Consider the following 117,127-nt stretch of genomic DNA (forward strand, 5'->3'; position numbering starts at 1 on the left):
CCAATTTTGTGTACGGTTCTCAAAGATGGTGGTCGGACCCTTTACTTTGTCTGGGTATCGGCTGATTTTACTGTATCTATGTTGTAAACAATTCTTTTTCGGGGTGAGTTTCTCTAGTACACCTTGTATCGAGAGTTTCTTTCATCGCCGTTGTTAATATATATCATTTTGATTTCTTCAAAAAAAAACAAGAAATAATAATCTAATGAAACATCAAATCAATTAGGAGACAAATACGACCCTTTTCCTTTCATTTTTCACGACAGTCACACCCTCGTAACTGAAATTTCTAAACAAAGTAATGTTAAGAATAAAAAGAAGAGAAAACTCAATTACAAACTTAATTATGCCAATAATAATCAAATTGTAGATCCCTCTTGCAATGCTTATAATTTAGGCAAGTGTTTTGCTTTGCCACAAAACAATGCATTCAAAGGAACATTGGTCTCGGTGTATAAGCTTTGCTCATTGTTCCACACCCTCATATACAAATCTTGTCCCAAATACCGATTTTCCCATATTGCAGACCTCAAGTTCCACATGCCCTTATTGTCCAAAGACACCAAAATGGTAGTCCAAGAGTTTGGATACACCTATTTGTTCATGTATGCAAGAGAAATTCTTATCAATCAAATGTAACAAAATTTTAAAATATAACTCGAAATAATATTTTAATAATCTCGTTGTGCCAAAACTTTAGGAAGATAGTTTTGTCGTCCATATCGTCCTATCATTCTAAAGAGGACTATTAGAAAAAGTTGAATTAGCGACAAAAAAATCGACTGACCTGAGTAGTGTATCTTGTAATACCATCAACCAAATTGTAAGTGCTTCTCACATCGGGTGTCCATTTACCCTTGCCAAATCTAAATATTTTGGGTTCAATCAACATAAGATTATTAAGTAATTATTTTATTGATAAATTTAATTAAGTTAAACTAAATATGAAAAAATTTAGTTGTCTTACCCAACTACATAGAAGCTAGATCCATCCATGTGCCATGACTGAATAGTGTTTTCATCATTCTGGAATATTATTTCTGCAAAGTCATGAAGGGTGAAACCTATGACAGATGTGCCTAGTTTGGCAGATTTGCTTGAAGAAGAAGGAAAGTCCTTGATTGTGTTGAGATCAAAGATGCCAGGAATGTTAAACCAATCAGCAAGCTTCAATGGTGTGCTTGGATTGATGTGTGAAATTCCATTAACTGCATATCTTAACTTTCCATTCACAATGGATTTAGAATTTGCCAATTGCAATACCCTCAACACAGGGATGGTTCGATAGTGGAATGATCCTTGAGGATTTGGTCGTGCAGCATTTGCTGTTAAATTCAATCTTTGAAAAGAAAAAAAGTCAAAAGTTAATGACTAAAAATTTATAAGATTCGTAATTGAAAACATGTTTAAAATATACGTCATACACAACTTTACCTTATGGTTCTGGCTTGCTTAATGGACCATTCTACATCAGTAGTTGGGCCAACGGGTAGTAGACCCGAGGCCTTACTATTCGATCCAGAATAGCGAAGGGTTGCGGTGGTAGTAAGAATAGGGTCGGTGAAACGAGTTGATGCAACAATGTAATAGTCACCAATTGATTTATCAAGTGTGACCAAAACAGTCATAGATTGTCCAACATGAATATCAAGTGACTCATATGTTTCTTGTAATGTGTGAGCACCTTCAACTTCAATGAGCTTCAATGAATGACCCTGAATTCTAAAGTTAATTGAGGTTGCCATCCCAACATTGGACACTCTGAACTTGTATGTCTTTCCTGAAATAAATCAATTGCAACCTAATTTAATTTGGCTATAAAGTTTTAATCAAAGCTATTACATCATTGTTCCTAATTTACCTGCTTCTCCTGTAAATACAGCATTATCTTTTACACCATTTATAAGGAGAGCATCAGGAAAAGGAAGACTCTTTCCAGCATCCAGTAGTCTCCTTAGCACCTACAAATTAAATTGCACATCTTAGTGATCAAATGTATCTGAGTAAAATCAAAATTTCATAAAAAAAAACACCGTTCATATATAATTTTCAAAAGTTGGTGCAATAAAAAGAGCAGAAAAACGGGCACGTGAGTGCGCGTTTTTTCGCTAGTATTGATAAAGGAGCTAAGGGAAGTTTTTTTTTTTTTTATAACAAACCTTATGGTTGGTCTTGGACCAATCACCAACAAGCAGGGTGAATTCTCCATCAGGGGCAGGATATGGAATGGCTATAGTTGACCTTTGAGCAATATTGAATCCACCAAAACCACCAGCTGCTTTATGGATTTTGGTTGTTGGGAAATATGTGTAGGTTCCAACTTGATCTTTTACTTGAAATTTGTATGTCCAGTTTGAGTTAGGAGGAATTGGGCAATTGGTTCCTAAAACTCCATCTTGCCATGATGTCCTTCTTTGTTTTATACCACTCCTGTTTTATGTTACACAACAGAAATAATTAATTAATGCACGATTCATGCTGTAAAATGTTGCAGAGACATTTGATATGTTGGGATGCAAATTCAAATATGCAACTTCTCATTTCTCAACACTCAGTGCGTGTGAATTGGGGTTAGGTTTAACTCATTAGAAGCAAAAAATTAAAAAGGTTCTATGCCTCTAAAATTTACTATCTTTAATCCCATTTTTTAGAGAATTTGGATTTGACCTAACTCAATCTTACAATATCAACTTTAAAAGTCGAGAATTGTCCTCATTTATAACACTTATTAAAACTTTATCTCATCATATAAAAGAATCTAAACGACATTTGTGTATGGAGAAAATTTTAAGTGTCAAATTGACGGATACAAAAAGATTAATGTGATCGAAATTTTTTTAAACTCAGAAAATATTTTAGATTTTCTTTACTTTCAATGCTTGAATTAGTGATTTACTTAACAACTCGTAGTGGATAAGATCACTAACCATGTAATGAGAAATTTATCATCCAACTTGTTAATGACATTCACAACAATGTTGTCATTAGTGATGGCTTCAATTGTTGGGCCTGGAAATTGGCCATTGATAAGAATACCCTGGTAAAAGAGTAAATAAATATCACTAATTACTTCAAATGTGAAAGAATTAACAATTCAGAGAGCAGGGGAAAATAGACTAACCTCTTGAGGAACACCAAGAGGAAAAATGGTTCCATTTGTAATTTCCCATGTGAAGAACTGATATCGGTCTTCTGCAATAACCGAAATTGCACTCCAACAAGCCAAAATTCCAAGAAAAATTGGAGTTATAATTGCCTGCTTCATCTTGCCTAATAAAATAATACCATTTTAATTTCAAATATATGACTTAATTGAACATAAAGAGAAAGATATCTACAATGATGCAATTACTATTCTAGTTTGTAAAATATTAGAGAATTCATGTATTTTCATCTAATAGCTTAATGTTTTTGACATACTTGGATGATGGTATGATCCAAGAAAATATTGCATGACTTGTGCATGTTTAGATTAACGATTTTCACAAAACCACTTCGTGCTGCCGTTATTATAGGAAGCTACATTTTAGAGCTTCAACAAAATGAAGGTAACACTATTTTGTTAAACTCACTATAATTTCGAACATGCACTTATGATTTTGTGGTTGGTATGGTATATATGGTGAAAATTGAAAGACTACTTAAAGTTTAAATTGAAGTTATTGTAAAATGTATCACCACTACTATACAAACCAAAAACGTTGCAAGTCAAGAAACTTACATAAGAAAAGAATGCTTTATGAGTTGAGATTCAATGAGGAAAATTAAACGTACCAAATTAAAACCCTAACTTCCTCTTGAATAGAGGAACTGAGAATGAGGTGAACTAATATGAGGATGGAGTATACAGTGATAGACGCAATCCTATATATATTAAGATTGAGTACAAAAATGGATGTATGTGCAAATTACAACCACATGCATTCTCAACATTACACATCAATTTGTTTTGTTAATATTTTCAAAATTAAAAGCTCACATGTTACGAAGTTGACTAGAATTTCTTGAAGTAAGCAAGATCCAACCGCGTTACTTATAAAAAAATTAATATTAACATGGACTTTGTTATATGATGGATTGCTTAAGATTTAGTATAAGGTTATTGAAATAATTTAATTGGTGAAAATGTGAACTAAGATGAGTCGGTGTTGGCGCGAAAAGAAGGAGAAGGAGGGAGTTGAGATCTAAACAAAGCGGTTGCGGCGCAGGCGATAACGGATCCTCATTTATTAGTTTCCAGTTATTATTGCTTATTTGAGTAAATTCTACGACCCTATATCTAAATGAATCTATAACATTATTAAATTTAGTTCTATTCATTATTGTTATCATTTCAATCGAAGTTTCATAAACAGCTGCTAACTAGCTATACATGTGTTATGAGATGTTGTCACCATAGTTATCAAAATGTATCAAACTTATATAATGATGATACATAGACATGTCTTTTTGTGTCATTATTATTATTGAAGTTGTACGGAGTCATGTCCAAAAGAAAGATTTGTGCTTCATAGGTCCTATTTTAAATGACCTAATTTAAAAATCTGTTCTATTCACATAATATATTTTGATCATATTTTTCTACTAATATACAATGACAAATTATAGCATATAAGATGTTGGATTTGTTTCGATAAATATTTTTAAAATATTAAATTTTTATAATTTTTTCTAATAAAAATATTAAAGATAATTAAGATCAAAATTGTGCATTGACATACGTGACGGAGTCAATTGTGTCACATAATATAGAACGGAGGGAAGATTAGAATTCCACATTGGTTTGGTTATCTGATCCTGAGATGTATATACATACGTGGTTGGATAACCTCATCTTATAAGCTAATTTTTATGAGTATGATCCAAATCGATTTCAAATAATAATATCAAAGTAGAATTTAAGGTGACAATAAGACAATTAGACCGATGGCTGATGCTAAGTGTGAGTTTATATATGAGTTTGATAACCTCATTTTATATACACCCTTTTAGGAGTGAAAACAAAGCCCATTTAACGGTCATTTTGATTATCGAATGAGTCTTTTTTTTTTTTTTAATAATTTATCGAATGAGTCTTTAGTTAGTTAATTTTGTTCTCAAAAATATTTTTACTTGCCTGATTTAGTTCATAAAGTTTACACATGAAAAAGGAGTAATGCTATTTGTAAAATCTTTTGATGATAACTTCAGTAACAAACTTCTTTTTTTTCTCTTTATATCTGTCAAAAACAATAGCAAGAGAAAAAAAGAAGAGAGATGATAAGAATATCAAGTGACGAGAAAGAAAGTTATTCAAAAGTTGTCATAAAATAGTTGTACAAGACACTACCAAACGAGTTTATAATTTCGACACATTTGTCATAAAATGGTTGTACAAGACACTTCCAAACTAGTTTATAATTTCGACACATTAAGAAGCTTGATAGACAGCTCACACATTCTAAAGAACCAAATGTTTTTTTTTTTAACATAAAATTCTAACCATTTTTTATGTAACTTGAGTACTTTTAATACACACAACACAGTATGAAATTCCTTTCCAATGTAATGGCAGGAGTATAGAAAAATGCACAGAAATCAGGGTTTTGAACGAAATTAAGTTTTGAGCCTTCGGACAAAATCATTTTATTAGGGTAAAATTATATTGAGCTTTAAACACAATAATTTGAATTAAAATTATTATTTTCAAGTAAATACAGTAGTTTTTAATATTTAGTAAAAATCATGATGCAAAAGTTGCATTGGTGATTTTTTATTTATTTTGCAGATAGTGATACATCTTATACATCTTTTGAATAGGAAATTTTCATATCTTGCTCTTTACGTTTATATGGTAGATTATTATTATATATGCATACGAGTCTTATTTGTATGGTTTAAAGTTTCAACTAGGGAGAAACAATTCAAGAGGGTGTAACGTGGATGAGGAAGCAGATTTTTAGACAATGTGATCGAAATTATAAATGAATACGAGTCTTATTTTTTATGGATCGATGTTGAATTCATTAATTATTTCATTTGGACTCTGAAATTGCTGCTTATATGATTCCCTCCTTTCCTACTTGCATTCCGCAATGTCACATTTTTCCTTCCTTGCAGATGGCAAGTGCACATGAGTTCGTAAAATTTGATTTCTACTGAATAAAAGAATGTTGGAAAAAGAATTATGATGCATGGTTCTGAAATTTAACTCAAAAAAGAGATCTTGAATTTTGTGAAATCAAAATTACTTGGTTGTGAATTCCTATGAACCACTCAGCTTGCAAAAATAATGCAATGAATGGTGCAGTTTAACATGCATTTTTGAGTATTTTTTAGCATTGGATCTGACTATGTTTAATCTCTGAATTTGTGCACCTTTGCCAATTTTTCATTTATATATTTGATATCAAGTTTTTTGAAGTTGTTATCAAGAGTTCATTATATCGATATTACACCGAGTCACAAATCCAAATAAAAAAGATTTGGATTCATACACATAAGTGAGAAAAAATATGAGAAAAATATTAAACAATGTATATTTTTCTAAATAAGTAAATAATATATATTTTGATGTGTGTGTCTAAATTATTTTTATTTAGAATTACTCATAATATTAAGGTCTCATGTTCGTCGAATCCACTTGATACCAAATATTGTGGTTTAGGTCTATACAAAATTTGCTATGACTTTAAATGGATCACTCATTAGTGGATGGTGGGATTCAGAGGCGGAACCCTTCGTGGGCTGGGTGGGCCACGGTCCACCCGGAAAAACTAAAAAATTAACAATTATAGGTCTATTATACGAGATTTTAAACAATTTTACGACGTTTTTTTGTTTTCGGCACATCCAAATCTCTGTAAAGCAGTGTAGTGGCCCACGCAGAAAAATAAAAAAATAAAAAATCATAGATCAATTTTGTGAGATTTTAAACAACTTTTCAACGGTTTTAGATTTCGGCGGTTCCACAAATAGTATACATGATTTTTGCCGTGTCTATGTTTGACTGGTTAGCGGGGGTTTACAGACCTTCTAATTTGTTTGGGGGGGGGGGGGGGGGGGGTTCAAACCTCCCTTGCGTTGTCTCTCAACCAAAACTTGTTTCAATTAACATTTATACTATAAAAAAAAAGTTTCATAATTTAGTAGCCCACCCAAGCCTTTTTTCCTAGCTCCGCCATTGGTGGGATTGATCCGCTCAGATTAGTCGGATATCGAATTTTTTAAAAATGAAAACGAGTTCATGAGAAATATTGCAGTCTATCTTAGAGTTGATCTCAACCGTTCTTTTAAAAGGTATATAGCCATATTTGTAAAAGTTTTTAATATAAATTAAAACTAAAAAATTAAATCAAATTTCCTATGCTAAGAAGATCATTCAGCTTCAAGAACATTTTGTGATAGTGATGCATTTTATTTTATTTCTTTTAAGCAGTGATGGAGGATGCATAATGTGCCTCGTGTAATTACTGATAAGGTGTTTTATAAAAGTCAACTAGTTTTGGAAACGATTAAGTCAACACTCCTGTTGCTAAGTCAAACAAGGCCAGCATAATAATCCTGCAATTCCTCATATAGTATATAGGAACAGATCCATAGGAAATATGGAAGAAATCAATTGATCCTCTACAGTTGGAGCATTTTCTAAACATAATTCGTATTAGTAAATCTGTATGAATTTAAGTCAACAATAACAAGTGTGTTAAAAAGTGTAATATAATGTCACTAGTCAAAACAATATAGCACTAAATTATGGCTATAGCACATGTTCAGTTCAGTAGTGTGATTCAACATTCAAAATGAAAGTATTAGCAAAAAAGTTATTACTCTCATTTTCGTTTTTATTTCATTTTGGATTAGTAACTTTTCTTGATGTGTGTCTTGAACAACAATGTTGACATATTTAAAAATCCCAGAGGTTTATCTTTATTCATCAATCATTCAACTGTGCTTCAACGTGTGAGATCAATTTCATTTATGACATCTATAACCATTTAAAAAAAATTAAGATGCAAATTAATTTTTTTATTAAGTTGACTAGTAATTGAGCTCACACATTGAAATATAAAAGTTAAAGTTCGAACATGCATAACAATGTCTTTTGCAGCTGCCAATTGACTTGTTCTTAAGATAAATCTCAAAGTATGTTTATTAAGTAAGTTACAAGGGACATTAGTTACTTTAATCCCTGAATAGGAAAGAATTTAGTCCCTGAATTCAGATAAATTGCAAAATAGTCACTAAATGTAGACTCTGTTAGTCAATTTAGTCCCTGAATGTAGACTCCTTTAGTCAATTTAGTCTCTTAATGTAAACTCCGTTAGTCACTTTAGTCCCTGAAATTGACTAACAGAGTCTACCTTCAAGAATTGTTTTGCAATTTCTCTCCATTCAGGGACTAAAGTGACTAATTCCCCAAGTTACAAACGTAGGACTTAATTCATATATACGGTTAATGTAAATATTATTTCCGATATCAATCATAATCATCATCAGCACATTAAGTATCTATCTATCTATCTATCTATCTATCTATCTTTGTAAAAGAAGCTTGACTTATTCTAGAGCTAAGATTAAGTTTATGTGGCACATCTAAAAAAGCTTCTCACACTATTAGCAATTTGGCTTTCTATCTTATAGTATCTTTAAAGAATTAAAGATACTATAACAAACTCATGAGTTTCCCTAACTATAACAATTCCATTTAATATCTACTCCAAAAAATTTAAACAAAATTCTTAAACTTCTTAAAGCTCCTTTCACTTATAAGAAGAAGAAAAAAAAACAGACAATCAATCGTAAGTAGGCTTGAAAACCAAAAGATTTTAGTTATTACTCTAATTAAATTCCACCTATGTCCACTACTAGAAAAACATATGAATACCCTTCATAGTTAAATCCCACCATTTCTAGAATTATTATGGTGCTCTTATAAGTTCCATGCATATAAGTTGGGGAAATGTGAAAATGAATGTCAAAAAAATATTGCCATGCGTTTAATACTCTTATGCTTTTCTAAAGGTCAGTTGGTTCCCTGCTTCCTTCATTTTATTTTGGTTGATTAATTTACTTTTTGTGTTCCGTAAGTGATGGATTGTCTAGAAATATTGCATTGGCAAGATTGTGTCCCATGAATACTGAAATGAAAAATGTCTAATAATTTTTTTCGCGTTAACATTGCATAGTCTGTGCATAAAGACATATATTGCGCATAAAGACATATATTAGGAAGTTAATTGTCTCCTTAACAAATACTAAATACAATGACATATATCTCACCTATAATATTTACACCATCATTATAGATATGTCCCTTTACATTCCTCCGCATAAAATTTGAAAAGATGTTACACTTTAAATCATCCTAATTTTCATATTTCTTTCTCACCTACATAACCAACACTAATCTCAAATTCCTTTTCTACTCATCATGTTGCATTTGATAATTTGCTTCATAATCTCTTGGCTTAAATTGATCAAACAGTTTATCCCTACTTTTTTTCATAGATATAATATTTGTTAGTCTATGTTTTTTAACTTTCTATTTTTTTTTTCTTTTATTCCTTAATGTGGATTTGGCAACATTAAGAAATTCTATATTTATGAATTAATTTGGATTTTCTTTTTTCATGAGAATCAGGGAAAGAGGATAAACGAGACTTCTATTTTCAGTTTTGTTGCATCCTTACTACTCGAGAAATCAATGAGAAATGGTGGCTCATGTAAGTATATGTTTTTAGACTAATGAAGAGCATATCTAGAGAGTACATTATTTTCTTAGACTAATGAAGTTTTGTCTCTTTTGCTATTTTATTTTCGGGTTTTATTCATGAACTAGAAAGAGAGACATATAACACTAGAAAGAGAGCCACGTCTATCTTCTATCTATCTATATATCGTAAACTTGACTCTTTAATGCTAGGTGTCTATATGGCACCTCTAAAAAGTTTAGTGCACAATTTTTCATATCAACTCCCACTCTTTATATGCATCACTTATCCCCCGATCATTTTCTCCTCATTCTTCACATTTGATAGTTCTTCTCAATCTTTGAGTGTTTCCACCATGATGTTATGGATACTATCATATTCATCTGCCCTGAGGTCTTTTTATTCTTCATTTGTACTAAAGCTATTGTATATTTTTTTATTTTTTCAGGTTGAAAGAAATAATTTTTCACAACATATATGATGCTAATATATAAAAACTAATTTTTGACTTAAGTTACAAAAACTAGGTTTGGCCAAAAAATGATTTTCCTATTTATTGAAGTTAAATTTTGTTTGTTTTTATGTTAAATTCGATTAATGGTTGAAGTAATGAATTGAAGTTTATGTTAAACTATCTACGTTAAATGTATCATTGAATGTATGGTTTACATTTTCTAATATAATTCATCAATAATTGTTGATAATTGTTTGACTTTTTGTACGGATATTCTTGCAATTTCATGACATTATTAAATCATGTGTCACATAATTTAACAATTCTATGTCGCGGACTTAAATTCATTAATCTGAAGGTGAGACCTTTAATGATTTTAAAACTCAGGGACTAAAACTAACTACAAAAGGGACTAAAACTGCAATTAAACCTAAATATTTTAACTGAAATTTAGTTGAGTACCTTATGTAAAGCCACTATTAAAATTCTAAAACTAACTTTATAGTATATTACAACTAAATGTCACGATAATTCATTAAGAAAATGACATCAATAATATTTTTTAAATTAACCAAAATATAATAATAGTATGTTTAATTATACCAATCATCTCTAAATATAATTCATTAAGAAAATGGATTCAACTATTTAGGAACATAATTAGGAAATGTAAAAGAAAATTTATCACCACAAAAATTGAATTTTCACTGAATAAGAGAGAACATATCTAAGATATAAGATATTAAAAGTAAGAAGTTGATGCATAATTTACAAGAACATAATTAAAGATGAAAATAGACAAAACAACCAAAGACTAAACCATATGCTATGCACCTTTTCGTATATAACAAAAATAAATAAATTTAAGGTTATACCATAAAAATGTCTATAAACCTCTATTTATTTCTTAGTGTCAATAATCCTTCAACTTTTTTTTTTTTAAAACAAACAATTCTAATTTTAATTCTATCAAACGAAACGCTCTTTATTTTTTCAGTTCCCAATTTTTAATATATACATATATAAACAAAATGTTTTAAACCAAAATTGAGTGTACTTAAATGAAAAAATTATAAGTGGACTGTATCAAGATTACAATTTTTTATTCAATTAAATAATTTTTTATTATTGAAATCAAATCTATGTAGTTTTTTAAGTATAACATGTCGCTGTAAAAGGTTAATTTTTCTTCAAATTCATAGAGAAATACTATTCGGGATTTATCATTGTCTCTATGATACAATCAAACAATAAAAATATTGTAATAAAAAATAATAATAGCTAACCGTATTTTTATGAAACCCGTGCAACGCACGGGTTGAATACCTAGTATCATTTTAATTAACAATAATTATTGTTAGTCACACATATGAGTGATTGAGATTTATCGACAATATAACAATTTATTATGTGAAATTTAGTCTCTAAAAACTAATAATTTTCTTTATAGAAGCCAAAATGTATAAAGATTGACTATTTCTCCAAATATAAAAAGAACGAATATTGATGGCTTAACTACCAATTGTTTTTTATCTTAAAAAGAAAGAATATCGATAGCTTACCCATGATCTTTATGGATAGAAGATAAATGTTTATTAGACTAAAATGAATAAATTTTAATTGCTTGATTATCTACGATCTATATATCGGTTGAAGCTAAAAAAATGAATATCATCAATTTTATTGTGGGTGTTCTAGCAATTTTGGCAAATGCTTGATCTTGATCCAATAATAGGACCAACTCTTTCATATAATTGTTGATAATGCTTACCATTGCTTCATCTTTGATACCAACTCTTTTTAATAGACCTTGATGAATCATTCAGACAAGCTTATCATCATCTACATCAAGTCTTGTTAATTCGAAGGCTGGATTTTGAGGTTCCGTTTGCCCTTCCCTTTCTCTTGATCATCCATATTGTACAAAGCTCCTTAATTACTATTTCTGGTTTGAACAATGCATAATATATGCAAGGTCCAGAGTTCGAACCCCGGCCACCATAAAAAAAAAAAGTTGATAATTTCTTTTCATGATCTTCTCAAAGAAAATATGAATGAATGGTTAGTTTTTTTTTTTTTTTTTTTTTTGAGAGATGAATGAATGGTTAGTTGAAACTCTTGTTTTTCAAGATTTTGGAAATAAAGAAATCAACTATGTGTAGAAAGGAAAAGAATGACTAGTGGATTTTATCATTGAGAGAAATAATTGAAAATTTTCCAATCTATCTCTAAATCACGCTTCTGTAGCTAGGTAGATTCAGGTATTGACAGAAAAATAATGCATGTGAGGAAAGGAGTAAAAGAATTCTATACTAATCTTGATAGGAACTTCAAGAACCCAACCAAAAACAGAAGGAAAAAAAAAATCAAATAGAAGGGGGTAATTTTAGGTGAGTGGAGTTCGTAATTAGTTGTCTCTCGTTGTGTGCAATTTGTGTAGTCTTTGTATGGAACATGGCCGATCTAAGGATAAGGGTCAGCAAGACAATTGTCTTTCAAAAAATTGAAAGAATATCATGATATGTGATGATGTAATAATTCAGTCATACTTAATGATTTTCAAAAACATTTTCTTACTTGCATAACTTAGAAAAGAAAAACAAGTCATCCTCTCTCCTCCCCTCCCAAATCCTCTTCCCAAACAGACCACAAGTTTCCTCTCTCTTAAAGGTTCTTCCGTGGAGAATTTGTAGAGGTTGTCTCATGACCATGCTTAACTTGCAAAGAAAATATGTTGATTTTATTTTTCTTAACAATTTGTGTTGTAATGGTTTTGAACATTACCGGTGCAAGATAAGGCCATCAAGACAATCGCCTAAGCCTTAAAAAAAAATTCAAAAAATTAATGAATAAAAATGTCTTATATTTTGTTAGTTTCAAATCTAAAATTAATAAAAATTAAGAAAAACTAATATTATCTCAATAAAGACTAAATTGATTGACTTTTTTTATCAAATGAAAAAAAATATTTGAAAATTGATTGCATTAGTATTTCTCATAAGATCATTCCAGAAAAGGTAATTATATTCAAGGCATGTTCGATACAAAATGTAGGTGCTTCTCTCAACCATAATTTAAACATTAGTTTGCTACGTTGTAGAAGTTTAGTCTCTCTACTAGACCCAACTTCCATTGGTTAATAATTACATTAGTTTAATAAATAATTTGTACTTTAAAACGTGCAAGAAATAAAATTTAAGGAAAACTTTAATAATTGTTGCTAGCATTACTCTTTTTCTCAAACACTATCATGGACTTGAAAAAGGCTTTGTCTTAACATTTATCACCTGTTCTTAACTTTCCCGATTATCTCAACTTGTTGGAAGGATCTCAATATGATTCTTGTGAGTATTTCGTCTTTGCAACTCTTTGAATTTTGATGGTCCTAATTGCTCCAACTTTTTCTCACCCTTAAAGTCAATTGAAATGTACACATCCAATAAAGCACAATTTTTGTGTTGTCCATATGTGTTCTTTTGGACATAAGTATAGCTTTTCTTTTTTGAAAATCATGTATGGTTTTTCCATAACATATTCCTTTCTTTTCTTTTCTTTTTTCTTCATTTTTTTGGGGTACAACTTTCTTTATTTTGCTTAATCTAAAGGAGGAGATGAACCTTCCTTTCTATTTTACACAAATAAAACCTAGCCTCATTCATTTTCACAGTATTATATGAATTTAAATGACCAAATAGGAAATTAATTGCAAAATCATATGCAAAAATGAGCAATAAAATTTTAACAAAAGATCTTCCACAAATTTACACAAGAGTACAACAGCCACATAATTTAGAAACTCTCTCAACCTTCTTTCCTTAAAATTTCTTTTGTAGTCAAACAATCATGACTAGAAGACAAATAATACCATAAAATTGGTTGTTCATAACATATTAAACGTGATGTCCACTGGCTTTACCACAAAGCAATACATTAGTGGGAATGTTATATTCATTACGAAGGCTACGTTGATCGGTCCAAACCCTAAGATATAATTGCTGCCCAAGATATTGTCGTTCCCAGATTGCAGACCTCAGATTCCACATACCTTGGTTGTCCAATGACACCAATATGGTAGTCCAAGAATTTGGGTACACCTATCATAATTTGTAGCACACCAAGTAAGCATACCAAAAGATAACATATTACAAATGTTAATATCAGATGGTCCAAATGTGGCTGACCGCATGCAGTATGACTGTACACAGTCCAAATCTATTGTGTATCTTATAAAGTATATTTTCATTTTTAGTTACGAATATGTACCATCGAAATTTAGCGCAAATGATTAGTATGGAGTGTATGAGTGATGTAAATCTTGGACACCGAGTACAAAGTTTGATTTCTACTTATAAAAAAGTTACCTGTGCAGTGTGCCTGGTCGGGGCATCGACTAAATTATATATTCTTCTCTTGGCTGGGGTCCATTGGCCAAAACCATAACTGTAATCATCACAATAAACATCATCATCATCATCTCCGCCTTAAAACAATTTTAAGCAACGATGATTATTTCTAAAGCACATAAAATGATTAAAGCAAAATGCAAATAAAGAAAAGATTACATACCCCACAACCCAAAAATCATAACCATCAAGATGCCAAGATTGCATGGTGTTTTCATCATTCTGGAAAACAAGCTCAATAAAATCATGGAGAAAAGTTGGCAATACTGAGGTAGCTACATAAGCAGGACCATTAGAAGGAATGCTTTGGATTGAATCCACACTGAATATTCCAGGAATGTTGAAGTAATCAGCAAGTTTGAGAGGGGTTTCAGAGTTTACATAGGAAACCTTGTTAACAGCGTAACGTAATTTTCCATTAATTAATGGTGCTGAATTGGCTAATACAATTGTCTTTGTAGGAGTTATTTTTCCATAATGGTATGATCCTTGTGGGTTTGGCCTTGCAGCATTTGCTGTTAGATTCCATCTGAAATAAAAAATATAGATAGATAAATTATTGCAAACTTTAGGCTTGTTGATTTTGGTTAGAATTTCATGTTTGAATATGTTTTTAGTCTCTCACAAAATACTGTATCTAATTTTTGTATTGAAGGTCTACTTGATGGTGGAGTAAGATTACATGTTCAATTAGTTGATAACGGCGATGCAAGTATAGTAATCGTGTTATTTTACTAATGTGAGTGTTTAGTCCGATGTCAGATCAAAATTGGTTAAACGAATGACACAAAAGAAAGATGACTTATATAACAAGTTTCTTCAGATTTCAGGAGAAGATGTAATGTGAAAGCCTCTTGAAAATTTAGTAGCTATTATGGATACTTAAACAAAATTAGGTAAAAGATCAAAATTGACTCATTTATTACCTGAAGCTTCTAGCTTGTATCAAAGACCAATGATATTGGTAAGCAGGAGGACTAGGCAAAGGACCAGAAGCAGGGGAGTGAGAGTTTGTATAGTGCAACACCGCAGTTGCTGTAAGAATCCTTCTCGAAAATCTTGTTGAAGCAACGATGTAATAGTCCTTAGGAGATTGGTTTAAGGTTACCAAAACAGCAGCTGATTGCCCAACATGGACATCAAGGGAGTCATATATGTTTTGGATAACATGTGACCCTTCCACCTCGACTAGTTTTAGGGTGTGTCCTTGAATTCTGAAGTTAATCGATGTCGACATTCCCACATTTGAGATTCTGAACATATAAGTCTTTCCTGAAAGTAAGCAACTAAGTATAAATACCGTTTGCAAAACAAATTTAATGAAAAAGTTGAATGGTTTTCCTAGAATTTGCAAAAAAGTAGAACTATATTCTTTTGAAAAGACTGACCTTGATCACCATTTATGGTTGAATGAGCTTGACCATTGATGAGCAGACCATCAGGAAATGCTAGAGATTTTCCAGAATCCAATGACTCTCTTAATGCCTGTAAAATCAGAACATAAAGATGAATATTAGGATTCAAATTCATCCTTAGAATTAAGAAATACCTATTGAGGTCCACTTTATTTTTGAGAAAATATTTTTCTTGCCACTTAACATCACATTTTTTATTTAATTAACACGCGACTTTCTCTTCAGACTCGTGTTACAACATGATTTGGATTTTCTGCGGTCACGAATTCTATGCATTTATGCAATAAGAAAATCAGCACATCAACGGTCGTTGGGTCGATATTAGAGTCCAGATTTCAAGCTCAGTATTTTAGAGTTAAAAAATACTTAAAATATGTTTGCTTTCTGCACCGTTCTATCTCGATCCAACAACTAACGATGTGCTGGCTGCGGGAATTTGTGACTAAAAAAATCGAAATCCTTCGCAACACAGGTTACTATTACTAGTGATGTTAGAACATTATGACATGGTGTTCAATTTATATAGCAAATGGAGGACAAAAACCTAATCTAGGTTACCTTATGGTTGGTCTTGTACCAATCACCAATGAGCAAAGTGAAATCTCCATCAGGGTATGGATAAGGAACTGCGATGACAGATCTATGATAGACATTAATTGCTCCAAACCCTCCAGCTGCTTTATGAAGTTGAGTTGATGGAAAGTATGTGTATGTTCCAATCTGATCCTTGGCCTGAAACTTGTAGGTGTAATTTGAGTTTGGAGGTATTGGACAGTTGGTTCCTAATACCCCATCTTGCCATGAATTTTTCCTTTGTTTAATGCCATTCCTAGTTTACAATAAAAATGTTAAACCATTTTCTCAAATAAAATGTCACATATACTAAGAAAATGAATAATCTCTTTGATATGTATTCTCAATAGAGAAACTCACCAAGTGAGTAGAAATGGTTGGTCCAATTTGTTGACAAGATTGAGAACCACGTTTTCATTAGTTACTAAGTCTAGTTGAGGCCCCGGAAATTGACCATTTATCAAAATCACCTAAAAAAATGATGTACCAAAACTTTCGATTAGAATTCAAAAACACAATTCGTATTCGTACTGCAAATCAAATTCATATTGTCATAATGTCATTAGTTATTAAGTCTAGTTTAGCACCAAAATTGACCATTAAGCTCAGTGAGAATAGAAATATCATATTGATATATGAAATAATAGGGTAAAAACTCGTTTGATTATGATTTTTAGTACGAATATGTACCGTAAAAGAGTGACATTTGATCAATAAGTCCTTAAAAAAAAACCTCTAGTAAAATAGTAAATATTAATAAGATTCAATATTGCAAGTCTATTACACACCTGCTGAGGAGTACCAAGTGGAGAAAGAGTTCCATAAGTTACAGTCCATGTAAAATATTTGTATCCATCTTCTGCTTGCACTAGAGAAACACTAAGCAAAGCCAAAACAACAGCATGTAGCAGCAGATAGAGAAAACATGTGCTTCTCATTTCTTCTACAACCAACAGAAAAACATGGTTACATTTCAAGGTAAAAATGTTGAAAACTAAGAATTGAAAATAAACATCACTTTCATATGTTAGAGATTTGAAAATTACCAGTTTTGTGATTATGCACAAACTGTGACTCACTTCAAGAGTGAGAGAGTGAAACACCTACTCAAGCTTGGAAGCTGTACTGATGAAACATTTGTTTGCATAATAATATATATGCAAAGAGTGTTACTACTATGATAATATAAAATTGGAAAAATAGAGGATCTTTTTTTGGTTGGTACTTTTAAGGTAGCAATTTGATGATTCATCTTCGGCGCTGTTAACGGGTTTAGATGATTTTGTAGTTGCTTCAAACTAAAGTTATACTTATACTATAACATGCCTGCTATAAATTGAATTTTGTATATCTATAATAATAGCATACCATTATTAAAGTGAAATTCTATGTAGCTTTGTATTCTTTTTTACTTGTATACTATACCCCTTAAATGTAGTCATATATGGACTTTGTCTTCCTTGCTTTAGGAGTCAAATGGACCCTATGTTTGTTTCTAAATTTGTATGATTGTATCAACGTAGTTCTATATCAAATTATAAAAATTCCTCAAAAAAAAAATATCAAATTATAAAATATTAATCAAGTTTGTCTGTCGGTCCAAATCGGTATCAAATGTATATGTACCAAATCATTATTTGGGGCACTAAGTTGATAATATACTAGACCAAGTTGACAGAATTCTACAAACTGAGGCGTTAAATTGGGTTTTTTGATTTACACCAATTATGTGGTTCATAATTGTTATTTTTCCAGTTGAGAAAAGTACCTTTAAAAATTCGAACTTACCACTGAAGATGTTACGGCTTGAGTCACGATCAGGTCGCTTTTTGCGCCACCTCCACGATAAAACAGCCCAATTCACCAGTGCACCGTAGGTAATTGTTCAACAAGAAATAAAACCCTCAAATATGGTTTAATCAATCATTCGATTAAACCACACTATATGGTACGTACACAACTCGAAACCGACAGGACAGAAAGGAGTAGAAGAAGGACTCGTCAACACAAAGGAGAAGAGAGGAAAAGCACAGGAACCTCAATTGTGAATTTCGGTGTGAAGAATAAGTGAGGCGAGATCTTCTTTCTTAGGGAGAGTTCGTAACAAAAAACGGAGTGATTAAAGGGATTAACTATAAAACAAACCGTGTTTGTTTTCGTGTGTGGATATATCCGGAACCTTCCGGATACTTTGTTGGATCGGATCGTAACAAATTTATTTGTGACAGATAAGCACGTTCGGATTAATGATTTAATTATCAAAACTAGCGAAAAGATGGGCACTCACGTGCCCGTCTTTCCGCTCTTTTTACTGCGCTAAAATTTGAAAATTATGAACTTTGTTTTTTTTTTTTTATGAAATTTTGATTTTGATTAAAACTAGAAATATAAATGTTTTTTGCTTTCTAGTTATAACAAAACAAATTAAACATGATTATTTATTTCAATAACACCAACAACAATCTTTATTATAAAAAAAGTTGTTTAAGGGTATAATTGGGATAATAAAAAATTTAATATAAATATATTCATTTAGTTTGTTACACTGTTTAAATGATAAAGAAAAAAACAAACATATATATATTCATGTTTGTTACATTTTTTAAATATTTAAATTTATTCTTATCTATTTGTTACATGTGTTATTTGTATTGAAAATTGAGGGCATTTTTGAAAAGAAAAATCTAGCCCAAAAGTGCTGAAAGGGGTAGTTTTCTTTATATATAGTATAGATATAGATATTAATTTAACATTTTCAAGTGGAAAAAAAAAATTCTTGTATTTACCCAAGCACGGCCGGTCGGACGGCGGTGTCACATGTGAAATATATATTTCCTAAGCGCTTACCGGTTCGCAAAAGTGGGTACCCCAAGCACACATCCTTGTAGGACACCCCCACTTATATAAACACTTACTAGGTAGTATGAGCTCTCCAACGTGGGACATTTTTAAGTCATATCAACACTAACTTTTACTAAGGTGTTTATTCTATCCAACTTTTCCACTATTGTTGCTAGTGTTCCAACAATAATTGAAACAAGTATTGGATCAAAAAGTCTTACCATTCAATCATGTTGTAAATTTGATTAAAACTCGCATCAATATTTTGATGTGCGGAGCAAAATTACTAGTAACCAACGAACAACTTATCAAACAAAAACAAACAATAAGATGAGACAACATGACGATATTTGTTTACTCAGTTCCACTCAAATTTGACCTACATATGGAGGAGAAAGATTTCTCCAATCCACTGTTAAAGAGATTATACAATAGTTATAAGAAATTAATCTTCTACGAATTCTTCAAGAACCAACCATTTTTTCGAATCCCTTCCATCAGCCAAAAGACTCAAAGATGTGTTATACCAAATCGAATACAGTGTTTTTCAACCCTATAGTATTACAAGCTCTAGTTTACCTCACACCCCTTCCTCTTTATTTTAATTGATATAACAATTTTTTGATTTTCAAAAAAGTTAAAATATACAATTATCGATTTTCCAACAGAACATTTCTACTGATAGTCATGGACATAGTATGGCCCATGGCGGTTGAACTTTATGTTACCACTCCACCGAGTAATGGAAAGCCAAAGTGTATGTCCACCGAGTATGGCCTATTACACTGTCATTTTCAACGCGATTGACGCCCTCCCTGCCTGCATGTGCCTTTCACGTACTGTCCATTGCCTGCAAATTCATCTGATTGTCCATTACTATTATTTAATTTGCCTAGTTTTTATTATTGAAAATTTCTCAATCGGCCTCCTATATGGTCTAAGGCCCCAACTTTCCCATTTTACTCCCGAAGAGTCCTTCTCGACGGTGGTTGACGGGGATTGTCAGGACGGAGCTATTTAGGGAGGGCAAAAATAACCACGAACCAATCGAAACTGGTTAACCGAACTGAAATGAATTGAAATTAATCAAACCATTTAAGTGGATCGCGAATCTAACCAAATAATTTAATAATGGTTATTGAATCATGATCGAACCATTTGAACCGAACCAAACCATTACCAAAGCAAGAACTTCATGTTTCAATAATGAAATTTTATTTCGCCTTTCATCATACATTAACATTGAAATTTGTTGATATTTTTGTTGATATTAGTAAAATACAACTAGTAAAACCACAAGGAATTAATAACTAATGTGATTTAATTCTTAAAAAGGTTTAATACATTTGGTCATAGTTTAAATACAATTAATAAAAAGTCTAAATATTATTTTAGGATCAGTTTGGTTTCGATTCGGTTCCTCGCAAAACTCAAACTGTTTGGTTTGGTTCGGTTTTTAAAACCGAACCATACCCACTCCTATATATCTATCTATATATAGGTTTGTTTGGAATTTAAAAACTTGTAAAACTTTTCTAGTTTTTTTTTTATGGTGGCCGGGGTTCGAACCCCGGACCATGCATATTTTATGCATTGTCCCTACCAAAACAAAACCGCTCCAAAACATAACTATTTTCACAAAATGAGTTTAAAATCTTCTCATGGTTATTTTATGCAATGTGATAATAATATCTTATAATGTTGGCTAACATGATTATTATATTTAGGTGAAAAAAAAAAACTACATATTAATCAATATTGAGACAAAATGGACTTCGATATTTACCTATCCAACTCATATGCGAGAAGCAACGTGATGGAGATGATTAGGCAAGAGCGGATGGTGGTGGCAACATCTTAGCCTACACCTCTTATATATGTCTGTGGTTGTGACTGTGAACTTTCTCCAATTTTATTTCTCCGTTTCTCCTAGTGATCTCTACGAACAGGTGCAGTGTCTATTTACCTACCATGTCTAAGACGATCTCATATTTCCATAACTGAAAAAATAAATGAAAACTTAATATGATTAAAACCAGGATAAAATATTTTAATTTTTTTTTTGAAACCATCCTGTAGCACCTAAATATAGAAACTAAATATAGAAACCAAACCTTCAATTTAGTTTTTGAACCATCACTCACTCACTCTCTCACATTTAGTCCTTAAACTGTAAAATTATAATTAATAATTTCTAGACTATTATTAATCAATCGAATTAAAACACTTAATTGTTTTAAAAATGGGAGAGATGATGATAGTTTTGGGGTTAGCTTGATGAAAAAAAATAGTTTATGCACTAACTTGAAGATTTATTTAAAGTATAATGATTTAACGTTTTCTCAAATCTCCAACTAAAAAAAATGTCAAATCTTTTATGTTATTTTGAAGAGTGTATTTGAATCACCAAAAAAAAAAGTGTGTATTTGAATGAGATAATTGAAAACGTTAGAGAAATCATTATTAGACATTTCAAATGCTTCAAATGTTGGATATGTCTTTTGTTAGTCATTTTAATTCTCAAATGTGATTTATGTCTATAAACTTAGTTCATATCCCAATAAATGATGTATTTAGATTATCTTACTAAATATATCGTTTATTCAATAAATCTAAAAAGTGAATTTTCTCTTATAGTAGAGTCCAAAAGAGTATGAAAAAAGCTTAGAGCACATATTTTTTGATTGGAAATGATTCTCTACATTCTCTATTGACAAACATTTCTTAAACACTATAGTTTTAAAGTGCATAAATAATATAAATGCATTACTGTAATTTATTTTTTTATAAATGTACAATTTTATAAAATTGGTGATTTTAATTAAATATTTATACATCAAAAGTATGTTAATGAAGATGTCAATTTTTTTAGAGAAATGTCGACGATCTCTTTTCAACATTGACATAATAGAAGAAGAGATATAGTTATTAGGGCACATACAAAATAAATATGTTTGGGCTCACACACAAAACCAAAATTAAAATAAAATTGAATAAAATAATTTAGAAAAAGAGAATAAAATTGAATAATGTCAATTGATATGACTAAATACTTTTTCTAATTTTTTTTTCTTCATTTCATGTAAGGCTGCCTAAACAATATTGGTTTGTGATTTTGTCCATGAAAGATACATGCATCCTTCACTTTTTCTCAATAAACGCAAGAAATCACATAATAATTCGTTATGAATACTGATATGAAGTTTTAGAAATATACAAAGTCTATTTTATTTATTTTTTATGGTACAATGTTTAACGACTATTCAATTTTTAATCTGACTGAATTCTATTATCTATACAATTTGGTCATTAATTTTACGATTACAAATTTTTAACACCACAATCAACTTTGGTGTAACGTATGTATACTAACCAATGAAGAAATGTTCCAACAGGGATCTGTGGCGCAATGGTAGCGCGTCTGACTCCAGATCAGAAGGTTGCGTGTTCGATCACGTCAGGTTCATAACCCATCTTTTTTATTTTTTCATATCATTACAGTTTACGTATGCTTCTCGTTGTGCTACTATTATTGGTTTCAGAATCATTTGGATAAACTTTTTTAATGCTGCAGGGCTTCTTGCGGTGCATCAATAATTAATTGGCAGACAAAATTAATGGTTTGCTTTCAATATTGTATTATAGATTAATTAATTGGCAGACAAAATTAATGGTTTGCTTTCAATATTGTATTATAGATTAAATGATTCTTAATCCTTGTTACCAGAAAAAAAATATTCTCTATTTACCGTAGAACATTGCTTTTTAAGCCCCCTAAAATCTTCAAAGGCCCCCTAAAATACCGAATTTGCCCTTTTATACAACATATGGTAGATATATACCGAACCAGTTAGGAAGATAACTACAAGATTCATTAGGGAGTAACTTCAGAACGGCATGTTACGGAAATTGCGACGTTTTACACGTGAAGCATAAGTAGTTTAGAAATTGAGTATCAAATACAGAACAATTGTAGCCATAATATTGTCAATAACTGAGACTTAAAAATTAAGTGGAGATTTTACCTTAATTTTGGAGATAACCCTAAAGAAACTCTTATGAGAACAACTTTTAGGAACAAGATTCAGGCATGGGTTGATTTGGAGAAATCATTTGATGCGTACAGAAGGAACAAAAATTGGGTGAAAAATGGTCTGGAGAAGGAATGGGTCGATTTTGAACTCACAGAAAGGAAGAAGAAATGAGAGAGTGAACTTATAAAAACAAATCCTGCACATACGTACATTACATATCCAGTAGATATATACAGAACTCTTGAAGTAAGGGCAAATTGGGAAATTCAGGGGGCATAAAAGATTTTGGGGGGCTTATAAAGAAGCGTTCTTTACCGTAGGCATGACAACGGGGCGGGGCGGGTTTAAGTATCCCCGCCTCCGCTTCCTTGCATCCGTCCCCGTCTCCAAATCTTATTGGAGTAAAAATTGAACACCCAACCCCGCCCTCAATGGATACGGGTCTTCCGGCTCCGGCCCTGCCCCCATCCGCGAAAACTCTATTTTTTTATAAAATATTTAAAAAATGCATATTTTTTTATAGCAACAAAAAACAATAATTATATTCATAATTAAAGAACTAATAAAGTTTTTTTAAAAGAGCAAAATAATTATAATAAACATGTTTCTAAAGAGTAATAATATATTAAAGAGGAATGATAACTGGACACAAATATTTTGACACAATACATACACCATTATTTATTTATTTATTTTTATCCTATTTCTCTCTATGTACTCTAACCTTTCTCTCTCCCTGCGCAACTCTGTCTCATCTCCGGCAACCGCCCACCGCCGTATTTCCTTTATCATCGGTGTCTCTCTCATCGACGTCCATCCTCTCTCTCAGCGGTGTCCCTTCTTTCTCACTGGTGTTCTCTCTCTCTCTCTCTCTCTCTCTCTCTCTCTCTCTCTCTCTCCTCACCACGTCGTTTTTCCACCAACACAGCTTTCTACACCTACCTGTCGTTCATCTCTTACCGGCTTTCTACTCCTTGTTGTCGTTCATCCCTCACCAGCTTTCATTGCACTGCGGAGTTCTACTTCCATCGCCGTAGAAAAATGCAGATCTGGTGGTGTGGTGGAGGATCTAAGACAGACGGTGAGGGGAGAGAAGACAAACCACAAATCAGATCTCAATAGAAGAAGGAGGGGCGGCGACTCAGGTCGCGGGAGAGGAGAGAACAAGGTGGTTGGTGTTCAAGCCAGTGACGAGAGAGAAAAGAGGGTAGATTGTGTTTTACAAAATTACCCCTGTTGTATTGTTGAAATGTCATAAATACCCATGGTGTTGTATTTGTGTCAAATAATCTGTGTTTGTTTATCATTTATGTATATTAAAATAGGTTGAGGCTTATGGAAATAAGATTATAAAATTTAATAAGGTAAATTTCAAAAAGCGAGGCGGGGTGGGTGCGAGTATAAGCATCCCACGCCCTCGACCCCGCCTCTGTACTAAAAACCGAGATTTCCCCCACACCCGCACCCACATCCAGTTAAATCGGTTTTCCCCTGTTATATTAAAGGTGGGGGCGGCCGGGTCTGGACGGAGGCGAGTTTTGTTGCCATGTCTAATTTACCGTAATAAACAAATTTCCGGTTCACAAAGAAAAGAGATCATGATGATATGGAGTTTAAAAGTTTCTTCCAACAAAAAAATTATTTTAAGTTTTTTCTTGTATTTTTAATTAAGAACCTTATATACAATAAGAAAATGCACCTAATTTTTACCCAACGTATCTTCTACTCCTTAAAAAAAAACACTATTGCAGCAACAAAACTAATGACATATCCATTCCTCCAAAAGCAAAAGTTAATTAAAATTATTACATACCCAAAATCCAAAAATGAGAAAGTTTTACTTAATCTCAACATTTTGGCACAAAAGTACATATAATTTAATTATTTTAAAATTACACATTATTCATTTTTTCCTTTCTATTTTGTTTTCAAATGTATATGTGGTCGCAACTATTTTTATGATTTTGGTTTTGAGGGAATGATTTATTTTGGTGGAAAAACATCTATGATTTAACCTATGCATACTAACCCACTTAATGAACCCTCAAGCTCAAGAAATATTTATTTGGACACATTCCCAAAATTAAAGTTATTCGGACAAACGCGTAAATGAAAAAGTTATTCGGACACACGTGGAAGTTGTAGTTTTGGTATCCGTTGGTTGATAGGATTCACAATCAATTATCTGGATGGAAGCGTAAAAAAAAAAATTTGGGTGGTTGGTTGGTTCTGCTTAAGTCCGTTCTGTCGTCCATTCCAATTTATTTCTTTTCCTTCTTCAAAGCTCCCTCAGGTATTATTTCTTCCCTTGATTCTATTTTTAGTAATTTCATTTTTTTTTTGTGTTGGGAGGGGGGGGGGGGGGGGGGGGGGATTTTAGGAAATTATCTTGGATTAAATGGGATACCATTTGTTTACAAACGGAGAATGAGGCCTGGGAGTGAAGAGGTTGAGGGAGTTTAATATTTCTTTACTTGGGAATGGGTTTGGAGGGTGTTTGAGGAGAGGGAGACTTTGTGGAATTAGTGCTCCATGCGAAGTATGGGGAGGAGGGTGCGGTTTGGCTTGGGAGTTGGATCGATTTGGTGGCATACTTTGAACCAAATTTGATCGGGGGTGGGGCTTGCAGATCCTAGGTGGTTGGAGGATAATTTTATTAGGAAGGTGGGGGATGGGTGATCCACGCTGTTTTGGGAGGATCCATGGTTGGATGAAGTTCTCTTAGCAAGGTCTTTTGGTAGGCTTTTTGATCTCGCAGAAAATAAATTAACCACGGTGTCGGAGATGTTTGAGTTAGGGTGGGGGGTTGGTGGCGTGAAAGTGGTGGAGGAGGTTATTTGCATGGGAGGAAGGGTTGGTTGGGGAGTGTGTGTGGAAGCTCCATTCGACTCATTCTTACACGGTTAAATCAACATATTCTTACTTAACAGCGGTTGACAGTAACCCAAGTGAAGGTTTTGATCATTTTTTGTGGCTCAAAACGGTTCCTTTGAAGGTGAATATCTTTGTCTGACGCCTTTTTCTTAATAGACTAGCTACTAAGGATAATATGTGTAAGAGAAATGTGCTTGATGTTTCACAAATCTCTAGTGCGGCCCTGTGTGGTGGGTTAGAGGATAGGGATCACTTGTTCTTTATGTGCGATTACTACGGTCGTCTGTGGCTTTTGGTTTCGAATTGGTTAGGAATTGATATAGTTTTTCATGGCGATATTTTGTTCTCATTCAAATCAGTTTTGTGGTCTTGGAGGTTTCTCCAAAAACTCTAGGACATCTTTTACCATTATTTGGATTTCAGTTTTATTTGTTATATGGAAAGACCGCAAAAAGAGGATTTTTCATAACGAGATGGACCAGCTTGCGTCGCTCGTAGAAAAGGTTAAACTCCAAACGTATTGGTGGTTGAAAATGCACTACATTATGTTTGATTTCGACTGTCCCTTTTGGAGGTTGAGCCCTTTATGTTGTTTACAAGCCGCTGTGTAATTGCTTTTTTGGTTTTTATCCGGCTAGTTTGTAGCCTAACTGTTGTGTAATTCTCACTCTTCAGTTTCCTCCGGCACATCTTGTGCTTGAGGATCTGTTTGTTGCCTTTAATATAATTTCGCTTAATTTATTAAAAAAAAAAAAGATTAAAAGAAAATTAATCTAGTTACAGTATTTTAATATTTTTTTAATTTGGATGTGTCCAAATAATTTTAAGGGTTAAATATGTTTTTGATCCCTATAAAATTGGGACCTTTTAAATTTAGTCCTTACTTAATTTTAATAGCTTTTTTAGTCCCTATAAAAACATTCTGCATTTAGTTTTAGTCCCTTCTTAATCCAAATATGTTTAATTATGCTTCAATTCTTGAATTTTTAAACAACTCTTTGTAGACCTGTTAAGAACATTACTAAAAGTCCCTCTGCAAAATATTAACTTAAAATTTGATTTCTACATCCAGATTTTCATTAATCTTTTCTTGAACTTTTTTCGTTTAAAAAAATTCATATTTAATTCTTCTCATGTTAAAAAATTCTATTTTTTCGTACATGAACATTTTATAATGTTCTAAACATGTCTCCAAAAAATCGTTCAAAAATTTAAGAATTCAAGGATAATTAAACAAATTTAGTTTTTACAAGGACTAAAATTACATGTAATTTTTTTTTGTAGGGACTAAAAATGCTATTAAAATTGAGTAAGGATTAAACTTAGAAGTTCCCAATTTTATAGAGATCAAAAACATATTTAACCCTAATTTTAATTTAGGGTTGTGCATGGGAACATGCTCCTTAAACCAATAAAGAAAGTAATTTTTTCTTCTTCATGTTTTATAGTAAGTAATTTGATATTTTATCCAAATTAACCAAGATTTTAACATTTCAAACTGGAATTAAAGGACCCTTTCAGTTTGGCTTGAGTCTTGACAACAAGTCCACAACTAAACCAAAAACTCATTCATTCCTTCTAGATCTTAAACAACTAAATTTATGTTGACTCCACTAAGTCGTCTTTGATTCCATCTAAAAGCAAAGTGAACAAAAAAAAAATGCTTGTACATTTAACCACTATATAGAAAAGGAAATTCATATGTTATCAAATGCTCAAGGGACCACAAGATTAAATTCTAAGTTAGCTGTCCAAATATCATAGAACTTGTCAAACAAAAATTATATGAATAAAATACAAAATTCTAGATATGCTCAATTATCAAAGATTTTAGTGAGAACAAAAACAGCTGGAGTTGAAACAAGAATTGATTGGATAGAATATTTTATAGCACATTCGTTTATTAGTAAGTTCATCACTATCCCTTCATTATTTTTTAATCAAAACACATATATTTGACTCATTGATTTTGGTTTTATTTTTTGTTCTTGGTAGATCATGGCTATGGTTCTAGATGCTGTTGTTGGGAAATTAGTTGAAGAACTAATGAGTTCAGTTGTTGATATGAAGAACAAAGCTTTGAAGTTCAAACCAACTCTAGAAAGATTAGAAGCTACCCTCCAATCATTAGGACCATTGATCAATCAAATAGATGAACTCAAGAAGAAATTGGATCATTCACCTAATGAAACAAAGACACTGATCAAACAAATGAAAGATGGAAAAGAACTTGTTCTTAAATGCTCTAATGAAGACAAAATCCAGTGGTGGAATTGTTGTTACAAAAAAGCACAGTATCAAGAAGAACTTGAAGCATTGGATGAAGAGATTAAGAGATTCTTTGGTCTTGATATGATAGCTCAAGGTGCAGTGACTGGATTGGAAACACTTTTGGAGATTAGAGAGTTTCATGCTGAATTTAGAAATGCTAATGTTGTGAGAAGTGAAAGAGTTGAATTAAGAGGTGTTTGTTTGCCACCTCAACCACCTGGTTTTATTGTTGGGTTGGATGGTCCTTTGAATGAGCTGAAGATGAGATTGTTGAAGGATGAGGTTAGTGTTTCTGTTGTTACAGTTACCGGTTCTGGTGGTTCGGGGAAATCTACGTTGGCAAAAAGGTTTTGTTGGGATGAAGAAGTAAAAGGTATGATTTTGTTAATGTATTTCATTGGTTTAGATTTTGTGAGGAATATTGTTCTTTTTTTATGATGTTTTATGTGAAACTAGTTTAGTACATGTCACTTTAGTGTAATGAGCTAAAAGTGGAATAAACTTTAAATTTGTTTCACACATTCAATAAGAACTTACCATTTGCCACTTGAAAACCACATTCTTAATACTTCTTTAATATTGTTCTGGTTAGGTAAATTCAAGGAAAATATTTTCTTCATTACCTTTGCAAAAACACCAAAGCTGAATACTATAGTGCAGAAGCTGTATCAACACACTGGTTACCATGTTCCGGATTTTCAAAGCGACGAAGACACGTTTAACCAATTGGAACATTTGATGAAACAAGTTGTGAAGAAAGGACCAATTTTGTTAGTCCTAGACGATGTTTGGCTAGGGTCAGAATCGCTTGTTGACAATTTTGTGTTCGAGATTCCAAACTACAAGATTTTGGTGACATCAAGATTTGCAATTGGAAGATTCGGTCATCCATTCGTCTTGAAACCTCTTTCTGAAGCACATGCTATAAATCTGTTTAAACATTCAGCATCCTTAACTAAGAGCACCTCAGATGTTCCTGATGATGTTGTCAAAGAGGTGATTTCTAAAGTCCTGTTAAGCAGTGCGGTTTATTACTTATTTGCCTTCCATTTCTCATTGTAAATATATTTTGATGTATATTAATGTACAAAATATGTTGCAGATAGTAAGAGGGTGTAGTGGTTCTCCCTTGGCGCTTCGAGTGAGTGGCAGATCATTGATTAACGAACAACTGATAGTTTGGCTTAACAGAGCAAGGGAATTATCAGCTGGTAGGTCAATTCTTGATTCTAACAAGGACGTGCTTTCTTGTCTCCAAAAGAGCTTAGATGTTTTGGATCCCAAGTCCATGGAATGTTTTAGGGACCTTGGCTTATTTCCAGAAGATCAGAGGATCCCTGCTGCTGCACTTATTGATATGTGGGCAGAACTAAGGAACGATGATGATGCAAGTGCAATGGAGAAGATTTATAAACTAGTCAACCTCAACTTAGCAGATATTATTGTTACAAGGTATTATATATTGATTGGTGTTTCTTAAACAGTTTGATATGGTATATAGTTTACGATAAGAGTGTTGAAATTTGGTCTAGCTCATCCATACAAAACCAACTTGTAAAGTGATGATTGTCTCTCTTTATAAATTCTTATCAAGAGTTCTATATTTCCAATGCGAGACTTGAGTTTTTCTCAATGAAGAGAATCATGTGGGTTTGTAAGGTTGAGTTAAGTCAAACTCAAATTCTTAGATCGTATCAGAGCTTGTTCAAGGTCTGTTGGATCACTTACTATCAGGTTTCCACTATTGGGCGATTCAGATCATGCTCCAAATATCTCACATTGAATGTGATATGACCTAACAATGTGTTTATAAGTGGATACAATCCGCACCATACAAACTGATTTTATGAGGTTGAGTTAAGCAATATAGGACGAAGGGAGTACTTAGGTTATTATGTTTATTTTTTAAACTATAAAAGTTAATTTGTTAGATTTTATGTTAGGAGTAAGGATCATTCTCTAATGGAAACACACATGAGAGCTAATCCATTTATAGTTTATATTACTTGAGTAACAAGTAAACTCCTCTAACAACTTTACAACAAACTTTTCTAACTTAATTCACAACAAGAAGTTAACTAACTTCACTCAAGGTCATTACTACTAATTTCTTTTTGAATGCACGGTCTTTGATTTGTTTTCATTGATCAGGAAAGTTGCAAGTGGCACCATTGACTACAACTACCATTATGTTACACTACATGGTCTTCTTCGGGATCTAGCCATTCGCGACAATAGCCAAGAGGCAGAGGATAAGAGGAATAGACTCATAATTGACACAAGTGCAAATAATCTTCCTTCATGGTGGACTTCTGAGAATGAGTATCACATTGATGCCCGCATATTATCCATATCAACTGGTTTGTTCATTTTTCTCTCTTGACTCACAAACTGATAGAGTTTTTCTCTGCTTGAACGTACAAACTGATAGAGTACTTCAACATTGATTGTTGAATCTTTTTGCAGATGAAACATTCACTTCAAAATGGTGTAACTTACAACCAACAGAAGTTGAGGTTTTAGTGTTAAACCTTAGAGAAAAGAAGTTTGCACTACCAATGTTCATGAAAAAAATGAACAAGCTAAAAGTTTTGATAATCACAAATTACGACTTCTTTCCGGCTGAATTAGAGAATTTTGAGATGCTCGATCATCTATCAAATCTCAAAAGAATCCGATTAGAGAAAGTTTCGGTTCCTTTCCTTGGAAAAACTGTATTACAATTGAAGAATCTTCAAAAGTGTTCTTTTTTTATGTGCAATGTGAATAAAGCATTTGAAAATTACACAATGGAAGATTCAGAAATGCTACCAAATTTGATGGAAATGAATTTTGACTATTGTGATATGGTGGAATTACCAAATGTGATTTCCAACATTGTATCTCTAAAGAAGCTTAGTATTACAAATTGTCATAAGCTTTGTGCACTTCATGAAGGAATTGGAAAATTGGTCAATTTGGAATCACTAAGGTTAAGTTCATGCAGTGGTTTATTAGAGTTACCAAACTCAATCAAAAATCTTCATAAGCTAAAGTTTCTAAACATTTCTGGATGCATAAGCCTTAGTCAATTACCTGAGAACATCGGTGAGTTGAAGAAATTAGAAAAGATCAATATGAGAGGTTGTTCAAATATAAGTGAATTACCATCCTCAGTTATGGAACTTGAAGGATTAAAGCATGTGATATGTGGTGATGAAGAGACTGCTGAAAAATGGGAACCTTACAAAACTATCCTTGGTGATTTAAAGGTAGAGGTTGTTCATGAAGATTTCAATTTAAATTTTCTTTACAATTAGCAGTAATCATAATTGGGAATTGACTGCAGAATTCAAGAACCAAATGAGAAGGTATTATGGATTTCTTTACATTTTTGGAGTCATTGATTTTACTTTTTTTTAGATTAAGTGATTGATATTTGTGATTGAGAAATGTAAAACAGCCTTACTTGGCTGTAAAAGAAATACTATTAGGAAAGTTCAATAAATCTCAGGATTTCATTTGGTCGATAAACCTGATGATATTTTGTTTAAAAACAGATTTATAAAATTGACATTTAGTTAATACTAGTAGAATATGAAAGACCTGTTAACTTAATCATTCGTGTGTGTCTTTGTGTGTATATAGACTCAAAAATCTTATATAGACTCGACACGTAAACTCCACTTGTATGAGTTTATGAAAAATTAAAATTGACTTTAAAAAATATTTAAATGACACATAAATGACATATATACCTATAATAGAACACCAATTAACATACAAATTAAACATTTAAAATAACATAAAAATTAAAATTTCAAACTCCATAACAAATTTTTTTTTTTTAAAAAAAAAACTCATAATAAAGCAAGCAAACCATAAAAGTAAGTAGATAATGTCCTAGCTAGTTCCTTCCTAATTGGGTACTACGTACATATACTTAAAAAAAAAAAAATATGCTATTGCCTTTAAACATCCAAAAGCTCATGTGAAATCATATTTATCATCAAAAACACCATCATCGTCATTATCACCATCATCTTCACCAACATCCTGACCATCATCATCAAACTCAACTCAGATAAAACACCTTATTCATCATTAACTATAACATAATTTGGATTTTTTAACCTCTATCTAATTAAAGATTATCTCCACCGCCATTTTGCACATCATTATTAAGAACATCAACTTTCACAACATTTTGTTACACAACAACAGAATGTACTTTCACAACATTTTGTTACACAACAACAAAATGTTGTCGAGGAAGGAAGAAGAAAAGGTGAGTAACCTTAATTCTTATATCTTCGGTGAGAGCGAAAAAGAAAAGAGAATTCTATTTAATTGCTGTTTAAAATTTTATTTAGTTTGAGCTATTTTATTATTTCCTTTTAAAAAAATAATAATATGTTTTTTAAGAAAATAGTAATATGGAAATTTTTGACAATGACTAAAAATGCTGATGGAAAAATTTTATAGGGACTAAAAATGCTGATGGAAAATTTTATAGGGACTAAAAAGTATTATTTTATTTTGTAGGGACCAAAAACAAAATTCTGAATATTTATAGGGATCATTTACTTAATTAACCCAATGTTTTATAAGTTAATTCTATGCATTTTAGGCATAAACATGTGTGAAATAATTAGTATTTTTTATATTGTTTTAAGTTTAATCATGCATGTGATAGTACTAATTTGCTCTTATTTAGATAGCAAATACACTTTTTTAAGCAACAACAACCAACATATTTAAGAAGATCCATTTTGCAATAAACAAAGTGATGATTCTTTTTATGTTTTTGGCGATTCTTTTTATTATGAACCCAATTTTTAATATTAAAACAATTAGTGGCCAGTCAAGTTCAATACAAGTTAGTTAGCTCCTCTCATACAAACTTATTTTTACTTAATTTATAAAAATAATTATTTTTTATGTTATTTAAAACTTAAATAAATAATTACTATTGGTTAAAAAAAATCTTGTTTTTCCAATGGGACCCGTCTTTAATATTGAACATGGCCTCTAATTTTATCGGAACGGCCCTGGGGTGCCGAATGTTTTTATTTATTTTTATGTTTTTTTAAAATGAATGATAATGTTAAGACTTCTGTTATTTGTCCAATTGATCTGGATTTCGATGACAGTGAATTTAAGTCCTTAAGATAATTAAAATTATGTTTGTTGATTTCGTAGTTACTAGGGGATTGTTTATTGAATGTTTATTGATTTTCTATCTCCTATTTGCCATTTAGAGTTGCTATAACAAAACGTATTATTTTCTAAAGAAATAATCCTCCATTTCTTTTTAGTTTTAGAAATGGACTGTGTCTCTACTTGATGCATGAATCCTCAATTTTTTGTTTCATTGTTTTTTGTATGCTTATGGTGGCCCTTAATAATTCTACAACAACCAAAGAACGATCGTGTTTGACTAAATCAACAAAAAGAGAAATTGATTTTGCAATGAAATCCATTCTTCTCATGTATGATAATTTTGTTCTTGTTTTGATAATTTTTACACACATGTTTTAGTATGGGAGCATAACTTAACTCGAAATTCAAAACATCATGTTACAATGATTTTGCGTTTTTTGATTACATTTTTTTGTTAGAATGGTGATTTTGAATGTCAACCCAATAATTAACAGATGTTTCATTCATTGTTTTTGTTAAAAAAACACTCCATCTGTTTTAAAATGAGTGTCGTTTTAGTCAATTGCACACAGATTAAAGAATTGAATGAAATAATTATTAGACAAAACACTTTTACTAAACTGTCCTTACTTTATAAGAAAAAGAAAAACTTAAAGTTGCATTGAAAATTGTGTGAGAGAAAAGTTGGAGTATTTATTGAAGGTAAAGTTGGAAGAAAAAAATTAAAGTTGTATTGAAAATGTAAAGTGATAATCATTTTGAAATAAATTTTTTCGGATAAAATGACACTCATTTTGAAACCGAAGGAGTATATAATATATTATATAAACGGGTAATTTTTTTTTTTAAAACTTGATCTAAGATCCATAAATTATCAAGATAGGGTTATCCACATGATTCCATCCAAAAGACAGAGTGAACAAAGGAAAAATGCTTCACCACGTGCAAGCATATGACGCACGGGACCACAAGATTAAATTCTAAATTAGCTGTCAAAATATCAAACACGATCAAACACCATATGCAAACCAGACTTGCATCTTGGAAGAATAGACTCCTAAACAGAACAGGTAGACTGACTCTAGCAACTTCTGTTTTATCCTCCATCCCTACTTACTATATGCAGATTAATTGGCTTCCTCAGAATGTCTGTGATAGTATAGACCAAACAACCCGTAATTTCATCTGGAAGGGCTCTAATAACAAAGGGATCCACCTAGTCAATTGGAAAACAGTTACTAGACCGAAGCATATTGGTGGCTTGGGTGTTCGCTCAGCAAGAGATGCTAATACTTGTCTGCTTGGGAAACTTGTTTGGGACATGGTTCAATCCACCAATAAGTTATGGGTGAATCTCCTCTCTAATAAGTATTCAACCGGTCCTTGCATGCTTGATGCCAGAGTGACTAGCAGCAGCTCCCCTTCATGGTCTTCCATAGTTCGAGCCAAAAACATTCTCAAAGCCGGTTATACTTGGCGTGCAGGAGCGGGCACTTCCTCTTTCTGGTTTAGCAATTGGAGCTCTCATGGTTTACTTGGTTCCCTGGTCCCTATAATCGACATTCATGATCTCCATCTCTCTGTCAAAGATGTCTTCACATCTGATGGCCAGCATACTGATGTTCTCTACACCAATCTTCCTCAACACATAGCGGACACCATCAACAATTCTCACATGAGATTCAATGCTCATATTGAAGATGCTCTCATTTGGAACCATAACAAGAATGGCGTTTACACTACCAAAAGCGGGTACTCCTGGCTTCTCTCCCTCTCAGAAACAAATAGTAATGATACTTCTTGGTCTTGGATTTGGCGGCTGAAAGCTCCTGAAAAATACAAGTTCCTAATTTGGCTTGCCTGTCATAATGCAACCCCTACCTTATCCCTGCTTCATCGCAGAAATATGACAGCCTTAGCAATTTGTTCGCGTTGTGGAGAGAATGAAGAAACTTTCTTGCATTGTGTCCGTGACTGCAAATACTCCACAGCGATCTGGCACAAAATTGGTTTCGATAACACTGCTTTCTTCACTGAGGGTTGTGCGCAAGTCTGGCTTAAGACCTTCTCTTCTGGGCCTCGCGCAAGCAGCTTCCTCGCCGGTCTTTGGTGGTCTTGGAGGCACCGCAACATGATGTGTATCAGCAATGAAACTTGGCCTTTATTTCGGATCAGTTTCCACATTCAGGATTCAGTAAATGTTATTGAGGCTAGTTTCAAAAAGATTAACGCCACCCCTCTCGACCGCATGGTGAGATGGAATCAAAATAATCATCTTTGTCACATCCTCAATGTGGACGGGAGTTGCCTTGGTTCTCCAACTCGTGCTGGATTTGGTGGTATCATTCGAAACAACGCTGGTTTCTACCTCTCTGGTTTCTCTGGCTTCATTCCGGATTCGAAAGACATCCTGTTAGCTGAACTCACTGCTCTTCACCGCGGCTTTCTCTTGGCTGTAGCTATGGGAATAGAGGATTTAGCTTGTTACTCGGACTCCCTTCTCTCCATTAATCTTATTACAGGCCGAGCATCAAATTTCCATGCCTATGCTGTCCTAATTCAGGATATAAAGGACCTCCTATCTGCTCACAATTTCTCCGTTCATCATTGTCTTCGTGAAGGAAACCAATGTGCGGACTTCATGGCCAAATTGGGAGCCTCATCGAATGAAGAATGCTTAGTCCATGCTTCTCCTCCTCATGAGCTTCTTGTTTTAATTAGAAATGATGCCATAGGAACCTCTTTTCCTAGAGCTTAGGCTTCTGTCTTTGTTTTTCCTCTCTCTTTTTTTGTTTTTGTTTGATTTTAGCCTTGTTACCAAAAAAAAAAAACAATATTGGTTTGTGATTTTGTCCGTGAAAGATACATGCATCCTTCACTTTTTCTCAATAAACGCAAGAAATCACATAATAATTCGTTATGAATACTGATATGAAGTTTTAGAAATATACAAAGTCTATTTTATTTATTTTTTATGGTACAATGTTTAACGACTATTCAATTTTTAATCTGACTGAATTCTATTATCTATACAATTTGGTCATTAATTTTACGATTACAAATTTTTAACACCACAATCAACTTTGGTGTAATGTATGTATACTAACCAATGAAAAAACATTCCAACGGGGATCTGTGGCGCAATGGTAGCGCGTCTGACTCCAGATCAGAAGGTTGCGTGTTCGATTCACGTCAGGTTCACAACCCATCTTTTTTATTTTTTCATATCATTACAGTTTACGTATGCTTCTCGTTGTGCTACTATTTATTTGGTTTCAGAATCATTAGATAAACTTTTTTAATGCTGCAGGGCTTCTTGCGGTGCATCAATAATTAATTGGCAGACAAAATTAATGGTTTGTTTTCAATATTGTATTATAGATTAAATGATTCTTAATCCTTGTTACCAGAAAAAAATATTCTCTATTTACCGTAGAACATTGCTTTTTAAGCCCCCTAAAATCTCCAAAGGCCACCTAAAATACCGAATTTGCCCTTTTATACAACATATGGTAGATATATACCGAACCAGTTAGGAAGATAACTACAAGATTCATTAGGGAGTAACTTTAGAACAGCATGTTACGGAAATTGCGACGTTTTACACGTGAAGCATAAGTAGTTTAGAAATCTTAATCTTAATCTTAATATATATAAATGTTAGACAGTCTGACCTAACCTAATCCCGCCCTTTTTGGCGGGTCTGAATAATTTTTATGAAAAAAAAGGTTTTCCAAGGATTCGAATTATGAAAAAAAAGGTTTTCCAAGGATTCGAACCAATTATGAAAAAAAAGGTTTTCCAAGGATTCGAACCATGTACCATTTGGCTACACTTTACAAGTCTCACCACTAAGCCACTTCCTTTTTGATTGAAATATTGTTGCTTCCGAAATTGATATACCGTACTAAAACATTTTTTTTTAAATCCACAAACGCCCCAACGGTTCCTTTTCTGATAGCAATTTCTTTTCATTCTTAACCGTTCCTTTATTGATGGCAGTATTTTTTTATTTATTATTATTATTATTATTATTATTATTATTATTATTATTATTATTATTATTATTATTATTATTACTATTTTTGTTGTTGTTGTTGTTATTGTTATTTTCTGTTGTTTACCACATAAAAGTTCATTTTCCTTTTCATTTTTATAGATTTAACGACCCTTGCGGTTAGGATCGGTTTCTTGGTGTATGCTTACTACGTGTTACGATATTAAAGTTACATTTTTAAAATCGTTGATAATTTGACTGATTCTGATAATAATTTTGTCGTTAGAAACTTCACTTTTTAGTGTAATTTTGTCAGCCTCTTTGTTTCTCATATATTATATTACTTGAAGTTATTTATTCTGACGTTTCATTTGCAAAAATCACTACACTAGATTATAACATTACTTTACTTTCTCCCTTTGACTTTTTAAACATGTTTACTATTTTCAATTTGTTTATTTTTGTTGTTCTTTTAACATGAATGTAATTGAATATGAAGATTAAGAAAAAAGAAATTCATAAACACAACCTGGTAATATTATTTGGTAAGAAAATAAAGTTAATAACTTAAAATAGTGTAATTTTGGCATTTTTTTTTTGTTTTTTGCAGTCGTTTCATAATGTATTGAATGTACAATCAATATGATATATTTATATACAAAACCCGTGCATCGCACGGGTAAGAGTCTAGTTGAGTATCAAATACAGAACAATTGTAGCCATAATATTGTCAATAACTGAGACTTAAAAATTAAGTGAAGATTTTACCTTAACTTTGGAGATAACCCTAAAGAAACTCTTACGAGAACAACTTTTAGGAACAAGATTCAGGCATGGGTTGATTTGGAGAAATCATTTGATGCGTACAGAAGGAACAAAAATTGGGTGAAAAATGGTCTGGAGAAGGAATGGGTCGATTTTGAACTCACAGAAAGGAAGAAGAAATGAGAGAGTGAACTTATAAAAACAAATCCTGCACATACGTACATTACATATCCAGTAGATATATACAGAACTCTTGAAGTAAGGGCAAATTGGGAAATTCAGGGGGCATAAAAGATTTTGGGGGGGCTTATAAAGAAGCGTTCTTTACCGTAGGCATGACAACGGGGCGGGGCGGGTTTAAGTATCCCCGCCTCCGCTTCCTTGCATCCGTCCCCGTCTCCAAATCTTATTGGAGTAAAAATTGAACACCCAACCCCGCCCTCAATGGATACGGGTCTTCCGGCTCCGGCCCTGCCCCCATCCGCGAAAACTCTATTTTTTTATAAAATATTTAAAAAATGCATATTTTTTTATAGCAACAAAAAACAATAATTATATTCATAATTAAAGATCTAATAAAGTTTTTTTAAAAGAGAAAAATAATTATAATAAACATGTTTCTAAAGAGTAATAATATATTAAAGAGGAATGATAACTGGACACAAATATTTTGACACAATACATACACCATATACACTGTTCCCAAATACACCATTATTTATTTATTTATTTTTATCCTATTTCTCTCTATGTACTCCAACCTTTCTCTCTCCCTGCGCAACTCTGTCTCATCTCCGGCAACCGCCCACCGCCGTATTTCCTTTATCATCGGTGTCTCTCTCACCGACGTCCATCCTCTCTCTCAGCGGTGTCCCTTCTTTCTCACTGGTGTTCTCTCTCTCTCTCTCTCTCTCTCTCTCTCTCTCTATCTCTCTCCTCACCACGTCGTTTTTCCACCAACACAGCTTTCTACACCTACATGTCGTTCATCTCTTACCGGCTTTCTACTCCTTGTCGCCGTTCATCCCTCACCAGCTTTCATTGCACTGCGAAGTTCTACTTCCATCGCCGTAGAAAAATGCAGATCTGGTGGTGGGGTGGAGGATCTAAGACAGACGGTGAGGGGAGAGAAGACAAACCACAAATCAGATCTCAATAGAAGAAGGAGGGGAGGCGACTCAGGTCGCGGGAGAGGAGAGAACAAGGTGGTCGGTGTTCAAGCCAGTGACGAGAGAGAAAAGAGGCAAAACACGCAGAGCAAAGAGAAGGAAGAGGGTAGATTGTGTTTTACAAAATTACCCCTGTTGTATTGTTGAAATGTCACAAATACCCATGGTGTTGTATTTGTGTCAAATAATCTGTGTTTGTTTATCATTTATGTATATTAAAATAGGTTGAGGCTTATGGAAATAAGATTATAAAATTTAATAAAGTAAATTTCAAAAAGCAAGGCGGGGTGGGTGCGAGTATAAGCATCCCACGCCCCCGACCCCGCCTCCGTACTAAAAACCGAGATTTCCCCCACACCCGCACCCACATCCAGTTAAATCGGTTTTCCCCTGTTATATTAAAGGTGGGGGCGGCCGGGTCTGGACGGAGGCGAGTTTTGTTGCCATGTCTAATTTACCGTAATTAACAAATTTCTGGTTCATAAAGAAAAGAGATCATGATGATATGAAGTTTAAAAGTTTCTTCCAACAAAAAAATTATTTTAAGTTTTTTCTTGTATTTTTAATTAAGAACCTTATATACAATAAGAAAATGCACCTAATTTTTACCCAACGTATCTTCTACTCCTTAAAAAAAATCACTATGGCAGCAACAAAACTAATGAAATATCCATTCCTCCAAAAGCAAAAGTTAATTAAAATTATTACATACCCAAAATCCAAAAATGAGAAAGTTTTACTTAATCTCAACATTTTGGCACAAAAGTACATATAATTTAATTATTTTAAAATTACACATTATTCATTTTTTCCTTTCTATTTTGTTTTCAAATGTATATGTGGTCGCAACTATTTTTATGATTTTGGTTTTGAGGGAATGATTTATTTTGGTGGAAAAACATCTATGATTTAACCTATGCATACTAACCCACTTAATGAACCCTTAAGCTCAAGAAATATTTATTTGGACACATTCCCAAAATTAAAGTTATTCGGACAAACGCGTAAATGAAAAAGTTATCCGGACACACGTGGAAGTTGTATTTTTGGTATCCGTTGGTTGATAGGATTCACAATCAATTATCTGGATGGAAGCGTAAAAAAAAAAATTTGGGTGGTTGGTTGGTTCTGCTTAAGTCCGTTCTGTCGTCCATTCCAATTTATTTCTTTTCCTTCTTCAAAGCTCTCTCAGGTATTATTTCTTCTCTTGATTCTATTTTTAGTAATTTCATTTTTTTTTTGTGTGTTGGGGGGGGGGGGGGAGGATTTTAGGAAATTATCTTGGATTAAATGGGATACCATTTGTTTACAAATGGAGAATGAGGCCTGGGAGTGAAGAGGTTGAGGGAGTTTAATATTTCTTTACTTGGGAATGGGTTTGGAGGGTGTTTGAGGAGAGGGAGACTTTGTGGAATTAGTGCTCCATGCGAAGTATGAGGAGGAGGGTGCGGTTTGGCTTGGGAGTTGGATCGATTTGGTGGCGTACTTTGAACCAAATTTGATCGGGGGTGGGGCTTGCAGATCCTAGGTGGTTGGAGGATAATTTTATTAGGAAGGTGGGGGATGGGCGATCCACTCTGTTTTGGGAGGATCCATGGTTGGATGAAGTTCTGTTAGCAAGGTCTTTTGGTAGGCTTTTTGATCTCGCAGAAAATAAATTAACCACGGTGTCGGAGATGTTTGAGTTAGGGAGGGGGGTTGGTGGAGAGGCGTGAAAGTGGTGGGGGAGGTTATTTGCATGGGAGGAAGGGTTGGTTGGGGAGTATGTGTGGAAGCTCCATTCGACTCATTCTTACACGGTTAAATCAACATATTCTTACTTAACAGCGGTTGACAGTAACCCAAGTGAAGGTTTTGATCATTTTTTGTGGCTCAAAACGGTTCCTTTGATGGTGAATATCTTTGTCTGGCGCCTTTTTCTTAATAGACTAGCTACTAAGGATAATATGTGTAAGAGAAATGTGCTTGATGTTTCACAAATCTCTAGTGTGGCCCTGTGTGGTGGGTTAGAGGATAGGGATCACTTGTTCTTTATGTGCGATTACTACGGTCGTCTGTGGCTTTTGGTTTCGAATTGGTTAGGAATTGATATAGTTTTTCATGGCGATATTTTGTTCTCATTCAAATCAGTTTTGTGGTCTTGGAGGTTTCTCCAAAAACTCTAGGACATCTTTTACCATTATTTGGATTTCAGTTTTATTTGTTATATGGAAAGACCGCAAAAAGAGGATTTTTCATAACGAGATGGACCAGCTTGCGTCGCTCGTAGAAAAGGTTAAACTCCAAACGTATTGGTGGTTGAAAATGCACTACATTATGTTTGATTTCGATTGTCCCTTTTGGAGGTTGAGCCCTTTATGTTGTTTACAAGCCGCTGTGTAATTGCTTTTTTGGTTTTTATCCGGCTAGTTTGTAGCCTAACTGTTGTGTAATTCTCACTCTTCAGTTTCCTCCGGCACATCTTGTGCTTGAGGATATGTTTGTTGCCTTTAATATAATTTCGCTTAATTTATTAAAAAAAAAGATTAAAAGAAAATTAATCTAGTTACAGTATTTTAATATTTTTTTTAATTTGGATGTGTCCAAATAATATTAAGGGTTAAATATGTTTTTGATCCCTATAAAATTGGGACCTTTTAAATTTAGTCCTTAGTTAATTTTAATAGCTTTTTTAGTCCCTATAAAAACATTCTGCATTTAGTTTTAGTCCCTTCTTAATCCAAATTTGTTTAATTATGCTTCAATTCTTGAATTTTTAAACAACTCTTTGTAGACCTGTTAAGAACATTACTAAAAGTTCCTCTGCAAAATATTAACTCAAAATTTGATTTCTACATCCAGATTTTCATTAATCTTTTCTTGAACTTTTTTCGTTTAAAAAAATTCATATTTAATTCTTCTCATGTTAAAAAATTCTATTTTTTAGTAAATGAACATTTTATAATGTTCTAAACATGTCTCCAAAAAATCGTTCAAAAATTTAAGATTTCAAGGATAATTAAACAAATTTAGTTTTTACAAGGACTAAAATTACATGTTGTAGGAACTAAAAATGCTATTAAAATTGAGTAAGGATTAAACTTAGAAGTTCCCAATTTTATAGAGATCAAAAACATATCATTCTATATATAAAAGTTGTCCCAAGACAATTTTGAAGCCCTAATTTTTCCTAAACCCTAGCAAATAGAAAAAAAAGCCAAACAACTGTACGCGCGCTCAACAAGCCTGTTTCTCTTCCTTGAAAACAATCATTCTGACCTAACCCCCCATTTCATCTCCGCCGCAGCCATATCACCACCATCACTAACTCTGGCCTTCTCTTCTCTCCTCCTTCATTACAATCTAAATCTTCATCGTCGGTGACCACGACCGGCGACGATCCACTCTTCTCATTCTCACTACCAGCCTCCTCTTATTCTCTCTCTCTCTCTCTCTCTCTATCTCTCTCTCTCAAAACCGAATATCTTCTTCCTCCTCTTCTCCAAAACCCATTTTCAATTTTTCCTTCTCAAATTCAAACTCCCTCTCTCCGGAACTGATACGGCAGTGGCAACATAACAAGCGGAACCGAAAGCGATTCAGTGAGCGATTGATGGTTTGTGGTAGCGAGAGTGGATTGCGGTGGAGTTAACTGGAGGAGATCAATTTTTACAGGTTTTTTCGATTTCCATATTTCCTTATGCTTCAATCATTTGATCTTTTTTTCTTCGTTTCATTATTTTAGTGGGTTGATTCATTTTAGAAAATTTGATTTATCATTATTGATTTGTTCTGAAATGAATTTGCCAACAGTTAGCTATGAATGTCAGTGATTGTTGATCGAATTTATGGAACTGTGAATTGGATGGATTGAAGACTGTAGCAGAAGATGACTAGAAAGATTACAGATGTAGGGTTTGTTGGTTCCTCAAAGGATTTTCATGAAAGGATTTGATGTTAACCCTTTTTTTTTTCCTTATTTATGTGTAAATAATTTATCTGAATTTGTTTATGGTTTCTCCGGTTTATGATTTGGTTCCTGTAATTTTTTAATTGTATTATTTCATCTTATATTTGGAAGTGAATTGAGATTTTAAATAGTAGTTCTACTAATTTTATATTTCAGGATTGGTTCTCTTGGTGGTTTTGACGAACACATTTGGAAGTTAATTTCTATTTGGCCATTGTTCTTGATCAGATTTTCAATGTTGAGCGCTCTAAGTGCATCACTATGATGAAAGCATTTTTTTGTATGTTAGGACTTCATTGTGAGTATTATACAATCACTTTTTTTTTATTTTGGTTGATGATTCCATTTATGATTTTGGTTTTTGATTGGTTGCTACTTTAGGTTTTAGATATCACGCACCATGTTGCAATGGATGGGATGATCAAGGCTGACAGTGAGTTAGTTTATCCTTCTTTTTGCAGAAATTTCAATTATTATTCTTCCATCCTTTGCGTTTATTCCTCTTCTTTATGTTCTTTTTGCTTTCTCTCTTCTTTGGATTTTTTTTAAAGACTCTTCTTTTCTTCTTTGGAATTGTGTGATGCTCTCTTTTGAATTATAGTTGAAAACGAAATTGAATGTATTTGAAATTAAGGGTATTTGAATACTATGTCCTTTCATAATTTTGTAATTCCATTAGAAATTGACACATACTATGTATTTGATTAAATGTCTAAATAACATGTGATCTATATTATCTTCACTGTAGTGCTTACTTTTTTCTTAAAATGTATGATTTTGGTAATGTCTTGGTAAGAGTTTATTCCCAAATTCAAATTGTGACCTCCACTGGTAATGTCTTGGTGGAAGCATAATTAATACCCCTCTTACTAATCACAAGCATAATTAATTATTCGATTCATATCACATGAGAACCTCCTATAAATACCCCTCTTACTATCATCGAAATTCATTTGTATCTCAGATTATATTCATACCATTGTATATATCGGTTGAATTTGTGAATTTCCTATCACAACCAGCAATTACGTTTCAGCAAATGGATAATTTTGGTGTCAACATGGCTCTGGTGATTAGTGGTGTAAGAGGTTTGGGTGGTTTAAACATTCTGGTTTCATATCGAATCATAATCAAAATATCTCTTTGTTTTGCATGCTATAAAAGAATGGCAGTAACCAATAACCATTTTGCATTCAGCCATGTAAATTGTGATTGAATAGGAGGTTTGTGATGAATACAATCTATGAAGATCAATGCATGCTAAGCCGTGTAAATTGCGATTATCACCCATTCAAGCCAATGCCACTTCCAATAGAGACATCTTTATCAACTCACTCAAACTTAGATTCAGAACATATCAGGTTGAATTTGATCCTACCAACGTAAGTGTTTTTCTAAACTCATTCTTTTCATTATTATGCCTTGATCTAAATATTATGATTTAAAAATGTGTATTTTTGTCATAGGGAAATGCCCGCCTGCCTGGTTTGTTAATTATTGAGGATTTTGGTTCCGAACTCCAACCTTATGTCCCGTTGATTGATCCAAAACTTAATATATTTGAAGCAATTGTTATCAAATACACTTGCAATGAAGAAGATGATGGTGAGTCCGACAATGAAGAAACGACTTTGCTGAATAAGATTCCTCTATTGGTAAGTTTAACAGATAAATTGTATAAATATTTTGTAAAATTTTTATATGCATTTTCATACTGTTTGTTTTTAACAACTTAATACACCACTATGTTCAGGAAGCTATATAATGTAGTGATTCCAATGACAAGGCTGACGTCGCTTTAACCAGTATTGAAAACACTCCAAGTAACAAATCTGGATCAAAATGATCAGCTGAGAATGTAGAATCTGTCAGCATGCTCAAGATTGAAAATGGGGAAGCTTTTATACCAAACATGCGAAGATAGTGTGTGTTAAAAAGAATTCAACTGAATGAGGCACCTAATTGTTTAGTGTATTGCATTATGTGTTTTGAGTTATATTTTTTTTCAAATTCTATCAACTGTCATGTGATGCAATGGTGTATTTTTTAGGACTTCCAACTTTTGTGATGTTTGGTTGGAATAATCTGTCTATCCAAATTATTGAGAGTCAAACATATTATGTTTTTTTGAAGCTATGCAATTGAATAAGATTCAATATAGATGTTCCTCAACTTTTTTTTTGTGAGATGTTGCTCTATGAATATGCTCATAGTTCCTAACTAAATCTTTTTCATTTTGAGACAAATAATAACTGTTTGATAGTCAATTCTTTTCACCATTTGTCTATTCTTTATCAGCAACATTATCTTCACCTTTCATTCATCATATATCTAAACTTGGCAACTACCCAAATATTTCCCCTTTTTAGTCATGCTACTGCTACATGGAATAGACAAATCTATAGCGCAAGATAACACAAACAATAAATTCCTTCAAAAAAAAACACAAACAATAATCTAATCATTTAAAGTGTTACTCATGTGTTTCTATGCATTTTTGCTGTATAAAAATATTTATCATTAATGTAATGATTCTTTAAATCCATCTTCTATCTTCTAATTCTCACGTGTTACATTATTTGTTTCACACATCATTTTCTAATTTTGATTACTCAATTTAATATTATATGCGATTTTCCTTTAAAGTTGATTGTCTTTCAACACTTAATGAGAACGATGTTAATCTCGAGCTTATTTGATTAAAATGGCATACTTTTTAATTCTTTTATTTTCTGTGATTTAGGTTGTGTTGTAATATACCAATTGTATGTTTGACCCAATGTCTAAAAAAATGAATGTTGAATTGTAAGCATGAAAAAACAAAATGAATGTTTGCACTAAAAAATGATGGCATTAAAATTATAAGTTTTAGCAAACAATTATAATGTTAAGATGGTACTTAATTGATTAATTATAAATAATCTACAATTACTAATGAAATGCAGAAAATTTAATCTGTAAGAAATTTAAACAAATTTTTTTACGCAAATGTCTGCAGGATGTACAGGAGGTTGAAGACTCATGCAGCAATACCTCTGTGATTGACACACCAACCAGCAAGACAAGTCTTAAGAGGTCATCTGATAGCATTAACTTTGTGGCTGTTGAACATGGTGAAGCTGGTCAGGCATCGGTTACAAAACCTAACAGGGCTGTTCGTATCAAGATTGAGCCTACCGACACTAAAGTTGTTTAACTTGCTCGAATGCTGGAACTATCTGCTTTGTTATCGAATTTCTTCAATCTCCATGAATCAGACATTTAGGATTCAGTGTTTTTCCTTTCTGTAACAGGGTCGATGTCATGGAAATTGTTTAATATGGTACATTAAAAACGTTTGTGGCAATTTATTTTATAAGTTGAATTATACTATTTTTTTCGATTCAAGGTAAGTATTTACTTTCATATTTGCGTTATATTTGTTCTTTTGTATGACCCGTGCGTTAGCACGGGTCGATGGTCTAGTTTAACCCTAATTTTAATTTAGGGTTGTGCATGGGAACATGCTCATTAAACCAATAAAGAAAGTAATTTTTTCTTCTTCATGTTTTATAGTAAGTAATTTGATATTTTATCCAAATTAACCAAGATTTTAACATTTCAAACTGGAATTAAAGGACCCTTTCAGTTTGGCTTGAGTCTTGACAACAAGTCCACAACTAAACCAAAAACTCATTCATTCCTTCTAGATCTTAAACAACTAAATTTATGTTGACTCCACTAAGTCGTCTTTGATTCCATCTAAAAGCAAAGTGAACAAAAAAAAAATGCTTGTACATTTAACCACTATATAGAAAAGGAAATTCATATGTTATCAAATGCTCAAGGGACCCCGTTTAAAAAAAAAAAAATGCTCAAGGGACCACAAGATTAAATTCTAAGTTAGCTGTCCAAATATCAAAGAACTTGTCAAACAAAAATTATATAAATAAAATACACAATCCTAGATATGCTCAATTATCAAAGATTTAGTGAGAACAAAAACAGCTGTAGTTGAAACAAGAATTGATCGGATAGAATATTTTATAGCACATTCGTTTATTAGTAAGTTCATCACTATCCCTTCATTATTTTTTAATCACAACACATGATATTTGACTAATTGATTTTGGTTTTATTTTTTGTTCTTGGTAGATCATGGCTATGGTTCTAGATGCTGTTGTTGGGAAATTAGTTGAAGAACTAATGAGTTCAGTTGTTGATATGAAGAACAAAGCTTTGAAGTTCAAACCAACTCTAGATAGATTAGAAGCTACTCTCCAATCATTAGGACCATTGATCAATCAAATAGATGAACTCAAGAAGAAATTGGATCATTCACCTAATGAAACAAAGACACTGATCAAACAAATGAAAGATGGAAAAGAACTTGTTCTTAAATGCTCTAATGAAGACAAAATCCAGTGGTGGAATTGTTGTTACAAAAAAGCACAGTATCAAGAAGAACTTGAAGCATTGGATGAAGAGATTAAGAGATTCTTTGGTCTTGATATGATAGCTCAAGGTGCAGTGACTGGATTGGAAACACTTTTGGAGATTAGAGAGTTTCATGCTGAATTTAGAAATGCTAATGTTGTGAGAAGTGAAAGAGTTGAATTAAGAGGTGTTTGTTTGCCACCTCAACCACCTGGTTTTATTGTTGGGTTGGATGGTCCTTTGAATGAGCTGAAGATGAGATTGTTGAAGGATGAGGTTAGTGTTTCTGTTGTTACAGTTACCGGTTCTGGTGGTTCGGGGAAATCTACGTTGGCAAAAAGGTTTTGTTGGGATGAAGAAGTAAAAGGTATGATTTTGTTAATGTATTTCATTGGTTTAGATTTTGTGAGGAATATTGTTCTTTTTTTATGATGTTTTATGTGAAACTAGTTTAGTACATGTCACTTTAGTGTAATGAGCTAAAAGTGGAATAAACTTTAAATTTGTTTCACACATTCAATAAGAACTTACCATTTGCCACTTGAAAACCACATTCTTAATACTTCTTTAATATTGTTCTGGTTAGGTAAATTCAAGGAAAATATTTTCTTCATTACCTTTGCAAAAACACCAAAGCTGAATACTATAGTGCAGAAGCTGTATCAACACACTGGTTACCATGTTCCGGATTTTCAAAGCGACGAAGACACGTTTAACCAATTGGAACATTTGATGAAACAAGTTGTGAAGAAAGGACCAATTTTGTTAGTCCTAGACGATGTTTGGCTAGGGTCAGAATCGCTTGTTGACAATTTTGTGTTTGAGATTCCAAACTACAAGATTTTGGTGACATCAAGATTTGCAATTGGAAGATTCGGTCATCCATTCGTCTTGAAACCTCTTTCTGAAGCACATGCTATAAATCTGTTTAAACATTCAGCATCCTTAACTAAGAGCACCTCAGATGTTCCTGATGATGTTGTCAAAGAGGTGATTTCTAAAGTCCTGTTAAGCAGTGCGGTTTATTACTTATTTGCCTTCCATTTCTCATTGTAAATATATTTTGATGTATATTAATGTACAAAATATGTTGCAGATAGTAAGAGGGTGTAGCGGTTCTCCCTTGGCACTTCGAGTGAGTGGAAGGTCGTTAATTAACGAACAACTGATAGTTTGGCTTAACAGAGCAAGGGAATTATCAGCTGGTAGGTCAATTCTTGATTCTAACAAGGACGTGCTTTCTTGTCTCCAAAAGAGCTTAGATGTTTTGGATCCCAAGTCCATGGAGTGTTTTAGGGACCTTGGCTTATTTCCAGAAGATCAGAGGATCCCTGCTGCTGCACTTATTGATATGTGGGCAGAACTAAGGAACGATGATGATGCAAGTGCAATGGAGAAGATTTATAAACTAGTCAACCTCAACTTAGCAGATATTATTGTTACAAGGTATTATATATTGAATATTGATTGGTGTTTCTTAAACAGTTTGATATGGTATATAGTTTACGATAAGAGTGTTGAAATTTGGTCTAGCTCATCCATACAAAACCAACTTGTAAAGTGATGATTGTCTCTCTTTATAAATTCTTATCAAGAGTTCTATATTTCCAATGCGAGACTTGAGTTTTTCTCAATGAAGAGAATCATGTGGGTTTGGAAGGTTGAGTTAAGTCAAACTCAAATTCTTAGATCGTATCAGAGCTTGTTCAAGGTCTGTTGGATCACTTACTATCAGGTTTCCACTATTGGGCGATTCAGATCATGCTCCAAATATCTCACATTGAATGTGATATGACCTAACAATGTGTTTATAAGTGGATACAATCCGCACCATACAAACTGATTTTATGAGGTTGAGTTAAGCAATATAGGACGAAGGGAGTACTTAGGTTATTATGTTTATTTTTTAAACTATAAAAGTTAATTTGTTAGATTTTATGTTAGGAGTAAGGATCATTCTCTAATGGAAACACACATGAGAGCTAATCCATTTATAGTTTATATTACTTGAGTAACAAGTAAACTCCTCTAACAACTTTACAACAAACTTTTCTAACTTAATTCACAACAAGAAGTTAACTAACTTCACTCAAGGTCATTACTACTAATTTCTTTTTGAATGCACGGTCTTTGATTTGTTTTCATTGATCAGGAAAGTTGCAAGTGGCACCATTGACTACAACTACCATTATGTTACACTACATGGTCTTCTTCGGGATCTAGCCATTCGCGACAATAGCCAAGAGGCAGAGGATAAGAGGAATAGACTCATAATTGACACAAGTGCAAATAATCTTCCTTCATGGTGGACTTCTGAGAATGAGTATCACATTGATGCCCGCATATTATCCATATCAACTGGTTTGTTCATTTTTCTCTCTTGACTCACAAACTGATAGAGTTTTTCTCTGCTTGAACGTACAAACTGATAGAGTACTTCAACATTGATTGTTGAATCTTTTTGCAGATGAAACATTCACTTCAAAATGGTGTAACTTACAACCAACAGAAGTTGAGGTTTTAGTGTTAAACCTTAGAGAAAAGAAGTTTGCACTACCAATGTTCATGAAAAAAATGAACAAGCTAAAAGTTTTGATAATCACAAATTACGACTTCTTTCCGGCTGAATTAGAGAATTTTGAGATGCTCGATCATCTATCAAATCTCAAAAGAATCCGATTAGAGAAAGTTTCGGTTCCTTTCCTTGGAAAAACTGTATTACAATTGAAGAATCTTCAAAAGTGTTCTTTTTTTATGTGCAATGTGAATAAAGCATTTGAAAATTACACAATGGAAGATTCAGAAATGCTACCAAATTTGATGGAAATGAATTTTGACTATTGTGATATGGTGGAATTACCAAATGTGATTTCCAACATTGTATCTCTAAAGAAGCTTAGTATTACAAATTGTCATAAGCTTTGTGCACTTCATGAAGGAATTGGAAAATTGGTCAATTTGGAATCACTAAGGTTAAGTTCATGCAGTGGTTTATTAGAGTTACCAAACTCAATCAAAAATCTTCATAAGCTAAAGTTTCTAAACATTTCTGGATGCATAAGCCTTAGTCAATTACCTGAGAACATCGGTGAGTTGAAGAAATTAGAAAAGATCAATATGAGAGGTTGTTCAAATATAAGTGAATTACCATCCTCAGTTATGGAACTTGAAGGATTAAAGCATGTGATATGTGGTGATGAAGAGACTGCTGAAAAATGGGAACCTTACAAAACTATCCTTGGTGATTTAAAGGTAGAGGTTGTTCATGAAGATTTCAATTTAAATTTTCTTTACAATTAGCAGTAATCATAATTGGGAATTGACTGCAGAATTCAAGAACCAAATGAGAAGGTATTATGGATTTCTTTACATTTTTGGAGTCATTGATTTTACTTTTTTTTAGATTAAGTGATTGATATTTGTGATTGAGAAATGTAAAACAGCCTTACTTGGCTGTAAAAGAAATACTATTAGGAAAGTTCAATAAATCTCAGGATTTCATTTGGTCGATAAACCTGATGATATTTTGTTTAGAAACAGATTTATAAAATTGACATTTAGTTAATACTAGTAGAATATGAAAGACCTGTTAACTTAATCATTCGTGTGTGTCTTTGTGTGTATATAGACTCAAAAATCTTATATAGACTCGACACGTAAACTCCACTTGTATGAGTTTATGAAAAATTAAAATTGACTTTAAAAAATATTTAAATGACACATAAATGACATATATACCTATAATAGAACACCAATTAACATACAAATTAAACATTTAAAATAACATAAAAATTAAAATTTCAAACTCCATAACAAATTTTTTTTTTAAAAAAAAAAAACTCATAATAAAGCAAGCAAACCATAAAAGTAAGTAGATAATGTCCTAGCTAGTTCCTTCCTAATTGGGTACTACGTACATATACTTAAAAAAAAAAAAAATATGCTATTGCCTTTAAACATCCAAAAGCTCATGTGAAATCATATTTATCATCAAAAACACCATCATCGTCATTATCACCATCATCTTCACCAACATCCTGACCATCATCATCAAACTCAACTCAGATAAAACACCTTATTCATCATTAACTATAACATAATTTGGATTTTTTAACCTCTATCTAATTAAAGATTATCTCCACCGCCATTTTGCACATCATTATTAAGAACATCAACTTTCACAACATTTTGTTACACAACAACAGAATGTACTTTCACAACATTTTGTTACACAACAACAAAATGTTGTCGAGGAAGGAAGAAGAAAAGGTGAGTAACCTTAATTCTTATATCTTCGGTGAGAGCGAAAAAGAAAAGAGAATTCTATTTAATTGCTGTTTAAAATTTTATTTAGTTTGAGCTATTTTATTATTTCCTTTTAAAAAAATAATAATATGTTTTTTAAGAAAATAGTAATATGGAAATTTTTGACAAGGACTAAAAATGCTGATGGAAAAATTTTATAGGGACTAAAAATGCTGATGGAAAATTTTATAGGGACTAAAAAGTATTATTTTATTTTGTAGGGACCAAAAACAAAATTCTGAATATTTATAGGGATCATTTACTTAATTAACCCAATGTTTTATAAGTTAATTCTATGCATTTTAGGCATAAACATGTGTGAAATAATTAGTATTTTTTATATTGTTTTAAGTTTAATCATGCATGTGATAGTACTAATTTGCTCTTATTTAGATAGCAAATACACTTTTTTAAGCAACAACAACCAACATATTTAAGAAGATCCATTTTGCAATAAACAAAGTGATGATTCTTTTTATGTTTTTGGCGATTCTTTTTATTATGAACCCAATTTTTAATATTAAAACAATTAGTGGCCAGTCAGGTTCAGTACAAGTTAGTTAGCTCCTCTCATACAAACTTATTTTTACTTAATTTATAAAAATAATTATTTTTTATGTTATTTAAAACTTAAATAAATAATTACTATTGGTTAAAAAAAATCTTGTTTTTCCAATGGGACCCGTTTTTAATATTGAACATGGCCTCTAATTTTATCGGAACGGCCCTGGGGTGCCGAATGTTTTTATTTATTTTTATGTTTTTTTAAAATGAATGATAATGTTAAGACTTCTGTTATTTGTCCAATTGATCTGGATTTCGATGACAGTGAATTTAAGTCCTTAAGATAATTAAAATTATGTTTGTTGATTTCGTAGTTACTAGGGGATTGTTTATTGAATGTTTATTGATTTTCTATCTCCTATTTGCCATTTAGAGTTGCTATAACAAAACGTATTATTTTCTAAAGAAATAATCCTCCATTTCTTTTTAGTTTTAGAAATGGACTGTGTCTCTACTTGATGCATGAATCCTCAATTTTTTGTTTCATTGTTTTTTGTATGCTTATGGTGGCCCTTAATAATTCTACAACAACCAAAGAACGATCGTGTTTGACTAAATCAACAAAAAGAGAAATTGATTTTGCAATGAAATCCATTCTTCTCATGTATGATAATTTTGTTCTTGTTTTGATAATTTTTACACACATGTTTTAGTATGGGAGCATAACTTAACTCGAAATTCAAAACATCATGTTACAATGATTTTGCGTTTTTTGATTACATTTTTTTGTTAGAATGGTGATTTTGAATGTCAACCCAATAATTAACAGATGTTTCATTCATTGTTTTTGTTAAAAAAACACTCCATCTGTTTTAAAATGAGTGTCGTTTTAGTCAATTGCACACAGATTAAAGAATTGAATGAAATAATTATTAGACAAAACACTTTTACTAAACTGTCCTTACTTTATAAGAAAAAGAAAAACTTAAAGTTGCATTGAAAATTGTGTGAGAGAAAAGTTGGAGTATTTATTGAAGGTAAAGTTGGAAGAAAAAAATTAAAGTTGTATTGAAAATGTAAAGTGATAATCATTTTGAAATAAATTTTTTCGGCTAAAATGACACTCATTTTGAAACCGAAGGAGTATATAATATATTATATAAACGGGTAATTTTTTTTTTTAAAACTTGATCTAAGATCCATAAATTATCAAGATAGGGTTATCCACATGATTCCATCCAAAAGACAGAGTGAACAAAGGAAAAATGCTTCACCACGTGCAAGCATATGACGCACGGGACCACAAGATTAAATTCTAAATTAGCTGTCAAAATATCAAAGAACTAGTCAAACAAAAATCATGCATAAATAAATACAAAATCCAAGATATTTGTCAATTATCAAAGAAATCATTTTTTCTTGTATTCTTTTGTTAGTAAGTACTTCAATCATTTTGCTCAAAAAAAAAAAGAAAGTACTTCAATCATTATTTTAATTTTAATAAGAAAAACTGAATGTTTGACTTTCATTGACCTTTCTTAGATAGTTTTTGACCTTTGATTTTGGGTGTCTTTGGTTTTTTGTTCTTAGCAGATCATGGCTGTGGTTCTAGATACTGTTGTTGGGAAATTAGTTGAAGAACTAATGAGTTCAGTTGTTGACATGAAGAAGAAAGCTTTGAAGTTCAAACCAACTCTAGAAAGATTAGAAGCTACCCTCCAATCATTAGGACCATTGATCAATCAAATAGATGAACTCAAGAAGAAATTGGATCATTCACCTAATGAAACAAAGACACTGATCAAACAAATGAAAGATGGAAAAGAACTTGTTCTTAAATGCTCTAATGAAGACAAAATCCAGTGGTGGAATTGTTGTTACAAAAAGGCACAGTATCAAGAAGAACTTGAAGCATTGGATGAAGAGATTAAGAGATTCTTTGGTCTTGATATGATAGCTCAAATTGCAAGGACTGGATTGGAAATACTTGTGGAGACTAGGAAGGTGAGGAATGAAAGGTTTGAATTAGAGAATGTTTGTCGGCCTCCTGAACCACCTGATTTTATTGTTGGGTCGGATGATAATTTCAATAAGTTGAAGGAGATATTTTTCAGAGAGGATGCGCTTAGTGTCTCTGTTGTTATTGTTACTGGTTCTGGTGGTTCGGGTAAGTCTACGTTGGCCAAAAGGTTTTGTTGGGATGAAAAAGTAAAAGGTACGTACTATGATTTTGTTGGCGAATTTTTTTCCTTTCTTTCCGTCGTGCGCTTCATTGGTTTAGATATTTGTGAATTCTTCTTGTGATGAAGTTATATTTGAAACTTCCTACCCAAACAAAAAAGAATAATCTAAGTATTAAAGAGAAAGTTGTTCAAAATTTGTTGCAAAATTGTTGTTCAAATATAATTTTTTAAAAAGAAAAAATAAACTAACACAAATTTTGTAAAATACCCCACACCGTATACAAATACGATATTTTCAGTTTTTCTTTCCTTTTCCTTATCTCCCCACTTTTCAGCAACTCCTCTCTCTCCCTCCCTCCCTGATGCCGTTGTTATCGATATCTAGACGGTTGTGAAGGTCGATGATGATTATGGGGGTGGTAGTTGACAACAATGAGGAGGACAATCAATGGCGGATCTTGCCGAAAATATTGGGGGGTGCGGTAAATATGAACTAAATATTATAATTGAAATTCATAAAAGTTATATACAATTTCATCCAAAAAAAAAAAATCACCGCAATAGCTCAAACACAAGACTAAAGCTCCAAATATATTATATACCAACATGAGAAGTGAGAATCGCGTTTTGATATGTGAGGATGGAGAGGAGAGGGGGTACCGAGAGAGAGACTCAGACAAAACAAGTGTGAACTAAAAGTGTCTCAAGGGTACTATACTAGTTTACTATATACAAAAAAAAAAAAAATTTATTAGGGGGTGCCACGGCACCTGGGGGTCTCAATAGAGATCCGCCCCTGAGGACAATGATGAGAGAAGATATATATATGGGTTTTGTTAGAAGTCATCCATTAAGGTGTCTTTTAGCAAGCCACACCTCAAGGTGTGATATCCACTTTTTAGTTATAACTTTGCTAAAAGACACCTTCATAATATATATAGGGAAATGTTAACCAGTACCCTAAGGACACTCTTTAAGGACTTTAGATAATAAGTTTTTATGGAAACTTGTGAACTCAATGCATTGGAAATTGAAGTATTGAACTTTTTCAATGAATAGAGAGGGAGAATGGTGGTGAGGACGATGTGGTGGTGGTGACCGATGACGATCACAGTGGTCGGGAGATAGTGACTGTGGTGGTGTAGAGGACAGTGGTGGGAGGATGGTTGTAGGTAATAGAGAGGAAATCTCGTCATGGTGGTGGTGGTTGGATGGTGGGAGAATGGTAAAATCTCAATTATGTCATCGTCAATAACAAGTTTATTATTGAGTTATCAACGTCAATAATTATAGACCATCTTACTCTCCCAAAAATATTGATGTATACATGTTTGATTAGGAAATTTCTAACATGTCAAAGTAATAAGACTCTTGTAAAAAGGATTAAATTGGGACAAAAAAGATAAATGATTAAATTGAGACAAAAAAAAAAAAACAATAAAGGACGAAAGATAAAGTATTAAATTGGAAGAAAAAAAAATGACAAAAGTGTTACCTAGAATTGAAGTTAATGGATAAACTGTGTAATTTACCCAAAAACATTGTTTTCTTGTTTTATTCTTTTTGCATATACTAGAATATGGTTTGCAGACCTCTAAATTATGTTTATGATTTCTGGTTAGGTATGTTCAAGAAAAACATATTCTTCATTACATTTGCGAAAACACCAAAGCTAAATGTTATAGTGGAGAAACTATTTAAACAGAGTAGTTACCCAGTTCCTGATTTTCAAAGCGAAGAAGACACGTTTAACCAATTGAAAAATTTGATGAATCAAATTGTGCAAGAAAGCCCAATATTGTTGGTCCTGGACGATGTTTGGCAAGGATCAGAAACATTTGTTGACAATTTTGTGTTTGATATCCCAAACTACAAGATTTTGGTGACATCAAGAACTGCAATTCGAAGATATGGCCATCTACTCGTCTTGAAACCTCTTTCTGAAGAACATGCTATAAATCTATTTAAGCATTCAGCATCCTTAACTATGAGCAGCTCAGATATTCCAGATCATGTTGTGAAAGAGGTGATTTCTATGGTCTTACTAAATTTTCCTGCGTCCCTAAATATAATCTCTGTGGCACCGACATTGTTCGGTGTTCAATACCAACACGACATTGGCAACGTTTACATTCAGCTAATTTTATTTTTTTAAAATTTTCATGGGTGTTGTGTCTAGTATCCGTGTCAATGCTTTATTTGTAATAATAGTATTTAATTTGGTGACAATATGATGCAGATAGTAAGAGGATGTAAGGGTTCTCCCTTGGCACTTCTCGTAACTGGCAAATCATTATGTAACGAACGCCAGATAGTTTGGAATAATAGAGCAAGGGAACTGTCAGCTGGTAGTTCAATTCTTGATTTTAACAAGGTCGTGCGATCTTGTCTACAAAAGAGCTTAGATGTGTTGGATTCTAAATCCATGGAGTGTTTTAGGGACTTGGGCTTATTTCCTGAAAACCAGAGGATCCCAGCTGCTGCTCTTATTGATATGTGTGCAGAACTAAGGGGTGAGGATGATGCTAGTGCATTGGAGAGAATTTGTAAACTGGTTGACCAAAACCTGGCTGATATTATTGTGACAAGGTATGACATATATATATATATATATATATATATATATTTTGAACAGCACAAGGTATGATATTGATGACTGTTTTTTAAATAATTTGATGGATATGTCCTATATACCGTTTTATACTACTCCATCAGTCTTAAATTTGATTTTTAAATGATCAATAAAGTTGATTTTAATTTAAATTATATTTTATTTACTGAAACACATTTATTACCTATAGTGGAGTAGTTAAATATTGAAATATACTTTTTCTATTTCAAAATACATGTCGCAGTCAACCACTTCACACATGACAATGCACAACTTTGACTATTAATATCTTTAATTATCTAAAGTAAAAAATTATAAAAATTTAATATTTTAAAAATATTTATCGAGACAAATCAAACAACATCTTACATGCTAACATTTGTATTTATATAAAAGCATAAATGTTAATAATGCACATTGCAAAAATAACCACCATGTGAATAATGCACATTGCGAAAAAAGCGACATGTATTTTGAAACGAATGGAGTAATAACCAAAGGTATGCTAGTGAAAGAAATAATAAATATTGCACCAATATTATAAAAATGACAAATAATTAGAAATAAAAAAAATACTCCATCCGTTTCAAAATGAGTGTTGTTTTAGGTGTTTACACACATATTAAGAAATGCAATAATTAAAAGAAAGAGAATGGTTATTTTACCAAATTATCCTTATTAACTATTGGTTAGTTTTAAAAGTAATACTTTGGAAGTAGTGTGCAGAGTATTATTGGAGGGTACAATTTTTTTTTTGAAACAGCAAATTTTATTAAACTACCAGATCCCTGCTCAAGACGAACATAGATCGGAGAAACGGAGCATACAAACATCAGGCGCCGTATATAGGCGGAACACCTGAAATAAACACCCTAAAAAACACCCCTGAGGACAACCCCACCTAAAATCACGCCACAACCTTAAACATACCCTATCACGGAAGCGACCACTGTAAAAACGAAATCCCACACCGCCGCTCATCGTCACTACTCACCCCCAAATAACAACTCCCATCAAATCTAAACTCCCAACCTAAACACCAAAGCAGAGCCACCTCCGAAAAAACACCTATCTGAAAGATCATTCAGCTTCCACCATCAATCGACCTCCGATCCACCGAAAGAAACCATAAAAAACCCAAAATCAAACTTGATCAAAAGAACTGACTCCCGATCTCGAATCAAAAGTGATCGGCCCACCAGCCTCTATGACCAAATCAGAAGGGCACCCCTCACCCCGGTACACCAGAGAAACACCAAATCACGTCAAACAAGAATGCAGCTAGACACCGACTCCCGATCTCGAAGCAAAATTAACCGGCCCACCGGTAACCAGCACACAAAAAGTATGACGAACGACCTGATATGCGATGATGCAAACAACAAACAGATCAGAAGAAAAGGTTCAATCAAAGGTACCCACTTCCTCCAAACACCCTAAACACCTTAACAACTCCAAAATCACAAACAAGAGCTAGTGACGACGAACAAGGACCCGAGTAACAGAGACAGCTTCCAAAAGAAATCCCCCACCAAATCCCCCTTATAAAGCTTTAGTGCCCAAACCGTTCCGACACCAAATCTGCGACCACCCATCGAAGCCTCACCAAGACAACCCCACGAACCTCCACGCAAAGCCACCACCTCATCCGAAACACCACCACCACCACGCATCCCTACCATCACAACAACACCACCAAAACAGAGTACTTCGTCGAAATGGTAAAATAACGAACAAACAGTGACACGGGGTGTCTGTCACCAACACAAGCAAAATCAAAAACACCACGGCCACCTGCGCGAACAACCACAACCGCCACGATCCTTACGACGACGAACGATCCAGGAGTTCGTTGAAGGAGGATTAATCGTAAATGAATGAGGTGTCGCCACACCTGCAGCCGCTGGAAACGGATCACACGTATTGGCACCAAACATTACCCCCACCACACCACACGTCCGTCACCACCACCGACCACCCCTGCACATTGCCAACTCCACACCTCACCCCCACCACCGAGCATCACCACCATGCCACGGCACTACCATTACCACCAAAACAACCTCTGCATCGCAAACAAAAACCCTCCTCACCAGCACCACCTCAAACCACCTAACAACCATGAACAATACCACCATCCTAACACCACTGACATAGGCGGCCCTCACACCACCAACCGACAAGAACAGCCAGCAATAGACAGGAACAAAACAGCAAGTGGCGTGTGAGTAAGGTGAGGATCGGAAAAGACCAACAAGATGTAGGAGATGAAGTAGATCGAACACCAGATCTGAAGCAAAAACGGAGCACCACCAAAGCAGAACCAAACAACGGAACCGCAGCCTTACAAGAGGGAAGGAAGAACCACCCCGACGCGGCGGCGCAACCCACCAACAGTGGAGCCACCCAGCGGCGCCGCCTCCCTATAGCTCCACACACCCTCCGACGAGGCTTAGGCACACTGCCTAGTTCTCTCAGACTGCACCAACAACCGAACAGAGAGACACCAGGTGACAGATCTGAACCCAAAAACTGCCGGAAGGAGCGGGAGTCGCCGGTGGTGCGGAGGATGCACCTCGTCGCACCACCACTCAAGGACACTACATCGGAAATTAAGAGTTTGGATTTGAGGAGGAAGGTTTGTGTAGCTTTTAGAGAGAGGTCGGAGAGAAAATTCTAGAGAGAGAAGTATTTTGGTTTATTGGAGGGTACAATTGAAAAGAAAAAGTTATTATTGCATTGGAAACTGAAAGCGACATTCATTTTGAAACAATTTTTTTTGGCTAAAGCGACACTCATTTTGAAACGGAGGGAGTAGTAGAGGGAACACATATTTTAAGACGGATGAAGTAACATACATGATCTTTGAAGAAGGAAAAAAAATGTCTTCCGTTGTGGTACTTGGTTTTAAAATATCCAAAAAAATGTACAAAACACTATTTTTATTACATTCAATTCCATAATTTTTTGGAGTTAAAAGAGTTGATTAATAAAAGCATACACATACACATGCGGTGGTATTTAAGGTGGGCGAGGGAAAGAGTTTCCTACCATAGAAAAGTTTTTTTTTTTACCATTAGATTAAATAAAGAACATATTCTTATCATAGACAGTCGACACATGATTATTTTCACTCTTCTCCATGTCTCTCTCACCCACCACTTGAAGCAATCTCACTTAACCCATTTAAGAACATTCCTCCATTCACTTTAGAATCCATGATAGAGGCCGTGAACCACAATTACTAATTTTGCTGAAAAAATTGCAGCTAAACAAAATATAGAAACACACATCCTTATTTATTAATTTTGTTACGTCTGCAGCAATTTAACCTAATTTTTTCCCGCTCATTTGCTTTATTAGGTTTGCAATTATTTAACCTAACAAATTCCATCTAAAAAAATGCACCGCACCAATTTCATTCCTATCCTCTTGCCTTTTTTTTTGAAGAAAAAATTTTCTACACTTATTTGATGCTGCACGTTTGTTCTAGAAACTATGAGCATATCAATGATCACGTTTGATGCCTTCTATTTCATACTTTTTTTTCGGCTACCCTAATTTCCATGTGAACTTGGTTATATATACCTGAATTATTGATAGGATTACCGAATTTTCTTTTATAATATTTTCAGATGTCATACATTTTATAAAGTGTTTTATTTTGTCTACTATGGATTATCACGTGTTATTTTTTTCACCGTTACCTATTATACATTGCATTTTATAATTTGTATATCAATCCATTTACAATAAACCCGAGCGGAGCACGGGTCAAAAATCTAACCTTTTTTTTATGAAAATATTTTCTACACTTATCCTTCTTTATTAATTTTGTTACGTCTGCAGCTATTTAACCTAATTTTTTCCCGCTCATTTGCTTTATTAGGTTTGCAATTATTTAACCTAACAAATTTCATCCAAAAAAATGCAATCCACCAATTTCATTCTTATCCTCTTGCCTTTTTTTTTTGTTTTTGAAGAAAATATTTTCTACACTTATTTGATGCTGCATGTTTGTTCTAGAAACTATGAGCATATCAATGATCACGTTTGATGCCTTCTATTTTATACTTTTTTCCGGCTACCCTAATTTTCATGTAAACTTGGTTATATATACCTGAATTATTGATATTGATAGGATTACCAGATTTTCTTTTATAATATTTCAGATGTCATACATTTTATGACGTGTTTTATTTTGTCTACTATGGATTATCACATGTTATTTTTTCACCGCTACCTATTATATATTGCATTTTATTATTCGTATGTCAATCCCTTTACAATAAACCCGAGCGGAGCACGGGCCAAAAATCTAGTATGCATTATAAAAATGTACAAAATATTATAAAAAGAAACTCAGAAAATTCCTCAAAGGAGACCTAAAGTTGGCCGTAACATTTTGTTCAATTTTTTTTAATGAGATCTAAGGTTGTTTATTGGTTCCTGCTGCAAACCAAGTGTAACATTCCTCAAAGTCCAAAAACAACAATTACAAATTACAATCTCAAACTAAAATAAAGAGGAATAATCAACAACCAAATAGAAACAAAAATAAAAAGCTAGTTGTAAGGCATATTCAACAACATAATCAAACTAAATTAATTTTGTTTATTATTAGTCTCCAAACTTAGCAAAAAAAGAGAGACCTGGAAGTGGTGACCGGAAACTTGTCTGTGGTGGTGTGTGGTGGCACTCCGAATAAGATACCCATAATGCAAGAAGAAGTAGAACAATAGAGAATCACACAATGTGAAACACAAATCTAATGAGGTTGGGGTAACACGAATCCGCTGAGGTGGGTGAGTGGCAGTAAAAGAGAGAAGGGCGGTGGAAGAAAGGGTGGATGAGTGAGGTTAGAGACAATATGAGAAAAGATATGATGTGGACAGACCATGATAAGAATATGTTCTTTATTTGATTTAATGGTCAAAATAAACTTTTCCATGGTAGGAAACTCTTTCCCTCACCCACCCTAAATGCCACCCATACCAATAGGGCAGTTCCTATGAAATAGGAGGCTCGACTCTCTTTTTAAAATAGTCCCCTAATAAAATAAAAACGCAATTTTTTTTTAAACTAAGCTTCATTAAAAAATTAGCAGAAAAAAACTTCTAAACATGAAACGTAATAAAAAAAATTAAGTGAAAGAAATGTGAAATTTACCTAACGGTGTCGTTTGGATTTGTCACTCCTCCGTTGTGGGAAAGGGAAAAACGAATGGTTTGAGCGAAAAAGAAATGATTGTTGGGATTCTTGTAATGAAATAGCTTTCCAAATCGATTGATTAAGTGATTATACAAATTGGGGGTGGTTTGATAGCATCAGATTTATGTCCAGAAAGGAGAATTAGAGTCTAGAAAAAATGCAAATGTGTAACGAAGAAAGAAAAAGAAGTAACATATAATTTTTTTTTTCAAGTGGGGTATGAATATTAGACTTAATTATTTTTTTGAGGCCCGTAGCTTTTGGAGGCTCGGCTTGGTTAAGCTGCTTGCGCACCCGCAAGGCCGGGCCTGCATACCAATGTTTTAAAACCCAGACCGTTGATCGACCCAGTCAAGGTACTGGGTCAATGGTTCATTAGTCGCACCAGTAGGTCACTGGCCGGACCGCATGACTATTGACCAGGTCTATATAAAATATTTATGACCAAAAACTACATTATGAATAAAATTTTGATAAAAAAAATCTTGTAGTTTTTTTTATTTGAAGTTCGTACATTAAAAAAAATTATATCCACAGTTGCAAGTTTGCAAGTTAATTTCTTAACTGCAGCACAATTCAAGCTAATTCCAATCCAAATTCAAATTAGCTCATACATTAAACAATAGTGCTGCATAAAAAACCTCACAATTAAGTTCTAATTGAGATTCCATCTTTAAAACATAGTATGTTCTAAACATTGTTGAAAATTAAAATATAACAGACTTACAAACCCAAGTAAGTTCTTAACATAGTCAACAAAAAAATAATAGACTTACAAACCCGTAAGTTCTAAACATAGTCAACAATAAAACAAAACAAAACAAAAAAGGAAAACGGATCGGGTGTGCTAAACTGGTTCAACGGTCCGCCCACTGACCTGACCGGGTCACACCGGATTTCAGCAGGTTAATTGCATATCCGGTCCTGTAACCTGCCCGACTCGCTGCACCCTCCTGTTCCCGGACCGGTCGGGTCGGTTCGGGTTTTAAAACACTGACCCATACATCATGGTGTTGGGATAGTTGGTAACCGACTCTCACCCAATCGTATGGATTAGTTTCATAGTAGACGCAAAGATCCTAAGTCATATGGATATTGAGGCTTATTGAGGCCAAATAGTTAGTAAAAAATGTTCGGTATGCAAATAACCACCACTACTACCTAGCTTTTTTTTTTTTTTTTTTTTGAGGTAACTACTACCTAGCTTATTAGCTTGTTATATAATATATATAGCTTGTTATATAATATTATTTAAAATTTTAATTAAAAAATTTAGATAAATGATCATTTTAATAGAAACAATCTCACTTAAATAAGAACGACGATATCTTAATAAGAAAAAAACATACTATGAAAAAATAACATGCACTATAAAGGGAACTTATTTTGATTTTATTTACAAATATTATTTGAGTGTGGTGCGTGCTAAAAATTTTATAATAAAATTGGATAAAATAGAAATACAATTAAGTACAATAAAAAAGCGGATTGTACGTTTCCACTAAGATATAACAATATACAAAGGAGATACACCCTTTTGTGATGGATTTTTCTTCCATCTTACCCTTCATTTAAACCGTTTTATTATTTTTATAACATTATTTAAATTATTAGTTAAAATTAGTTAAATCTCATTAAAATATCAATAATCCACAACAATAAGAGAAACAAGAACAATATTGTACACTATAACTTCTTCAAAAAAATAATATTGTACAATATAAAATGAAACATTTTTGTTCCAATTTTACCTTTCATTTAATTGTTTTTTTTTACTATTTTATCGTTTTTTATAATGTTGGTCTTGACCTAATAAAAGACTTGGAGAGGGCCAGAACCCTTAACAACAAAAGTGCTTACATCAAAACAAAAAGAGGGTGCAAAACATTACATCACAGAGATCTATAATAAGGAAGACTTGTGCAACTCCTCAATGAATTAAACTAACAAAGCAACTGCTAAAAGAACAGCAACAGAGAAATGACAGAAGCTATTAGCTAAACACCCAGGTTCACAAAGATGCTTTGAACACCTAATGAGATAGAATCAACATTATCATAGAACAGATCTTGTTGCCTAAACAAGATGTTGTAAATAACACTTCTCGTGCATTCTTTTGCAATGGAACCAACTATTTGGTATATGCCAAGGCAGCTTTGGAGGTACCCTTTTGGACACAGGTCATTCCGGCTGAGTTGAAGCTAGTAGACCTGCTTCTTCTACTTTCTCTCTGCCTTAGTGTTCTCTAAGGCTTTGTTTGCGAGTTTTGAGAGGAAGGAAAGGAAAGGCTTAGGAGGGGAAGGGAAGGAAAGGGAGGGAAGGGAGAAAGGAGGGAAAACTTTCCCCTTGTTTGGGAGTTAAAAAACCAACAAGGAAAGGAAATGGAGAGCTTATGTTATAATTTTACTATTTTACCCTTTTTTATCTTAAAAACAATACATTGTGTTATACTTTGTAATTTATCTTGAAATTTATTCAAAGCAACTTAACTCATAAGACTTGTTTTCATTGATCAGGAAAGTTGCAAGTGGCACAACTGACTACAACTACCACTATGTTTCACAACATGGTCTTCTTCGGGAGCTAGCCATCCGTAATAATAATAGCCAAGAGACAGAGGACAAAAGGAATAGACTCATAATTGACACAAGTGGAAATAATTTCCCTTCATGGTGGAATGCTGAGAATGAGTTTCAAATTGCAGCCCAGATATTATCCATTTCAACTGGTTTGTTCATATTTCTCTCTTAACGCAAATGAAAGTTACCATATTTTTTTGCGTTGGGTTATTTAATTGAATGAAAAGGACAAAATTAAAATTATAAAGTTAAAATGAAAAGTAAAGTTGGAAGTAAAAGTTTCATAAAAACTTGATATAGTCATATAGATAAACTTTAGTTAAAGATCAGAGAACGCGTGTGACTTGAATTTTTCTCTATTTGAGTCTCCGATAGACAAATTGATAGAGTACTTTATGTTAGGAAACATGATATCCACAGAAGGAATGAGAGAAAGCTCAAAAAATCTTTTTATTGATGATAAAAGTGAATATTACAAAAGATAAGAGGTACCTTCTAATGAGGTGGTTTCAAGTATATATACTACTATATGACTAATACTACTTGTAACTAAACTATATCTCTAATAGTCCCCCGCAAGTTGGAAGGTGTTCACAACACTTCCAACTTGGGATGAACAATACAATAGTACATCAAACAAATGAAAGGAGAGATGCAGGAAATACATCGGTCAAGAGCATAGTCAACAATCAAATGTTTATCCAACAAAAGGAAACCACAACTTAAGGTTTAACCGTTTGGAGGAAGAAGCAACAAAACAACGCTTAACCACCATCCAGTAGAAGCAATCATCAACAAAGCCTTTAAAGGCACAACACTTAACCATCAAGAGTACTTAATTACTCAAGACAAAAGCACAATAACGACGCTTAACCATCCTTGGATAGAAGCACAACAAGAATCAAAGCCATCATAGGCTAATCAACAACAGAAGAGACAAAATACCAACAAATTGTATTGTGTACAATAAGCCTCATCCAATACCAGTTGAAAAAAATAATCGTTTGAGCATAAACTTGCAAATGTCTTCTGCTCATATACACCAAGCAAAAGGAGGTTTTGCTGTGGAGAACCATAGTCCACAAACAGAATAATCTCATGGCAGAAAATTAGAAGAATCAAGTCATTGAACATTTGACTTGAACAATACTTAAACAATGATACGTAATCAGAAGCTAAGTTTCTTCAATCCATAAGCTTCAAACATATCAGTGAGCCATCAACATATAGTACTCAGATTGATGGTCATGCCAATTTGCCAAACCTAACATATCACAAGCATAAACCAAAATGCATAAAATGCAGGACAAGCAACCAAACTGCTTCCAGGCTTGAACCTTTAGACTCCAACATAAAGGAACAAAACTGGCTCTAATAGACATCAACATTGTCCAACAATATATGGAACCTCACCAAAAACTTCACATACAATCTAGGAACAAAACAATATGCAAATCCCATTTTATCTTATCCAGAAAGCTACAAACAAAAGTGCCTCTTATATCAATAAATTCCATGAGATGCTTCCATTGTTGTAAAAGTTGCAGTTAACACCCAAATAAGACATGGCAGATCAAGTGATACAGTAGAGGCAAGGTCAACAACAAATATAACTTCCTTGAACAATAACAATCCAAAATAGGCTCAAACTTAGCCAAAGCAATCACCAATGCATCATCGAAACACTTAGTATGCAAGATAAACCTTTCAACAAATGCTTAAGAAGACGATCGGATCGAAGTAACCGAATTGCGAACAGAATCGCAACTGGCAACACTTAGTATGCAAGATAGACACTTAGTATGCAAGATAAACCTTTTGCTTGAGTCAGATTGAAATCAAAAGAAAGACGATCGGATCGAAGTAACCGAATTGCGAACAGAATCGCAAATAAGAAGACATGCAAACAAGAATCAAATCAAAGAAATTTGATCCAGAAGTGCAAAGGAGAAGACTGAGAAAATGAATTTTCTCAAGAAAGTGAAAGAAAAAATAGAATGAGAAAGAAAAGAAAAAAAGAAGAGAAAATTAAATTTTCTCAAGAAAATGCAGCGGTAAATATCCTTTAGAGTGGATACCAAATTAGCTCTGAAACTATGTTAGGAAATGTTAGGAAACATAATATCCACGGAAGCAGGGCCGTCCCTGAGAATTCGGAGGCTCGGCTCTGGGAATGAAAAGAGGCCAGTGATAAAATCAAAACGTATTTTTTTTAAAAGAGCAATGCTCTATTTATATTTTTTAAAAGATAAATACAACGTGCCGTATATATGTGGTACACCCATAGGTGAAAATAACTACCGTATACATGAGGAATCCCCACCTAACACCAAAAGCAAGAGGAAAATTAAACCTGCACAAAACAATCAAAAGTCATGCGCTGTTTGCACCCCCCTTTATTGCAGGATAGTGTACTACTGGATAGTATACTACTGGGTATAATTTTTTTTTTTTGAGGCCCATCCTTGGGGGAGGCCCAGCTCGGTTGAGCTGTTTGCACCCCCTCAAGGCCGGCCCTGCACGGAAGAAATGAGAGAAAGCTCAAAAAATCTTTTTATTGATGATAAAAGTGAATATTACAAATGATAAGAGGTACCTTTTAATGAAGTGGTTTCAAGTATATATACTACTATATGACTAACTTGTAACTAAATTATATATCTAATACTTTATATTATTGAATATGTTTGCAGATGAAACATTTACTTCAAAATGGTGTAACTTGGAGCCAACTGAAGTTGAAGCATTCATCTTATACTTTCGAGAAAAGAAGTGTACACTACCAATGTTCATGAAGAAAATGAACAAACTAAAAGTTTTGATAATCACAAATTATGACTTTTATCATGCTGAACTAGAAAATTTCGAGCTACTTGATCATCTAACAAATCTCAAACGAATCAGATTAGAGAAAGTTTTGGTTCCTTCCCTTGGAAAAACTGTATTACAATTGAAAAATCTTCAGAAGTGTTCCTTTTTTATGTGCAATGTGAATAAAGCATTTGAAAATTGCACAATAGAAGATTCAGAAGTGCTACCAAAGTTGATGGAGATGAATTTTGACTACTGTGATATGGTGGAATTACCAAATGTGATTTCCAACATTGTATCTCTAAAGAAGCTTAGTATTACAAATTGTCATAAGCTTAGTGTACTTCATGAAGGAATTGGAAAATTGGTCAATTTGGAATCACTAAGGTTAAGTTCATGCAGCGGTTTATTAGAGTTACCAAACTCAATCACAAATCTTCATATGCTAAAATTTCTAAACATTTCTGGTTGCATAAGCCTTAGTCAATTACCTGAGAACATTGGTGTGTTGGAGAAATTAGAAAAGCTTAATATGAGAGGTTGTTCGAATATTGATTTGCCACCCTCAGTTGAGAAACTTAAGGGATTAAAGAATGTGGTATGTCATGATGAAGAGACTGCTGACAAATGGAAACCTTACAAAAATATCCTTGGTGATTTAAAGGTAGAGGTTGTTGAAGAAGATTTCAATTTAAATTTTCTTGACAATTAGCAGTAATGATATTTGGGAATTGACTGCATGTGGTAATTATGGATTTCTTTACATTTTTGGAGTTATTGATTTTTATTATTTTTTTGGATTAAGTGATTGATATTTGTGATTGAGAAATGTAAAACAGCCTTACTTGGCTGTAAAAGAAATACTATTAGGAAAGTTCAATAAATCTCAGGATTTCTCTTTTGGATATATCATTCATTTTTTTCATGTTATTTTTTATAAATGAGTCACTAAAGAGTATGGTTGGAAGAAATAATTCATACACAAGAAAATTGTTTGTCAATAATTCATTTGAGGATATTAGGAAAATTACTTGGATAAAATGGGAGACAGTTTGTTTGCAAAAGGAGGAGGGAGATTTGGGTGTGCGGAGGTTGAGGGAGTTTAATCTTTCTCTTTTGGGTAAGTGGTGGTGGAGGATTTTACAGGAGCGGGAGAGTCTTTGGTATCGGATGTTGGGCGGCTTTGCTGCTCTTTGGGGGGGGGGGGGGGGGGGGGGGGGTCGGTGTGGGGGAAGAATTTTTTGAATATTAGGGATGATGTGGGGGAGGTCGATACCGGGTGGTTGACTGAGAATATTATGCGTCAGGTGGGGGATGGTGAGTCCACTTTGTTTTGGTTTGACCCTTGGATTGAGGGAAAACCGTTGTGCGAGATGTATGAGAGATTGTTTGAGTTAGCGGAGAATAAATTAGATACGGTGGCTGCTATGTTTGCGAGAGGGTGGGGTGTTAATGGTGAGGCTTGGAGGTGGCGCCATAGGTTATTTGCCTGGGAGGAGGAGTTGTATTGTTCGCCTATCTAACTTCTCTTTTCAGGTTGACCGTGTCGATAATTGGATTTGGAAGTTACTTCCTCCGTTTCAAAATACATGTCCAATTTTTGCAATGTGCACTATTCACTTGACTTACTTTGACCATACTTTTTAACTAATGTATAAATACAAATATTAGCATGTAAGATGTTGTTTGATTTGTCTCGACAAATATTTTCAAAATATTAAATTTTTATAATTTTTTACTTTAGATAATTAAAGATATTAACGGTCAAAATTGTGCATTGGCATATGTGAAGTGATTGACTTGGACATGTATTTTGAAACGGAGGGAGTACATGCTACTAACTGTTACACTGTTAGCTCTGCTTATTATTTTTTAACAGAATTGGATCACGATAGATATCATCAGCATAATAATAACAATTTCTTGTGGCTGAAAGTGGTGCCTTTAAAAGTGTTGATTTTTGCTTGACGTCTTTTTCTTAATCGGCTTCCTACTAGAGATAAACTCTTCCAAAGGAGGGTCTTACCCATAACTGAACAAGGTTGTGTTGCTAATTGCGGTTCCAATGAGGATAGGGAGCATTTATTTATTACGTGCAGTTTTTTTGGTGATTTGTGGAAGCTTATCGCCGGTTGGCTTGGTCTCTCAACAGTTCTTCATTGTCAGTTTTTTGAGCATTTGTATCAGTTTGGTGGCTTGAGGGGTTCTTCCAAGAAGACACGGAAAGGGTAAAACTTCAGTCATTTTGGTGGTTGAAATCGAAATATGCTAATTTTGATTTTGATTATCAAATGTGGCGGCGGAGTCCTTTAACCTGCTTGAACTCAGTTTTTTAGCTTGTTGTTGTTTTTTCCGTTTCTTTCCTCTTGTTTTGTTTTGCGCCTTAATGGCGTTGTACATGATTGTTTGAACTTTGTTATGTCTAGACGTTTTGGCACTCCTTGTGCTAAAGCGTTTAGCGGTGATAAATTAATTATTGTTTTATCTTTTAAATAAAAATGAGAATAATTATAATGTACTAATTATAATTTATTGTAAATATCATATTCAGAACAAATGTATGTCACTAAATAATTTGAAATTTTGCAAGGCCTGACACAACCAACAGTACCAACATTGTTAGGCTTGATATCTTTCGTGGTGTGTCCTGGTTCAACATCGGATCTTCCACTTTGTGTGAGAATTATAGTGATGTTTGTCGCTTCGTTTACAGACAAAAAAAAAAACTAAAACTAGATCTTTTTTAATATCTTTGACATAAAAAAAAAGAGAGAACAATTATAATACATCCATTATAATTTTCTATATCTTTGAAGTAAAAAAGAGAACAATAATAATACGCTAATTATAATTTTTTTACACCATTATTTTCAGGTGATTTTCTAGAAATGAGTCACTAAAAAATGAAGTAGGAGCGTGCAATTCATACACGAGACAATTGCTTGTCATTATTTAATTAGTTAATTTTTTTTTTTTTTTTTTTGAAGTGGCAAATTTTATTAACCAACGAGCCCGTGCGAGAAGCACTAACAAGCTCGGATGGAGAAAAAAAAAAAATACAAACAAGGGGAAATCGGTTGCCACAGAAATTTGGCTCGAACAAAAACCCCTTAAAAAAACCACCCAAAATAAAGGAACCAATCCAAAATAGTTGTGACGCAGGCATATACTTATGACGAAACACAAGCATACCCGTGCGTCACCACCACGACCACCTAACCCACCAAAACAACAAGACAAAACCACCTGCACTGTTACAACACAGCCCAAACAAGGACACCAACTACCGTACAGCACTACAGCAGGCAAAAAAGGCCGCTGTCCAACAAAACAATTACCAGCAGCAGGCGCTGACTGCAGCAGCTGCAAACCCCAGCTGGACAGCCATAACAGCAGCCAAACAGCAGCAGTAGAAGCTCAAAACAGACACCAAAAAACTACCTCCTCATGTCTTTCCTAGCAAGGCACAATTGAGGGTTCCAACACCACTCATAAAAGAGGCAAGACGGCGTGGTCATTCGACTCAACATCCATTTCCACGACAACACCTTGATCTTGTCAACAATCTCATCAACCTCCATTATGTTATCTTTGAAAATCCTCTCATTCCGGACTTTCCACAACACCCAAATCGTTGCTTGCCAAATCAACCTAAGACCAAGAATAACATTTTTATCTCTAGCCCCCCCACACCAAACTTCAAAATGAACAAAAAGGTTTGGAGGGGTGATGAAAACATGGTCAAGCCACCACATCAAGACTAGCCAAACCTTGCTAGCCAAACCACAATGGAGGAATAGGTGATTAGTTGTTTCCTCCGTCCTTCCACACAAGGGACACATATGCGAGATCTCCGGACCAATAGCATGTCTCAAAGCAAGATTGGAGATAGTTGGAATGCGGTTTAAAAGCATCCTCCAAGTGAAAGCTACCACCTTAGAAGGAGCCATACTCTTCCACAAATCAACGAATACCCCTTTTTCCCCCTCCCTCCACACCTCCTCACATAAAACTAAACCCTCCAATTTTGCATATGCCGATTTCACCGAGAAAACACCTGAGTCTTCCAACTTCCACCTCCACACATCTTCATTAGAGGACAACCTCGACATTTCCAAATCCTCCTTAAGACTTCGAAGCACCTCCTCCTCCCACATGAAGAGGTGTCTTCTCCACGTAAGGACCCAATCAATACCTTGGTCTGAAGCCACCCCTACCTCTCCCACTTTGGCCTCCTTTTGTGTTGAAATCGAGAAAAGTCTTGGGTATCTTTCTCGGAGACATCTACCCCTATTCCACGGATCATTCCAAAAGCTTGAATTCAACCCATTCCCCACCTTCCGTTCCACTTCCAAGTTAAACCAATTGACACTCCCAAAATTATCAAGCTTATACAACTCCTTCCACCAAAGGGAGGCGATATTCGGGCAAGCTCCACTCCCCCCCTCCAACAACTTGTCAACGCAATTACCATACTTAGCTTGTAAGACATCCTTCCACAACGCGGGTTTCCCGTCTATCAACCTCCACCGCCATTTTGCCAACAAACTCACATTCATAACCCGGATGTCCTTAACCCCCAAACCACCGTTACACTTTTCTTGACATACCGACTTCCATCTCACCCAACTAATCTTCCGGCCTCCACCGACACCTCCCCAAAGAAATTCTCTTTGGATCCGGACTATCCTCCGCCAAACTTGCACCGGCATCCTCAACAAAGACATATAGAATATTGGAATAGAATTTAGAACCGAATTAAGGAGCACCAATCTACCTCCAAAACTAATATATTTATGCCCCCAATTGTTCAACCTCCCACTAATATTCTCCACCATAGGATCCCAAGTTGCCATACTCCTCGAGTTAGCACCCACCGGGAGACCCAAATACTTAAATGGAACACTCCCCTTACTACAATTCAAGAAGTTACATGCCATATCCATAAACACCGGGTCGACATTCACCCCTATCAAAGAGCTCTTGTAGAAATTAATCTTCAACCCCGACACCATCTCGAAACCTCTAAGAAGAGATTTCAAAGCCCAAAGGTTTTCCACGGTTGGCTTGCCAATACAAAGGGTATCATCGGCATATTGAAGATGGGAAATTACCAAACCATTTCGACCAACTTGGAATCCTTCAAATAAATTCCGATCCACCGCATTCCTCATCAAACCACTAAATCCCTCCGCTACCAACAAAAAAAGAAACGGAGCAAGCGGATCCCCTTGTTTGAGACCTCGGTTAATACATATTTCCTCCGTAGGGCTACCATTCACAAGCACCGACATACTCCCTCCAAAGACACACGCCTTCATCCAAGCTACCCACTTAGCACAAAGACCCACTCTACCCATCATATACTCCAAAAAGCCCCAATCCACCGAGTCATACGCCTTTTCAAAATCGACTTTAAAGATAAGACACTCCTTCTTCTTTTTCTTGGCAAAATCCACCAACTCATTCACCACCAAAACCCCATCCACCAAATGCCTCCCTTTAAGGAACGCCGATTGTGATGGTGAAATGATTGAATTCATTACACCCGCTAGCCTTCTAGCCAACACTTTAGCCAATAACTTGTAGAGACAACCTAGCAAAGATATTGGCCTAAAATCGTTTAACTCCATAGGTGAAGAAACCTTAGGAATGAGAGTCACAAAAAACGCCAACATACTTTTAGGTAATACTTCATTAGCATGGAATTGATCAAACATAATTCTAACTTCATCTTTCATTAAATACCAAAATTCCTTGACAAAAGCAAAATTGTAACCATCCGGACCCGGACTTTTACTTCCATCACTATCTTTCACCACCGCCTCAATTTCCAATATAGAGAAAGGGGCCACCAAGAGATTATTATCCTCCTCCGCTAAAATTGAAAAATTCACCCCATCCAACTTTGGCCGCTCCCACCTATTAGCCGCAAAATGATTAGTTAAATAGTTCACCACCTTCGAGCGAACTTCAAAAGGAGACACCACCCAACCATTACCCTCCTTGAGGGCCTTTATAGAATTCCTACTTTTTCTTAATTTGAGACATTTATGGAAAAACTTGGAATTTGCATCTCCCTCTTTAAGCCAACGAGACTTAGACCTTTGAGCAATCAAAGCATCTTTAGCCTTAAGAAGCCTCCATAATTCTTGGAACTTAGCTTTACGGAGACTCACTTCAAACTCACTCAACACACCCTCTTCCCCTTTCTCATCAAGACTTCTAATGACTTCCACCAAACTCTCCACTCTCTCCTCCATCCCACCATACTCAACCTTATTCCACTCCTTAATCTTAAATTTAAGGCCCTTCAACTTCTCTTTTAACACAAAACTCATCCATCCGGGTATACTTTGGTTCCTCCAAGCCTCCTCGACCACCCCTTTGAACTTACTATGATTCAACCAAAAATTATTAAAACGAAACGGAGTCGGGCCCCAACTCCAACCTCCATTTTTTAGCACCAAAGGACAATGATCGGAAACATCTCTAGGCAACACCCAAAGTGCATTCTCCCCCCACACTTGAGCCCATTCTTCCGAGATAAGCATCCTATCTATTCTACTCATCGATCTCCCATTCGGATGGTACCAAGTGAAACGACGACCCAAAATATTAAGATCCTCCAACTACATCTCACCAAGAAAATTATTAAACAAAAACATCTCTAAGACTTGATCCGCCGACGCTTCCGCATTCACCCCTTTCCTCTCATCACGTCTTCTAACCACATTGAAATCACCAACAACACACCACACACCTCCTCTTCTAAGGTTACGTTCCCTAATAAGGTTGTCCCATAATCTCCTCTTAGCCGGCAAATCACATTTTGAATAAACATTAATAAGCACACATCTAGTTTTCTCCACTCCCCAATCCAAACCAACTCCAACATAACCCTCCCCTTGAAAGACTTCAATTAAAGTGGCACTAGATTTCCTCCAAATAGAAAGAATACCCCCACTATTACCTTCCGATGGCCTAAATACCCAATCACAATCTTCATCACCCCATATAGAATAACATAAGGATGAAGTCACCTCTTCCAATTTCGTCTCTTGCACCGCCAAAAAATCGACATTATTTTCTCTAACAAGTTCTCGGATTTTATTCTTCTTAACCCGCCCACCTAAGCCTCTCACATTAAAGGTCGTCACTATCATTGACACGACCTACCCTCCTCCTTGTTAATCTTACGTTTCACAGACACCTCTTCTAGCTCCACTAACTTATCAATAATGCCACCCTCATTCATAGTAAAAGACATACCGGCCTCCTTTTGGACTTTAAGAACCCTTTTAGCCGCAAGGACTTTCAGTTGTTTACCTCTTCCAATAGTATCCTCATTATCTCCGAAAAAGTGACCAATTCCGGAGCCTTGTAAAGACCTCGCTTGACCTCCTCCTCTGCCAAGACCCCCATCGAGACCTTCCTCCTCACTCCAGTCATCGTCTCTGCATAGCGGCTGGGATACCGTCCTTCTATGTGTAGAACAAACCTTATAACTCTTGTTACCTACTTTATGCGTCTTCTGGCCACCTTCTACAGGGAAATCTTGAGCATCCCCTAAATTCTTCTTGGCCAATGAAATTACTTTCTTCTTCTTCTTAGACTTTTGCCTCGCAGATAAGATCCTCTGTTCCTCTGCATCAAAGTCTTCAATAGAATCACTAAAGTCCGAATTATCCGAGCCGTCCGAGAGAAATCTAATATGTCGGTTCACCCTCCCCACATCCTCCCTATCCACCTTTGCCACATCCAAATAACCTTCATCACCCCTATGTGCCACCTGAATTGAGTCCGGAATAATTGAGTCCTCTTGCTGATTAGAAGAGACGGAGAAAGATAGTTCCTGGAGTCTTATCTGAACCCCCTTTTTCTTTAAAGAGCGACGCCTTTTTGAATTACAAGAGTGGGCTTGGCTCCCATCCTGTAAAATCGGCCCAGCTGATAGCATAGGCCCACTTTTACTACAAATATCTTCACAGAAGTCAACACCCTGGCCCACACCAGCACCAACGTCTTCAATAGCAGGTGCGCGTACAAGAGATTGCTGAGCAGTCAACAAAGCTGGCGCGTGATCACTACCACCCCTGACCTGCTTCCCACTCGCCGACCCACTCCCATCCAATCCCACTTCCTCTCTAATACATCTGTCAAGTTCCTCTTTTCTAACATCTACACCCTCACCCATACTTGCCGCGTGGCATGATGCAATAGGGTCATTCAAAAACTCCTTCCCTAAAAAAGGACACAGAGACTGATCACCTTTGGAAAAATCCTTCTGCACATGCCTTTGTTCCTCTGTCCCCATAAAAGTATCAGCAAAAGGTTGGTCTAGACAGACTTCTAGGGGTGCAGTATTCACCAATCTAGGACTGTCCTCATAATCTGAAAATGGGTCCCCTTCTCCTTCAACAACATCCCCAACACGTGATGCCATTGACGAGGCAACCTCCCCTGCATCCACCGCCAAGTCCGGCAGCCACCGCCTCCCTCCCCCCTCCTCCACCACCCAAAGACAGAATGCAGCTCCCATCACTTTGAGGTTTACCTTGTCATCTATTAAACCTTTTCTATCAGTGGTAATTTTGATCCTGGCATAGTCCAGCCTCTTCCTAGTTATCGTTTTTTCATCAAAATCCAAAAACACACCAAAAAGATCCCCAAGCTTCTTGAAGAGTGGTTCATCCCACACATGAAGTGGGATACCAAACACATTCAACCACACTGTCCTTGTATCAGCAACAATCTGAGGAGACCACCTCACCACCTTCTTAAACATTAAGTCCCACCAATCTTTGTGTAAGGAGATTACTGATTCGATCTCAGCCACCCCTTCTATGTATAGAAGCATCAGCTTATCTCCCATCCCTGTAACCTTAACTCTATGCAGCCCCTCCATAACCAAATGTTGACTCACCTCAGCAGCATCCATAAGACTGTGAAGCTCACCAACGAAACACCATTTCAGAGAATCCAGTAGCTCTTCTGATGGTTGAGCCTCCAGCGAAAGAACAACATCAGTAACGACATTCTTGAAAGTTATACCTGGAACCCTTGTTGCTTCTCCACCTTTAACCACTTTAGAAGGCCTCGCAACCACCACCTTCTTCTTTTGATCCTCCCTTTGGAACCTAGCTCTATTAACCTTCAACCTTGAGTTCCATAACCAAACCTCCTTCAAGCCCTCCTCCAACTCATCCTCATCTTCAACCTCTTTGAACTTAACAAAGCCAAATCTCTTACCCCATCTATCAAGTTTCTTCGGCACAAAGACTTCCTCCACAAAACCAAAACCGGCAAAAAGCTTCCTGAGATCAGAAGTTTTAGCTTCCTCTGGAAAATTAGTGAAGAAGAAAGGAGTAGTGGTGTTATCCAGGTGATGGAAGGATGTCTTCCGCCCTGGCGCCGGCAAGCCACTCCCTGCCGGACCTTTCCCTTTAGAAATCTCTCTCACATTTGTCCCAGTGGACCCACACCCCCCCACAGTCTCTCTCTCTAGTTTCTCACTCATAGTTTCTTAACTCAATTACTATTTACATACATATTTAATTAGTTAAATTTAGTTTTTTTATACCTTCTAAAATAACAATTAGAGATGATAGCTTAGTGGTAAGAAAACAACCTTGTAACCTCAAGATACTAATTAATAAAAAAATTCCCCTTCGCTATTATTTTTTAAAGATTATTCTTTAGAAAAGTTAAACAATTCATGTGGAGACTATATCTACTTATTACTTTATTACTTGTGCTATTTGGTACATTTGTTGAATTTATTGTCAAGTCGTAACAGAGTCGTTATAAGTGCAACATCGATGCTTCTTTCTCATTGCATATGAATCATGTTAGAATATGTATGTGCATAAGAGATGATGAAGGTGTGTTTGTTCTTGCAAAAAAAAAAATTTGTTTTTCTCCCGTTTGTAATTTTGAGCTGGGGGAAGCTCTTGATCTCTTCTATGCTCTCCATTGTTTTCATGATCTACATATTGATTTTGTTCTTGACTCGAAAAAAATTGTTGTATGCTTCAACAATGGTGGGGATGACATTATGGAATTCGGTCATGTGATTTCAGAATGTAAACGTAGTTCTGTTTCTTATTTCGAAAACTCATATGTTGAGTTTAGGTGTAAACAAACCATTGTGGTCGCTCATGTTTTATTAGAAGTAGACACATTTTAACCAGCGCTCCAATATTTATATTGATATACTAACATGTATTGTACACGTGATTATGACCGAAATGCAATACAAGCAACATATCCTTTTTTTTTTGAGGGACAAGCAACATATCCTAAAAAGTTCAAATCCTAATAAAATGTATTTAAAGTTTACCCCATAATTTAAAAGTCTTAGCATTTTAATAATAAAATTTTAGCTTAGAAAAAAATTAATGCTAATGACATTGTTAATCGCAATAGATTACGAATGTGATAATATAAAATAAGCAAAGTCGTCCCTAAATATATCAAGTTATTACTTAGTGATATATGATGATGGTACGGGACTAACATAAGAATTCTTTTTTCTTCTCTGGAAAGTGGAAATTAACCAACCAAAAGAAACCGTGAACGCAAAGCAACATAAACTCCTATTCTGTTAGTAAGAAGGAATAAGGACAAGTGCTCAAACAGAACCTGTCAATTTTTTGAGATGTTTGTCCATTTAAAAAGATTTTAACAAACTAGTTAATGCCACCCAACATTTGTTAAAAAAAAAAAAAAAGTTAATGCCACCCAACATGACGATGTGAGAGGCAAATAGAGAATAAATTAAATGGTGAAAATTGTTGAGAAGGAACACAACATCCCCATCGGAGTGTATATATGTAATTTTTTGAAAACAAAAAATACTTGATAATGTAATTTTTTATTTTAAAAAAAATCAATATCAACCATATACCAACTAATTCAGAGGAATATTTGCATTGTCCACTCGAACCTAAGATCCGATGAGAAAAGAAAAAAAACACTCTTAAATCTTAAACTACACCACCAAGTGAAACATACTTCCATCCGTAATCATTATCACAAGACATGGATGGAAGTATGTTTAGTCCCATAAGTCCTCTGTTATAATATCCTAAAAATTCAATGCTAAGTATGATTTGCTATGTGTTAAAGGTTTTTGTATTTGTTTTTTCCTTTTTAAAGTTTGATCCAATCCTTTTAAAAGTCTACTTTAGTCTGATAGTATGTTAGGTTTGTCAATCGCTACCTTATGGTGGGACGGCACTTCAGTGACATTGAAGAAATAATGGTATGGTGACATTACCAATCAGAGGATGACACGTGGCATCTTGTTATTAAAATAATAAAAAAAAACAACAAAAGCCAATTTAAATAAAACAAACCAAACAGAACTCACAAACACAGTTCTCCTCCTTCTTTCTCCCTTGCCTCGTCTACCCAAAATCCACTACCACCACCACCGGTTTTCTTAATCTGATCCAGTTTTCATTAGATACATGTTCCCTCTTTGCTCAACCAACATGTATCACAAGATACTGAAAACCATGTTTATGACCAATATAAAAACCGGAAAACAAACTAGTTAGGACAATGATTTTGGAGTTGTGTTCTTAAGCTCTTACAAACTTCATAGCAAAGCATGTGCAGCACATATACAAACATGAGATCAGAAAGTTATAGTTACTAAATAATTTAGAATTAATGTAGAAATGAGAATACTAAACAAAAATAAATTGAAAAAAAATTATATCATTGATGGATAAAACTTAATTTCATATACACATTGATAAGGATTCCATCAATCCAGTTTCATATACACATAACAAATTTAATATGATCCTTTAAACAGATCCAACCCTCCTGCAACCCTTGACACACCAAAAATCATCTTAACAAGCTAAAAATCTTATTCAACAACAAGAATTCCGTGAATCTCCGGCGGCTTGTAACAGATTGATGTTCGACAGTGCGGCGGAAGGTGGTGGTTGAAGGTTATTACGGCGGACGGCAAAGAAAACCGGTGGTGGTGGTAGTGGATTTTGGGTAGACGAGGCAAGGGAGAAAGAAGGAGGAGAACTGTGTTTGTGAGTTCTGTTTGGTTTGTTTTATTTAAATTGGCTTTTGTTGTTTTTTTTATTATTTTAATAACAAGATGCCACGTGTCATCCTCTGATTGGTAATGTCACCATACCATTATTTCTTCAATGTCACTGAAGTGCCGTCCCTTATGGTGGGACCATGGGAATGTAAAAACATAAAAATATGCAGGGCCGGCCCAACATGACAAGAGACCTAAAGCAAATTTTATAACGAGACATTTTGGAATTAAAAAAAAAAACACAATGCTTATTAAAAGCCTAAGAGACATTTTGGAATTAAAAAAAAAAACACAATGCTTATTAAAAGCCTAATAAATCAAGTTTTGTTGAATCCAAGATAAGATTTGAACTTAGGACCGAAAGGTATTTGAGGCTTTAAAATTGACCAATTAAGTTAGATAAATATTGATTATTAGTATGTCATATTATATATTTATAACTAAAATTAACTTATTTTGAGGCCTTTTTTTAACCCAAAATTTTGAGGCTTGAAGCCCTTACTTGGGTGGCTTGACCCTTAGGCCGGCCCTGAAAATATGTTATTTGAACAACCTTTTTTTACAATTAATAGGAATATATACAAAGAATATAGATATTGACATGAAAGAGTAAGAACACAGTGAGAATATGAGAGAGATAATTGTTTTAAAAATTGTCACAAAAATGTTATACAAATATCATTTTTCAAATATCATTTTTAATTAATAGGAATATATACAAATGTTATACAATTAATAGGAATATATACAAATGTTATACAAAGTGTTGAATCAATAAGTGTTTACAATATCCTCGTGAACTTAGCTCAGTTGGTAGGAACAATGCATAATATATGTAAGGTCCGGGGTTCAAAACCCGCCCAAAAAAAAAGTGTTTACAATGCATACACCGCCAACACAAACATGCTAAATTGGACAAGTTTTAGGCTCTGTTTGAGAGTTTTTATTTAGAAGAGGATGGTTTTGAGGGGTTTAGTTTTTTTTCTTCATAATACAAAATTCTCTAATTTGGAGAAACTAAAAAATTGTATTAGAGGGGAAGTTTGGTGGATTTGGGTAAAAAATTTCAAATCTAATCTATGTTGTTATAATACTTTCAAAATTTAAAAATACATTAATTATCAATATTAATTTGTCATTCTCTACAAAATCACTTTCTCAAAAAATTTAAAAGATGTCTCTATTTTTTCCTCAAATCTCAACCCTCCAAAACTCTCTCGTCCTTTCTTTAAAAAAAAAAACAAAAATCTCCTCTCATTTTTCCTCCAAATTACCAAACAGAGCCTTAGGCATGACAAAACCGTTAAATATATTATCATATTTTCTTTATAGTTAAATAGGTTTTTTAAAAAGTCATAGCCTTATTTATTTAAAATAAATATGGTATGTCCTTGAGCATAATTTAGGTTAGACCATATTTCTTTTTGTTCTTTTTTTTAAAACACGGTTAGACGACCTAACTGTAATGTAAAATGAACTTGATCTCAATGGATAGGATTCCTATAAAATAATAGTGACTTTAGAAGATAATAAAAATAAGGAGTTGTGTCAAAATAAAATAAAATAAGGAGTTATGATCATAATTATTTCTTTTTAAACCATGGTTTTATTTTTAATAATAATGTAATTTTTTTTACATACAATGTCAAATTATATATACACGTCCTCGTGAACTTAGCTCAGTTGGTATGAACAATGCATAAAATATGCAAGGTCGAGGGTTCGAACCCCGGCCACCACAAAAAAAAATCATATATACACATGATGGTCAAACTCGAAAGTAGACCATGAGCGGAGACACCACCCAGCTAGCCCGGGCACTCGCCTGGGCTCAATCGATACTTTCTTTATACTTCGTCAAACCCAATAGTCCATTAACCCACTTAAAATAAATAAATTTTTTTTGGGCAAACTCAAATATTTTTCGCACGCGCACAACAAAAGTCTCTTGATAATGTTGATATTATTCGTACATTCACTGCAAAGAGGTCTCGGAAAGGTCATTTACCTCCTAATATATATAAGTATAATATTTTTAGGCATCTATACTTGTACTTTTATAAAAATAATTATACGCATTATGCAACATTAAAATAAAATTATATGCATTAGCGTAATAAAAAAAAACAGACAGATGGACATAAAGTATTACTCTAAACGCTAATGTGTGTGTGTATATATTTCATAAAAAAAGTACCGTTTATATTTTTTAAACGTTAGCGCAATAAAAAGAGCGGGAAAACGGGCATGTGAGTGCCCGTCTTTTCGCTAATATATATTATGTCACATGTGAATTTACGATAATTTTTTTTGCCCAGGCTCTATAAAATTCTTGGCTCCGCCACTGAAGTAGACTAGTACGAGTTTACGAGTTTAGAAGGAAAAAACGGAGGGAATCGCACATAGAATTAAATTTGTGTGGTAGGCTCTCGTAAAATCTCGTATAGACCCGTGAGTCGATGACGAGTTTATGAGTCAATGAGTTTTTTCTTAAAAAGCATATTATTATTTTTTTAAAAGGAAATACTAAAATATCTCAAACTAAATAAAATTTTAAAAAGCAATTAAATAGAATTCTCTTTTCTTTTTCGCTCTCACTCTCAGATAAGAAACAAAATATTACTCTCACCGAAGATATAAGATATAAGGTTACTCACCTTTTCTTCTTCCTTCCTCGACAACGTTCTGTTGTTGTGTATCAAAATGTTGTGAAAGCTGATGTTCTTAATAATGATGTGCAAAATGGCGGTGAAGATAATCTTTAATTAGATAGAGGTTAAAAAATCCAAATTATGTTATAGTTAATGATGAAGGTGTTTTATCTGAGTTGAGTTTGATGATGATGGTCAGGATGTTGGTGAAGATGATGGTGATAATGACGATGATGGTGTTTTTGTTGATAAATATGATTTCACATGAGCTTTGGATGTTTAAAGTCAATAGCATATTTGTTTTTTTTTTTTTAAAGTATATCTACTTACTTTTATGGTTTGCTTGCTTTATTATGAGTTTTTGTTTTTGTTAAAAAATTTGTTACAGAGTTTGAAATTCTAATTTTTATGTTATTTTAAATGTTTAATTTGTATGTTAATTGATGTTCTATTATGGGTATATATGTCATTTATGTATCATTTACATATTTTTTTAAGTCAATTTTAATTTGTCATACAAGTGGAGTTTACGTGTCGAGTCTACATGAGATTTTTGAGTCTATATAAACTCACGAGTCTTACAACCATATATATATATATTGATCAAGCTTTCCAACCAATGTGTTTGCTATCTTACAACACTTGGATCAACAACAAAAGCAAGTTTTCAGTGTGACCCTCTGGAGTATATGGAAGCATCGAAACAACAAAGTATGGAACAATGCTACTTAAACAGCTCAAGCTATTTGTGCTCGTGCAGGATCTCTTCTTACTAGTTGGAGGAATACTCAGTCTATTCGTCATCCTATCCCTCAGCATCCCGCTACCCCGAACGACTTTAAGTGGATTAAACCAAGTCCCGGTAGATTTAAATGTAATGTTGATGCGTCATTTTCTCAAGCTCGGAATCGGGTTGGCATTGGTATGTGCATTCGAGATGATGAAGGTCGTTATGTTTTGGCCAAGACTGAATGGATGTCTCCGCTCCTTGATGTGGATTTGGGTGAGGCTTTAGGCTTATTATCAGCCATGTACTGGGTTCGTGATCTGCAGCTAGGTATTGTTGACTTTGAGCTTAATTCCAAAACTGTGGTAGATAGTCTTTATGGCAGTAAAAGTGGCGTCTCTAATTTTAGCGCAGTAATCAATGATTGTAGACTCCTGTTAGCTTCTGATTTAGTAACCTCTGATGTTAGATTTATTCGGAGACAAGCCAACAAAGTCGCTCATAGCTTTGCTAGAGTCGCTTTGCGTCATGCTAGTTTCCATATTCATATTAGGATTCCATCTTGTATCTCTGCTATCATTATCAATGAAATGCAATAAGTTCCTTCTTGTCAATATATATATATATATATATATATATATATATATATATATATATATATATATATATATATATATATATATATATATATATAGGCATTTGCTAGGATACACCCACTTATTTTTTAGAAGGAGTATTTTAGCAAGTAAATAACTAAAAAGTGGTTAAATACACCTTAAGATGTAGCTTTGCTAAAACACTCCCACATAAAAACTAGTGGGTGTGTTCTAGCAAACCCCATATATATATATATATATATATATATATATATATACACACACACACACACACACTCCATCAAAAAAAAATACATACATATACACACAGAGACACACACGAATGATTAAGTTAACAAGTCTTTCATATTCTACTAGTATTAACTAAATGTCAATTTTATAAATCTGTTTTTAAACAAAATATCAAAAACCATTTTTTAATTCCCCCCGAAAAAAATTAACAATGGGTTCTACAACATAATCCAATTGTGTGCTTACATACATAAAAATAAAATAAAAAATACATAAAGCCTTTGAACCATTGCAATTGGACGTAAGATAAACAAAAGACATTGAATAATTCACACAGAACAAGACAACTTTTTATTTTTTTAAGAAGCTAAAATGAAATTTATTCAAAACACAAAGAATCCTAGCTAGCACGAGAAATGTTAAGCTAGAAGACTTAAATAGCAACATACAAAGGAAAAGTATGCCGTATGCGGAACACTCAAACAAACACCCATACATCAAATACAAACGTCTACAAACAAACCAAAAACACCCTCCACTAAGGGCCCCCGAAACCAATAAAAGCCCACAAAGTCATCTCCCAAAAACAAACTCTAAACGCCCTCCAAAATAACCATCAAACCTACCAAAAACCCGTGCAACTGCACCTTGCTTCTCTTCTGCAATTGAGCGCAATTAAGCACGGGTAAAATCACCACGAGCATCACCACCAATATCCACGACCACCCCATCTAAAAGCCACACCACTATAACCACCACACTAACTTACACCTCCACTACCTCCACCAACCTTCTCGTAGAACAGCTACCACCACCACGACAACAACCAAGCAAAACCAACACTATCTGTGACCATCCTGTGAGCCGTAATCACGTCCATCTAGCCACCACACAACCACCACAAAAAGCTAATGTGACAACCACGAAAACAGTCGGAGAAAACGACAAACCTCCAACAACCACATTTCACCACCAATCCACAACAAATCACTGCACCAACAACCATGTGCACCACCATTACCGCTGTCAGCGCCAACGACACTCTATCATCACCTGCAAACCACTACTGCATCACCACCACCACACAAAGACCTCCACCCGAACCACCACCACATCACCACCAAATTCGTGAACAACATCTCCACCACCAAAGCAAAACCACCACAACATCACCACATCCACCTCCTTTCACCGCCAAAACCGTGACTAACACTGCCACAACACACCAACATAAAACTGGCAGATCCGGATTGAGTAGGACCACAGAAAAACCCAAAACGAAAAAACAACAAAACAAGAACGAAAAACGAACAAAAGACACAACAGCTGAAGACGAAAACGCCGCCGCCGTTGCGAAGACAAGAAAAACCATCAGCAAAACGCACAAGACCATCAGAAACCAGCAACCTAAACACCGGCGCCGATAGATCTGACGAAAAGAGGCGGTACGGAGGACAGGAGTCACTCGTCGCACCACCACACCTGACAGGCTACATCTTGAAAAATGACGGATTGGCTTGGATTGGGGTGGAAGAACGAGCAAGACAACTTTTAATTAAAAAATAAATACCAAATCACAATTATAATTTTTGACTTACCTAAAGTTCAATCATAAGTGTTTAAGATTAAAGCATTCACTAATATTAGTATGAAAAAGTAAAATTGTTACATATACGTAATAAGACACAAGCTAATAACGTGTTATTTATATGAAAAATGGTAAAAAAATCTCCTATGAACGTAAATGTAAGTAGAAACACCGATTCCACTTGTGTACGGATTGGTACATGATATTGATCAATTTAATTGTGACATATAGATAAACTCAACAATATTTTTTCTCTCTCTTCAAAAAACAATATTTTTTCTCTTTCACATCTTTTTATGTTTAAAAAGATTGTATTATTACGTGTCAAAATTAAATTGGCAAATATCATGTAACATTATATAACATGAGTGTAATCCTTAAAATACTATTCTATATGTAAAACATAAGAGTCGTGAGCCATGTGAACTAAAAAGTCAAAAACTGTGAAACAAAAAGACCGAGCGATTATTATCTAAAAAATAGGAGAAGAAAAAAAGTTACTTATAGCCAAATGTAAATTACATAAACATCGCTTCTTTAGGTAGTTTTTTTTTTTCGCACAGGTTTTCGATTCATCAAAGGTGAGCGACTAATCCGACTCGTGCGTAGAGGCATGCGCACTGGTCAAGCGTTGTTCCTCTTGGGAATCAAACCTGGTATGTTCTTGAAAGGAGCTCTTTGCCACTGAAGCCCAAACAACTTGGTTATCGCTTCTTTAGGTAGTTGTTCAAAGAAGATTGAGTCATTTGAAATGAATGTAATTATCTCAATGATTTGTAAAAATAAAGAGCTTCATTTGATTAAAATCTCTTGGTGGTGGTTGAAGGCTCCTAAGCCGCATACTCTCTTTTATTTTAATCTATGGTGGAGTAATCGGTCGATTTGTTTGTGTTCTTTTTTCTCCTTTGTTTTTGACACTTCTTTAATTGTTATGTGACACTGATTGAATTTTTTTTAAGCATACCTTAGTTCTTATTTGGATCTCTTCATCGTTTAATATAATTGAAACAATATTAAAAGAAAGTCTCATGATTAATATAGCATTAGTTAAGTAACCATTGGGAATAAAATAAGGTTAGGAGTACGTCTCTTACTACCCCACTAATCCTCAATCATGCCCCCACCATATGCACACCCTCTTTCCTTTGCTTCTACAATCCCACACGAATCATGGCCTTTATTTATCATTGGATTCTTCTATAAATATAACAACAAAAGGAACCAAAGAATTTATGCACTGGATGATATAAAGTGTAAAAAGCTTTAGAAAAAAGCTTTAAAAAAGGTAGTAATCACAAATCATCAGTGCTTGAAATTAATCAATAAATGTATTAGGAACAATTATTGATATCAATGGGTCGTAAAAAGTTTGATGGTGCTTGGGAATGCATAAATGGAGGGTTACACTTGCAGTGCTGTGGGAACCTGTCACCTGAGTCACACTATCCGTCGATGACGACATATCCTAAAGGAACGTCGTCATCGATGGAAGAAGGCTCAGAGCTGGCCATAACTGTTGTTTTCTGCGTTATGGGAATGACATGTGCTGCCTGTGCTGGATCTGTTGAGAAAGCCATCAAACGTTTACCTGGTATTCGAGAGGCTGTTGTTGATGTCTTGAATGATAAAGCTCAGGTTCTATATCTTCCCACCATTGTTAACGTGAGTATATGTTCAATCTCAACATTTTATTTATATTTTTGTTGCTTTGATTTGTATGTTCCTTTATATTTTTATTATAATGTTTCTTGGCTCTTAGGAATAAGAAAATCGAATTGAAATTTTATGTGTCTACTTCTTTCTCTAGGAGATTACTTATGGTAAAAAATTGTGAATACTTTACAGAAAACAACTTAGAGAATAATGTTTGTACTTTGCATATGTAATTATAGCAAAATCAAATGATATGCACATCAGCGCGTATATATTCTTTAATTTTTAATTTTTTTTTGAGGAAATATTCTTTAAATTCTCTACTTTCACTTCTTTTTTTTTATGAGAAATCTACAATTTCAAATATTATTCAAAGTATTTTTAGAGTATTATCCAATTATATATACACACACTTGCATCTGATCAGTTAAGGAAGCTGAAGAAGAGGGCATGTATATATGCATTCAAGAAAATAACATTCTTTCTTTATAATTTTTTTATTTAGATTGTCGGCTGAAAGTTCTAAAGAGAAGATGTGTTTAATTCTACGTGATCTTTAAATACATACACTCCATTCGTTCCCTTTTTAAGTATTGTTTTTCTTACCAAAATTGTTTCATTTTAATTGTTTTTATTTTTAAAGAATGTTTCATTTTAATTGTTATTTTCAAAGTTCAAAATTAATATATTGACAAAAACCTAAATAAACTAATCTATATTCACAATTGATTTGTCAAAATTATTATTAAGCTGTCAAAAAATAATACATTCTTAAGTATTTTTCTTCTTCTTAGTCTTAACTAAGTTAAAGATAGAGAAATAATTGTCATTGGATTAATAATTAGATTAGAATACTAATTTTGACGTGAGTATATGTTCAATCTCAACATTTTAATTTGTATGTTCCTTTATATTTATTATAATGTTTCTTGGCTCTTAGGAATAAGAAAACCGAATTGAAATTTTATGTGTCTAGTTCTTTCTCTAAGAGATTACTTATGGTAAAAAATTGTGAATACTTTACAGAAAACAACTTAGAAAATAATGATTGTAATTAGCAAATGATATGCATATCATTATCAACACGTATATATTCTTCTTTAAATTCTCTACTTTCACATTTTTGTTTGTGAGAAATCTACTTTCACATATTATTCAAATTATTTTATATAGAGTATTATCCAATTATATATACACACACTACCAAAAATTAAAATTATGTATAATATATCTTGCATCTGATTAGTTAAGGAAGCTGAAGAGGAGGGCATGTTATATATGCATTCAAGAAAATGACATTCTTTCTTTTAATTATTTTTTAGATTGTAGGCTGAAAGTTCTGAAGAGATGATTTATTTAAGTCTACGTTATCTTTAAATACACTCCATCCGTTCCCTTTTTAAGTATTGTTTTTCTTACCAAAACTGTTTCATTTTAATTGTTATGTTCAAAGTTCAAATTAATAAACCTAAAATATACGAAATACTATTTTTTTAGAAGGAACCTAAAAAAAAAAAACTATATTAATTAACAATTCAAAATTATTCTTAAGCTTTGTCAGAAAAGAAAATATTCTTAAGTATTTTTCTTCTTCTTAGTCTAAAGATAGAGAAATAAGTGTCATTAGATAATAATTAGACTGTGATGTTAATTTTATCAAAAATAACAAATTTTATTGATTTTTTTTCTTTTTTGGTTACACAAATTTTATTGATTTTCTCAATATGTGCAAATTTTATCCTTTTTATTAATTGAAAAATCTATTAATAAAAAGCAGAGATAAGTACAAGAGGTACTAAATCTTACAATATTCTCAAAAGAGAATCAACACGTCGACCAACAAAAAAAAAAAACAAATTACCTCAAAATATAATCTAGAGGAAACTTGAGCAATACACACTTATTTCCCATGAACCATTCCCATGATAACTTTTTTTGGAATCCACCACCTCTTCTACTTTGAGATCCTTTGAGTTGAAAATTTGATCGTTTTTTGCCTTTCAAATAAGCCACAACATCGTATGCCAAATCAAAAGAATTCCTCTTAAAGCATTGCCTTTTCCCACCAAGGATGTAGAGGTGAGGAGCAAGGTAAAAAGATCCCCCGACACCACCGAAATTACTCCTAAACACTTGAAGAAGTCTGACAAAAAATTATTCTCACAAAAAATCGAACCTGGATTCCAAAACAATTCATCCTAACTATTCGTTTAGGTAACTTATTAGTCACTTGAGTCTAATCACTTGACTGATTAACATGTGCAAATTTGCACATCTTAGAAAGGTAAAGTGTTAAACAAAATAGAAAAGTGAAAAGACGCTCGTCTGAACGCTAGTGCCTATAATTGGCATATTTATATTTTTTAGTAGATAACGGTCATATATATTGACCATTGCATACCATAACAACGCATATATTTTGTACACAGGAAGAGAGCATACGTGAGGCCATTGAAGATGCTGGATTTGAGGCCAAATCCATGGAAGATGATAGTTCCAACAACACTTCGTTTCAAATATGTAGAGTACACATAGGTGGCATGACTTGTACTTCTTGCTCCTCCAATGTGCAATCAGCTCTTCAATCCCTTCGTGGGGTGCAAATAGCACAAGTGGCCTTAGCAACTGAAGAAGCAGAAATTCGTTACGATCCAAAGATTATAACCTACACTCAACTAATGGAAACTATATCAAACACAGGTTTTAATCCCATATTAATAAGCAAAGGGGAACACATAAGCAAAATTGAACTTAAAATTGATGGCATAAAAAATGAACAATCAATGTATATCATTGAACAATCTCTTAGGACACTCCAAGGTGTTGAAACCATAGAAACATATTTAGACATTAATAAAATTGTCTTAACTTATAAACCTTATATGACTGGTCCAAGAACCTTCATTGAACTCATTGAATCTTCAGGATCAGGGTGTTTTAGAGCCACAATATTTCCAAATGATGGTGGAAGAAAAGCACATAAACAAGAGGAAATTAATAGATACTTTAAATTATTAATTTGGAGTTTGGTTTTTACTGTTCCTGTTTTTTTAACATCTATGGTTCTTATGTATATACCTGGGGTTAAAGATGTTTTAGAGGTTAAAATTGTCAATATGTTGAATATTGGATTGCTCATAAGGTGGGAATTTTCGACACCGGTACAGTTTGTCATAGGAAGAAGATTTTATGTTGGAGCCTATAAAGCTTTGAGCAAAGGTTATGCAAACATGGATTTGTTGATAGCATTGGGAACAAATGCAGCTTATTTCTATTCTGTTTATGTTGTTGGAAGAGCTACATTTTCTTCCCATTTTGAAGGAAGTGATTTTTTCGAAACAAGTTCTATGCTTATTTCTTTTATTCTATTTGGCAAGTATTTGGAAGTGTTGGCTAAAGGGAAAACATCGCAGGCTATTGCGAAACTCATGGATTTAACACCTGATACAGCAACCTTACTAACTCTTGATGATGATAAGGGAAATGTTATAGGTGAAAGAGAAATTGATAGCAGGTTGATACAGAAGAATGATGTGATCAAAGTTGTGCCGGGCGCGAAAGTAGCATCAGATGGTTTTGTTGTTTGGGGACAAAGTCATGTAAATGAGAGTATGATAACTGGTGAAGCAAAGCCTGTTGCTAAGATGAAGGGTGATATGGTGATTGGTGGTACTGTGAATGAGAATGGTGTTTTGCATGTTAAGGTGACAAGGGTTGGATCAGAAACTGCACTTTCACAGATTGTTAGACTTGTTGAGTCTGCTCAGATGGCTAAAGCACCTGTCCAGAAATATGCTGACCAGATTTCCAAATACTTTGTTCCAATAGTAAGTCTAAATTACTATTGCTAACTAACTTTTTTTCCTCCAATATGATTTTGATCTTTTAATTTTAATTATTTAAATTAATTTTGGAGGCAAAATCATTTTTACTCGAGAACCTTCAAACATGTTAAAATCAATTCTACAACTTGAGTCAATTTTGTCTCCTTCGAAAGAGGAACCAAATATACACTGTGTACATGTTTGGACTCATTTTGAGGTTAGCAGAATCACGTTGAACTACGGTGATTTTTGCAAAAACTAGACTATAGAGCTTCAACGAAATCACGGAGTCAACATGATTTTGTCAAATTCATCGTGATTTCAAACATGCATTAAGTGTTTAACCATTTAAGTCAAATAATAGAATTGTATTTCACATGTACTTACTAGTGCCTGTTTTTGCAGGTGATTGTGTTATCTCTTTCAACATGGATATCATGGTTTGTAGCTGGAAAATTGCATTCATACCCAAAATCATGGATACCATCCTCCATGAATAGTTTTGAGCTTGCACTTCAGTTTGGAATTTCAGTCATGGTCATAGCTTGTCCTTGTGCTCTAGGCCTAGCCACTCCTACAGCGGTCATGGTTGGTACCGGAGTTGGTGCAACTCAAGGTGTGTTGATCAAAGGTGGCCAAGCATTAGAAAGTGCACACAAGGTGAGTGAATAACATTGGCAATTGCATGCATCCATTGTTCTCTCAACTTGCCATTTCAACATTAGGAAACTCACTTGTTACTTACAATTTTGCAGGTGAATTGCATTGTGTTTGATAAGACAGGAACTCTCACTATTGGGAAGCCAGTGGTTGTAACTACAAAACTCTTCAATAACATGTCAGTTAAAGATTTCTATGAACTTGTTGCTGCAGCAGAGGTAAGGCTACATTAATATTTCAAGTACTACATTAATGGTTTATTCATAGCTGTAGCATTACTCAATAATGTTGATTGTTATATCTACATGATTAGGTGAATAGTGAACATCCAATAGCAAAGTCCATTGTTGATCATGCCAAAAATATCACACAAGATGAACAAAATCATTCATCATGGCCAGAAGCAAAAGAATTTGTATCTATTGCAGGACATGGAGTGAAGGCAGTTGTTCAAAACAAGGAAATAATGGTTGGAAATAAAAAACTGATGTTAGATCATAACATAGCTATTTCAGTGGAAGCTGAAGAAATACTAGCAGAAGCTGAAAACATGGCTCAAACAGGAATTTTGGTATCATTGGTTGGGGAAATTGTTGGAGTTTTGGCTGTGTCTGATCCACTGAAACCTGATGCAAAAGAAGTTATTTCTATTCTTAAATCAATGAAAATAAAGAGCATAATGGTGACAGGTGATAATTGGGGAACTGCAAATTCTATTGCTAGACAAGCTGGTATTGAAACTGTCATGGCTGAGGCTCAACCTGAGACTAAAGCTACTAAAGTAAAGGAATTGCAGGTACACACAAAATTATGGTCCCCATTTCCCAAATTATTGCTTCACTCCTTTAGGGTTTCCTCTCATTGTTTCCCTCCTTTTTGGTTTAAATATGAGTTTAGTAACTGCCGTTAGTGTAGGTTTTAATCCCCGTAAGTTTTTTTTGTTTGGATTCAGTCCTGCAAATTCAATAACGGTTATTTTTAGTCTCTAACGTCAGCTTATTGGGCCACGTTACGTGATTTTATTGGGTCACGTATGACGTCAGAGACTAAAAACAACCGTGTTTGAATTTGTAAAGATTGAATCTAAACACAATATTTAGTGGGACTAACCAAAGTAATTGGACTTAAATAGTCAATAAGCCCCTCTAGGACTAATCATTCAGGAAAACTCGAATTCGATTTTTGCTGGCAATAATTCTTAGTCAGACTTTACTTATCCGAGTTCAAAAAAATTTGCAATAATTTCAAGAACTAACATCATATTTAAACCTTCATTTTTCATTCAATTTTTAGATTTTATTTTTTATTAAAATTGAATAAAATTTACTTAGAGACTACACTTAAAAAAAATTAAATTTTGTAGGGACCATAAATATATTAACCCTATATAATATTTAGACAATCTTGTGATAGTTATTTGACATACTTGGTGGCAGAATTCTGGATACACTGTAGGAATGGTAGGAGATGGTATCAATGACTCACCAGCACTAGTAGCAGCTGATGTTGGAATGGCAATTGGTGCTGGAACAGACATTGCTATTGAAGCAGCTGACATTGTTCTTATGAAGAGTAACTTAGAGGATATAATAATTGCCATTGACCTTGCAAAGAAAACTTTCTCACGTATACGTCTAAATTACATTTGGGCTTTAGGTTATAATATTCTAGCCATTCCTATTGCTGCTGGCATACTTTTTCCTTCAACTAGATTTAGGTTACCACCTTGGATTGCTGGAGCTGCAATGGCTGCTTCTTCTATCAGTGTTGTTTGCTCTTCTCTCTTGTTGAAGAAATACAAGAAACCAACCAAGCTGAATAACTTGGAGATTAATGGTATTCAGATTGAATAATCAACTTGTCAATTGTAAATTTGTAACTATAATAACTAGTCTTGTTTGTTGGGTGCAACATTTTGTTATGTTGCAATTGTAATTTGAATGTAAATTAAAAAGTATGTAGTAGTTTTTTTTAATAAAAAGAAAAAGTAATTAGCTTTAGTAAAACAAGATGTTTAATTACATTGGTCTTTTTATGATACAACATGACTTAATATGTACAAAATTATTAAGGAACATTGATTTTGAATGCGAAGGATACTGGATTTTTTGTTTAAGAATAGATGTTTATAGCATTTCTTATAGTAAGTTGTTCGATACATGTTCGAATATCAATGTAAATATAAAAACTTGCTAGAGATGTGGTCATTAGTGCTGAAACATGAACTAATTCATTTGTTTGTCTATAGTAAACTCAGTAGAAGAATTTTTTAAATGGGAGAAGAAAAAACGACTACACTTGCTATTAATGTCTCCAAATTCAGCAATGTCGTTCTTATTACTATTAAAAAGATCAACCACTTTTTTTGCTTAGTGTAAAGTCAACTGATCTCAGACGCAAGTCAAGAACCCAAGTGATTGCATGTAGAGGCCAAGGCTTCCCTTATATCTGTTGTATATATGAAATTATTTCAAAAGTTATTATTATTATTATTTTTATAATTATTATTATTATGATTAGCTATTAAAGAGAAGGAAAAGAAACGTGATTGTACTGTTGAATTTTTACTCCTATTTTATCTCAAGGTAAGTTACCATGTTGACCACAATTTCTCACATTTAAATTAAATTTGTTTAACAGTCAAAAATTTTTGTTACCTATTTACTAGCTACTGAGATATTACTAAGAATCTTCCCATCATTTTAGCAACTGCTTTTGGTCAATCTCCACTTACCTAAATAATAGCACCCAATTGCATTTGAGTGAAACAAAAACGTGCTTAAGGTTTTCTCAATATGGTACTATATAAATAAAACAACTTTTACTTAAGATACACGACTACAAACCATTTTCTTAAAAGCTACTTCTTTCAGTGTTACAGAATACTAAGAGCCTGAGTCATTAAGTCTGTGTATTTTTTTCGTGTTCTGATAGCCTCGGTATGATTATCGCCGAGATGAACCTGTTGTACTCTGGGGGAGTTGCGCAATTCTGCGGATAATTCCTTAGTTCAGTGACATAGTCACGCCTCAGGTTTTATGTTTTATTTTCTTGTTTTGCAGGTTGTGATCCTTCAGTCATCCGCATACAACAATATCTATACTACATATAGGCGAAATCCAAACTGTTTTGGAGGGAACAAATTGGTCATCTACATCGCGAATGCAAATATCAATCCCAATTTGATTTTGATGTGAAGCAATGTTGCATTTGTAGCACCCCGATGTTGCTTTCATCCAATTTGTATCAACTATAATATGAGGGATAGGTGAAGTTATATCATAATCATAGAAAGTATACAATCAACCAATAGTAATCATTAAATGAATAGTTAACAAAGTCTAATCTCATCACAACTTTCACTCGTGTATGCAACCCGTTTATTAAATTGTTTCAACAAACAAACTCTTTTTAAACTTATTCTGCCAAACTAATAGAATAGTCTAAGTGGTTCCGTAATTTATTTTTGATGAAAGCGGAAATACGGATTTTGAAATCATCTTTTATCATACGTTTGCGTTAATATCCAAGCTTTTTATTATTTTATAAAATTGTGTATCAAACTTCCTGGCAGTAGCACCAAAGTTAGCGCGTAACCATATACACCACAAAATCCATAAGTTGATTAATTATTTTAAACTTTCTGGCATCCGTGCTTTCCTGGTATCGCAAGTCATGTTAATTAATTAACGGGTCATTTCAATTTGTATCCTAAGATCCAAAAATAAAAACAATTTTTTTTTTTAGAACAAATTTTAAAGTATCATTAACTTTATAAAAATGCGACATCTCTTTAGAAATGAATGAAGTATCATTAAAGTATATGTTAGCATATTCCTTGTTAATAACTTATATAGTACGTCAATTATCACGCGGTGCGGTAGTTTTCCTCACATTATTATGCTGAGAAATACTCCATTAATTTTAAAATGAATGAGAGAATAATTATTTTGCCTAATTATTGATGCCTTTTAATTTTAACTATCATAATTTAAGGGTTAAATATGGTTATAATCCCTACAAAATTACAAGTTTTCAAGTTTAATTTACATTAGATTTTAATGATACTTTAAGTCCTTTATAATATTGTAGTTGTAAGAACCTTGTTTTAAAAATCATTTTTTACAAAAAAACAGATACTTTTTTTTAGTCTTCTAAAATAGTCTTTATAAAATATAATTATAGACTAAAAATAAATAATTTCTTTTCAGAACTAAACTTGAAAACTTATAATTTTGCAATGACTAACAACATATTCAACCCTAAATTTACATTAGATGTCGTATTTTGGTTTTGGCGGCAAAAGAAAGAGTAATATTTGGGAGTTGTGTACATAGAAGGTAAAATTGAAAAGAAAATAATATTGTATCGAAAATAATCAGTCATATTCATTTTAAAATAACTTTTCTGTTAGGGAGAATATAGATATATCTTTTTATAAGGTATAAAGATAAGGAAAATGCTAATAAGTGTCGTTGTAAGTTGGAACATTGTTTAAACATCTAAAAATAATACATTTTATATTGAAAATTGTATATTTATGACTTTTACGTATGTTTAACTTATGTTTTTAAAACAAAATTTCTATTTGTGGGTTCTTTGAACAATGCATTCTTGTTAGCAAGCTCCTAAAAATAATATTAAAACCTAATTTTTTTTATCGTGAGCTTAAACCTAATTTTTTTTATCGTGAGCTTAACTCAGTTGGTAAGAACAATGCATAATATATGCAAGATTTAGGTTCAAATCTCAGCCACAAAAAAAAAACCTAATTCTTTTTTTCCCTAAAAAATTAAGATTAACAAAGATGATAATATCCATTGAGCAAAACCACCTCCAACACGCGTAGTTTTCCTCTGATAAGCGTAATGATAACGTTAACCACAAAGGAAGCTGATAAGAAATTCAGTGGCAGTGGCAATTCACAACGAAACTTCGTAAACCTCTCTATATAAGATACACTATATACCCACTCTGATGGTTGCTATTGTCCATCTGTTGTCGAAAACTTGTCAATTGTCATCGAACGTTGTATCAATCAAACATGATTCTGTGGTATATTGGAAAACCTAGGCCTAAGTAACCCTGGCCAAATGGATTTTGGCCATATGACATGTCTGCCAATGAGTTAATAAGACTCGGAAACATTCTAAGGGTAGGCCTAAGCCTAATAGAAGGTCAGCAACTAACGTCGTACATAAACTCAAAATGAGCGTATGAAACTGCATATCATCCGCGTTGCACGAATCCAACTTGTCAGACGAAGGCGTTAGATGATGAGGCAACGAATGGATATCAACATTGTCGAGTGTGGAATGCCGAAAGCTATGACTACTAACAATTCAGTTATGGTATTGGAAGTTCCAACACTTTGCATATTAAACATGTTTTTTTATTAGTTTTTGAGTTATTAGAAGGTTCACTTAGAAGGTTTCTTAAACTTCTTATAGGCATGCAGCAAACTTATAATAACTGTCGAAAACAATACTCCCTCCGTCTCGGAATAACTGACCCATTTTTTAAAAAAAAGTGTCCCAAAATAACTGACCTATTTCAATTTTCAATACAACTTTCATCATTCCCAATACAATATAACACTAAATAATACTACTTTTATCATTTCCAATACAATATATTCCACTTTCCCCTTTATTTATACACTTTTCTTAATCTGTGTGAAAAACCAAAGTAGGTCAATTATACCGGGACGGAGGTAGTATTTAAAATACATGTAGGTTACTTTAAACTTGTTTCACTAGGTGTGCGTTTACAAATATATTTTTATCAACAAAATTCAAAGCACAAATAAATCTATAATCATTGTGACCGAGGGAGTCTGAACAAGTTAATTATAGGCATACTAATGCGTTTAAAGGTTTATTTTGAAAAATGTTGCTCAATTGGATTCAGGTTTTGTGGTCGAAATTGTTTAAAAACGGTTTAAAGTTAACTGCTAATGAAGTAAAAGATTTGAAGTGAAAATGGCAATTAAATTAAAAGAGTGTGAAAGTAAAAAGCTTTAAGTTAAAAGTCTGAACTATAAATAGCGTGAAAATTATAAGTGTTTGAAATGACTTGAAATATAAAGTGCGGAAAAAAATGAGTTTGAACTATGTTTTGAAGATAAATTTGTTGAACTCGTATTTATAGAAGAAAAAAAACCAATCAGCTGCCACTTTAGTCATAGACCGCAATTTATGGCAGTTATTTGTTGAGCTATTCTTAACAAATCGTGTCTTGTGCGTCGACACACACTCCAAATTTCGTGATTAATCAGTTGATGTTCCGCCTAATTGAAGTCTTGATACAATATTAGGTCACTATGTCATACACTTATATTATTATTTTCTGCAGAGTTAGCAATTCAAAATTCTTTGGGCCAAATGCAGCAAAGTCCAATATAAAAAAATGGTCCAACAAGAGAAAAGCCTAATTTCCACAATAACCCAAATTTTATCATCTTCCTCATCTGCTCAAACAACAGCCGCCGCCACTGTTCCAGACCTAATTTCTTCTACCAAGTTTCTCACTCTCCACTCTTTGTTCCTGTTCTTCTCACTCAGTCCTCAACTCATGGTGATTCATTTTATGGCTATTTTGTAGTCTAAACCTTTTTTTCAACCAATCAGCGGTAACCATGCTTTGGTACTCTTGGTTCGCCGGTTTGTGCGTACCAATACGCCGAAGTACCCGAATTCGGTACTCACGTACCAATTCGCAATTCTCCCTTGATTACACGAATTATGTGACTATGAATCTGATATCTGGAATTAAAATTTCAAATTGATGAAGATGCAGTTAATAGATTGGTACTTTGCTGAGGAAAATAGATTGGAAGGGAAAAGAAGTCTGTCCTATATCCTGGTTGGCCTGATTCAAAAGACGCCATTAGGAATTTTCAATTCCAGATATCATGTTATAAAATTTTTGCGACTTCAGAGGTTAAAAAGTAAAACATAGTTCATAATCATATCATGCCTCAAAAAACCGTTCATATCATTATAATCAGTTGAAAAAAAAATAACAATTCATATATTCCCAACCTCACAAATATATTGTCCAAAAGATTGCACATGATTGGCAACTCAGAATTAATTGTTTTGCTGAACTATTTTTCATCAAATTCACATAAAAAAATTGCACATGATTGGACCATTTCAAGCAATATTACGATATGTTACTTGTTAGTTGGGTGACATTGTCTTATAAACTTTTGATTTTAATTAAATACATGTGGAAATTACTCTTTAATTGGCCTTGCGAATTATGGTTAAAGATAGTATACTCTTCTATGAATAGTTTTGAGCTTGCACTTCAGTTTGGAATTTAAGTCATGGTCATAGCTTGTCCTTGTGCTCTTGGCCTAGCCACTCCTACAGCGGTCATGGTTGGTACCGGAGTTGGTGCAACTCAAGGTGTGTTGATCAAAGGTGGCCAAGCATTAGAAAGTGCACACAAGGTGAGTGAATAGCATTGACAGTTGCATGTATCCATTGTTCTCTCAACTTGCCATTTCAACTGTAGAAAAGTCATTTGTTACTTACAATTTTGCAGGTGAATAGCAGTGTGTTTGATAAGACAGGAACTCTCACTATTGGGAAGCCAGTGGTTGTAACTACAAAACTCTTCAATAACATGTCAGTTAAAGATTTCTATGAACTTATTGCTGCAGCAGAGGTAAGGCTACATTAATATTTCAAGTACTACATTAATGGTTTATTCATAGCTGTAGCATTACTCAATAATGTTGATTGTTATATCTACATGATTAGGTGAATAGTGAACATCCAATAGCAAAGTCCATTGTTGATCATGCCAAAAATATCACACAAGATGAACAAAATCATTCATCATGGCCAGAAGCAAAAGAATTTGTGTCTATTGCAGGACATGGAGTGATGGCAGTTGTTCAAAACAAGGAAATAATGGTTGGAAATAAAAAACTGATGTTAGATCATAACATAGCTATTTCATTGGAAGCTGAAGAAATACTAGCAGAAGCTGAAAACATGGCTCAAACAGGGATTTTAGTATCATTGGATGGAGAAATTGTCGGAGTTTTGGCTGTGTCTGATCCACTGAAACCTGATGCAAAAGAAGTTATTTCTGTTCTTAAATCAATGAAAATAAAGAGCATAATGGTGACAGGTGATAATTGGGGAACTGCAAATTCTATAGCTAGACAAGCTGGTATTGAAACTGTCATGGCTGAGGCTCAACCTGAGACTAAAGCTACTAAAGTAAAGGAATTACAGGTATATACAAAATTATGGTCCCCAATTCCCAAATTATTGCTTCACTCCTTTAGGGTTTGCTCTCATGGTTTTAAGACTTTGTTCACTATAGGACATTTATTCAATTTTGGCTTAAATATGAGTTTAGTCAATGCAGTTATAGTGTATTGGTTTTAATCCTTGTAAAATTTTTTGTTGAGATTCAATCCCAACAAATACAATAAAGGTTGTTTTTAGTCTTTAACGTCAACTTATTGGACCACGTGACGTGATTTTATTGGGTCACGTATGACGTCAGAGACTAAAAGCAACCGCGTTTAATTTGTAAGGATTGAATCTAAACAAAATAATTAGAGGGATTAACCAAGTAATTGAACTTAAGTGATTAATGAATTACCTCTAAGATGGTCCGTACAGAAGAATCCGAATTCAATTCTTGATGAGAACAATTTTTCGTCAGACTTTAATGCCCCCTTCTCCTAAAAAACGGAGTGTTAACACAAAAGAAAATATTTCGAGGGACTAAAACCAAAACACAATCATTGCAAGAACTAAAAACATATTACTTTCATTTTTTATTCAATTTTTAGATTTTATATTTATTAAAATTGAACAATATTTACTTAGAGACTACACTTAAAAAAATTAAATTTTATAAGGACCAAAAATATATTCAACCCTATATAATATTTAGACAATCTTGTAATAGTTATTTGACATATATACTTGGTGGCAGAATTCTGGATACACTGTAGGAATGGTAGGAGATGGTATCAATGACTCACCAGCACTAGTAGCAGCTGATGTTGGAATGGCAATTGGTGCTGGCACAGACATTGCTATTGAAGCAGCTGACATTGTTCTCATGAAGAGTAACTTAGAGGATATAATAATTGCCATTGACCTTGCAAAGAAAACTTTCTCACGTATACGTTTAAATTACATTTGGGCTTTAGGTTATAATATTCTAGCCATTCCTATTGCTGCTGGCATACTTTTTCCTTCTACTAGATTTAGGTTACCACCTTGGATTGCTGGAGCTGCAATGGCTGCTTCTTCTATCAGTGTTGTTTGCTCTTCCCTCTTGTTGAAGAAATACAAGAAACCAACCAAGCTTAACAACTTGGAGATGAATGGTATTCAGATTGAATAATCAACTTGTCAATTGTAAATTTGTAACTATAGTTACTAGTCTTGTTTGTTGGGAGCAGCATCATTTTGCTATGTTGCAATTGTAATTTCAATGTAAAAAAAAAAAAAACTAATCAGCTTTAGTAAAACAAGATTTTAATTACATTCGTTTTTTATGATACAACATGACTTAATATGTACAAAATATATTAAGGAACATTGATTTTGAATGCGAAGAATACTGGATTTTTTTTGTTTAAGAATAGATGTTTATAGCATTTCTTATAGTAAGTTGTTTGATACATGTTCGGATATCAATGTAAATATGAAAACTTGCTAGAGATGTGGTCATTAACATGAACTATTTCATTTGTTTGTCTATAGTAAACTCAGTAGAAGAATTTTTCAAATGGGAGAAGAAAAAACGACTACACTTGCTATTAATGTCTCCATATTCAGCAATGCCGTTCTTATTACTATTAAAAAGATCAACCACTTTTTTTCTTAGTGTAAAGTCCACTGATCTCAATTTGATTTTGATGTGAAGAAAACTACACGGCAATGTTGCATTTGTAGCACCCCGATGTTGCTTTCATCCGATTTGTATCAACTATAATGAGGGATAGGTGAAGTTATATCATAATCATAGAAAGTATACAATCAATCAATATAATTTTTTTTTTAAGAAGCTAAATTAGTCCACTTAAATTGACACTGGAGAGAATCGGACCTGAGACTTTGAGGAGGAGCACACTCCCAGATCTCAAATAAATACCACGAGGACAACCCAAGTGCAGTGGCGGATCTTGGTGGGAGCCCATGGTAGCCATGGCTCCACCCAGATATTTAATAAATACTATATTATGCATTATATTGCAATGGTTTCGCCTGGGTCGTGGTGGAAATGCAATGTCATTTGTGTCATTTGTAAGTTGAGGCCATGAGTTTTGAGTCTTCCTGGCTCCATTTTCTATTTTTATAATGCATTTTTATTTTTATTCAAAAAAAGTGCTTGCAGGGATTCGAAAACACTTATATATATATATATATATATATATATATATATATATATATATATATATATATATATATATATATATATATATATATATATATATGGGGTTTGCTAGAACACACCCACTAGTTTTTATGTGAGAGTGTTTTAGCAAGCTACACCTTAAGGTGTATTTAACTACTTTTTAGTTATAACTTGTTAAAACACACCTTCTAAAAAATAAGTGGGTGTATCCTAGCAAATGCCTATAGTAGTTGCTAACATACACCCACTTATTTTTTAGAAGGTGTGTTTTAGCAACATTCACCTTAAGGTGTATTTAACAACTTTTTAGTTATATTTTTGCTAAAACACACCTTAATAAAATCTAGTGGGTGTATCCTAGCAAACCCCATATATATATATATATATATATATATATATATATATATATATATATATACTAGTATCTCCACCCGTGCAACGCACGGGCGAACAAAGATCTTTTGCTATGTTAACAAATTATTACGCTGAATGTATCACTAAAATACAAACATATAATGCATTTGTTAGACAAATCAGATTATGTCATCATCAAAATAAAGATGTTATCATTTGACATATAGTTCAATTTAATTTAAAGCAATTACATAACTCTGACCAATAATGATTAATGACTACATAGGTTATAAGTGACACAAAAAAAAGTAGTTGGCAAGATGGTTGAAAGGATAAACTAAATACCTATAGCCCCCCATGTTTGAAGAATATAAAATTTTGGACTTAAATCAAATACTTATAGCCTCCCATATTTAGAGAAATATAAAATTTCGAACTACCATCAAATACTTATAGCCCCCCATGTATAGGAAATATTGATTTGTTTGAGGTTAGCATTGAAATATATGTTTAGAGAATATTCAATATGATTTGTGTCAGAGAGAGAGAGAGAGAGAGAGAGAGAGAGAGAGAGAGAGAGAGAGAGAGAGAGAGAGAGAGAGAGAGAGAGAGAGAGAGAGAGAGAGAGAGAGATTGAAACTGTGAATATTTGAATTTTGAGTTTGAATTGTGGGTGAAGTTTGTCCTGTAGTTTAATTGAATTTTGAACTAAAGTAAGTGACACAAAAAGTAGTCGACAGTTGTAAGCGCAATTAATCCAACAAAAAAAAAATCCTTCTTGAAGATAGATGCATCATCACTTTATAGCTCCAAAGTAATCTACAAATTAAACAAAGGTTTTTGCGTGTGATTAATGTATATTGGATAAATAGTAACATAAACTAAATACCTTTTTTTTTTAAAGGATAAACTAAATACCAATAGCCCCCCATGTTTGAAGAATATGAAATTTTGGACTTAAATCTTATAGCCTCCCATATTTAAAGAAATATAAAATTTCGAACTACCATACTTATAACCCCAATGTATAGGAAATATTGATTTGTTTGAGGTTAGCATTGAAATATATGTTTAGAGAATATTCAATATGATTTGTGTCATATACAGAGAGAGAAGAAGAAGAACGAAAGAGTGAGAGATTGAAAGTGTGAATATCTGAATTTTAAGTTTGAATTGTGGGTGAAGTTTATCCTGTAATTTAATTGAATTTTGAACTAAAAACATGTTTATAACTACTAATGGACTAAAAAATAAGGAGTAGGAGCAATCCCTCATAAGTGCAACGAACGGGGAACAATCTCTTCGATATATTTATTATTTGCTACTGTTACGACACAAACTTACAATATGCCATAGTAGTAATAACATATTTATTGTCAATGTGTTAAAATCATAAATATTGCACAACGAAACTTTCAGATATATCCATTGCATTCCTAAAATAAAAAAAAAAAGAGAATTGATATTTGTACAACCATTTTTTAACAACTTTTTCTCTCATACTCATATTATAAGTTTACTTTCTCTCTCTATTGTTTAAATTTCTGTGCCAATACACACTTTTCTTTATAAAAATGTGGTTGTCAATGCAATGCTATTCACATAAATTGATGTTCAAATAACACTACTCCAAAAAAAAAAAAGATATATCCATTACAAAATGGCACTCAATTGAAAAGAGGTGTAGCAACACCTCACTATCAATGATAACTTTGACATCTACAACATAAATTAAAAAAAAAAAATACAACTTTGGACTTAATCTAATACCTATAGCCCTCCATGTTGAACTTAAATCAAATATATAGTCTCCCGTGTTTGAGAAATATTTCATGAAAAATATTCCAAATTCTAATAATTGTCTTTAAAAAATAGAAAAACCTAAATCTCTATTATGCCTAAATAACTACTTATTTGCAGAAGTCGAGTTATCACGTCAGTGCTCCATGAACCTATGAAATGAAACATGTTGCACTTCCACTCCTAGTTCCTGCAATTACAATCAACTTTTTAATCGGTAAAAAAATGTAATTGCAATCATATACCATATTTGAGTTTTTGTGATGAACTTAGTGGTAATAGCATTGCACCCAATTAAACCTAGTCTTCATTGCTATAAGTCACTTTCACCAACATCACTAACCAAAATGCTTCAAAACAATTACCAATTTCTGATATAACTTGTTTGTTTCTTTCGAATTTTTAGATAAGTGTCTTTAGTAAGCCTTTTATATGTATGCTATGCACCAATTTGAGAGAATAAACATAGTGCTAAAAATTTAATATATATTTATGAACTCAACAGTGCATAGCATAAATTTCAAACTCAATACGATATTGGGTGGTTCTAAAATATGCCAAATTTCACATATAGGTGAAGAAAATGCATTTGAATAAAGAAACAAAAAAACAAAGTAAAAGTTGTTTAAAATAATACTATTTGATTATTGAATTTTATTGCAAGTGTTGATTATAGATTTTTGCAAAACTCAAATAATCAAAACCACAAATTCAAAAGAAGATCAACTACACAAATTCAAGTGAAAATCTATATAACAATAAAAAAAAACCAACTTTTTAGATCTATTATATCACTCAATATATTAAAAAAAAAAAAAAACTAAAACTAAAAAGGGAAGGTAAAGAAAAACTGAAAACACCAATAAGTGAAGCCTCCAGCAAGTAACATAGTACCAAGCTTAGCCCCAATCTCTTGGGAAGAAACTATAAAGCCAATATGCAAGGATTCTTCATTAACACTTCAGTCAAAGAAGAAAGTCCAAACATAAAAAACTCAAGGAATAGTGCAATGGGGACTTAATGATATTCAAGGGAACTTAGAAGATTCAATTGTATAACTAACTATATAACAACATCCCATCAACATTGACTGCCTCTAATATTAACAAAACTAATATATGCATATATTTGTGGTTATAATGTGATCAAATCATAGAACTTAAAAGTTCATCAACATTGACTACCTCTAATATTAACAAAACTAATATATGCATAGATATTTTTTATTATAATGTCATCAAATCATAAAACTTTAAAGTTCATGTTATAAGAAATGAACAATAGGAAAAAAGCTATATGTTAGTGAAGGGACATCAAAGAAATTAGTTAGTGAAGGGACATCAAAAAGCTGTATGTTACTCAGCTCTGTCTAAAAGGTACCAATCAATGGTCTCATGCATCATAAAGGAATGGAAATGTGCGAAAACTCAGCATTATTTGGATTGGAAATGTGCATAAACTCAACATTATTTGAAATTATAGAAATGGAGTTGTCACAACAACAAAAAAAAACTTCCATGCAAATGCTATTAATATTGAGATTTCAAAACTAATTGCTACTTCATATTCATCCCTACTCCCTTTCTCCCAAAAAAAAAAAAAAATCATCCCTACTCCCTAAAATGAAGCTAAAAGACTACTTCAATTTTTTCCTTTACTATTCAGTCTTTGATATGGAGAAAAGGAAAGATATATAATTATAAGCCTCATTATTAAATCAGTTTCGCAAAAACACTTTGATCCTATGGCTTATACCAACAAAAGAAACCTTTTAATCATCTCAAGAAATAGCATACCAAATTCTTTCTCCTCTCCTCAAAAGTAAAAACTATTAGGAAAACAGAAGCAATCATTTTTTATATAGTTCTAAATTAACAAAATACCCAGAATTGTTTGTTTAAATAATTCAAGACTTCAACAAAATCAAATAAACACTTAAAAAGGATGTTGGCTTCTGACATACTCTTAAAAATTTCAACCCAATACAGATAATGAAACCTGGAACCTTACGAATAAAAAAACCAGCCATTCAAATATATCAAATATTCATAAGAGATATAACAGGACAAGGTGAAACCTTCCTTCAAAAAAAGGACAGAGTGAAACCTGGAACTGTTGAGATGTGAGATTCTGAAAATTGCATCCACATTTGTCTTCTGCAAAAATCAAAACACAAATTGTTCAATATCAATACTAAAACTAACAATATCATTCATTTTCTTATTGAGACGTATTCTCAAACACTTTGAGTGCTCAATTTCATAACAAAAAAAATCAAATTCAGAACCATGTAAAAATAAAACAAATTCAATAAAATAATTTTTTTTTGACTTCATTAAATCACAACAACTCAAACAAAAACCATTTCTTTAACAAAAGCCATAAAAATAAAAAAATAAATGAAGAAACTATAAGTACTAATTTTGAAGGAATAGTTGCAGTAGCCTAAATAATGCGTGATGGTAGTAACAATTGTTTTTTAATAAACTAAAGAAATAAAATACTAACTCAAATAATAACATCAAAAGATGAGGTTAAAAAACTTAATAACATGAACAAAAGAAACATAAACATGTGGCCAAATTCATGAAGAAGTTGGACATATTTAACTTATATTTTCTCTACAAATTCATACAAACATAAAGATAAATAAAATATAACAATGTAAATCTGAGTTCTTAATTCTCTTGGCCTTATAAATAGAATAACTACCAAACTAATGACCAAAAATTAGCAAATTACTTCTCAAAGTCTTGTATGTATTAAGCATGAAAGCTAATTGCCTTCATTGTTGAGTTACTCTTGTGTAGGACATGATAAGAAAAATTAAAATGCAAATTCAGACACATTCAAAAAAAAAAAAAACAGACTCATCATCAACATACTTTGAACCATTATCAAACTTCTCTCCAATTTTTGAATTTAACTTTCATTTTCGAATCAGTGTTCTTCACCTGCACCTGGTAACAACAAAAGGAATTATAAATGTCCCATTAAAAACAATCAATGTCCTATTAAAATCAATCAATGTTTCCCATTACCTCTCATAGATACCCTCAAATATACATTGTCTGAAAAAATAAAAATAAATTTGCAAAATAAAGAAGAATCAACAGAGACAATTGAGTTTGTTAATATTCTAATTTTAATAGTTAAACATCACCTAAAATGAGATGGAAATACTCAAATCATTAGCGCTATCAAATGGAATTAGAAAGGACAAAATAAATCAAAAACAACACCAATTGTTCGTAACCTAATCATGTGTGTCTAATGATTCAAAAAATTTACCAAATTATTCCTTTTATACTATAATTATATTAATTAATTTCTATTGCAACAACTTAAATAGGAGAGCCTCTCAAAAAAAAACTTAAATAGGAGGGAAAATTATTAATCGAATTCAACTCTTTACCTCATGTCCAAGAGTAACCAATTTCGTTAAATCAAATACCTTATATGCAGATATTTTTGTTGAATCTGCATTTATGAAAAAGAATGGTTACTAAAAAAATCAGCCTGAGAAAAATGAAAAATTCATGATTCAAAGGAAATAAAACCCATATGAGATAACAAATTAAAAAATACAGAGATAAACATTCAAGACATATTATTGAGGATTAAAGACTGAAATTCATGGCTTTAGCCACAACATCATTCTTTCAAAGCTTCAGATTAAAACAAAATACAAAAATAAGTCATGATAATAAACCACAAATACCTTCTGAAATCTTTGTATATATATTATAGAAGTGTATCCTGCAAAAGAAAAATGGAATTCCTACAACTTTAATCTTGTTGAATTGAACCAAACTTCAACAGAATCACAATACCCAATCACAACAATCAACAAATTTCAAATTGCACATAAGACCAATCATACCAAAATAAATCGGAAAATTAGAAAATAAAACTTACACCAACCGATTCAAAGTCTGACTTGAGAGGGAGATAGAGAGTTGTGGAGGAGGCCGAGCTAGCGATGTTGGTGTTGTTGAGTCGGAAACGAAGGGAGATCGAGATCCGGCTGCAGAAAATGTGGTTTCTAGCCGCAACGGTGAGAGAAAACAGAAAGGGACAGAGAAGAGTGATATGAAACTGGAGAGAGAGTGAGAGTTTGAATTGGTGGTTTGAATTTGAATTTCAAATTTTGATGAAAGAAGGTAGAAGAAAAATGATTCCATGGAGGGATGTTGAGGTTTACGTGAGACAGTGTGTGTGAGGAACTAAGAGTGCTGAGTTTGTGTGTGAAAGAGAAAAAAGTGAGGAAAAAAAGAAAGAAATTTGGAATGGATGAGAGAAAAGATATAAAAGTGATGTTTATTGGGATGAGAGAAAAAGTGTGAGGGAAATAAAGATTCGAAAAATTTTGAAATTTGAATTTTGAATTGAAGAGGGAAAATGTGTGATAATGATATTTTATTGTTTGTATTGGGTGAGCTTAAAGTGGCAAAAATAAAATTATTTTTTAATGGTGATGTGACATTAAGTGGCTTAGAATTTTGACACATTGGATTGATGCAAATTTTTTTGCTATTTGTTGTTCCCCATTTGTATATTATTAAGATTAAGATTAAGATTTGTATATTATTAAGATTAAGATTAAGATAAGATTAAGATTAAGATTTGTATATTATTAAGATATATATATATACACACACACATATGTATGTGTGTGTGTTATGAATATTTGGCTCCCCCTATAAAATTAGTCAAGATCCGCCACTGCCCAAGTGGGTTGTATACAATCTACCAATAGTAATCATTGAATGAATATTTAACAAAGTCCTTTGATTTAGAATTTTGCCAAACTAATAAAATCGTCTAAGGGGGATGTATTGGATTAGGATTCTAAGGGATTTTAAAATATTTTTTAATTATGAAAAAGTCTTGTGATATTCAATCAAGACTATTTGCAATTTAAAAAAAGTCCTGTGATATTCAATCAAGATTCTTTGTCATTTTAAAAAAAGTCATCTTTCTTCTCGCCGACCAAGGCGAGGCGCTCTTGGGGTATTCAATCAAAACTTTTCATCACTTAAAAAAAAAGTCTCATGGTATTCAAAATCATTCAAATTTCAAAGGATTGTTTATTAAATTAGATTTTGATGGATTTTGTGAGATTGTCTAGTGAAATTTTAACAAAAAAAAGTCTTTCACGAAGACATAAGATTTTTTGGGATTGTTTTTCTTTAAAAGTTTTTACTATCTCTTTCTTGTCCCTTCTTCCTTCTCTCTTCTCCCTTCCCTCTCTCCTCTCTTTTCTCCCTCCTTTCTCTCCCCTCTCTCTCTCTCTCTCTCCCCTCTCTCTCTCTCTCTCTCTCTTCTCCCTCTCTCTCTCTCTCTCTCTCTCTCTCTCTCTCTCTCTATATATATATATATATATATATATATATATATATATATATCTCACTTCTCCCTCTATCTCCTCTCTTCTCTCCCTCCTCTCTCCCCCCTCTCTCTATCTCTCATAAAAATAAAATAAAAAATAAGAGTATCTATTCAAAATATTATGATAGAGAGTGTGTTATAATCATTTTTTTTCAATGAGTCCTTAAAATTCATAAAATCTTTTGAAATCTTATAAATCCATAAAATCCTTTAAAATCCTTTAAAATCTTATGATGTAAATCCATTGAAATCCAAATTGAAAATCCTGATTGTCTTTTAAAATCGTAAAAGTCATTAAAATCCTACAAAATCTTTTAAAATCTTTAAGACTTTTTTAAGCGAAAATTGTCCTTCAAAATCCTAATCCAATACACCTAGTGGTTCCTTAATTTATTTTTGATGAAAGCGGAAATATGGATTTTGAAATCATCTTTTATCATACGTTTGCGTTAATATCCAAAGCTTTTTATTTTATAAAATTGTGTATCAAACTTCCTGGCAGTAGCACCAAAGTTAGCGCGTAACCATATACACCACAAAATCCGAAGTTAATTAATTATTTTAAACTTTCTGGCATACGTGCTTTCCGGGGTATCGCAAGTCATCATCATAGGTTAATTAATTAACGGGTCATTTCAATTTGTATACTAAAGATCCAAAAATAAAAACAGTTTTATTTTTTTAGAACAAATTTTAAAGTATCATTAACTTTGTAAAAATGCGACATCTCTTTAGAAATGAATGAAGTATCATTAAAGTATATATGTTAGCATATTCCTTGTTAATAACTTATACTAGAGACCAATAAATAATCTTTAACCCGTAAGATTATTGATATGGTAGAAAATATTTTCTTTAACAAAAAAAAAAGGCAAGATGATAGTAATGAAATTGGTGTGCAATGCATTTTTTTAGATGAAATTTGTTAGGTTAAATAATTGCAAACCTAATAAAGCAAATGAGCGGGAAAAAATTAGGTTAAGTTGCTACAGACGTAACAAAATTAATAAATAAGGATGTCAAAAACAAAAGGCATGAAATTAAAAAAAATAAAAAAAAAAAGTGTAAAATTCTTGACCAAAAAAAGTATAAAATAGAAGGATCATACGTGATCATTGATATAGTAGAAAATATTTTTTTCAAAAAAAAAAGGCAAGAGGATAGTAATGAAATTGGTGTGCAATGCATTTTTTTAGATGAAATTTGTTAGGTTAAATAATTGCAAATCTAATAAAGCTAATGAGCGGGAAAAAATTAGATTAAGTTGCTGCAGACGTAACAAAATTAATAAATAAGGATACGTCAATTATCACGTCGTGCGGTAGTTTTCCTCACATTATTATGCTAAGAAATACTCCTTGCAAAATTACAAGTTTTCAAGTTTAATTTACATAAGATTTTAATGATACTTTAAGTCCTTTATAATATTGTAGTTGTAAGAACCTTATTTTAAAAATCATTTTTTTTATAAAAAGATACTTTTTTTTGGTCTTTCAAAATAGTCTTTATAAAATATAATTATGGACTAAAACTAAATAGTTTCTTTTCAGAACTAAACTTGAAAACTTATAATTTTGCAATGACTAAGAACATACTCAACCCTAAATTTAAATTAGAAGTCATATTTTGGTTTTAGCGGCAAGAGAAAAAAAAAAGTAATATTTGGGAGTTGTGTACATAGAAGGTAAAATTGAAAAGAAATAATATTGTATCGAAAATAATCAATCAGTCATATTCATTTTAAAATAACTTTTTTGTTAGGGAGAATATAGATATATCTTTTTATATGGTATAAAGATAAGGAAAATGGTAATAAGTGTCATTTGAACATTGTTTAAACATCTAAAACAATACATTTTATATTGAAAATTGTATATCTATGATTTTTACATATGTTTAACTTATGTTTTTAAAACAAAATTTCTATTTGTGAGTTCCTTGAATAATACATTTAAGACACTTGTTAGCAAGCTCCTAAAAATAATATTAAAACTTAATTTTTTTTTCTCTCGTGAGCTTAACTCAGTTTGTAAGGATAATACATAATATATGCAAGGTCGGAGTTCAAATCTCGGCCACCACAAAAAAAAAAAAACCTAATTGTTTTTTCCCAAAAAAATTAAGATTAACAAAGATGATCCATTGAGCAACCACCTCCAACACGCGTAGTTTTCGTCTGATAAGCGTAATGATAACGTTAACCACAAAGGAAGCTGCTAAGAAATTCAGTAGCAGTGGCAATTCACAACGAAACTTCATAAACTTCTCTCTATATAAGAAACACTGTATACCCACTCTCTTTCCCCCTCTCTCCCTCTGGGGTTTCAAATATGAACTTTGAAGATTCATAATCACAAAGTTTTATAGTACTATAAACTTTGAATTCTAGATCCTAGTTCTACAACCTAGAATTTCTCGACCTATAGTTATTCTACATAGGTGACACAACAGAACTATATGTTATTACATCACAACTTCCACAAAACATTCAAACAAGTTCAACATGACCATAAACCGTTGCAATTTCTTAGGTCAACTCTCAAAGATTTTTCTCCACTTGTTGAAGATATCAACCAATAAAATGAACATTTGACTCAACTCATTCGGGTGGTGTATGCCCCTAGAGATCTCAGCCTGTTGTATCCATTCTCGAAACGAGAATGTATAGAACGATGGGTTGGTGTATCCCTGCGTTGAAGCCAAACATATAGGCCTGTTTAACCACTTGGTTGACGTTGTGGTCAACCTGATTGGTTGCAATATTTCAACACAACGTTGCTATTGTGGTGGTTGGTAAAGTTATGCCCACAGGCAACTTGACACCATTGCATTGGTTATGTGCCAAAACATTAACATCGTATCCCTTGTGATTGTCGTTCGGCCTCTGATTCAAATGAATGAGGACATGTTCGTCAATCCTTGGGATTTCGTTATGAATTTAATGCTGTTGAACTTCACCTTGTTCCAGCATACCAATACCAATGAATTGGCTTAATGTAACCGTTTGGTTGGCCATAGCCATAGAAGCATGGTTTGTGTTCTTGATCAACGATGTGATAACTGCCGCCATCTGTTGAGTGAAATGTTCACCTTCTGATGGTTGCTATTGTCCATCTGTTGTCGAAAACTTGTCAATTGTCATCGAACGTTGTATCAATCAAACATGATTCTGTGGTATATTGGAAAACCTAGGCCTAAGTAACCCTGGCCAAATGGATTTTGGCCATATGACATGTCTGCCAATGAGTTAATAAGACTCGGCAACATTCTAAGGGTAGGCCTAAGCCTAATAGAAGGTCAGCAACTAACGTCGTACATAAACTCAAAATGAGCGTATGAAACTGCATATCATCCGCGTTGCACGAATCCAACTTGTCAGACGAAGGCGTTAGATGATGAGGCAACGAATGGATATCAACATTGTCGAGTGTGGAATGCCGAAAGCTGTTACTACTAACAAGTCAGTTATGGTATTGGAAGTTCCAACACTTTGCATATTAAACATGTTTTTTATTAGTTTTTGAGTTATTAGAAGGTTCACTTAGAAGGTTTCTTAAACTTCTTATAGGCATGAAGCAAACTTATAATAACTGTCAAAAACAATATTTAAAATACATGTAGGTTACTTTAAACTTGTTTCACTAGGTGTGCGTTTACAAATATTTTTTATCAACCAAATTCAAAGCACAAATAAATCTATAATCATTGTGACCGAGGGAGTCTGAACAAGTTAATTATAGGCATACTAATGCGTTTAAAGGTTTATTTTGAAAAATGTTGTTCAATTGGATTCAGGTTTTGTGGTCGCAATTGTTTAAAAACAGTTTAAAGTTAACTGCTAATGAAGTAGAATATTTGAAGTGAAAATGGCAATTAAATTAAAAGAGTGTGAAAGTAAAAAGCTTTAAGTTAAAAGTCTGAACTATAAATAGCGTGAAAATTATAAGTGTTTGAAATGACTTGAAATATAAAGTGCGGAAAAAAATTAGTTTGAACTATGTTTTGAAGATAAATTTGTTGAACTCGTATTTATAGAAGAAAAAAAACCAATCAGCTGCCACTTTAGTCATAGACCGCAATTTATGGCAGTTATTTGTTGAGCTATTCTTAACAAATCGTGTCTTGTGCGTCGACACACACTCCAAATTTCGTTATTAATCAGCTGATGTTCCGCCTAATTGAAGTCTTGATACAACATTAAAAAGTCACTTTCTCCACGATGTTCAGTAATAGGAAGAGTGCGTTGAGTCTCGTCTTGTAATCCTCTTAAAATTTTTGAATTTATGTTGACTCGCGATCCTCTTTGACAAAACATGCAATCCTCTAAGACAAAACTGAAATTTCGCTAAAAACATTACTATTCATTGTCACTCTAAAATATTTCAAAGGCTAAGAATTACCGAACTTCGCTTACCTACCAAAGAAATAAACAAAAACCCTCGAGGACAATCAAAGATTAAGATTTTGTAATCTGATATCTGGAATTAAAATTTCAAATTGATGAAGATGCAGTTAATAGATTGGTACTTTGCTGAGGAAAATAGATTGGAAGGGAAAAGAAGTCTGTCCTATATCCTGGTTGGCCTGATTCAAAAGACGCCATTAGGAATTTTCAATTCCAGATATCATGTTATAAAATTTTTGTGACTTCAGAGGTTCAAAAATAAAACATAGTTCATAATCATATCATGCCTCTCAAAAAACCGTTCATATATATCATTATAATCAGTTGAAAAAAAAAAACAACAATTCATATATTCCCAACCTTACAGATATATTGTCCAAAAGATTGCACATGATTGGAAACTCAGAATTAATTGTTTTGCTGAACTACTTTTCATCAAATTCACATAAAAAATTGCACATGATTGGACCATTTAAAGCAATATTACGATATGTTACTTGTTAGTTGGGTGGCATTGTCTTATAAACTTTTGATTTTAATTAAATACATGTTGTGGAAATTACTTTTTAATTGGCCTTGTGGGTTATGGCTAAAGATAGTATACTCCTTTCGTTGTCAATTATAAGCAAATTTGACGTTTTAGGTTCATTCAATTAATGATGTATATGATTCATATTATAGACCACATACATCATACTATTTTATTAATATGAGTTAACCCCACGCACACATAAGCACATGGTGCAAAAAAGTGAAAAAAAGTGAATGGTTTGTTACTAGCGACTTAACTTACGCTGACATTCAGCGTGACTTAACTCACGCGGTGTTTTACCCATGTGTGACTTAACTCACGCGGGGGGCATTTTCGAAAGTGCAGTTGAGAGTGAGCAAAACGTGATGGGAGAATAGCAATTTTCCGGTTGTAAACTAGTAAGATACCCGTGCATCCGCACGGGTACCCGTTGGTGTGGATGATTTATTTAATTTCAAGTTTTTTTATATGCAAGTTTACACAATAATGATATCAACTTATATAATTTTTCTCCAAAAAACAATATCAACATATATGATTTTGAAATATGTTTGCCAAATTAAAATATCAACTTGGAAAAATATTTCTTTCATTCTTTGAAAAGAAACTTTAAAAAATACTTTTTAGCAATGAAGATCTGTCTTGTGTATAATAATTATTTTAAATTTTTAGCAATGACAACTTGTTCATGTATAATCTTTATTTTAAAATTTGTATCATCAACGACTTGCCCCGTGTATAATCTTTATTTATTTATTTTTTTGTAAAAAAAAAATTATATCGTTGATGACTTGCCACATGCTTAATAATTATTTTAAAGTTTTTTACCAATGACAACATGGCATGTGTATAATTCGTATCAGAGACGACTTGGCCCATGTATAATAATAATTTTTAAATCTAACATTGACAATTTGTACCGTGTATAAAAATTAATTTATAATATATCAGTGATGACATGTCACATGTTTAATAATTATTTTAAAATTTATATCAGCAATTACTCGTCTCTAGTATTAAAAAAATTAAATTTTTTTTATCAATGACAACATATCCCGCGTATAATACAAATTTTTAAATTTTTAAGAGTGACAACTATTTCCTTAAAAGAAAAGTGACCACTTTTATTGTGCATAATGATTATTTTAAAATTTGTAATAACAACGACTTGTTCAATGTATCTCTAAAAAAACGACTTTTTTTTTTTAAGAGGCTAAAATGAAATTGTATTACCACCTCAAAATGGCCTTCCCAGCACAAGGTGTGCTAAGGAAGAAACACCAGAATTCAAACAGTGTCACATATATAATCACATGGCAAAGCCAATCCGCAATGGCGGACAAAACAACAAAGAAACTAACAATTAACCTATGCCGAGAATAGTAAACGGACGAAGCCACCAACCATGTAAAAAAACGACTTGTTCCATGTACATTAGTAATTTAATTATTTATTTTGATGGAAATTATTTTAAAATTTATATGTATGACGACTTGTCTCGTGTATAACAATTACTTTTAAATTTTGAATAGTGACAACCTGTCTTATGTGTAATATTTATTTTAAAATTTGCATCATTGACGCTTTGTCTCATGTTTAATAATTATTTTAAAATTTATATCAGTGACGACTTGTCCTGTGTATAAAAATTATTCTTAAATTCGTATCAGCAAAGACTTGTCCCATGTATAATAATTATTTTAAACTTTCAGCAGTGGCAAATTGTCCTATGTATCATATTTAGTTTAAATTTTGTATCACCAACAACTTTCCCCATGTATAATAATTATTTTTAAAGTTATATCGTTGTTGACTTTGTAACATGCATAATAATTATTTAATTTTTTTTATCAAGGACAACATGTCATGTTTATAATTTGTATCAGTGACGATTTGGCCAGTGAATAATAAGTTTTAAATTTATCAGTGACAACTTATCATGTGTATAACAATTATTTTATAATATATATCAGTGATGACATGTCACATGTTTAATAATTATTTTAAAATTTATA

The 117,127-nt window shown here is 33.2% G+C and overlaps 9 protein-coding genes, 2 long non-coding RNA genes and 2 other non-coding genes across 29 annotated transcripts; 9 read left to right on the forward strand and 4 right to left on the reverse strand.

The window, feature by feature from the left end:
• Positions 1-222: 222 nt before the first annotated feature.
• On the reverse strand, positions 223-3,839 carry LOC146900946 (protein SKU5 SIMILAR 14-like). Of its 2 annotated transcripts, none has more exons than XM_085732044.1 (9): positions 3,775-3,839; positions 3,122-3,270; positions 2,928-3,037; positions 2,160-2,430; positions 1,862-1,961; positions 1,435-1,780; positions 968-1,339; positions 788-866; positions 223-593 (listed from the first exon to the last, which is right to left on the reverse strand). In XM_085732044.1, the coding sequence occupies exons 2-9, from the start codon at positions 3,263-3,265 to the stop codon at positions 387-389; spliced, it is 1,629 nt and encodes a 542-aa protein (XP_085588170.1). In that variant the 5' UTR covers positions 3,266-3,270; positions 3,775-3,839; the 3' UTR covers positions 223-386. The 2 variants fall into 2 exon arrangements, with proteins under 2 accessions (XP_085588170.1, XP_085588171.1); XM_085732045.1 differs by having other exon boundaries at positions 3,722-3,839.
• A 10,023-nt stretch (positions 3,840-13,862) lies between these two features.
• Positions 13,863-17,664, reverse strand: SKS17 (SKU5 similar 17). Of its 2 annotated transcripts, none has more exons than XM_085733763.1 (9): positions 17,584-17,664; positions 17,326-17,477; positions 16,898-17,007; positions 16,523-16,793; positions 15,938-16,034; positions 15,476-15,821; positions 14,713-15,078; positions 14,508-14,586; positions 13,863-14,240 (listed from the first exon to the last, which is right to left on the reverse strand). In XM_085733763.1, exons 2-9 carry the CDS (start codon positions 17,473-17,475, stop codon positions 14,037-14,039), a joined length of 1,623 nt encoding a protein of 540 aa, XP_085589889.1. In that variant the 5' UTR covers positions 17,476-17,477; positions 17,584-17,664; the 3' UTR covers positions 13,863-14,036. The 2 variants fall into 2 exon arrangements, with proteins under 2 accessions (XP_085589889.1, XP_085589888.1); XM_085733762.1 differs by having other exon boundaries at positions 17,326-17,480.
• Positions 17,665-22,773: 5,109 nt separating this feature from the next.
• Positions 22,774-22,844, forward strand: TRNAW-CCA (transfer RNA tryptophan (anticodon CCA)). The gene has a single exon. It is a non-coding gene; the product is annotated as a tRNA-Trp (tRNA).
• A 5,258-nt stretch (positions 22,845-28,102) lies between these two features.
• Positions 28,103-32,070, forward strand: LOC146900949 (putative disease resistance protein At5g66900). Of its 2 annotated transcripts, XM_085733765.1 has the most exons (6): positions 28,103-28,192; positions 28,282-28,930; positions 29,150-29,553; positions 29,660-30,009; positions 30,709-30,917; positions 31,024-32,070. In XM_085733765.1, exons 2-6 carry the CDS (start codon positions 28,285-28,287, stop codon positions 31,854-31,856), a joined length of 2,442 nt encoding a protein of 813 aa, XP_085589891.1. In that variant the 5' UTR covers positions 28,103-28,192; positions 28,282-28,284; the 3' UTR covers positions 31,857-32,070. The 2 variants fall into 2 exon arrangements, with proteins under 2 accessions (XP_085589891.1, XP_085589892.1); XM_085733766.1 differs by having other exon boundaries at positions 28,103-28,930.
• Positions 32,071-36,828: 4,758 nt separating this feature from the next.
• Positions 36,829-36,900, forward strand: TRNAW-CCA (transfer RNA tryptophan (anticodon CCA)). The gene has a single exon. It is a non-coding gene; the product is annotated as a tRNA-Trp (tRNA).
• A 5,953-nt stretch (positions 36,901-42,853) lies between these two features.
• Positions 42,854-44,108, forward strand: LOC146900951 (uncharacterized). The gene is made up of 4 exons (XR_015022271.1): positions 42,854-43,284; positions 43,423-43,519; positions 43,736-43,877; positions 43,968-44,108. It is a non-coding gene; the product is annotated as an uncharacterized LOC146900951 (long non-coding RNA).
• A 943-nt stretch (positions 44,109-45,051) lies between these two features.
• Positions 45,052-45,751, forward strand: LOC146900952 (uncharacterized). The gene is made up of 2 exons (XR_015022558.1): positions 45,052-45,234; positions 45,333-45,751. It is a non-coding gene; the product is annotated as an uncharacterized LOC146900952 (long non-coding RNA).
• A 1,783-nt stretch (positions 45,752-47,534) lies between these two features.
• LOC146900953 (putative disease resistance protein At5g66900) lies at positions 47,535-51,509 on the forward strand. Its single transcript, XM_085733767.1, has 6 exons — positions 47,535-47,623; positions 47,714-48,362; positions 48,582-48,985; positions 49,092-49,441; positions 50,148-50,356; positions 50,463-51,509. The coding sequence occupies exons 2-6, from the start codon at positions 47,717-47,719 to the stop codon at positions 51,293-51,295; spliced, it is 2,442 nt and encodes an 813-aa protein (XP_085589893.1). The 5' UTR covers positions 47,535-47,623; positions 47,714-47,716; the 3' UTR covers positions 51,296-51,509.
• On the forward strand, positions 51,206-69,106 carry LOC146900954 (putative disease resistance protein At4g33300). Of its 2 annotated transcripts, none has more exons than XM_085733768.1 (6): positions 51,206-51,346; positions 54,398-55,019; positions 56,610-57,013; positions 57,227-57,576; positions 65,326-65,537; positions 68,082-69,106. In XM_085733768.1, exons 2-6 carry the CDS (start codon positions 54,401-54,403, stop codon positions 68,909-68,911), a joined length of 2,415 nt encoding a protein of 804 aa, XP_085589894.1. In that variant the 5' UTR covers positions 51,206-51,346; positions 54,398-54,400; the 3' UTR covers positions 68,912-69,106. The 2 variants fall into 2 exon arrangements, with proteins under 2 accessions (XP_085589894.1, XP_085589895.1); XM_085733769.1 differs by lacking the exon at positions 51,206-51,346 and adding an exon at positions 54,143-54,239.
• A 5,725-nt stretch (positions 69,107-74,831) lies between these two features.
• On the reverse strand, positions 74,832-75,365 carry LOC146900955 (uncharacterized). Its single transcript, XM_085736994.1, has one exon. It carries the CDS (start codon positions 75,363-75,365, stop codon positions 74,832-74,834), a length of 534 nt encoding a protein of 177 aa, XP_085593120.1.
• An 8,014-nt stretch (positions 75,366-83,379) lies between these two features.
• On the forward strand, positions 83,380-84,252 carry LOC146900956 (uncharacterized). The gene is made up of 2 exons (XM_085736995.1): positions 83,380-83,383; positions 83,687-84,252. Exons 1-2 carry the CDS (start codon positions 83,380-83,382, stop codon positions 84,250-84,252), a joined length of 570 nt encoding a protein of 189 aa, XP_085593121.1.
• Positions 84,253-87,321: 3,069 nt separating this feature from the next.
• Positions 87,322-101,740, forward strand: LOC146900957 (putative copper-transporting ATPase HMA5). Of its 2 annotated transcripts, none has more exons than XM_085733771.1 (6): positions 87,322-87,751; positions 90,172-91,569; positions 91,972-92,226; positions 92,322-92,444; positions 92,540-93,022; positions 101,197-101,740. In XM_085733771.1, the coding sequence occupies exons 1-6, from the start codon at positions 87,443-87,445 to the stop codon at positions 101,611-101,613; spliced, it is 2,985 nt and encodes a 994-aa protein (XP_085589897.1). In that variant the 5' UTR covers positions 87,322-87,442; the 3' UTR covers positions 101,614-101,740. The 2 variants fall into 2 exon arrangements, with proteins under 2 accessions (XP_085589897.1, XP_085589896.1); XM_085733770.1 differs by lacking the exon at positions 101,197-101,740 and adding an exon at positions 93,663-94,232.
• Positions 101,741-104,581: 2,841 nt separating this feature from the next.
• LOC146900958 (uncharacterized) lies at positions 104,582-109,048 on the reverse strand. 12 transcript variants are annotated; one of them, XR_015021972.1, is made up of 7 exons: positions 108,703-109,048; positions 108,506-108,543; positions 108,200-108,264; positions 107,670-107,744; positions 106,891-106,940; positions 105,645-105,743; positions 104,582-104,974 (listed from the first exon to the last, which is right to left on the reverse strand). XR_015021972.1 is itself a non-coding variant. In XM_085733777.1 (6 exons), the coding sequence occupies exons 1-6, from the start codon at positions 108,966-108,968 to the stop codon at positions 104,968-104,970; spliced, it is 522 nt and encodes a 173-aa protein (XP_085589903.1). In that variant the 5' UTR covers positions 108,969-109,048; the 3' UTR covers positions 104,582-104,967. The 12 variants fall into 12 exon arrangements, 4 of the variants coding, with proteins under 4 accessions (XP_085589903.1, XP_085589902.1, XP_085589901.1 ...); XR_015021975.1 differs by having other exon boundaries at positions 105,645-106,940; positions 108,709-109,048; XR_015021978.1 differs by lacking the exon at positions 108,506-108,543 and having other exon boundaries at positions 108,239-108,264.
• Between the last annotated feature and the right edge of the window lie 8,079 nt (positions 109,049-117,127).

Source organism: Medicago sativa, chromosome 8, assembly GCF_051527215.1.
Source record: "Medicago sativa cultivar Bolivia chromosome 8, Bolivia_mono, whole genome shotgun sequence".
Taxonomy (NCBI): Eukaryota; Viridiplantae; Streptophyta; class Magnoliopsida; order Fabales; family Fabaceae; genus Medicago; species Medicago sativa.

Coding starts and splice junctions, on each gene's coding strand:
- LOC146900957 (XM_085733771.1), top strand. CDS start 87,443: ATGGGTCGTAAAAAGTTTGATGGTGCTTGGGAATGCATAAATGGAGGG. Junction 87,752..90,171: donor ATCTTCCCACCATTGTTAAC/GTGAGTATATGT, acceptor TTTTGTACACAG/GAAGAGAGCATACGTGAGGC. Junction 93,023..101,196: donor CTAAAGTAAAGGAATTGCAG/GTACACACAAAA, acceptor ACTTGGTGGCAG/AATTCTGGATACACTGTAGG.
- SKS17 (XM_085733763.1), bottom strand. CDS start 17,475: ATGAGAAGCACATGTTTTCTCTATCTGCTGCTACATGCTGTTGTTTTG. Junction 15,822..15,937: donor AACCATAAATGGTGATCAAG/GTCAGTCTTTTC, acceptor GCTTACTTTCAG/GAAAGACTTATATGTTCAGA. Junction 14,241..14,507: donor CGACCAGGCACACTGCACAG/GTAACTTTTTTA, acceptor AAATTATGATAG/GTGTACCCAAATTCTTGGAC.
- LOC146900958 (XM_085733775.1), bottom strand. CDS start 108,968: ATGGAATCATTTTTCTTCTACCTTCTTTCATCAAAATTTGAAATTCAA. Junction 108,544..108,702: donor CAGACTTTGAATCGGTTGGT/GTAAGTTTTATT, acceptor TTTCTTTTGCAG/GATACACTTCTATAATATAT. Junction 108,265..108,505: donor ATATACAAAGATTTCAGAAG/GTATTTGTGGTT, acceptor TCATAAATGCAG/ATTCAACAAAAATATCTGCA.
- LOC146900949 (XM_085733766.1), top strand. CDS start 28,285: ATGGCTATGGTTCTAGATGCTGTTGTTGGGAAATTAGTTGAAGAACTA. Junction 28,931..29,149: donor TTGGGATGAAGAAGTAAAAG/GTATGATTTTGT, acceptor TGTTCTGGTTAG/GTAAATTCAAGGAAAATATT. Junction 29,554..29,659: donor CTGATGATGTTGTCAAAGAG/GTGATTTCTAAA, acceptor AATATGTTGCAG/ATAGTAAGAGGGTGTAGTGG.
- LOC146900946 (XM_085732044.1), bottom strand. CDS start 3,265: ATGAAGCAGGCAATTATAACTCCAATTTTTCTTGGAATTTTGGCTTGT. Junction 2,431..2,927: donor GATAAATTTCTCATTACATG/GTTAGTGATCTT, acceptor AACATAAAACAG/GAGTGGTATAAAACAAAGAA. Junction 1,340..1,434: donor AAGCAAGCCAGAACCATAAG/GTAAAGTTGTGT, acceptor TTCTTTTCAAAG/ATTGAATTTAACAGCAAATG.
- LOC146900953 (XM_085733767.1), top strand. CDS start 47,717: ATGGCTATGGTTCTAGATGCTGTTGTTGGGAAATTAGTTGAAGAACTA. Junction 48,363..48,581: donor TTGGGATGAAGAAGTAAAAG/GTATGATTTTGT, acceptor TGTTCTGGTTAG/GTAAATTCAAGGAAAATATT. Junction 50,357..50,462: donor CATATTATCCATATCAACTG/GTTTGTTCATTT, acceptor ATCTTTTTGCAG/ATGAAACATTCACTTCAAAA.
- LOC146900955 (XM_085736994.1), bottom strand. CDS start 75,365: ATGATAGTGACGACCTTTAATGTGAGAGGCTTAGGTGGGCGGGTTAAG.
- LOC146900954 (XM_085733768.1), top strand. CDS start 54,401: ATGGCTGTGGTTCTAGATACTGTTGTTGGGAAATTAGTTGAAGAACTA. Junction 55,020..56,609: donor TTGGGATGAAAAAGTAAAAG/GTACGTACTATG, acceptor ATTTCTGGTTAG/GTATGTTCAAGAAAAACATA. Junction 65,538..68,081: donor GATATTATCCATTTCAACTG/GTTTGTTCATAT, acceptor ATATGTTTGCAG/ATGAAACATTTACTTCAAAA.